The sequence below is a fragment of the Balaenoptera ricei genome, chromosome 19, assembly GCF_028023285.1.
Source record: "Balaenoptera ricei isolate mBalRic1 chromosome 19, mBalRic1.hap2, whole genome shotgun sequence".
NCBI lineage: Eukaryota > Metazoa > Chordata > Mammalia > Artiodactyla > Balaenopteridae > Balaenoptera > Balaenoptera ricei.
Genome location: NC_082657.1, coordinates 6145135 through 6282915, shown reverse-complemented (window position 1 = coordinate 6282915; position 137781 = coordinate 6145135). Strand labels below are relative to the sequence as shown.

At 51.6% G+C, this 137781-nt stretch overlaps 12 protein-coding genes, 1 long non-coding RNA gene and 6 other non-coding genes across 20 annotated transcripts; 3 read left to right on the top strand and 16 right to left on the bottom strand.

Annotated features, from left to right (window-relative positions):
• Positions 1–3: 3 nt before the first annotated feature.
• On the top strand, positions 4–6487 carry ACP4 (acid phosphatase 4). The gene is given in 14 exon segments (XM_059905445.1): positions 4–126; positions 2033–2137; positions 2211–2297; positions 3491–3556; positions 3558–3606; positions 3609–3627; positions 3931–4045; positions 4234–4329; positions 5020–5150; positions 5233–5317; positions 5754–5878; positions 6117–6231; positions 6233–6296; positions 6372–6487. Coding segments are annotated over 14 exon segments (1296 nt in total).
• A 1965-nt stretch (positions 6488–8452) lies between these two features.
• Positions 8453–14621, bottom strand: LOC132354223 (Friend virus susceptibility protein 1-like). Of its 2 annotated transcripts, none has more exons than XM_059905956.1 (4): positions 14494–14621; positions 12577–12609; positions 11113–11142; positions 8453–9687 (listed from the first exon to the last, which is right to left on the bottom strand). In XM_059905956.1, the coding sequence occupies exon 4, from the start codon at positions 9674–9676 to the stop codon at positions 8843–8845; it is 834 nt and encodes a 277-aa protein (XP_059761939.1). In that variant the 5' UTR covers positions 9677–9687; positions 11113–11142; positions 12577–12609; positions 14494–14621; the 3' UTR covers positions 8453–8842. The 2 variants fall into 2 exon arrangements, with proteins under 2 accessions (XP_059761939.1, XP_059761940.1); XM_059905957.1 differs by having other exon boundaries at positions 14499–14519.
• LOC132354397 (small nucleolar RNA SNORD88) lies at positions 9759–9849 on the bottom strand. Its single transcript, XR_009499265.1, has one exon. It is a non-coding gene; the product is annotated as a small nucleolar RNA SNORD88 (small nucleolar RNA).
• On the bottom strand, positions 10247–10335 carry LOC132354400 (small nucleolar RNA SNORD88). The gene has a single exon (XR_009499268.1). It is a non-coding gene; the product is annotated as a small nucleolar RNA SNORD88 (small nucleolar RNA).
• LOC132354399 (small nucleolar RNA SNORD88) lies at positions 11227–11322 on the bottom strand. The gene has a single exon (XR_009499267.1). It is a non-coding gene; the product is annotated as a small nucleolar RNA SNORD88 (small nucleolar RNA).
• On the bottom strand, positions 12687–12778 carry LOC132354398 (small nucleolar RNA SNORD88). The gene has a single exon (XR_009499266.1). It is a non-coding gene; the product is annotated as a small nucleolar RNA SNORD88 (small nucleolar RNA).
• A 2517-nt stretch (positions 14622–17138) lies between the features above and the next one.
• Positions 17139–20839, bottom strand: LOC132353940 (outer dense fiber protein 4-like). The gene is made up of 4 exons (XM_059905443.1): positions 20602–20839; positions 19886–20032; positions 17578–17709; positions 17139–17206 (listed from the first exon to the last, which is right to left on the bottom strand). The coding sequence occupies exons 1-4, from the start codon at positions 20837–20839 to the stop codon at positions 17139–17141; spliced, it is 585 nt and encodes a 194-aa protein (XP_059761426.1).
• A 4737-nt stretch (positions 20840–25576) lies between these two features.
• LOC132354255 (uncharacterized) lies at positions 25577–31325 on the bottom strand. Its single transcript, XR_009499217.1, has 2 exons — positions 30737–31325; positions 25577–25826 (listed from the first exon to the last, which is right to left on the bottom strand). It is a non-coding gene; the product is annotated as an uncharacterized LOC132354255 (long non-coding RNA).
• Positions 31326–31974: 649 nt separating this feature from the next.
• Positions 31975–36631, bottom strand: KLK1 (kallikrein 1). Its single transcript, XM_059905958.1, has 5 exons — positions 36528–36631; positions 34595–34754; positions 33050–33336; positions 32767–32903; positions 31975–32178 (listed from the first exon to the last, which is right to left on the bottom strand). The coding sequence occupies exons 1-5, from the start codon at positions 36571–36573 to the stop codon at positions 32023–32025; spliced, it is 786 nt and encodes a 261-aa protein (XP_059761941.1). The 5' UTR covers positions 36574–36631; the 3' UTR covers positions 31975–32022.
• A 1221-nt stretch (positions 36632–37852) lies between these two features.
• Positions 37853–47005, bottom strand: LOC132353939 (kallikrein-15-like; the record flags this gene model as incomplete). Its single annotated transcript, XM_059905442.1, has 4 exons — positions 37853–38444; positions 39094–39230; positions 39352–39547; positions 46943–47005. Coding segments are annotated over 4 exons (549 nt in total), but the record flags the coding sequence as incomplete, so codon positions are not given.
• Positions 47006–62837: 15832 nt separating this feature from the next.
• Positions 62838–70146, bottom strand: LOC132353938 (kallikrein-5-like). The gene is given in 6 exon segments (XM_059905441.1): positions 62838–63332; positions 66290–66423; positions 66557–66583; positions 66586–66812; positions 68046–68307; positions 70104–70146. Coding segments are annotated over 6 exon segments (849 nt in total). The 3' UTR covers positions 62838–63176.
• Positions 70147–73030: 2884 nt separating this feature from the next.
• Positions 73031–73103, top strand: TRNAG-CCC (transfer RNA glycine (anticodon CCC)). Its single transcript has one exon. It is a non-coding gene; the product is annotated as a tRNA-Gly (tRNA).
• A 2993-nt stretch (positions 73104–76096) lies between these two features.
• Positions 76097–83691, bottom strand: LOC132354219 (kallikrein-6-like). Its single transcript, XM_059905953.1, is given in 8 exon segments — positions 76097–76249; positions 77021–77157; positions 78254–78501; positions 81216–81372; positions 81849–81896; positions 83462–83569; positions 83572–83626; positions 83629–83691. Coding segments are annotated over 8 exon segments (969 nt in total).
• A 4314-nt stretch (positions 83692–88005) lies between these two features.
• On the bottom strand, positions 88006–91426 carry LOC132354233 (kallikrein-7-like). The gene is given in 6 exon segments (XM_059905975.1): positions 88006–88161; positions 89853–89989; positions 90222–90311; positions 90314–90453; positions 90718–90874; positions 91354–91426. Coding segments are annotated over 6 exon segments (753 nt in total).
• A 15429-nt stretch (positions 91427–106855) lies between these two features.
• LOC132354232 (kallikrein-9) lies at positions 106856–112173 on the bottom strand. Its single transcript, XM_059905974.1, has 5 exons — positions 112131–112173; positions 111794–111950; positions 108651–108916; positions 107422–107558; positions 106856–107008 (listed from the first exon to the last, which is right to left on the bottom strand). The coding sequence occupies exons 1-5, from the start codon at positions 112171–112173 to the stop codon at positions 106856–106858; spliced, it is 756 nt and encodes a 251-aa protein (XP_059761957.1).
• Positions 110165–110237, top strand: TRNAV-CAC (transfer RNA valine (anticodon CAC)). Its single transcript has one exon. It is a non-coding gene; the product is annotated as a tRNA-Val (tRNA).
• Positions 112174–116551: 4378 nt separating the features above from the next.
• On the bottom strand, positions 116552–120693 carry LOC132354222 (kallikrein-10-like). Its single transcript, XM_059905955.1, has 6 exons — positions 120586–120693; positions 120040–120144; positions 119153–119336; positions 118163–118437; positions 117842–117975; positions 116552–117203 (listed from the first exon to the last, which is right to left on the bottom strand). The coding sequence occupies exons 2-6, from the start codon at positions 120128–120130 to the stop codon at positions 117051–117053; spliced, it is 837 nt and encodes a 278-aa protein (XP_059761938.1). The 5' UTR covers positions 120131–120144; positions 120586–120693; the 3' UTR covers positions 116552–117050.
• Positions 120694–123056: 2363 nt separating this feature from the next.
• Positions 123057–125342, bottom strand: KLK11 (kallikrein related peptidase 11). Its single transcript, XM_059905994.1, is given in 6 exon segments — positions 123057–123209; positions 123628–123764; positions 124341–124418; positions 124421–124605; positions 124969–125134; positions 125276–125342. Coding segments are annotated over 6 exon segments (756 nt in total). The 5' UTR covers positions 125313–125342.
• Positions 125343–128074: 2732 nt separating this feature from the next.
• On the bottom strand, positions 128075–132095 carry KLK12 (kallikrein related peptidase 12). The gene is given in 7 exon segments (XM_059905973.1): positions 128075–128394; positions 129325–129415; positions 129417–129447; positions 130325–130584; positions 131451–131509; positions 131511–131614; positions 132059–132095. Coding segments are annotated over 7 exon segments (738 nt in total). The 3' UTR covers positions 128075–128238.
• Positions 132096–137781: the final 5686 nt, after the last annotated feature.

Below are 137781 nucleotides of genomic sequence, written 5' to 3'. Positions count from 1 at the left end.
ATAATGGTAGAAATCGTGGCGGAGGCAGCAGCTTTCCCGTCTCTGGGCCACGGGGACGGTGATGTGCCCGGGACTCCCATGGCCCTCTGGCGGTCCCTGGCTTTTACTCTGCCAGCCCTCCCGAGAGTTTGTAGACCTAAATCTCTTTGGGTCCATCACGCCTTTAGAACTAACTTTGGGGTTACCAGAAACACAGAGGACAGAGGAAACCAGTGCAGTCAGCCCTCATTATCCACGATTCCATCTCTGCCCAGAGTGGCTACAAGTTTGAGTCTGAGGACACGCACATTCCCAGCTGTGGTTGATCAAGGTGACAGTTCTCTGCTCTCTTGTTTCAGCTCAAGCAGAGAGCTGCCCAGAGGCTGGAGACAGGAGGGGGCAGCGCTGGGGAGGAGCTCCTGCTCTGGGGCCAGAGGGATGGGTTTGGATCCCAGCTCTGGCACCTGTGAGTGGGGTGGCCTGAGGCAAATTTTCTAGTTTGTAAAAAACAAAAAGAAAAAAAAAAAAAAAGGATCTACCAGGATGAGTAGTGTTTTGGATTTAAGATTATAATCTACGTGACACACACACACATTTTCCCTAGAAGCAACGATTCAGTATTTGCTAATCCCGCGTTCCCAGTGACTTTATGCAACATAAATGCTGGAAATGACAAGAATCAGCTGTGAAATGATACCTGAGTGCACCAACCAGAAAATTCCAGAAGGCAAGACATTGAACAGGGCAACTGGCATGGTCTCTCCAACAAGTCCGTGTCCCCCAAAAAACCAAGGCAAATGGACTTGCTCTATTTAAACAAATCCATGAGAGACGTAAGACCAGATTCGATGGGTGATCCTGAACTGGATTCTGGTTTGGATAAATCAGCTGTAAAGGATATTTGGGGAGATATTGGGGACCTTTGAAAGGAGAGTGGGTGTTAGATGAGATGAAAGTGTTATTGACATGGAAAGGGGGAGATTGTTCCAAAATTGCATGTGCGGTATGATCTCATTTTGGCAAAAAGTACATATATTTTTAAAATGTGGGGATTTCCCTGGCGGTCCAGTGGTTAAGACTCTGCGTTTCCACTGCAGGGTGCACGGGTTCGATCCCTCGCTGAGGAACTAAGATCCCACATGCCGCGTGGTGCGGCAGGAAAAAAAAAAGAACGTGTGTGTTGAAAAATCTGGAAGGATGTGCTGACTCAGTGTTGCAGCAGAAAGCGGCAGGCGCAGCTCAGAAAGGTTTAATTGGAGGGAGTTTAACGCAGGGCCCATGTTCAGAGTTGGCAGGACAGCGCAGCACTGGGCTTAGGAAACTTGGGGAGCTGCTGCCACCCAGCTGGGTCTGAATTGAGTCCCACCAAAGATCAAGTCCTCACCCCTGGTACCTGTGAATGTGACTTCATTTGGAAATAGGGTCTTTGCAGATGTAAAACAAGTTAAGATCAGGTCATAACTGGTGTCCTTATAAGAAGAGGAGAGACCCAGAGACAGACACACACAAAGGCCACATGATGACAGAGTCTGGAGGGATGCTTCTATAAGCCAAAGATTGTCAGCAACACCGGAAGCTGGGGAGAGGCAGGGAGCAGATCCTTCCTCACAGCTCTCAGAAGGGACCAACCCTGCCGAAACCTTGATTTCGGACTTCTGGCCCCCGGAACTGGGAGACAATAAATTTCTGATGTCTAAATCAGCCAGTTTGTGGTTGTTTGTTACAGCAGCTCTAGCAAACCAATACACACCTCTAGGCGTCAAGGGGTGAGATCCATGTCATCAGAACCTCAAGGGACAGGGGGTTCCCCGAAGGAAGCTATACTGCAGCCAGTACCTCTCATCCTAGGAGTTCCTGCTCCCCTCCCTGGCTGACCCCAACGGGGATCCAGAGGGCAGGGGGGCCAGCATGGAGATGAAGACAGAGGCTTCCTCAAGGGCACAGAGCTGGACAGAGAAGGGTGGAAAGTGGATCAGAGGGGTGGGGTGGGCCACCCCCATATTTACTTGTGTGGCGGCCAGGGCGACCAGCCCTGACCTGGTCCCCTCCCCAGGTGTTCCGCCATGGCGACCGGGCCCCGCTGGCCTCCTATCCCACTGACCCGCACAAGGAGGCTGTATCTACCCTGTGGCCACGTGGCCTGGGCCAGCTGGCCGGGGTGAGAAGCTGGGGATGGGAGCAAGGGGTGGGGCAGGGCGGAGAGGGGTCCGCTGAGGCTGCTCTGTCCCCAGGAAGGGGTCCGCCAGCAGCTGGAGCTGGGCCGCTTCCTGAGGAGTCGCTACGAGGATTTTCTGAGCCCCGAGTACCGGTGGGAGGAGGTACTGCCTTGCTGACCTCCATCTTAACCTCCTGACCTTCCACCTCTGACTCCCACTGACTCTCGTGCTTCCCTTGGCCTCCACCTCTGGTCTTTGACCCCCATCAGCCGGACCTGCACCTTATGTCTGATCTCTGACCCCTGAACCATCGACTAAACCACGTTGACCTCTGACTCTGTCTCAACCTGAGTCACATCTTGACCTCTGACCGCCATCATCTCTGACTTTATTTTCTGTCCTCCACCTCTGTGTGCTGACTCCCCCTGACTCCAACCAGACCCTCTGACCTCTGACTCCGAAACTTGATTGATTTTGTCTTTGATCCTCATTGATTCTACTTGCCCTTCTGACTCCAACCTTTGACCTCTACCCTTCCTCAAATCTGACTTTCCTATACCTTCCTCTGTCTCCTGACAGAGCCCCAATTAGGATCATTCCTCCTGACCCCTGACCTCTGACCCCTGATACACATGTACTGAACTCTGACCCCATGACCTCCAATCTGCTCTCCTCATCTTGACTTCTAACTTCCAGCCTCCAGCGATTCTTATATTCCTTTTTTAAAAAAAAATTTATTTATTTAATTTATTTACTTTTGGCTATGTTGGGTCTTTGTTGCCACGCGCGGGCTTTCTCTAGTTGCGGCGAGCGCGGGCTTCTCATTGCGGTGGCTTCTCTTGTTGCAGAGCACGGGCTCTAGGCATGGACTTCAGTAGTTGTGCCTCGCAGGTTCATTAGTTGTGGCTCGTAGGCTCAGTAGTTGTGGCACTCGGGCTCTAGAGCGCAGGCTCAGTAGTTGTGGCGCACGGGCCTAGTTGCTCTGCGGTATGTGGGATCTTCCCGGACCAGGGCTCGAACCCGTGTTCCCTGCATTGGCAGGCGGATTCTTAACCACTGCGCCACCAGGGAAGTCCCTGATATTCCTTTCTGACTTTCATTGACTCAGCTGACCCCCTTAATCCTCCATGTCCACGCAACTTCTGACCCTCAACCCAACTGCTCCTGACACTGACCTCTGACCCTTGATCCCAACTTCCAACATTGAAGGCCAGCCCCTGAACCCACCCTGAGTTTTGACCCCCAACACCTGAACTTTGACCCTGAACTTAATCTGAAGCTTTTGGTTTGCTGCTATAGTTGACCTCTGACCCTGACCGTGGTACCCTGGCCTGGCCTCTCCCCACCGCGCCCAGGTGTACATTCGCAGCACAGACTTTGACCGGACCCTGGAGAGCGCTCAGGCCAACCTAGCACCTAGTGGGGCTGTTCCCTGAGGCCGCCCCAGGGCGCTCCGAGGCCACCTGGAGGCCACCCCTGTGCACACGGTGCCGTCACTGAGGACAAGGTCAGGGGCCTGGACAGGGCCTGGAGGTGGGAGGGATGGAGAGAGACAGGGACCCCAGAGATGGAGAGGGCCAGCGGCTCAGAGGGGAGGCTCGGGGCCTGGATGGGTGGCTCCCGGGAGCCAGAGCACCCAGACCTTCCCTGGGGCTGAGCTGCGCTGATGGGGTGAGCTGCCTAGCCCGCACTGTGCAGCCGGATCTGGGAGAGACGCTGGACCGCAGACAGGGCCCCACAGCCCGACTCCCCCCGCCTGCAGTCGGGCCCCGGCCACGCTGCTGTCCCGTCTGAGCCTCCGTTTCCTCCAGCTGCTGAGGTTCCCTACACGCAGCTGTCCCCGATACCAGGAGCTGCTGAGGGAGGCCACGGAGGCCGCCGAGTACCAGACCGCCCTAGAGGGTTGGACGGCGAGCAGGGCCTGTGCGGTGGGGCAGGAGGGGGCGGGGCCGGCGGGACGGGGCTGGGCTGGCGGGATAGGGCGGGACCTGCGGTGCAGGGCGGGGCCAGTGGAGCGGGGCGGGGCCGGCAGGACCTCGTGGGACCCGCCGGGCTCTGAGGTCTGTCAGGCTCACCCAGCCCAGTCCGGTGCGTCCAGGACTTCTTGACTCACCTGGAGAACTTCACGGGGCTGTCGCTGGTCGGGGAGCCGCTCCGCAGGGCGTGGAAAGTTCTGGACACTCTTATTTGCCAGGTGGGTCCCTGCCTTACCCACGCAGCCAAGTCGTTTATGGCACCTGGGTTCAAATCCCAGCTTTGTTCCCTCAGGCAAGTCACTTAACCTTTAGTGCCTCAGTTTCCCCATCTACACAATGAGGATGGCGACACACGTATCAACACCCCCTGGGTTGCTGTTTAGATCAAAACGGGTTAATTCACGTGATGCCTTAGAACAGCGCCTGGCACACAGTGAGGCCTTTCGGTCTGCGTGCTTGCAACTCCAGTCCCCCAGTTCCATAGTCGGAAAAGCGCCGGTAACTGAAGCTTCGGCGGCAGGAGCTGCGTGAGGCTGGTAGTCCTTTCTTACCCCACTTTATGGGAATGTATGTCTACGGGGGCTGCCCCAGACCCCACTGGGTGTGTTATGAGGTATAAGGTATCCTCACCACCGTACCTTTCTAAAATTCCAAACGTCTGAATTCTAGAACAGCTCTGGACCCAAGGTTTTGGATAAGGCCTTCTGGAATGATGGTCATTCCTATGCTTAATTAATAATCGCTATCGCCCACCCCATAATTTCCTGACCAGACCTAGCCCACGAGGGGTTCAGATGAGGGTTGGGAGAGACGATTGCAGCTGACGGGGGCCACACAGGAGGGCCTAAGGGGAGCATGAAGAGTTCAGGACGTGGCGGTCACTTTGTCCCCTCCCTCTCTCTCCCCAGCAAGCCCGCGGTCTCCCGCTCCCATCCTGGGCCTCTCCGGATGTCCTGCAGACACTAGCTCAGATCTCGGCTTTGGATACTGGGGCACACGTGGGCCCCCCCGGGGCAGCAGAGAAGGCCCAGCTGTCTGGGGCTGAGGTGTGCAGCCGGGAGGCCGGGAGGCTGAGGTGCCTTCCTCTGGAGAGTTCTTAGCCCTCTGTGTCTTGCCCTGTCAGGAATCCTGCTGGATGCCATCCTTGCCGACTTCTCTCGGGTGCAGCACTTGGGGCTGCCCCTCAAGATGGTTATGTATTCGGCTGTGAGTCTTTGGGGAGGGAGGCAGTGCCACGTGGGCGCAGGGATGGGGGGGGGCAATTTGGATGTGGAAGGACTTGTGGTCCCAATGGAACCTCAGCCTAATGCCTTGAGTAACTCATATCTCCAAACCATACTCTTGGACCATATCACTAGAGGCATGGAATCTGGAAGGAGGGAGGTGATGGTGTCATGGGAAAGAATTCAGTTTTTCTGGAAGGACTGGCTTTTTAACTGAGCTGTCATCATATTTCGTGTCTATTTAACCCATCTTTATTAAATGACCACCTGTAACTGGTGGGGCTGCCTCCAGCGTGAGCAGGTTTGGGGGGACTGGTTCTAAGGGGTCTGAGGGACATCTGGGTGGCAGCTGGATGCACAAGCTCAGGAGAGAGGAGACCTCTGGAGGAGCCCCGAGTCAGCCCTGGATCCGCCTGCAGCGCGACAGCGCTCTCCTGGCCCTCCAGGGGGCCCTGGGTCTCTATGACGGGCACACACCGCCTTATGCCGCCTGCCTCGGCTTTGAGTTCCGGAGGCGCCTTGGGGACCCGGATGACGACGCAGGGTGAGGAGGGGGTGGTACCCGGGAACGGGCAGGCCCAGAACTCTCAAGAGGAGTGATGGGGTGCCAGGTAGAGGGCATGGCCCAGACACAGGCTTCGAGGGGGATTTACTGGGGACGGTACCAGGAAGTAGGAGTCGGGGGCCCAGTTCTCCATCCAGCTGCTCTTCTCCAGATTTCAGGCCAGCAGTAGGGACGGCAAGGAGGGACCTGGGTACCACCACCTCCTCTCTCCCTCCAGGGATGTCACCATCTCCCTCTTCTACCGCAACGACTCTGCCGGCTTACCCTTGACCCTCAGCCTCCCCGGGTGCCCGGAGGCCTGCCCCTTAGGCCGCTTCCGCCAGCTGACTTCCCCCTGCCCGGCCTCCGGCTCGCGGGATCCCCTGCCACGGCTTCCACGAGCCCGCCACCCCCGCAGGTGACGGCCCTCGGCACTGGGCTGGGAGTGGGGGGCTCAGGTCTGGAGACTCACACCACCCCGTTCTCCCCGCAGCCACCGTGGCGCCCCTCCTGGCTGGGGCTGGGGCCGTGCTGGCAGCCCTTAGCATGGGGCCGGGCTTGCTGGCCTGCAGAGCCGGCTGCCTGCGGGCCTGGGGGGGCCCCGTGTGAGCCACGGAACCGGCACCCTTTCCCCCGCAGCTGACACTGGGTCCCAACACATCTGCTCACCTGCTGCTCTGGCGTCTGTGACTTACTGTGCGCGCCGGGGGAACACAGGGAGGGCTCCCAGGCCTGGAAGTCACAAGCGGTCCTATGTATGTGTGGGCTTAAGTGTGCATATACGTGTTAATGCACATGCACAGGTCTGTGTACACGTGCACATACGTGGCTGTCTATTCATGCATGTGCTCCTGCACGGATCTGTGTATACACGTATTCGGCGTACACGCACATGCTTACGTGGTGCTTTGCATGTGTGGGTGATACGTGCATCAGTGTTTACGTGCAGGTTTCTGTACATGCCTGGAAGCGCATGGTGTACGTGCGGGAACCTCTATTTGTAGGTACAGCACATGTGATGTGTGCGAGCCTGCGGGGTGACCCCCTCCCCACCGCGGGCCATGCGCTGTCGGGGTCCAGCTCACTCAGCCTGGCTTTGGCGCCCGCCCGGTAGTGGGAGAGCCAAGGTCGGGGTTCGGAGCCTGGCCGCACGGCCAGCCTGCTGGGACCAACCCGGAGGCTGTGACTCTGGGCTAAGCATTGTCTCTGCACCGCCATCTCCTCTGGCACGCGACTCCTCCATCAGGTTAGCTAGCCTCCAGGGAGCCAGCAGCAGGAGGGGGGCGGTGGCATCCCCTCTGGGCTACCTAGCGTAGCACTTGCTATAATTACGATTTGGAGGGGGCGGGATCCCAGGATCCCACCCAAGTACGTACTGTCCAGTATGGCAGCCACTGGCTGCCACGTGGCTGCTTGAATTCACATTGTGTAAATAAATAAAATGTGAAATTCAGGTCCCAGTCATCCTGGCCAGTTCAAGCACTCATTAGCCACACATGGCAGATGGCTGCCCTAACGGGCAGCACAGACAGGGAGCTTCCACGGGACAGCACTGAACGTAAGGAAAGGTACCACTACCGGTGCTGGTCGCAGACCAGGCCGTCCCAGGCCTGTACTTGCGCTGCTGCATTTAGCCCTGCAACCCAGGAAGCGGCTCTGCCCTCCCCACACGCCAAGCACCAGGCAGCAGTCTGGGGCACCAACGATCGTGTCTGCATCATCAGGCAAACGTGCCAACACGCCATTAGGCTGTCGGCGGGCAGCCCGGTGTGCAGTGTGTGCTCTGTAACCGCCACTGGTGCCCGTTAGACGGGGGAGGCTTGGAGGGTCAGAGGTGGGGCTGCGCAGCCAGACACGAGAACCACCCCCCGCTGCCAGGACACCTCGGGCACGGGAGGGAAAAGTCAGGGGTCAGCAGCCCCGTCCTCACACGTGGACAAGCCCGGCTCCACCCACCTCCCAGCACCACCTGCCCTGGGCCCCCAAGGGAGCCTCTTGTCATGCGCACGCGGCCTACCCCTGCCCCTGCTGGTACCGGACAGTCACGGCCTGAGGGAAGGCCTAGGAATGCCCTCTGCACTTCACTTCTTGGTCCTGCTTGGGGGCGGGGCTGGAATTGCAATGGTGCAGCCTCTTGCTTCCAGATGCGCGGAAGACCCAAAGGAAGTTCCAGCCGATTTACCTGACCCCGCGGCTGTGAGCCCAGCCCCCTCCTCAGCAGACTGCTGGGAGGGCCATGGAGGTGGGGGACCTCGCTGGGGCTGCCATCCTCACCCGGGGAGGGTTCTGGCAGTCAGACGCCGCAGCTCACACGCAGTGACGTGCGGGCTACTTGACGGGTGCCTGGTACCGCCTGCCAGGGCTGTCCATCCTCAAAGCTGGGATTCTTGGCCCCAGCACCCCTTGCCCAGAGGTACCAGCCACACGCGCAGCTAGAGAAACTGGAAGGGACTGGCCACCCCCTTCGCAGGCGAGCAAAGCGCAAAATTCAATTTTAAAACAGAAAGGCATTGCAAAAAAAACTTAATAGAAAAACCTTCGCAAAAGGGGAAAGGAGCACCCATAAAAACCAAGTGTTGTGTAAAGTAACAAGTAAAAATACTGCATTACAAAAAGCCTTAAGAGAAAGGGTACAAGCTTCAAGGTGCTTTCATGGCGTGGGCCGCAGGGTCTCCCGCTGGGCCTGTAGTGCTTCGGAGGCCCGTGTGACAGAGCGGCGGGGGCCCCCCCACCATGCCCATCGGGCCAAAGTGTAACAGACTGAAACGTAACAGACTCTGGCATCCAGCAACAGCAGCTATCAGCCAGCTGCCTGTCCTCCGCCAGCTCTGGCTGGTGACGCCCACGGGGTGGGCCGGGGGCAAGGACACCCCTCTCTGGGGCTCCTTGAACACCGGCTGGAGCCGACCAAGGCTTTGCGTCTCCCCCACGATGTCCGGCTCCTCGCCCCGAAGCCCGGGAGGCCTAGTCGTGGCGCACGGGCGGCTCCGCCCCACAGGCTTGGTCGGAGTACGGGGGACACGGGGGCTGCTCCTCCCCCGGCCCGTACGCGTCGCGGGTGTGGCTGCGCTTGGCCTCTTGGACGTACAGCTCCAGGAGCACCTTGGTGGGCTGCTTCTCCACCCGCGCCTTGGGCATGCCGTGGCTCAGCAGCCAGCCCATGAGGTCCTTGCGCGTCGGGTTGGGCCCCAGCATGAGCCTGGCGCGGCCCGGCTGGCTCTGGCGCCAGAGCAGGCCCACGTCGGCGACGGTCTGGATCACCATCACCGCCTCCAGCACCGTCACGCCCTTGACCAGCAGGCCGACCAGCGAGAGCCGCAGCTCGGAGGGCGCGGCCGTCAGCAGGCGCCGCTGCAGGCCCTGCGTGAAGGGCACGTCCTCGGGCACCAGCCACTCGGGCTCGGGGAGCTGCGGCGGCTCGCGGTAGATCCAGTCGAGCATGCCCAGCTCTCGCACCAGCTGGATGCCCTCCTCCATGGTGGTCCAGGGTCGGAAGGGCAGCTCGGTGCCCTCGAAGTGCAGGAAGGACTCCCAGCGCTGGCGCCAGGCCAGCAGCAGCCAGGCCAGCAGAGTCTTGCCGTCGCCCCGCAGGGCCTTGCAGCGGTAGTTGAAGACGGCATCGCCGGTCAGGTCGCCCAGCATCACCAGCTCCCTGGAATTCAGGGCCAGGGCCAGGCCCCCCTGGTCATACACCCGCAGGATCCAGGTGATCATGAGCTCGTTGGGGTTCTGCCGGAAGCGCCGGGCAATGGCCAGGAGCTCGGTGTACGTGTAGTAGCGGTCGCCCTGCCCCGCCATGGCCACGGGAGCTGCGGGAAGGGCACAGAGGGGCATTGGGCGGGGAAACAGTCACAACCCCCCAGCCTCACCCCAGAGGGGGGAGCCCCTCAGACCCCCAGGTGTCAAAGGTCCTGGGGGGCACTGTGTCCTCATGGGAGATCAGAGCCCAGTGCTGGACATCACGGGGGCCCCAAGTGCGGCCCCTTCAGGAGCCCTCATACTGGATGTCTCCCCGCAAACCCCACCCCAAGCCGTTCCCGTACCAACTTCCCCTTACGCCACCCACTGCGCCCCCATCACGGGGTTACTGTGAAGATTCAATGAATTTAGTGCTTAGGACTGTGCCTGGCGGAAAGTCACGTGCTCAGCATTTGCCTGTACATATACCATTACCACAATCTCTCCACTTTATAACCGTAAACTTAATTACGGTATTAGTAACTTGCTCTCACCGAGAGGTCTGGTGGAGCTGTTGGCCTCCTGGAGGAACTGCCTGCAGACGGGGGGGGGGGGGGGGGGGGGGGGGGAAGAGCAGGCTGGCGGGGCGCAGGGCAACTGTGACCCCCATCCATCTGTCCCCAGAGCCAGGGACCCTTCAGAGCCCCGGGGGTCTAAGGTCCCGGGGGAGCACCGTGTCGTCACAGGTCAGAGCCCAGAGCTGGACATCACAGGGGTCCCCAAGCACGGCCCCTTCAGGCACCACCTGAGCACATCTCACTGCAAACCATGCCTCCCCCCACCGCGGGCTGGCTGTTTCTCATTCCTGCCCCGCCCGCATCCGCCTCCTCTAACGCGCCCCACCCCCATCTCTGCAGTGGATGCCACAGAACTCAGGGCACGACGCAGCACTCGGGGGCGGCGGGGAAAGGCTGGCGCTCAAGGATCCCGGTGATCCCCCGCAGTACCAGCTGAGGCATCGCTACAAGCCCAGGAGGGGCTGGGCCCGGGACCTTGCCGGCGGGGAGGGGAGGCCCACAGCACACGCACCAGGGAGCCCACCCCTCAGCCCGATCCGTGCAGACAAATCACGGAGGCGCCCTAAGGCCAAAAGTGGCAGAACCGGGGCTCAAAACTCGTTGGTCCTGTATCCTCAACTGTAGGGAAGGGGGGGGCAGAGAAAGCCCCCATCACCCTGTTGCACCTGAACGTGGATGGAGGCTGCAGAAATAAGCCCCCTTCCCGCCACAAGGAGACGAGTGTGGGCAAACCACAACCTCTATGTGCCCCCATCTCACCTGTGAAATACGGACAAAACTGCACCTATTTCAAATAATGGGGTTATTGTGACGATTAACTGAATCTAGTGCTTAGGAATGCGGCCTGGCTCAGACTAAGTACTCAGCATCTATCCTTATTATATTAATATTACCATACTAACAATAAATTTATAATATAATACGCTTAATATGACTATTACAGTATTAATAGTAAGGGGAGTCGTCTTCTGTTCTTACCGAGGGCTGCTCAACTCCTGGGGGAACCACCTGCAGACGGGAAGGGATGGGGGAATGGAGAGGTTAGTAGGGTGCAGGTCAACCATGGCCCCCATCCGTCCCTCCCCAGAGACGGGACCCCCCCACTCAGACCCCCGGGTGTCAAAGGTCCCGGGGGGCACTGTGTCCTCAACAGAGATCAGAGCCCAGTGCTGGACATCATGGGGGTCCCAGTGTCCTCAAACCCCACACCCCAACTCCGCTGCCCCCGGACTGGGCAATGCAGAACATTTCCACCTTGCCAGTTCTGCTGGACGGCACCGCCTCAGAAATCGACAGATGTTACACATCCCTTCGGGCTTCCCTATCCTGCTGTCAGTGTTTCCTCTTCTCACCCCCCTCACACCCCTGCCCAAGTGACACTCTCCCTACTCCACACTATCCCAGAAATTCCCTCTCAGCCCACAGCGAACCTTCAGAGCTCTGCAGAGGACACCTCGGATGAAGAGAACAGCCCCCCAGAAAGATGCTCAGATGATCCGCATCCCGAGCTAACCCTTCACAGGACGCAGCTTCTCACCCCGAGGTACCTGTCAGCGAGAATCTAAACCTCTGAGAACCCCACAGACTACACTTCCAGTTCTCCGTATTACGTATTTAGAAAGTAATCTAAATACGGGTGAAGACATACCTGTATTAGTATCAAAAGTCATCCTTATTAATGGGAATATAGATTTAGGCCCAGACCTCATTGAACAGAGAAAAAAACCCTCCTAGAGCTGGGAACACTTGTTTCTTTTTGGGTAACACACATACCCATGCCCATTTGATGATCTATTTAGCTCTTTGAAACATCTGTGAAACTGTCTCCAATGTGAGACATTTATGAAACATTCTCCAGATAAACCACGTTCTTTGACAACAAGTATTGCATAAATTGAGGGTAACCGTAACAACTGTATCAGTTTACACATGCATGATGCACGGGAAGCAGCATCTTTGCTGACAGGTACACTGTATTTAGTCTACAAACCACCCCCACCGCCCTGCAGTGTGCGTGATAATGCTTCGAGCCCTTCTGTTTCTTTTCTTCTGCTGAGTTTGAAAATTAGATTTCTGATTAGTCCTTTTCCCTGAAACCCAAAAACATACACTGGGCCCTCCATATCTGCGGGGCCCTGGAACCAATCCCCCATGGACACCAAAAAGTGACTAAATATTTTCTCTTCTACAGCCCATATATTCCCTGTCATATTCAACCCTTACCTTTGATGTGTTGTGCCCACTCTACAGACACAGAAACTGAGGCTCAGGAGACCAATCACTTGACTAACATCCCTAAGCCCAAGAACAGCAGAGCTGGGATTTGCATGATTGCTGGCATATAAAATTAGGTCCCAGAGATATCTGAGGTGAAGTCACCCCAAACAAGGGTGAGATATTTTAGACCTGGGTGGGTCAGGGACTGGGAACAAGGGTTCTTACCAAGGTGGGAGGGCCCTCAGCTTGAAGACACACCTGTAACACAAACACAGGAAGGATCTGGTGAGGGTCGGGGAAGAAACAGTCTGGGGGTCCAAAGAACATCAAAACCAGGGCCCCTCAGACCCCCAGGTGTCAAAGGTCCTGGGGGGGCACTGTGTCCTCAGGGGTGATCGGAGCCCAGTGCTAGACATCATGGGAGCTCCAATCCCTCTGCAACCAGGTCCCAAGGCCACTCACCTTCAGGGAGCGAGGCCAAGCAAGCTAACAGTGCTCAGAGACTGGAAAACACAAAATCCATGGGACGTACAAATGCCCACAGCCTTCCCTGTGGTGACACCGAAATGCCCTCACCTCCCCAGTATCACAGGTCCACAAGGGACTGTCCTCAAAGCCATTACATGGAGAGAACCTGCTGAGTACCCCTCTTGCCTAGTTCTGCAGATTTCCAGCATTGGCTATACCTGCTACTGACCCTACACAATGAAAGCTAAGATGCAAATCCCTTGGAAGAAACTGTTGGGGGAAATGAGGAGGAAAAGAGAAACCTAAAATACAAGCAGCGTAAGCAACGACCAGAGACCCTTAAACGCAACCATTTTTGAACAAATCAACCGTGGAAGACATTCTGGAGATGACTTGGGAACTATGGACACAGAGCAGATAGGAGATGGTCTCATTAAGGAATTATCTCACTGAGAATGACAACGGCATTGTCATTAAGTAGAAAAATGTTACTTTAGAGACACAGTGTTAACTATTTTGGATGAAACAAGAAATTTACTTTCAAAACGTGAAGGACACAAAAGCAAACATGGGAAAATGTTCTTACTGTCAAGCATGTCTATTTCCCTGCATGTCTGAGGATTTTAACAATAAAAAGTAAAAAAAAAAAAAGTGGCGCGAAAAAGGAACACATGGGACAATGGCAAAAGAGGGCGCGCCCCAATGATGAACGGATGAATATCCTTCCACTTGTGACATGGCAACAGTTAGAATAAAGTCAACGGTTTTCTAGATGATTGACTGAAGGGAGAAACTCAGCTAAAGAGGATTCTTGCTGGGTTGTGGTGGGGAGAGAAAATCAGCTAGCTGCTCCTGGGCTGGATCTCCTTGGCAGGGGCGTAGTATTCCTCAGGAGTCAGGGAAACAATGTCCAAAAAAGTCCGGTTAGCCCAGAACTAACGTTTAACACAAAAGTCTGATGTTCTGAGTGATCACGAAACTGGTATTTAAGTGACCGTGTCAGAATGATTCCTGAAAGTGAACAAAGGCCCCCTTTGCTTTCTCCTAAAACAACTCCTCTCTGGTTCTCAGACACAACCCAGGAATTCACTTAAGAGACCCCGCTCGCACTTCTTCCTCAGGAACCCCTGAGATCGTCTCTACCTGCCCCATAGTCTCTGTTCTACGTTGCACAAAAACGCCAGCCACGTGAGATGGGAATACACAAGAACGATTTCCGAAGGAAAGTACGTGTAGCTAGCACAGGTGTGGAAAACCTCAGAATGAAAAACTCAGGGTCACAAGCCCCCCACCCCTCCCCGAAATGGACAAAATGGCGGAGCCCTGCGACGTGGGCAACAAAAATGGCGCAGCCAAACAGCGGCGCAGACAAAGGAGGACTAGTCCTAGTGGCCCCAGTTCGCTTCGGCGGGAGGATTCCTCTCCCACCCCCCGAGCACCCCCAAAGAGCCACCACCCTCTCCGGTCGCCACTGCCCGCCCCGCAGAGAGCACTCAGGCTCGCCTCGGAGCGCGGGTGCCGGGCCCTTACAAAGGCCCTGACCCCGTCCACGCCACGGCGTGGCCACCCCCGCAGCAGCCCCGGGCACACACGACACGCGCGACCCAGATCCCAACGCACGCCCTCCCGCAGAGAAAAAAAGAAAAAAAGCCAAAATGCAAAGAGCTCTCTCACCGAACCCTCACTTTCTCCACCGCGTGTGCGAGTTGCAGCACCTTCTGCTTTATTGCGCGCGCCGCTCGCACGGCCCGCCCCCCGGCCCCAGGTCGGGCTCCGCCCCGAGGCATTCAGCATATTCGCCGGTGTCGGAAACCCCACTTTGGTGCTTGGGGCAGGAAATACTGCCTGTTTCCTCTAGAATCTTCCTGAACAGGCGATGAGACGTTGTCCCGGGAGGCGGAGAAAAAGAGAGCAAGGAAATATTGGGGCCCGTTTTCCTATCATGAGAGTCAGGCAATTCTGTGAGCAGCACAAGAGGCGGGCGGTGCAGGGGAAGGACCCCCAAGTGTGGGAGGAGCCAGAAGGAATTGCCAGCACGGCAGTGGCGCGAGCTATGGCTGCAGGGGCGGGGCCGACTCAGACGCAGTCCCAGACGCAGGGTGGGAGGCGGGGCCAGTGCGGAGATTGACAAGGGGGCGTTCCGGGAAAGGGTCTGCGTGGCGCAGAGTTAGAGGCCGAGCCTGCGCAGTGAGAGGCGGGGCCAGAGGCTGGACTCTGGGGTTGGGAGGTTCGGCTCCTGGGTGGAGGGAGGAGGGTATTGGAGGTCCGGACTCCCCTGGAGATCTGAGGAGTGTCTTTCAACTGACATGATTGTAAAAGTTTTTTTCAAAGATATTAAATGAAACTTCTCTACTTCAAACCCACTGTCCAGAGTCGCCATTGTCAACAAGTTGGTGTGGACTTTTTACTTTATGATATACACACACACGTTATGGGTAAAGATGCTTTTTTTTTTTTTTAACTCCAGTAGTCTCATAAGTAGTCTCTCCCCATCGTATACAGAGTGACCTCATTCCTTAAGCAGTGGCAAAGTATTCCCTTGTGTGACTAGAACACGCTTTGTTTAGCTGGTTCCCCTGGTCATTGGGGTTGTTTTCTTCCTTCTAGTGAGGAGCTCCTCCATGAAGCCTGTGGTCTGAAGTAAGAGGAAGAGACCTAAACTCTGCACTTAAGTGGCACATTTCCTTCACTGGTTCCTGCTTCCCTCAGAGGAATGCAAAGTCCTCACTGTGGCCCACAAGGCCCGGAGTGACCTTGTCCCTGTTCCCTTTCTGCCCTCATTTCCTTCCTCTCTCTCCCTTGCACAGGGCTACACTAGCACATTGGCCTCCCTGGTCTTCCTGGAACCTGCCAAGGACATGTCTACCCCAGGACCTTTGCATTTGCTGATTCCTCTGCCTGGAACTCCTTCCCCCAATCAATCCCCATGACTCTCTTCCTCTCTTCAGTCCTGTTTCTGCTCAGATGTCGCCTTAGCATAGAGCATAGAGCCCTCACCCGTCTACAACAGACCTCTCCTTTCCAGACTGGTCTCCCTTACCCTCTGTTATTTTTCTTCATAGCTCTTATCTCCTAACATATCTATTTGTGGGCATGTTTTTTTCTTTTTGGCTCCCTGCTGAATTGTCAGTTCCTTAAGGACTAGGATTTGTGTCCAGTTGGGTCACTCCTGTAGACCCGGTGTCTGGCACATAGTTGCAGCTCACTTTTTGTTAAAAATGAACACATTGGAGAGCCTTTTGTGCGAGACAAGAGGAAGAATTATTGTAACAACACTTAATGAGCACATACTATGGACTAAACTCTGACTAGATTAAGGTACAATTGGCTTTCTGTATCCACAGTTTCCACATACACGATTTCAACCAACCACAGATGGAAAAAATTGGGGAAAAAATATCTCCAGAAAGTTCTCAAAACCGAAACTTAAATTTCCTGTGTGTCCCAGCAACTGTTTGCATAGCATTTACATTATATTTATAACTATTTACATAGCAATTACATTGTATTACATATTATAAGTAATCTAGAGATGATTTAAAATGTACAGGAGGATGTGCATAGGTTACATGAAAATACCCTGCAATTTTATATAGGGGACTTGAGCACCCCCGGATTGCGTTATCCAAGGGGGGGGGGGTGGTCCTGGAACCAATTCCCTCGAGATACAGAGGAGCAACTGTACTGTCATTATCCTCCAAACCATATGCAAGAATTGACTACCTATAACAGCCTTTAAAATAAATAAATAGAGAAGGAGTGGGATGCTATAGGGAAAAAAACTAAGTTAAAAAAAGGAATAGACCTGAACTGGGCTAGGGGAGGAGAAAGGGAGTGGTGGCAGGAGATCCTGGCAAAGGCAAGAGGTGAAGCGTGGGTGCAAGGAGAATTAACCTCAGGAGGGGCAAATTATCGGGGGTCACAAAAGTGACGGATGAAGCCCAAAGAGCTTGGAGAGAATCAGCTATTCAACACACATTGATTGAGCACCATCTGTATACCAGGAACCAGGAACCAGCCTGTTTGCTGACACCTCCCATCTCTTTCCCGCCGAGTCTCTCCCTCACCTATCCCTGTACCCCAGAGGGCTCAAGGGATGGTCCCAGAGAGGCGTGGCATTTCCAGGGAACACTTACAAGGTACTGACCTTAAAAGAATGTTCTGGGTGAAAAACGCAGATTATTTGAAAATACAGATTATTAATCTGAGTTGGGGGGGGGGGGGTGTTTCAGAGGGGACTGAGGGGGTAGAGAGCAGGGTTGGCAGGTGCTTGGCAGGGAGCCGTGGGAGCAGGCCCGAGGTGGGGACATTCTCATGTCTTAAGTCCAGGTGGCCTGGGTCGCCAGGAGGGACCAGAAATTCATGTAGTTCAGATAGGAAAAGAAACCTGGGGGAAGGAAGAGAGCAAAGGCGGTGAGGCGCAGAGTTCACCAGCCCAAGCCTGATCCCCGTCCTTTCTCCAAGCCCAGCTGTACCTCCTATCATGTCCCCAAATGCATGTCTAAACCCAAACTCAGCCCCATCCCCTACACTGTCCCCAAACCCAGCACCACTCTCTACACTGTCCCCAACCCATTCCCAAATTCAAACCCGACCCTGCATCCAGCCCCAGGCCTGTCCCCAACCCCATCTCCCTACTCAATCCAATCCTCCCAGCCCACAATCCCCTCCCCATCCCAAACCCTATCCCACCCTGACCCCATCTGCATCCTTGAACGCATGCCCAAACCCCAAACCCAACCCCACCCCAGCCCAGACCAGTCATCAGGAAGAGGAAGACGCCAATCCATGCCAGGTAGAAGCTGCACCCCAGCTTGTAGGTCATGCCTTCTTGCAGGTACTCATGGGCCTGCATCAGGTAGAAGAGGATACCCAGTATCATGCTGGTTCCTGTATGAGTACAGGTGTTAGGAGGCCGGGCATCAGGTGTGTGAGGACCCCTGCCCATAGCTGTGTGGCTGCCAGGATCGTGTTCCTTATTTTCCCACTTGCTTTTACCTCCATGAACCTCTGCTCACAGGCAGGAAAACAGGCTCCTGACGATGTCTTGGTGGAGGACATTGGGAGGGCGAGACTTGGTGTTTAACCAGGCAATGGTGATGTCTAAAACCACAGGCTTTGGAGCTAACAGACTGGAACTCTTGTCCCGTTTCTGTATCCCACCTTAGGGAAGCCACTCCATCTCTCTGAGCCTCATTTCCCTCATCTGTAAAGTGGGCATAATCGTAGGACCCATCTCCTTGGGCTGTCTTGAGGAGTTATTGAGATTGGCACATTCCCTGGCACAGAGTGTGTCCTCAAGAATTGAGATTATTGGGAATTCCCTGGTGGTCCAGTGGTTAGGGCTCCGCGCTTCCACTGCAGGGGGCACGGGTTCGATCCCTGGTCGCGGAACTAAGATCCTGCATGCCGTGCGGGCGGCCAAAAAAAAAAAAAACAGAATTGAGATTATCATCACTATATTGGGTCTTTAATTTTGGGCTTCTGAAGCAGTGGCAAGAAACGTAGTCATTCTGGATATTTTAATTTTATTTTGAAATGACATGAATTAAAGAGAATTTGTGAAAAGGAAAAGACTCGTTTTTTTCCCCTCTCAGGTAATGGAGTACTGGGTAACTTTTTCTTTGTTATTGAAAAATAATATAGGAGGTGTTTTCCATTTCATTAAAAGGGGGAATGGGCAGAAATTTTTTTTTTTTTTTTTTTTTTTTGGCCATGCCACGCAGCATGCGGGATCTCAGTTCCTCGACCAGGGATCGAACCCGTGCCCCCTGCCCCGGAAGCATGGAGTCTTAACCACTGGACCGCCGGGGAAGTCCCAGAAATGATTTTCTTACAGAACAAACGTCCTATTTTAGATGACATATAACAGGGGTGTTTTCTACACTTTGTACCTTATATTTAAACAATTGGGAAGATTTACTAGACAAACTGGATAAATACCATTTACTAACAAGAAAACAGGAAGTTGAGTGTTCTCTCTTCTTGGCCTTACCATCACTCTCCAAGAATGTTCTCTTGATGCAACTGAAAGTTGTGAACAATTATTACAAGAGACGGGAACACAATATCCTTCATTTCCAAAGTAAATTGCCCCCCTTTTTCTGAAAAGTGTAATTTGGCATGCAAATGGAAAACTAAACTATTCTAATCAGACTATCGATTCTGAGTTATTTGGAAGGAAGTGGGAGGACTGCCATGGTAAGGAGCTGTGCAAAGTTAAACAGCTACCATCACGTACTGACACTTTCTCATTCAATCCTCACTACCTCTCCACGTGGTAGGATATTTTATTATCCCCATCCTACAGATGAGAAAACTGTGGCTCAGAAAACATTAAGTAGCTTGAACAAAATCACAGAGCTGGTGGTGGTGGTGGTGAGATAGGATGTGGGATGGGGTTAGAACTGAACATGGGGTTGAGTATTGGGTAGTTGGAGCCTGAGTGATGGACATTAAGGTTGAGGCATGAGTTTTGCGGATGGACATGAGTTGTGGTTGGGGATGAGGATGGATTGGAGATGGGGAAGAACATGGGGTTGGGAATGCACTGGGTTGAGTGTGAGAGTGAGATCCACAGGTGATAAGGATGTGGTTGCAGTTGAGGTTGGGGATTAAGAAGAAGATGGGATCAGAGATGGATTTGGGGTTGAGTTTGAGGTTGACATTCATAGGCGATAGGGGTGGGTTGCATTTGGAATGAGTCTTGAGGAGGGTTAGGCATGGAGTTGGGTGTTGAGGTTTGTAAAGGGGTTGGAGATGGTAATGTGGGGATGGTTTGGAGATTGGAAAGAAGATAAAATTGGGATGGGGGTGGGGATGGAGATGGACATCACAGAAGGGAATGTGAATGAGTTTGAGATTTGTTGGTGATGGAGATGGGAGGTGAAGTGGAGGCTGGTATTGGGGCTGGAGATGGGGTTAGATTGGAAGTTGATCTTTTTTATTGGGATGGGTTGGAGATTTGGAGGGAGATAGGCTTGGGGTTGGGGATGAAGGTGAGGATGGGGATGGGATGGAGGTACTCCTTGACTTGGTTCCTCAGGGAAGGATCTCAGTGCCATGCCTGTGAGAAGGCTGATGATGACATTGGAGAAGTCCAGCATGGGCATGTTGGAACTGGTGAAGAAGATGATGTTTATGAGAATGATGCAGAGGATGAAGCTGGTAATGCTGGCGATGAAGAGGAAGGCCCAGGCAGAGTCCAACAAGTCTGGGGAAGGAAGAGAGTCAGGAACACCAAGATGGGCCCTCAGGCCCCGAGCACGGGGGAGAGGGTCCCCGGGGAGTCTGGGAGTATTCTTAAGCCCTCTCCCTTGAACATTCTTCATCCCCCTTTTAAGAAAATTGAAACTGGGCTCTAGAGAAGGGATATTGAGGCAGATGCCTTTGGCATTGAGGGTACACCCCCCAGGTCAGTAAGGACAGGTTCTTGGGCAGTGACAAGTGGGGTGGGCATTGAGAAACCAACTTGATGTGATGAGGACAGATTCCTTGGGGTGAAAAAGCCTCAGGATAGTGAATAAGATGCTACGGTTGTGAGAACGGTGAGGATGGGTAGCATGTAGGTGAGAATGAGCGTAGGGCAGTGAGGATGGTTCTGAGACAGTGAGGACCCTTCCGGGGGGAAGGGAGGACCATCCAGGGGGTGGTGAGAACCATCATGAAGAGGGGAGGGCTAACCCGGGGCAGTGAGGACCAACCCAGGGGAGGCAGAAAGGGGTCTCTGGAACAAAGAGGAAAGAGGAGTCCCAGGAATGGTGAGTATAAGGCAGGCCTTACAAGCATTCTGGTCGTACTCATGCAGGCAGGAGATGTCAGAGCACCGCACAAAGAAGATGGTATTGATGGGGATGGTCTGGGAGCCAGCAGGGTCCCCAGGGGGCGCCAGTGGCACCTGGAAGTGGATCCAGGGCTGGCCCAGACAGATGAGGCCGATGATTACCAAGCCGGCCAGGCTCAGCGCTAGGCTTAGCTGGCGACTGATCTTCTTGGCCTCATGCAGCAGCCGCCAGCCCATGGGCAGCTGGGAATGGCTGAGTCTACACCTCTCCAGAAACCTGCAGTAGATTGCCCACCACCGGTGTCAGCACCGCGTCCAGCCAGCCAGCCCAGCCACCCCAGGTCCAACTGTCAGAGTCCCACCCAGCCTAACTTTCAGACTCTATCTTCCCTATGTCCATTCTCCATTCCCTGTATCCCCCAGGTCCTGCCTCTAGGACATGCTCACCCAGATACAGCCTCTAGGCTCCCTGGCCTCCAGATCTAGCTTCCAGGCCCTGCCACCCCCAAATGCAGTCTCTAAGTTGAATCATAGGTCCAGCCTCTATGCCAAGCCCCACCCAGGGCCAGCCTTCAGGTCCAGCTTTCAAGCCCTGCCACACCTAAGTCCCACCTCTAGTCTCATATACTAACTGTGCTTCTGGTCCCTGACTTGTGCCTGATACCCCTCCCCCAGAATTCTGGCCCCAAATCTGGCCTACTCCGCGGACTCCTGCCTCTTACCTGCCAGGCCTGCTCTCAGTGGAGCTGCCTGATGGTAAGCTCTGAATGTTGCTTTCTGGAGGATATTGGTTGATTTGGGAGCCGTCCAAAGTGTCTTTGATACTCTCCTGGGAGGTCCAGATAATTGATTCGACGCTTTTGACACTGGCCTCGGGGCTGTGAGTAATTGATGGGGGGACATCGACTCTGGCCCGGATTGGTGACCTGGAGCTTTGAAGACTTGAGTGGAAACTCTGGGTCATTGGATGGATACTAATTTGACTATTGTAGGTAACAGATTTTATTTTGGTCAGGAGGGTGCGAGCAGTTAATGAAGGGTTTTGGTTACTGAAGTGGCGAGTTTGGAAAACTGGTGAGACACCTCGGGTATGGAAACGGCGACTGCAGGTAATGGATGGTGTGTCTTGGCCACTGGCCCGGTGACTGCTGTTGATGGGTGTTGTGTCCTCAGCACTGAGTCGGTGACTGTTGATTGCTAGAGGGCCTTGGATACTGACCCGGCGACCCTGAACATTGGGCAGTGGCTCTTGGATACTGACCCGGCGACCCTGAACAATGGGCTGAGAGTCTTGGGGACTGATCCGGGGCCTGAAGGTAGTTGATGAAGGGTTTTGGGTCTCGCCTTGGGTGTTGCTGGGAGCTACTGGAAGAGACTCTGGCTGAGAGCTCTGCCGGCCAGATTGGGACCTCTGGGCCATGTGGAGATGCGGGACAAGGGCAGTCTCCAGATGCACTCAACAGCCTGCCAACTGCCTCACTCCCTCTTTCCAGGCATTTCCATGGCCACCTGGAAGTCCATCGGTCTCTCCGGGGCTCAGGCTCTGTCCCTTGGGGTTTGAGTCTCTCTGTCCCCTCTTCTGTGTTCCTTGGTCTCTCCTGTCGTCCAAAGGCAGGCCTCAGGGCTTCAGTCTGGCCTGGCTGGCGGCAGGGGGCAGGTTCCATGACAGTTGGAGGGGTTCCAGGAGGTTGGGACGTTGGCCATGGACTCATATTCCACCCTAGCCCCGTGTGAGAGATATGAGGGCTTGGGCCGGGTCAGGGTGGGCTCAGTGTAGGGTCTTGGTGGGGTCAGGGCTGGGTCAAGAAGGGGTCGTGGCTGGGTCAGAGAGGTGTCAGGACAGGGCAGGGGTCTGGGTAGAGGGTAGGGAACAATCAGGGTGGAGACAGAGCAGGATCAGGGAGGGGCCAGGGTGGGATCAGAGTGGGGTCAGAGTGGGGTGAGGTGGTAAGGGAGGGGTCGGAGTGGAGACAACGGGGGCCAGAGTAGGGTCAGGGCTAGACAGGGCTGTGTCAGGGCTGGGTCATGGGCTTTGTCTGAGATCAATTCTTGCAGTTTCTGGAGGGCCTGAGATCTGAATTTCTGATTCCTTCCTCCTACCTGTTCCCACCCTCCCCCCGTCCCAGGGCCTTCTCTGAATCAATTTCATCCCTTTATTTCCATCTGAAATTCTTTGTGTCTTCTTGCTCCCTTTCCTTCTCCTCTGTCTCTCCTCACCTTTCCCTGAGTCTCAGGGACCCTGAGAAGATTGGGCCTGTTCCCTGCCCTCAAAGACCTCCAATCTGGGCTTGGGGATTGGGACTTCCCTGGCAGTCCAGAGTTAGGATTCTGCACTACCACTGCAGGGGGCACGGGTTCCATCCCTGGTTGGGGAACTAAGATACCACAAGCCACGTGACGTGGCCAAAAAATAAATAAATTTTAAAAATGAAAAAATCTGGGATTGGGGAGAGGAGGCAGACCCAGCTACAGCTCAAGAAGGGCTCAGGAGAGGTCAGCAAGGGTGCAAGCATCCCAGAGAGTGTATGCCGCCTTTCCAGTCAGAAGTGGGGATTTTCCGGACTGTTGTCTCCTTCATCCTCTCCTTTGGCTTTAGTGATGATCTTTTGGAAAAAATAAAACCCCATAAACTTTTATGTCTTTAATTACATGAATATCCATTTAACTGCTCTGTACCTCTGTTTCCTCATCTGTGAGAGGAGACAATGATACTTCAGAGGGTTGTTATAAGGATGAGATGGGTTGATCACATGCAAAAGGGCTCAGAACCCATTGTAAGAAAAACCTGTTGAATTTTTACATTTCATGGGTATTGATTCAGTCCTAAAAGTTTCTTTCTCCATCTCCCAAGCTCCTTCCTGAGTTCCAGACTCAGAGACCCAACTTCCTCCGAAATCCACGTTGGGATGTACCTCAGAAGAAGAGAAGGGAATGACTATTACTGGGTACCACTAATGCATCCATCCCTTCATTCATTAATTCATGCATTCATTCATTATTCTTTTTAGTTAACAAAGACCAAAGGCTCTGTACCAGGCAATAGGGATGCAGCGGGAAATAGAAGAGATTGGTTCCCTACCCTCATGGAAGACTGGCAGGGAAATAAATAGTGAAATAATAAATCCCAAGTCTAAGATGTGCACGTACGAGAGAATTGCACATTGTATTGTGAGAGTGTTTAATGGGCAACCTGGCTAAGAATTGAGGCTGGGGGTGGGGTAGGGCTCAGGAAAGGAGATGTGGAGGAAGTGATATTGGAGGTGAGAGTGATTGGGGCAGTCGGGCCAAGGTGGAAGACTAGTGCCCCAGGTAGAGGGAGGAGCATGAATCAGAGCATGAACTCAGGGTGTAGAGGCCCCAAGGTAGCCTCTTGGTGTGCGGGAGGGACCCTGTGAAGTCCAGCGTAGCTGGAGGTAAGTGAGCAGTGCGGGGTCAGGGTCCCTGCCAGCTGGAAGGTTGGCAGATCACAGCCCTTGGTGAATGTCGGGTGCACCACCCGTGTTCACTCTTTGGGCACCATGGGTCTTGGCCTCGTGAACACACTTTGGAACCTGTATCATAGCTGTCTGTGTCCCGGGTTGGGATATGTGACAGGGATGGAGAGAAGGGGATGATGTTGAGAGTGGAGATGGAGCTGGGCTTTGCGGAATAGGGAGCAGAGGAGGAGGTCGGAGACAAAACAAGTAGGTCTGGGTTTAGGATGGGTGGTGGGTGGGAGAGGAGATGTGCATTAGGGCTAGAGATGGGAATGGAGTTGTGTTCGGGGTTTAGGACAGGGAGAATATAGGGGATGGCACGGGGCTGTGGATGGTGCTGGGATGGCACAGGAAACAGAGGTGGGGATGAAATTGGGATTGGGGTTTGGGTGGGGATGGGAAGATGGCTGTGGGTGGAAGGGGATTGAGAATGGGGTAAAAGGCAAGGTTAGGGTGGGGGTGGAGACGTGGCTGTGTTCGAAGATGGAGACTAGGACGCAACCGAGTGATGCAGGCAGAGCCAGGCCTCCAGAACTCTCTTCTTTCCCAGCGGAACAAGCCTCTGCCTGGGAGGAGGACCGCAAGTTTGTCCTGCGGGGCTGGTGTCTTGTCTTCAACATCCTGGCGACCCTGATGCTGTTCAGCATGATGGATGGGCGTATGGCCTACTTGCAGGGCTCCTACACTGGCTACCTGGGCTTCTGGACCAACTGCGGGAAGCACAAGTGCGCCAGCCTGGGCCAAGTCACCGGTCAGTAGGAGCCTGGGCAGGCTTTGGGATGCTCTGGGGGCGGGGTGGTCTCTGGAGATGATCTGGGGAGAGAATCTCTGGGGGAATCTCTTTGGGTGTTCTTGGTTGGGGGGGGGGGATCTTTAGAATTCTTGAGAGGGTCTCTGGAGATTCTCTGAAGGCCTTATGAGGAAGCTTCCTGGAGTTATATGTGGGCTTATGAGGAAACAGGACTGTCATTGCTCATGGGAAAAAGAGCGTTACACTTGGCCAGAACCCAATCTGCCTCATGACTAGATGGCTAGACACCTTCATTCTCTCTCTCACTCTTTTTAAAATAGTGTGTGTTTTTTTTTAAGATAACAAGAGCCTTCCAGCTCCTTCAGAAACATTTTGCCTCCTTGTAGGTCTCCGCGTTTCCAGTGCTTTCGAGCATTGCCCCAGAGGCAGCCCAGACCCTGGAGCCAGAGCTCTGGGTTTGAATCCTGCCTCAGACACTTGGTAGCTGGGTGATCCTGGGCATATTACGTCACCCCTGTGTGCCTCAGTTTCCTCGTTTCTATAATGTCAGTGATAGTAGTACCAATTCATGGGCTGTTTGAGGAATATGTGAGTTAAAACACGTAAAGGAATTAGAACAGTGCCTGGCACATAGTAAGTGCTACCCCCAGATTTCTTCTTATTATTATAAGGATCCGCCACCCCACCAGCCAATGCGCCTACCTTCATTTCAGATCTCAAATAAGTGCTCATAAAACTTCCAGAATATTGTGTGGTATTAATCTTATTTATTTATTTTGAGTATCTCTTTCTCTTATACCTCTCAAACTCAAGCTGGTTTCAAGTTACGGAAAAGTCTGCAGGCATAAATTGTCCCTGCTTCGGGATCCAGGTGTTCAAAAGGTATCTGTCTCTTGCCATCTCTCCTTGAAGGATTCTTTTGTGTTGGGCCCTCAGGCAAGCTGTGCTCATACAGTGGCAATGGGGCTCTCAGCAGCTCCCAGGTCCCATTTTTTTCCTGTAAGCAACGAAGAAGAAAAGAGAATAAGTTTTCTTCTGTGGCCCTCACACAAAGTTCTCAGGATTAGCTCCGATGGGATCAGATTAACTACCCTGGGATTTCTCACTCCTCCCTGAATCATTTGCTGTGGTCAGGAGGACGTCATGCTGTGTCTGGCTGGGTCTGAATCACATGCTTTTCTTAAGAGTCAACGGAGGGGGTCATTTCTGTCAGAATCACAAGGACAGAGGGTGGGCAGAGAGTTCCTCTGAACAATAGCAAGTTGCTCTTGCCAAAAGAATGGGAATGGATGCTGGGTGGGCAAAAGCAACTGTGCACAATTTCCCCCTCTATTTACAATACTTTCTTTGAGCATGACTCCTTTTGGGGGATGTATTCCCAAGAGCAGAATAGCAGTGCTTCAAAAGGGCTGAGGAAATTTTGTAGGGCTTTGATATACACTCCCCATATGGAAGTCAGGATTCTCATGACAAGCAGCAGAAGCCAATTCAAGCTGGTTTAAGCAGAAAATAGATTTACACAGGATATTGCGGAGCTTATAGACTCTCTGTGAGGCCAGGGAACTGGGCTCCAGGGACTGACTGAGTGATGAAGACTGTGCCGAAAGAGTCCTGGGGACTGGCTGACTGGTCACACACACTGTAGCCTGGCGTGTGGACCCCAGTCTCTCCAGGCCTGGACTCCACTGGGGAACCTCTTTCTCTGCTGCCCCAGGACCCCGGAGGAAGTTGCAGCCACTCCGACTAGAATAGAGTTCACGGCTATTTCTCCTGGCTGCTGATTCCAAGTTTAGCGTGGCTCTATTTTATTGGTGGAACCTGGTCACATGCTGAGGTCCTAGCAGTAAGAGGCTGGTTTCCTTGCTGGGAAGTGTGGATACAAACATTGGGAAATTCCCCAAACATAGGACTGGTGTTCAAAGGCACTGGGAAGACAAAAAAGAATGGCGAATATTCATTACATTCCTCATTTGTTCTAAAATGTTAACTCTGTGTGATTTTATTTGATTTTATTTTATTGTATTTTATTTTATTTTTTGGCTGCACTACGCGGCTTTTGGGATCTTAGTTCCCCTACCAGGGATTGAACCCTGGGCCCTTGGCAGTGAAAGCGCAGAGTCCTAACCACTGGACCGCCAGGGAATCCCTCTATGTGATTTAAAAATTTTTCCTTATTTTAAAATTTAAATGACTTTTATTTTATTTGAACAGGTAATATATTTGCGTGGTTCAACATTTTAAAAAATGCAAAAGTCTCCCTCTCATTTTTGTCCCCCATCCCTCCCAGTTCCCCTTCCTGGGGGCAACCGATGTTACGAAGCCATTTTTAAGCTCTTATGTGTTCTGCTAGTCAAAGTCTCTGCATATATGAGAAAATGGCTATGGTTATATACACATAAGACTATATATACATACACACACATATATAGGCATGTATTTATTTTTATTTATATTTCATTTAAAAAACACACATGGCAGTGTTACAGTTCTCGTTTAAAGGTAAATCACCATTTATTGAATGCTAAGAATATACAAAGCTTTGTGGTTGGCATAAAGAAATAACAAATAGGTTGTGAGGGTTTTAATTATTTTTTAGGTGCAGAAATTTAGGATTTTTATGTAGTCTAAATTCTCCACCTTTGCCTCTGTGACTTTACCAACTGCTCCTCAGCTTTGGGGAGTTCTTCTCCTTCTAGATTTTTGGTGAACATTCAATTATGGTTTTATGTGTGTGTGTGTGTGTGTGTGTGTGTGTGTGTGTGTTTTAGGGTTTGACTGTGATTTTGGTGGGTGGTATTCAGGCAGTACTGAATCCTGTGCTCCTTGCCAGGAGCCTACAGAAGGGACCTGAATCAGTCATAAGTCTTTGGATCACAGGTGGTAGAAACTCTAACTTGAACTAGCTTGAGTGAAGGAATTTACAGGTTCACCTAAGTGAAAAAGTATGGGGGTAGAAATACTTTCAGATATGGCTGCATTCAGCGGTCCAAGCAAGGGATTGCATCAGACATTACTGTCTGTCTGTTTCTTGGTTACTTACTTGAGTGGGCTTCATTCTCAAGGCTCCATGTAGTGGCAAGGTAGGATCCAGTTAGGAAAAAAAAATCATTCTAGGTGCTTCAGAGGGAAGTAAATATAGGGAATTGGTTTCATGGGTAATAGAAGAGCTGAGAAGCCGAGTAGGAATGGTGAGGCAAATCAGGGATTAGCAACTCAGGAAGCTGCTAGGCCCCTACGCCAGAAGGACAAAGGGAAGAAGTAGTATTACTGGAGTCTGGAAGTCGGAGCCATCTGGAAGGCACAGACTCATGCTGGGATTTGCTTAGAGGTGGCTACAGTCACAGAAGAAATGCATCGATGGCTGAAGACACCAACTGAGGCAGAGAGAGAGGAGAATAAAGACCCTGGCTTGTCCCCTCTCGCTAGAGCCAGTCTTCTGCCAGTGCCTCCCATGAGCCAAACAGAGATAAGTCAGTGAGCAAGGGAGGCTGGGAAATGTAGTCCTTGTAATGCAGAACAGAGAAGGGCGGGGAATGAACCTGAAAGCAGACACACAGAAGAATGACTGGCAGAACTGCTAACAACTCAGACCTCAGGTCCGGCAGGAAAAAAAAGTGCAGAAATTTCCTGCAAAAGTCCTGTGTGACTGGGTCACAAGGTACCCCCAAACCAAGCATGGTGGCTAGAGCAATGCAACGTACTGACTGGCTTATAACTGGGACTCCAAGTGAGGAACGGCAGGAAGGCGAAATGCATGGTGCGGAGGTAAGCTGCAAATGCCCATCCCTTCTGACCAAACTACAGAGTGGGCTTGTCTCTGGGAAGACAAGAGCCAGGGACTTGAGTGTCATCTCAACTCTCTTTCTCTCCTTCTCTTGCCTGCTTTTTCTTCTTAGTTTTACTCTCTCAGTTCTCCTGTCACCTAGGAGGCTGGGTCCAAGGCTCAGGCAGCTCCAAGCTCATAATCCTCTTGATTAGAGAAGAAAGAGCTGGTCCCTGACAGCTTCAGTTAGAAAAAGTCCCTGGGCAGAGCTTGATTGGTTGGCTTTGGTCATGTGCCCATGTTTGAGCCAATCACCACTGTCTGGGTCATGGGGCACTGTGATTGGCTCAGCCAGAGTCACATGACTACCTCTGTGGCCCCAGAGGGCAGGGTATGTCATGAAAAACTCTCAACCAGGATTATGTGATTGATCCTGAGAGCACTATTTCTATTTTGTAATATGTTCAGTTTGCCAGAAACAAAGCAAATGGAGTTTTAGCTCATTTGGCTGAAATAGTCTTGCACTGTTCAAAAGGAGGCAAAGTAGGAAAGGGCTAAAAGGGAGAGATGTAATTCTCAGAAGGAGCTGAAACTCCTGTCATACTGAAATGCAAATTGGATAAATATCAATTTTAAACTGAGTGTGATTACGTCTTTTAGGTACTTTGGTTTTAGAGTATTTGGAAATTTTCTTGTGTGTACATCTGTGTGTGTGCTCTGGGGGATGTCAGGAGGGTGATTTGGAGACTGTCTGTGAGGGGCTCTAGGGTGTGAATGGGGGTGACATTGGGATACCTGGGGAGGTCTGGGGGTGTGAGTGGGGTCATTAGGGAAACTTGGGGTAAGAGTGGGAGAGAAGTAGCGTGACTTTAGAGGTGATTAAAGTGACTAAGGGTGCTATTGGGAGTGCCTGGGATTGGTATGGAAGGTATTAATGTGATTTGCTGTGGGGCATCTTTTGGGAGTATGAATAACTTTAGGGGTGACTGTGGGGATGACTCTAGAAATAATAGAGATGATTCTGTGGGGTGAACTTGAGGATGTGAGTGGGGGTGACTCAGGGGTCATCTGTGGGGTGACCTTGGAGGTATGTGTGGAGTTGATTATGAGAGTGTCTAGGATTGACTTTGGGGTAAGAGAGGGTGATTTGGGACAACTTTGAGGGTGCAAGTGGGGATGACTTTTTTAAAAATTGAGATATAGTTGACTTATAGTATTATATAAGTTTCAGGTGTACAACATAGTGATTCACAATTTTTAAAGAAGGTGGGTTTTTAAAGACTTTGGGTTAACTTTATGGGTACGTGGGGCTGACCTTGTGAGAGTAGGAGTCATTTTGGGATTTCAAGGAGGTGACTTTGGCGAGGGCAGTGGGGGTGATTTTGAGGATGTCTGTAGCTAAAATTTGGGGGTGTCTGTTGGGGATGTTGCTCAGGGCTGTCAGTGGGGATGAGCTGGGAGGGTGACCTTGGAGAGTATCCGGGGGTGACTCTGGGGCATTTCCCCCTTCCCTTCCAGTTCTCATCCACATGAGCATGGGCTTCATGATCGTGGCCCTGATCCTGTGTCTACTCCTCCTCCTGGCCATGGGCTTCTCCTTCCGGCCAGTATTCCGCCGCCTTAACAAGGCTGACCTCATCTTCAGTTCCCTCAGCTTTTGCATCGGTGAGTGTTTCCCTGGGGGAAGGGGTGCCCTCCCCACCTCAGCATCTCTCCCCGGGGCTCTCTTTCTGGCTTTGGGGAGGTGTGTCTCAGTTTCTGTCCTGCTGGGTCTCTGTCTTTGAATGCCTCTTGGGCTCTCTGCCCCACCCTCCCTGTGTGTTTCTCAGTTCTATATCCTTCTCAGTCGGGGTGAGTGTGCTGGGCCTCTCACTCTCTTCCTGTTTCCCCCTCTTTCTTTCCGCCCCCTCCTGGTATCTTCTGTCTTGTGTGTGTGTTTGCGCGCGCGCCCTTGTCATGGAGGGTGGGAGAGGATGTCTCTCTTTTCTCTTTCTGGGCGCCTCGGGGTCCCTCTCCAGCCTCGTGTCCATCTCTGGCCCCACCCCAGTGCAGGGCTCCTGGTTGTCCTCAGCCTGACGCTCTTTGTAGCCAACTGCGAGACGCTCCAACCGAGGCCACAGGTATCCTACCTGGTGACCACCTACCTGTGCTGGGGCGCCGGCGCCTTGACGCTGTGGGCCGGTGAGGGCGGGGCCTCGGGAGGAAGGGGCGGGGTCTCGGCAGGGGGTGGCACCCGGGGAGAATACCAGGCAGGGCTTCTGGCCAGATTGGGGCGGACCCCCGGGGAGGTCAGCCTCGAGGGAGAGGGCGGGGCCTAGGGCGGGGTTCGGAGTCCAGCAGCCCATCTGGCCCCCACCCCCAGGAACCCTGAGCTACTTAAACTACGTGGGCATGTGGGGCAAAAGGGGGCCCTCCACGGAGCTGCGGGTGAGCCGCCGCCGGTGCGTCTCGCAGCAGAGCACCCTGAAGTCCGAGTCCGAACAGCAGCAGTCAGACCCGGACTCCAAGAGCACCGAGGAAGAGCCCACGTCACTTCCCCCCCAAGAACCCCCGTCTAAGCCTCTCTAAGCAATTGCACCCGAGCTTCTCAGGACACTGACGCCTAACCACCGCCAGGTGCCGGGCCCACCCATTTCATCTTGGCCACGCGCCCGAGATTAGACTTCCCTGGAGGTCCCACCCCCTAAGAACCCTCCGAGAACAGGTGGCAAAGCCCCACCCCTCGAGCCAGGGCCCTCCCTTTGCGGCTCTGTTCCCGCCCAGAGTCCTCCCCCTGCCCCCACCCCGGAAGTCCAACACCGCCCCCTCCAGTTCCGCACTCCGCCCGTGCTGTGTGGCCTGTTGGTGTGGCCCCGCCCCCGAGCTTAGCTAGGCCCCGCCCCCAGGCGTCCAGCCCTCGCTGGCCGTGGCCCGAAGCCGCACTTCATCATAGGAGTTCCTACCCCTCCGAGGGCCAGCACCGCCCCAGGATGTCCAGTCTTGCCCGGGGCCGACACGACACTGCCCAGCATTTGATTTAGCCCCGCTCCCCGGCGGAACAGACCCCGCCCCAGGGAGGCGTGGCTTGCAATTATACCCCCCGCCCCTCCCTGGCTTCCGTGCCACAATAAAACGTGGGCCCTATCTCTCTGAGTCCGAGCCTCCGTTTCGTGCTCTCCCCCAGGGCAGAGTGGGGCTCAGAGTTCTTGCCTTGTCCTTTGGGGTCTGAGCCTTTCTCTGCCTCTTTGTCCACACCTGCCTCTGACCCTTCCTTTCCCCCCTGATCATAACTGCACATCTCCCGCCGAGAGAGACCGGGAGGGCTGGGGAGGCTCTAGTCCGGGCCGGATGGGTCCCGAGTTCCCAGGTGTCTAGCGTCTGGAAGGGCAAATGACACCAGGAGTTGATGCATATTCGATTTTACTGGGGGTAAGGGACAGGGCGGGGGCATTCAGGGGTTGTCAGCCATGGTCTTCTTGATCCAATCCACATATAAAATCACTTTGGTGTAGACGGAGGGCTTATTGGGGGCACCACACGGGATGTGGCCCCATGACGTGATTCCCTGAAACATACCCTCGCAGATCAGCGGGCCCCCTGAGTCACCCTACAGCACAAGGGGGAGGGGGAGAGTGTGAGAGAGGTTAGCTGGGCCTGGGGGGCTCCAGCACTTGGACCTGGGTGCACAGATCCAGACAGCGACTCCCCATCTCTGGGGAAAGAGACAATTGTCTCCAGAGTCCCCTCCCAGAAGAACATCAGCGGGGACTCCAACAGAGGGGACAGTGGCTTGAGTCCTGCCAATGGGGATGGGACCTCAGGGTCCAGTTTCTTCCCCGGGGTTGGGGGGGGAGGGAGGATCCAGGAGGAGGATGGTCCCTGCAGACAGATCAGTGGGGAGGAGGAGCGGGACCCATCTATAGGACACTCCCGCCCTCAGGGCTCGTCTCAGATGTCACCTCTCCGGAGAAGCTTTCTCTGACCGGAGAGTAAGCATGTGTTAGAGGAACAGGCGAATTATGATGTACAGGAGGGAGATACCCAGGATACCGGGATGGGGATACAGGAAGGAAAGGGGGCAGAGGGCTACAACTGCGAAGTTATGGAGACAGGTGCCTGCTTAGCTCTGAACCCCTGTCCAGAACCTGAGTCCCCTCCCCCAGCACTGCAAGGCTCGGGGGACAGACTGGCTCACCACGCAGGTGTCCTTGCCGCCCTCCAGGTGTCCAGCACACAGCATGAACTCTGTCACCTTCTGGGGGTGGGCACTGGCACACATCTCATTGGGCAGGACAGTAAGGTCCACACACTGGAGGTCATCTGGGTAAGTGACTACGGGCCAGGGAGAAACACGGCTGTGGCCAGACCCCACCCCCTCAGCCCTCCTCCCCCAGACTCCAGAGTCCAGGTCCCCAGCCCCCTCCTCCCTTACACCCAGGTGCCTGGGCTCCAGGCTGCAGGGCGTGGCCCTGGCATACACTTATCTGGTTCGATGCTGCCCCAGCCAGAGGCATAGCAGGTGCTCTCCAGCTGGGGTTCCTCGGTGGGCAGCTCCAGGACCTGCACGTCCTCTGTGATCTGGACGGGCCCTTCCAGGCGGAGCAGCATGAGGTCATGGCTGTAGTCCTCCCCTGGGGGGAGGGTGTCGTTCTTCAGGAGGCTCAGGTCGAAATTGGGGTGTGGAAAGTCCTTACTGACATGGGCAAACTGGGCTGTGTCTTCGTCCTCAAACAGGTTGTGGCGACCCAGCCAGAGCTGGTAATTGCTGGTGAAGGAGAAGATGGAGACGATGAGAATGAGAGAGGAGGTAGAAAGGGAGGGCATGAGGAAGGGTCCAAAATAAGAAAGAGAAACAAGAAGGGGGGGGGGGGAGAGAGAGGGAGAGAGAGAGAGAGACCGAGGAAAGATACAGAGTCACAGAAAACAAAGAGACTGCGAGTAAATACATGAAAGTATGTGACAATGTCACAGACAGAGACAGACTGAAATGGAGTCAAAGAAGAGCTTGGAACAGTAGAGAGGATGGGAAAGATGGAGGGGAGACGGTGCGATAGAGGGAGCACACAGGGGACAGGAGGAGGAAGAGACAGAGACCGTGAGGAACAGACTAAAAAAAGAGGAAGGGAGGGAAAGGACAGAGCGAAGCAGGAGAGTGAGAAACGGACCAGGTGAGGAAGGGAGGAGGAAGGAAGAAGAGAGAATGAGAAATAGAGACAGAGGAGGCAAAGGGGTGAGAGAGTGAGAGAGAAAACGGAGGAGCACGGCAGGGGGGGGGGAGGGGGAGGGGGAGGGGAGGGGAGGGGGCGGGGCGACCAGCTCCGCCGCAGCTGGGGCTGCGGGGCTGGTTCCCCAGCAGGCGGGTGACCTGGCCCCCAGCCCAAGGTCGGCGTCCCCTTCCTGCCCCAGCTCCCTCTCTCCTCTTCTCCTTCCTCCTTCCCTCCACTGCCCCCACTAGACCTTCTCTGTGTCCCCCTGGAGTGGATGATTGGCGTGGAGGGAGGTGCTGCCCAGGGATGGCTAATCTCTTCCATTTCTCTGGGGTGGAGGTGCGCTCAGCAGTGACGGGAGAGGGAGTGAGGCAGAGACCCAGAGAGAGACAGAGACACAGGGAAGAGAGTTGGAGGATGAGACACAGGTGACAGAGATGGCAGCAGAGACTTGAGATAGGCAGAGACAGGGAGAGACACAGAGAAATGGAGACAGAAGAGAGAGGGAGAGAGAGACCAATCATAGTCACACAGAGAGACCCACAGCAGAGCCAGTTACTGAGACACACACAGAGATAGGACAGAGGCAGACAGAAAGAGAGACAACAGGACAGACCCAAGAGACCCAGGGTCACATGGAGAGGGCTTCCCTGGGGTCATCCAGTCCCAGCCCTGCCCCTCTCCTTGTGACCCTGGACCACAACCTTCCCTCTCTGCCTCAGGTCCCCCAGCCTCCCCTGAGGTTATCCGAGGGGACAGTGCTGGCTGCTTGATCCTGTGTGTGCCCCCCTCTCCAGATCCCCTGCCCCTACTCACTCACTCTTGCAGTGAGCAGCTGTGAGGACCCACTGGGGGTCCACCAGGACACCGCCACACTGGAAGCTGCTGAAACGGTACAGAGCCACCTGCCAGGGCTGGGAATGCTTCTTACACTCGTGGCCTCCTATGATCCGGGACTGGATAAGGGGCACAGCACCTGTGGATGGGGGTGCTGGGTCAGGTCGGGTGGAGTTAGCAATGGGGCTAAGAGACTTGGCTAGGAGAGGGAGCTGAGCTGTGTGATTGGAGGTTCATGGGGGTAGAGGACCAGAGCTGGGGGTCTGAACATGGGCCAGGGGTGTTGGGAAGGGCCTGGAATTCTGGAGCCATCCCTGGGATTGTGGGTTGGTGGCTGGTCCTGGGTGTGGAGACTAGGCTGAGTACAGAGCTGACCCCCGGGATTAGGGTAGGGAACAACAAGACAGCATCTGGAGCAGGCATCTGGTGAGGGGGTTGGGTGATTTGGGTTCTTGGACTGCAGGACAGGAGGCTATGGGTTCTGAGAGGGGAAACCAAGGATAAAGGCACCAAGAGACGAGGTCAGAGGCTGCAGGAGGAAGGATTTGGAGGATTAAGGGGCTCTCAGGCTGATGAAATAGTTAGGGCTTGGGTTGAGCTTTTGGGCTTCTGGAAAGAACGCAGATTTGGGCAATTAGGTTAGAGGGGCCAAGAAGAGCATCTGGGGAATTTGGGGGTTCCTGGAATGGAGCTGGGAGATTTGAGAGAATTTGGGGTTCCAGATCAAAGAATGAATGAAAGGATTAGGCTGGGAAAGGGGTCCTGTGATGTAGCAATGGCATTCTAACAAGAGTGAGGGCCCCGGGACCAGGTTGGGGTCAGACTGGGAGGGAGCTCAGGAGAAGGGAGAGCGGAATAACAGTCATTCTGGGATTGGGTGATTCTCATGGGGCTGGGGTTCATGGGCTGAGGCTACTGGAGGGATCTGGGGTTTTCTTGGGAGCAGCGCCAGGACAGGAATGGAGGAGGAGGCATATCAGGGGCCAAACAGCTGTGGGAACACAGAGAGAACTCACTTGATGTGGGGTTTTAGAATCAGATGTTGGGGTACCTAGGGCAGGACAGCTGGGCTGGGAAGGTACGTGTTGGGATCCTGGTGGGTGGGTTCCCAGAAAACCAGAGCTGCGCAGGAGGGATTCTGGTTGGTAAAGGGCTGGAACTTGGGGAAGGATGGAAATTCTCCAAGGAAAGGAGCATGTGATTGTGGGTTCTGGATATTTTTCCTGGGGGGAAAAGGCTGGGGTTGTGGGATGCGGGGTTCTGGAGCAAAGAGGTGAGGAAGCGACATTTGCAGAACCCACCCCCGATACCAGATGGGAGGCCTACTTAGTCACAGACCAGAAAGTCTGTTTTTGAAGAAGTATAGGTGTCTAGTGAAATTTGGGGTCCTGGGGGGATGGCGGGGGACCAGATGTCAGGACTGAAGGAGCTAGTTGAGAGCTGACAGCTGGATGGGGAAAATCACCAGGGTGTGGTAGGATTTGGGGCCTCAAGAGCCGGACCACTGGGCCATAGAGAACTAGGGATAGGAGGGGGTGATTAGGGTCCCAGCATCTGATGGGATTGGGGGGGGCTCTGTGGAAGAGAGAGACAGAGATGGCCCAGGATCTGCCCCTTTAGTAAGGTGGGTGGGGGCAGGGATCTGAGAGGGGAAGAGGAGAAAAGTCTGGTTATTCCCGAGGGAGCAGGGACCTAGTGCAAGCAAGGTGACACTGAGGAGGGGCCAGGTTGGATTTTAGGGTGGGGCTGGGAGAGATAAGAGAGAGCCTGGTGTCCTGGTCTGGGCTAGACGGGGTCGCAGGGGTGCAGGCTGCGGTGCCATGTGGGAGGGGAGGGACTCATGGAGCGGGGCCGGGGGGCAGCATGAGAACCGGGGCCCGACCGCCCTCCCACATCTTTCCCACTGTCTCACCAGTCCCTGCCAGGGACAGGGCAAGGCACAGAACCGGGAAGCACATGATGACAGAGGTGTCCAGGGGCAGGCAGGCTGTGAGCTTGGAGCTGGGGAGCCCTCCTCGAGGAGCCTTTTATAGCCCTCATCCCCCCAGGGCCCCACCCCTGCCCTGCTGGCACCCAGATGCTGGCCAAGGCCCTGCCCCTGCTTCCTGGGGGCTGGACAACCCTCTCCCATCCCCAGCGCTTGTGGAAGGGGCGGGAGAGCCAGCAGCTGTTGTTCTGCAGGCCCTCGGTCGCACTGGAAGCCTTCCTGGGGCCTGAAGCCAGACAGGGCAGGGCCTGGAGCTCCTGGGACCTTGCTCTTGGGGACAGAGCCAGCGAGGGGAGGTGGAGGTGGGGCAAGAGGAAGCAGAAACAGCAAGGTGGAAGAACCATTGACCTCCAACACAAAACCCCATATACCTTAACCCCACGTAAGGCTATGTACCCCCAAGACCCAATATACCCTCAAATACCAGCAGTGGGGCCCTGATTCCTTTCTCCCTGCACCACTTCTAGCCAAAGATACCAGCTTCTCAGTTTCTAGAACCCCCTGAAATGTAAGCCTTTGCTTTCAGAATGCCCTGACTCTTGCACTCCTAGATTTGGGATCCAGGCCCCTAAATCTACTCTTCCTTTCATAATAAAATCTTAGGCACCTCCCCTCACCAAATCCTAGCATCCCCAGATGCAGGAATATGAAGTTTCAATGGTTCCCAGGGTAAATTTCCTAGCATTTCAAAATCTAATGCCCCCCCAAACAATGTTGGGACCCAATACCTACCTCCTCCTTGTTCCCCAAATCTGGATGCTCAAGGTCATGTCCTCCAAAGTCCCAAAGATCCTGGACTCCTGCCTTGCAGGGTCAAGAGATCGTCTCTGCAAATTCCAATCCACCCTCCCCTCCATAAACTATTTAGGTCTCAGGAGCCAGGTTCCTGTGCCTTGACATTCAGTGACCTTGAAACATCACATTTTTGGGGTCAGGAACTAGATTCCTGCAGCCTCAATGATAAACCCAATCCATTTATAAGGTTCCCAACCCATTCTCTTGGCTCTTCAGTAAAATCAAAGCAGCTCATGGGGGCCCAACCTCTGCTGTAGGTCAGGAACCTGCCTAAGGAAAAGAGAGTTTTTGCCTTTTTGCCATGGCTACCAGGAAGCCTAGAACTAAATCTTGAAGAAAATGAAGTCATTCTTGAGCATCTAGTGTGTGCCGCGTTCTTTCACTGGGGTCCAGAAATACAGAGTATTTTCTCAGTGCCAGGCACTATTCAAATCAGTTCATATGAATCACCTCATTTAATCCTCACAGCAACCCCCTGAGGAAAGCAATATGAGATGGGGGAAACCCAGGCTGACTGAGGTTGGGTCTTTTGCTCAAGATCAAATAGCTGATCCTAGGTGCTGAATGAACGTCAGGGCAGCGGGTGAAAAGGAACAGTATATAGTGGCTGTGAGTCCCCCACCCAGTCTGTGGCCCCCATTTCCCTTCATCCCCAGAAGTAAGTTGCAGAAACTTCCACAGAGAAACTTGCATCAGTGTTTTCTGTTATTCTGGTATCAAACAGGTGACCTGGAGCACCAGCTCTGGTCTCAGATGGGCAAGTCCTTGGCTAACCTCTGGGTCTTGGACAGGGTCTTGGGGGATGGTCCAGTTCTGTTCCAGGTCAAGATGGGGCTGCTGGCCAGCCATGGGGGCTTCTGTGTAGTCAGGGACACAGGTGGTAGGCCAGAATAGTCATTTCCTCTTCATGGTTTCCTTGATCCACTCCAAGTAGCTGCAGACTTTGGTATAGACACTGGGCTTGGTGGTTGTGTCGCAGGGGACATCACCCCAGGACACAATGCCCTGCAGTACATCCCCACAGACCAGGGGTCCCCCGAAGTCACCCTGTAGGGAGAAGGGGAAGATTGAGTGGGAACCTTCTGGATCCAGTGCCCCCATCCCCATCCTAAACACCATTCAGAATCTCAATCAAAACCCAATCCAACCCCACCCCAGGCCAACCCACCCCAACTCAACTCAATACAACCCAGTTTAATCTAAATCAATCCATCCTCACCTCAACCCAACACAGCTCAATACAACCCACATCCAATCCCACCTTCCCACAACCACAACCCAACCTGACCCCCACATCTTTCCTATTCAGAATCTAACCTAACCCATGCCCATTCTCATTCCAACACAACCCAGCCCCGATCGTCATGTCTCTTGCCCCCCAAACAAAATTTACCCCCATCCCCAGTTCAACCCTGACATATTTCCCATCTGAGATCAAACCAAACTCATATCCATTCTCAACGCCAGCCCACGCCGTCCCAAACCTCATTGCCTCCCCAAACACAACCCAAACCCATTGCCTCTCTAACCCCAACTCCAACCTCACCCCCATTCTAACTGCCCTTCCTCCTCCATCCCCGAAAACGCACCTTAACATCTTCTCTGGCCCAAAGCAAGCAAAACCCTGCCCCATTCCAACTCCCAGACCTGTTCCCCTCTCTTCCCCCTCCTTCCATGGCTCCCTGTCAGCTCTGACCTCACAGGAGTCCGTGCCTCTGCCCTCCACGCCCGCACACACCGTGGTGTTCACCAGGCGCCCTGCATAGTCCTTGTTACAAGATGTGGTCCAGATAATGCTGATGTTGGCCCAATGCAATGTATCTGGGAGTCTCACTGGGGAGGACAGTAGAGTCGGAGCGAATCCATAACATTTCAGACCCTTGTTCCCTCCGCCCAAGGGCCCTGGACAATATGGTCCTCGAGGCCTGACATCCAGTTCCATGTTTCCACGCACCTTGTGACACGGGGCTCCCTGTGGCCCCAGGCTTGTTGTCGGACACCAAGCCCCAGCCAGACACCACACAGGGCTCGCTGGGCTCGGGGGAGCGCGTGGGCAGCGGGACCCGGGGCACTTTAGTAGAGACGCGCGCGGGCCGGGTTAGACGCAGTAACGGGATATCATGATGGTGGCTCTGCGCTTCGTAACGCGCCTGTGGGACAGTGAGAGAAACAGCCCGCAGTTGCTCCAGGCCATCGCGCTGGCGCAGCTCTCACGGAGCTGTGCGGGCGAGTGGTTAGCCGCAGGCGGGGTGCGGAGCAGACAGAAAGATCAAAGAGTGGGCAACTTTGGGTCCCCTGACACTTTGGGAATCTGGAGATCCCATCAGCCTTTCCGCAAGGCCCCCGAAGCCAATAGTTTCAGCCTCTGCCTCTCAGAGACCAAGGTGCCAAAGTCATGCGCACACCTGGAACTCAGTCCCCAGGCTCCGGCTCTTTTCCTCAGAATCCGTGATCCTCAGATCCCTAGACCCTCCCGCCATGCCCCCTCAGGACCCCAAGCCTTCATACCGCGATTGGCAATGGGCTGCAGAGAGCACCCAGCGCGGGGAGATGAGGGAACCACCGCAGTTACAGCGTCCATGCTCGAAGAGGGCCACCTGCCATGGCTGGGAGTGGGGCTCACACTTATCACCCCTCAGCGCCTTGTCACTGTCGTCCTGGGCCACTGACAGAGGAGACAGAGGAAGACCCCCGAGGACAGAGTCCTTTCCCTTGCACCCTACGCCTTCCTTGTACCCTGACCTCACTACACATTTTCCACCTGTTGCCTTTCCCCAACTTCTTAAGATGTCCCTGCTGTTGATTTTTAAGCACCGCCTTCTCTCTAGCTTTTACAACTGCTGCTTGTTTTCTCCAGAACTGTCCCTCTGCCCTCGGCCCCCAGTCGTTTGCTACAGGACTCCGGGAGAGAGAGGACAGGGAGAGGACCAGAGGGCAGGAAGTCCTCTGGGATTGGGAGTAGAGACAAGGACAGTGGATACAGGTCCGGACAGATGGTCACTTGGAACCAGCCATTCAAGGTCACCGAGCTGTCACAGACACCAAAAGGGTGTGGCCACTCGATCTGTGTGGCACACATTCTTGGCTCCAGAGTCTGGACATCTCAGCCAAATGCAGTATCTTACAAGGACACAGATGTAGCCACAAAAGGTCATGGGCAAACATACAGGCACAACCAGTCTTCCAAACTTAGGAACTGATATGGACAGCACTTTCAGCTGAAACTCATTTGCATGTACATGGGTTGCAGCTTCAAGAATCACAGCACAGAACTTCATATGTGTATGTGAATAAGGATAGTTAAGGCATGAGCATGTGTGTCTATATGTGTGCACACACACGCATTCACAGACACAGGTTTGGACATAGAAGCTCAGACCTAAATTTACAGTCTCCAGCGTGGATCTGCATATACTAGGCCACAGACTTGCACACTTGCACACGGGGTCTGAACAACAAGGTGAGGTCCTTAATAAGGGTACACAGGGAGAGACACTGATACACACTCAGGTCCCAAAAGACTTGTCACCAACATGGGTCTATAGTATAGTGGTTAAATCTGAAGTGATAGAGTAAAAAATCCTGGATCCAAACATATTATCTGTGAGACTTTGAGCAAACGGACTTTTCTGTGCCTCTATTTCCTCATCTGTATAATGGGATTGTTGTAAGAATTAAATGCGAAAGAGAGCAAGAGAGAGAGAGAGAGTGAGAGAGTGTGTGTATGATGTCTGGCATATTGTAACTGCTTTAAAAATATTAGCTATTTTAAACAAAGAGCATATAGATTGATTTATGTAGACATATGTCTGGACGTTCAGGTTGTGGACACAAATTTAGCCAAAGTAAGCCAGACGTACGTGCAGACCCAGATAAAGATCGTCAAGGTCAAAACTGTTATTCATTCCCAAGTCACTTTGTGGAGATTCAAAGTTATAAAACCGACCCAGAGGGCCAGAGCTCAGATGTGGACCCACTAGATCAGACCCAGGGAAACATGGGACACAAAGGTGGCATTCAAGGTCAAAGACACATTGCTCAAGACACAGGCAGCCAGGTCAGGACATACTTATCCATCTCTAGATCAGCCCCCAAGTCACTCACTTGGTGTTCAGGGTCACTAATTGAGTTTCACAGTTGGGGACCTGGTTCCAACATGTGGGCAGGACGTAGACAAAAAGGACTTTGCACACACACACACGCCCCTTACCCACACTGCACCATGCACGAAGACATGCACAGGGATGCGTCAAGATCGTAGGACATGACCCCCTACACTGGGCAATGTGGATATGTCCCCTCAAGGTCACAGCCAGGCACACAGACACCCGCACTGGGGCAAGATTTGCACAGCCACTCCAAATGCCCACAGTCTACCTGCCAAGGTCAGGAACTGGGCCAAGGGCCCTGGCAAGGCGGAGGGAATGCGGATGTGGTGGACAAGGGGCTTAACAAGGGAAGGGTGGGGTCGTCCTACAGAGAAGGACAGAGGGCGCGGGTTGAACAGCTGGGCACTGAGGCCGCCCTTGGCCAGTCCAAGCTGGAGGAGGGCGGAGGCCCTAGCTGGGTGCAGCGGGCAGGTGGGGGGCGGGGAGGAGAGAGCACAGAGAGAGGCTGAAGGGAGGCTGGCAGCAGGGGGGAGGTCTGAGGGGCCCCCAGAAGTGACGGTCATGCGGTGGGGGGGGGGGGCGGTTAATAAAAGTCCACCTTCAACTTCTCCAGGGTAGAGGTATCAGGTTACAGTTAATTTCCCCACGGGTCGTGGCTGAACATGGTCTGGAGCTCTCCTGCCACCTGGGGTCACCTTGACCTAGTGGCTGCCCCTCTCTGAGCCACAGAGGACGAGATGAGTGCTGGGCGCTCTGCCTGGAATATACCAAGTGCCCAGCAAGGCTAACACACCTTGACGGGGCGGTACCCCGGGCCGGGACCACATTTAATCCTCACAACGACCCTGTGAGGGAGCATCTGTTGTTATCTCCATGGTACAGTTAGGGAACCTGAGTCACAGAGACGTTAAGTAACTAGAAAGTGGCAGAGGCAGGATTTGAACCCAGAGTCTGTGTTCTTGAGCTTCCCAGCATGTATTTAATGCTTAGTATAAGCTTTACCTACATCGTGCTATTGAGCCCTTACCATTATTGTTGCAGGTAGGTGCTGTCTTGTAAAGAAGGCGCTTAAGGACCAGAAAGGTGAAGTAATTTCCTCAAGGTCACACAGCAAGGAAGGGGCAGCCCCAGAACTCGAACTCAGGTCTGTGTCACCCAAGGGCCATGTTCATTGTCATGGGGACTCCAGAGCAGCCCCAGGCCCCTGACAGCTCTTGGGGTAGGGTGAGGACCCAGGGGTGTCAGCATGTGGCGGGGGTGGGTGTGGGGGAAGGATCCTCAGATGGTCCCCGAGTGAGGGAGGCGCTGGCAGACTGCAGGACCCAGATAGGCTGGGGGGATTAGGTGGTACTACAGTCCCACAGACCCGGACCTGACCTGGGCCCACCTCACCTGCACACGTCAGCAGGAAGGAGAAGGTGAGGAGAAGCCACATTGCGAAGGAGGGACCAGGGCTCTGCTGATATCTGGGGAGGGGAGAGAGCGAGCGGGTGTGAGGTTGGACCCTCCTGCCCCCACCTGGATCCCTCCAGACACAAACTCATCCCACCTGCTCTTAAGAACCCCCTTTTCACCATCCTTGTTCCCCACCCCAACCTGCTCTTCCTCCCGGGCTCCCCATCTCCCAAGGGTCTGCTGTTTCTCCAGGCACTGGGACAGACTCCCAGGTACACCCACAGCCTGGCAGAGCCCAACACCATCCACTTATCCCAGAGCTTTGGCTCAGGATACATGTTTTCCCCAAACCCCATACCAGCCTCCTATCCGGCCTCTTGGGTCCTCCTCTCTAAGCCCGTCCCTCCACTCAAGTCCCACTCCCCTCACAGCCTGTACCCCTACCTGGCTCTACAGGACCCCCCTACACCCGGAGCTGACCAGGTCCCTTTTCCACTCACAGCTCTCGCAGACCCCTGGCACCCCCAGGATAAAGTCCCGGTCCCCCAGCCTCACTTGCGAGGCCATGAGTGGCTTCTCCCCTTCTAGCCCCTCCGGCCGGGTCTCTCCTGACCTTGCTCGTCTAGGCTATTTCTTCCCATTTTCCTTCTTGCAATTTCATGCCTCCACACTTCTCTTCAGGCTGTTCCTCCTCCCAGGTATCCCGGTCCCTTCAAGGTCCACTTCCTCCTGGAGGCCTCTTCTGACCTCCCTGAGTCAGTGGTGTCTGCTTCCCCTTCCAGACCAAGAACTCCCTGAAGGCAAGCCTAACCTGACTGGACTCTGGACCCCAGCACTGCCCAGAGCCAGGCAAGCTTTGGGCTTGAATTAAAGCCCTTTTCCCCCCGCATCTTCCAAATTCCTATTTGTCCTCTGAGGCTCAGCCCCCACCTCTTCCGGGAGACCCTGATACCTAACAGGTATCTCTTCTGGGGCCTATAGTGCCTGTTCTGGTTCCATCCCCAGGAATGCTCAGGTCAGGTCCTCTCCGTGTCCCCAGCACTGCCCAGCCAGGGGCCCGGCACACAGGAGGCCTCAGGGAGATTGTGCTGAGCTGACCTGCACCCATGATAACTCCTGACCTTGTTCCTGGCTCCGGTACAAGTGCTTTAGAAGACGTCCTCCTGATTTACTCCATCCCCTCCCCCATCTCACCACTGCAGCTCCCTCTTGCATCTCCAGGACATTTTCTTGGTTCAGGTTCAACCCGGTGCCTCAGTAAACAACACATGGACCTACCCAGGTGCCCTTGACATGCAAATCCCTCAGGACATCCCATGTCTCCCCTAGACCAGCGAAGACCTGTGTCTCTCCTCACTCCAAACCCCCTGCCCCATCTCAAAGATCTCACCCCCTCCAGATCCTCCAGCAACATCTGGGGTAGCTTGGAAGCCAGAAGAAAGCGAGCAGGCACATGAATGCCTGAATTTATAAGCTCCCAGCCCCACCCGGGTCTTGGGGGAGGGGGATAGGGTGAGGTGGGAAGTGGCTGAGAGTCAGGTTTACAGGCAGGGATGCCTAAGTGGCCGGTGGGGTGGGGGACAAGACCTACTGAGCATTTATTAGGCTGAAGCTTTTGTCTGAGTCTGGGAGGAGGAATTTCCCTACCAAGGGCAGTTTGTCAAGGGGGAAGAGACAGTAGGGCAAGAGCAGAAAATTGGAGGAGATCAAAATATAGAACCAGGAGTCTGGAGCATGTAACCTGGAATTTGGGGTCTGGAGTGTAGAAACTGGATTCTAGAGTCATGCTTCTTGTGCCTGGATTAGGGGTCTAGATCTTGGATTCTGGAGCTGGACCAGGATCCCCAATTCTGGATCCCTGATTCTGGATTCTGAACCCTCTATTCTGGATTCTGGATCTTGGATCTCTGATTCTGGACAGTGGATTCGGGGTCTAGATATCCAATTCTGGACCTTGGATTCTGGATATATATCCCCAATTCTGGATCTTGGAGTCTGAACCTCCCAATTTTGGATTCTGGATCTTGGATTCGTCATCTTTGATTCTGGATCTCCAATTCTGAATTCTGAGTTTGGGGCCTAGAATCGGGCACTCATGACCTGAAGCCGGGAGTGGATTTTGGAATGTGACTTCTGGAGTTTGGGTCTGGAGTCTGGATCCTGGACTCTGGCCTTTGAGTGACAGGTCTCAGTCTTGGATTCTAAATCCAGGGCCTCTGAATCTAGAGTCCAGACTAAGAATCTGGAGTCTGATGTTTGGAATCTAGGACTCGAGGTTTTGGGGCCTGGAATATGAATGATAGATTTTGGATTTTGAGTTATGGGGCCTGGATTCTAGAGTCTGGGTCTAGACTCTGAGGGTTCATGGATTGACTTTGGAATGTGAAGTATGGAGTTTCAAAGCTGCATTGTGGGGACTTCCCTCGTGGTCCAGTGGGTAAGACTCTGCGCTCCCAATGCAGGGGGCCTAGGTTCGATCCCTGGTCAGGGAACTAGATCCCGCATGCATGCCTCAACTAAGAGTTCGCCTGCTGCAACTAAGACCTGGTGCAGCCAAACAAAAAAACAAAAACCAAAAAAAACCCCCCAAAAAACCCAAAAAACTGCATTGTGTATTTAAGCGGCTGGACTAGGAGACAGGGGCCTGGCTTCCATGATTCTGAGATTCCTAGACTCTTGACTCTAGAGCATGACTTTAGAGACTGGGAGACTAGAGTCTTTATTCTGGATCTTGCAGTCTTCATTCTGCATCCTGAGGCTTGAAATCTGGATTCTGTTTTCTGGAGACTGGAGATCATCATTAAGATGACCCAAAGCTTTGGGAATTTAAATTTGTTTTCCAGTGTCTCAGGACCATAGAGGGTCCTGGGAAATTGTCTAGAGTCTATCATGGCTGGTTTAAATAATGAGGAGGCACAGGTAGAAGGAGATACTGACCTCAGATCACCCAGTGAAAGATGGGACCTATTATAAGCATAGTTTCTCCCTGTTTCTGGAAATCCATCACATATATAGGAAGGGGTTGCATGATTGGGGCTGACTGTTAAGGACATCAGTGGCCAATGCTTAGGGGTCGCTGACCCTTGATTTCCACAGAGATAATATGGGAGAATGATGGCGTCTAAGCCCCCAGATGTCTTTCAGACATTCCAGAACCATAGACCCTTAGTTATTCCAGAATCCTAGGGTCTCAGTCATTCTAGAACCACAGACCTTCAAAAGCTCTAGAATACCAGACTTTCAGATTCTAGAATAGAAGGGCCTGAGATATTCTGGAAATCTAGGTCCTCAGATGCTCTAGAACCCAAGATGGTAAAATAGTCTAGAACCACAGATCTCTAGACATTCTAGAACCCTATCATCTTCAGATGTTCTGGGACCCCCAGAATAGCTAGAAGCTATTCTAGAACTACTTTGTCCCTTCATTTTGCCACAAATTCGTGCTCAAAGTCTTTGGACTCACAGTGGGCCACAGCGTCAATTGAGCAATCTCTGTTTATGGAGTGTTGGCCTTGTATTATCTCATTTATCCTTCTGACAGCCCCGTGAGATGGCTATTATGGATGGCTTCCTCCTTTTTTTTTTTTTTTTTTGGCTGTGCCGGCATGTGGGATCTTAGCACTGGCACGTGGGATCTTAGTTCCCTGACCATGGATCGAACCCGCGCCCCCTGCGTTGGAAGCACGGAGTCTTAACCACAGGACTGCCAGGGAAGTCCCTCCTCCTCAATATAGAGGAGACTGAGACCCAGAGAGGGGCATCGCAGCAAAGGTCACGACAGAGGGCGGGAAGAATCCAGTGTCTGCCTTTGGGAACACCTAGTTGGTCTGTTCATCTCCACCCCTGGAGGCACCTCCCCCTGTTGGAGCTGGGTGGTGGTGAGGGGTAATCTTAACGAGGGCTTCCCGGGCGCCAGGCTAAGCGCTTTCCATCAAGATCACACATGCTCCTCCCACTAGCCCACACAGGCAGGTACTGTAACCGTCTCCGTGACGCAGATGGGACTCTGAACTCAGGCCAGAGCGCAGCCCAGGCTCTTACCTGACCTGTGCGCAGGATCCGCGGGAGGGCGCCGCGCCTCGCCTCGTCCCCGACACGGTGATGTCAACGCCCCTCCGCGCACCGCCCGCCCACTCTGGCCGAGTTAGACTTGGGTGATCAACGTCCTCCTGGGCATGTCCCCAGACGTCCTTCCCCTCCACTAAGGCCTGCGTCCTGCCCTCTTCCTCCTCCTGGGAACACTCCCTAGAGTCTTTCCTTCATCAGCTCCATGGTTCAGCCATCAACCAAGCAGTTCTTCTCCGTCCGACCCTGAATTCCAGCCTCGGGCAGGCACCTGCTCCTGGGAGGCACCCACCCCGGCCCGGGCTCTCCAGATCCCTCTCACTCACTGTGACCTAACACGTTTCTCTCTTTCCCCGAGCTCCCCTCCTCCTTCCTCCCGTGTTTCCCATCCCAGGGGCAGCCCCCACTGTCCACTCAGTCATGTGGCCAGATCCCCGAGGGTGCTGTCTCCACCCCTTCCCTCCCCTCATCCCCTACAGCCCAGCGGTACCCAGCCCTGTCCCGCTTCTCTGTCCCCTCGGTGTGGCTCAGGTGCTCCCCTCTATTCCTGGACCCTGACCCCAGCCTCCACCACGGCCTCCCACCCTCCAGTCTGCCCCCTCCTGCCCATCACCAGTTGGCTTCAGGGGGTCTCTCTATACACTCAGAGCTGCCCCTGCCCCTTCCCTGCTCACAGCCCGGCTTTCTCTAGTTGCGGCGAGCGGGGGCTACTCTTGGTTGCCGTGCGAGGGCTTCTCACTGCGGTGGCTTCTCTTGTTGCGGAGCATGGGCTCTAAGCGTGCGGGCTTCAGTAGTTGTGGCCCATGGGCTTAGTTGCTCCGCGGCATGTGGGATCTTCCCGGACCAGGGCTCAAACCTGTGTCCCCTGCGTTGGCAGGCAGGTTCTTAACCACTGCGCCACCAGGGAAGCCCGGGACTGGACTCTTGATGCCCCAGGGAACTCCTCATGTAGTGTCGGCCCTCCTCTAATTTCATCTCACCACAAACCCCCCTCCCCCTTCATTATGGAACCAGTCAAAAGTGGAGTTTCAGGGTCCTGGGCTCAGACCCCTGCTCCACTACTTGCTGTTTTGGAAATTCTGGTAAGTGCTTTCAGTTGCTCATCAACTTTCTGTACTGAGACATAAAGATCCTGAACTTCTCTAGGTCCTGAGACCAGGTGTGTGATTTTAATTAAAAGCTAGTGGGTTCAAGTCCCAATCTGGGTTGGGCAGTTTCAGCTCCATTACTTCATCCTTATTATCAGTATACATACTCTGATTATATATACCCTTATATATTTATTACATATATATGATATATAACCTGATATGTATCCTGATTATCAATATATATGCTCTGATTATCAGTGAAAAGCTTATTATCAGTATATAAATCTGCATTCACTTCCTATTGCTGCTGTAAGAAATTACCACAAATTTATTGGTTTAAAACAACACAGATTTATTCTACTACAGCTCTGGAGGTCAAAGTCCAAAGTCAGTCTCACTGGGCTGATTCCTTCTGGAGGCTCTTGGGAAGAGTCCATTCCTTGCCTTTTCAGCTTCTAGAGGCTGCCCGCATTCTTTGGCTCATTTTAAAAAAATGGCCACCAGCATTGAAGATCAGGAGATCTTAAGCATCTCTTGAAAAGGCCATGACATCAGTCAGCAATGCACCTGCATTCTCACGTGGCCGTAATCCATCCTCAGCAGGGCTCTGAGTGGCCACAGCCCTGGGGGCATCCTGTGGTTTTCCTTGGCCCATAGCTAGCTGACTTCCCTCATTACCTGCCTGGCCCCAGGAAGCAGAAGACTTTGTGACCCCCAAAGAAGAAGAAAAGTGGAGACATGGATGCGGAAAGATGTGGACACAAACAGATCAGAGAAAAAGCAAGTCACAAATAACAATACTATTCATACACCATCATCACTGTCATGAAGAGTACTTACATATAGACTTACTTGTAGACTACATATAGAGCACTTATTTTGTTCCAGATACTATTCTAGGTTCTCCACGAATGTTAACCCAATCGCCTCAACATCCTATGAAATAGGAAGTATTATCACCCCGACTTTACAGATGAAAAACTGAGGCACACAGAAGCTAAGAGTCATTTACGATTGACCAAGCTGGTAATCGTTAGAGATGGGATTTGCACACCACCCCTCCCAACTCCAACGCTGCCTCTGTGCGCCTAACTACTGTGCAACACTGCCCCCTTGTGGATCCAGAGAAACACACAGGGAGAGAGTTAGAGGTGAAGGGTGAGGGACAAAGGAGGGGCCCCAGGTCCTCTTGGGTCAGTCACCCTGGAGGCCTCAGCACCCAACTCTGGACCCAGATGTGGGAACAGAGGAGGCAGGTGCAACCCGGGCTGGTGACAGGAGCCGGGGTCGCCACCTGAGCTTTGCACTAGGTGAGCTCTGAGCCTTGCACCTGGTGAGCTCAGGTCTTGATCCTGACGTTGGATCTCTCAGGTACTAAAAGGAAGGGCTGAGAATGGGACCTCTGGAGTCAGACCCGTTCCAGTGAGACCTTGGGTGAGGGGCCCAGTGTTTCCAGCCTCAGACCTCAGCCACTGTTATCTCCAATTATTGCTACTAATGTAATGATTTACTAAGTCCGAGAGGTCACCATAATCTCTGTTTATTCTTTTTGTTTTGTTTTGTTTTGTTTTTTGGCCACGCCCTGCATCTTGTGGGATCTTAGTTCCCTGATCAGGGATTGAACCTGGACCCATGGCAGTGAAAGTGCCGAGTCCTAACCACTGGACCGCCAGGGAATTCCCATCTCTGTGTATTCTTGGATCATGGTGACCTTGGCGGTGTCTTCCAGAACCATCTCCTCTGTGCAACCAGCTACCCCGCAAATGATCATGCTGATAATAATGATGATAATAGCTCACTCACATGCATTGAGTCGTTATAGTCAGCGTTTCAATTGTGCTATTGTCCTTAATCTCAGGGAATAAAATTATGAGCCTGTCTTTTAAAAAAGCAGAGATAGATTCAGAAATGTGACTTTCCCCATTATAAAAGGAAATCAGTTTTTCTCAGTAAAATCCTCGCTGGCTATATTTGTTAGGGTGGCGGGGGGAGGTGAAAAGAAAGCCCTTTTTTGTTTTTACTTACTCGTGGAGAGAATGTTAACACTAATGGCTAACATATGCTGAGTGCATGCTCTGTAAAATTGTTTTAACGGCTTTACACAGATTAACTTGCTAATATTCCCATTAACCTTGAGAAGTTGCTACTATTGCTATCTCCACTATAAGCAGGGGGAAACCAAGGCAAAGAGAGATTAAAGTCATTTTCCAAGGCTACACAGGAAGAAATAGCTGGGTTTGAACCCAGCGAGAATTGCATGAGAATCTCTGTATGTGTATGTGTGTGTAACATAATTTCTACTTTATTTTTTGAGGACATATTATTTCCACGTGGTACAAAACAAAGTATGTTTATAAAAAACGTACAGAGCGATAAATCTCCATCATGACCTTGTCCCCCTTCTGTCCTGTCCTCGCCCCGTCTTCCGAGCATGACAACTAGAATATATTTCTTGGGTCATCTTCAAGGGTTTTGCTGCACATGAACAAGCAAATGCAAAGATGTGTTCTTATTTTTCTCTTGCCTTTAGCCACCAGGCTGGGCTTCTTGAGAAGTAAGGTGTCTCCTGGTGTTCAAAACATTTGGTGAATTCTTTTTCCTGTTCTAAGCATCAAAGAACCTGTAATGCCTAGTTAGTTTCAAGGTTTGTGAAACACTGTTTAGATAATGACATAAGTTATAAAACAATGGGTATGAACATTACACATGATCCATAATTATATCTATGACTATAAAGCTCTCTGCTGGGAAGGCTTCCGGTGGGAGACATCTCCCCCCAACCCGCACCCAAGGGACCTTGTTACTCATTTTGTGGTGATTAGACCTGGCCAGAAAAAGAACATTGAAAATAGAGCAAATAAGATTGAGTGGAAAAGGCACATAGGGATATCTAGGACACTGATAACTGTACACTTCCGATGTAGAAATATCAAATCACTACGTTGTACACCAGGAACTAACACAGTGTTGTAGGTCAATTATACTTCAAAGACAAGCAAACAAAAGAAGAACTCATAGAAAAAGAGATCAGCTGCAACTAAGACCTGGCACAGTGAAAATAAATAGAAATAAATAAATAGAAATAAACCTTAAGGACTTCCCTGGTGGCACAGTGGTTAAGAATCTGCCTGCCAATGCAGCGGACACGGGCTCGAGCCCTGGTCCGGGAAGATCCCACATGCCGTGGAGCAACTAAGCCCGTGTGCCACAACTACTGAGCCTGCGCTCTAGAGCCCGCGAGCCACAACTACTGAGCCTGCGTGCCACAACTACTGAAGCCCGCGCGCCTAGAGCCCGAGCTCCACGACAAGAGAAGCCACCGCAATGAGAAGCCCGCGCACCACAACGAAGAGTAGCCCCTGCTCTCCGTAGACAGAGAAAGCCCGCGTGCAGCAACCAAGACCCAACACTGCCAAAAAATAATAACAATAATAAATAAATAAATAAATAAATCTTAGAAAGAAAAAGAGATCAGTTTTGTCGTTACCAGAGGTGAGGGTGGGGGCGGTGGGGGAGGGGAAATTGGATGAAGGCAGTCGAAAGGTACAAACTTCCAGTTATAAGATAAATAAGTGCTAGGGGTGGGTGTAATATGCAACATGATTAGTCCAATTAGCACTGCTGTCATATATGACAGTTGAGAGTAAATCCCAAGGGTTCTCATCACAAGGAAAAAAATGTTTTCTTTTTCTGTTCTTTGGTGTCTACGTGAGATGATGAATATTCACTACTTATTGTCGTCCTCATTTCATGATGTATGTAAGTCACATCATTATGCTGTACACCTTAAACTTATACAGTGCTGTGCGGTAAGTCCCCTACCTACGAACGCGTTCCATTCCGAGAGCGTGTTCGTAAGTCCAGTTTGTTCATTTAAGTCCAACAAAGTTAGCCTAGGTACCCAACTAACACAGTCAGCTGTGCAGTACCGTACTGTAATAGGTTTATAATACTTTTCACATAAATAAAACATAAAAAACAAACACAAAAAATAAAGAAAACATTTTTAATCTTACAGTACAGTACCTTGAAAAGTACAGTAGTACCCGCTCCTGCACCGCTGCTTTTACACTTGCTTCCAGATATCCTGGGCTTGAAATAAAGCTACTGTACTGTACTCTATACAATAGTGTACAGTAAAGTGCACAAAAGCACAACCACTTGTAGAGGATGCACGCACGTGACAGTGTACGCCAGACCCATGAACTAACTTATGTGATTGGACATGTGAACACATGTTCACATCTTTGAAAGCTTGTAACTTGAATATTCCTATGTAGGGGACTTGTGTATGTCAATTATATCTCAATAAAGTCAGAAGGGAAAAAAAGAACCAAAATGGATGGAATGGATGAACAAAATGTGGTATATCCATAAAATGGAATATTATTCAGCTTTAAAAAGGAAGGATAGTCCGACATACTACAACATGGATGAAGCTTGAGGACATTATGTGAAGTGAAATAAACACTTATACACATACACACATTCACACATACTCTCTCATGCTCACTCACACATTAATGCTGACACACTCACTCTCATGCACACAAAATCACTCCCACACATCCATACACACCCATGCTCTCTTTCACATTCACACACACGAAGACCCACAGCTTTCAGAACCAAGATCAGCTTTCAATTCAAGAGTAGAATCAACCCACCTCTTCCTTCTGTCCTATTTCCAGAGGTCTCCAGGATTACACCTGGGCTGAATGTTCATTTCCTTTCGCCCCTAAGGAAATAGAACACTGTAAGCTTCAAGTGCACTTCAAGCTTCAGCCTAAATTGCGATGAAAGAAAACCTCAGGCCACATGGTATCATGGGACCTAATGAGAACATTTAGGAAGGAAAAGATGACACAAGTGCCTCTGAGAATACACAGCCCTGATGTGGGCGTCCTCCTTTGTGGAAAAGATAAGGCAGACAGTTAAAAAAATATATTCCAATCAGTTATAAAGGTTTGAAGAAAAACAGCAGCAGCAAAACAACACTAATTTTGCCCAGTGGGACAAAGTCCCCGGTTAAGCCAAGTGTATTCATCTCCAGTGACTTAACTCCTGGATAGTTTGTCTGCTTGAACCTCTTCAGGTTCTTTATTATCACCTATAAATTGTGAACCCTTAGTGAAGATGATGGTTATGCAAACTCTGTTCACACGTTTGTTCTGGGTAACTACAGCTGTTCGAGTGATCATTTTAGAATATTTCATGTCTTCTGAAAGTTAAAAGCTACATCTTTAGCTAGCAAGCAGGTGGAGAAGGGCTCAAAATCATTAACGATTTGAGAAACGCAGGTTGAATATGGCAGGGTATTATTTTACACCTGTTCGATTGCCATGGAAAGCTGAGTAATGTTAAGCAGCAGCAGCAACGTGAACTGCAGGAATCCTCAGGTTTTGCTGGTGGGCTGAGGGGGGTGCAGCCGTTCCGGAGAGTGACCTGCCTCTCTTGGTCAAATTAACCATAACCCACATTATCATCCAGCGGGTCCATCCCCATCACCGAACTCCACAGCAAGCTCAACTCAGCCTAACAATCCATGCTGCTGATCTGCAGGGAAAAAAAGCACCTCCTTCCCTGCAAAGCAGCGCTCACCCCCCTCTGTTTGCTGTGATGAAGGGCAGAAGAGGGCAAAAGCGAACGCAGAGACCAGTGCAGGGAAGCAGAGAGGAGTTTACAACAGTCCAGTGCGTCTGTGTCTGCATCAGCCACGCATTCTGGAGCCTTCTCTATCCTCTCCGTGACTCCCTCCCTCACTGTTTCTGGTCTGTGATCTGAGTTACCTCTCTTGTACAGCTGATGGAAAATAAACCCCCCTCCCAAGTACTCTCTGTCCTCTTACGCTGCTTTATTCATCTTCATAGCATTTAATGTCCTCACTGAAATAGCACATATTTATACATGTTTGTTGTCTCTCTCCTCCTCCAGGGGGAAAAAAAAAAAGCTACATCAAACAGACTTTCTCTGACTTGTTCAATGCTATGGTCTGGGAACATAGAACAGTGCCTGGTACATCATAGGTGCTTAGTAAGGATTTGTTGAATGAATGAATGTTTAAGAAAGAGTGGTTAGCAACTTTGGCTAAGGTGGTGGCACTAAAGATGGGGAAGAACACAGCCACTGCAACTGACACAGGTCCTACTTTCCCCCCAACGTTTTTATTATGAACATTCTCAAACATACAGCAAAGTTAAAAGAAATTCACAGCAAACGCCCATTTACCTGCTACCTAGATTCCACCATTCACAATTCACCATACTTGCTTTATCACGTCTGTTGACCTTCCACCCATCCATCCATCCGTCCATCCATCCACCTGTCTTGTTATTGATGCGTTTCATGGTAAGTCACAGACATCTGTACACTTCATCCTAAACCCTCAAATATATATGTATGTCATTTACTATAAGTTAAACTCTGTTTATGTTTCTTTTCTAAGGGAAAATTCACATACGATGAAATGCACAAAACTTAAGCTGTACTTTTCAGGGAGCGTTGACAAATGCACACACCTGTGTGACTCAAACCCTTATCAGTATGTAGAACATTTATCATCACCTCATGCCAGTTCCCAGTCAATCCCCACCTCCACCCAAGAGGCAAGCAGCATTCTGATTTCTTTCTACCATAGGTTAGTTTTGCTTGTTCTTCATATAAATGGAGATATAGGTATGTACCGTATGTGTGAGGCTTTTTTCACCCTGAGATTCACTTAGGTAGCAGTAATTTGTTCTCTTTAATTACTGAGGCATATCCACAGTTTGTTTATCCTTTCTCCTGTTGCTGGACACCTGGGCTGCTTCCAGTCTGGGACCGCTACAAATAAAGCTGCTATGAACATCTGTCTGATGGTGGTTTTAAGTTGCATTTCTCTCATGATTAAAGGTGTTGAGATCTTTTCATGTTCTTATTGGCCATTTGTGTATCTTCTGTTGTAAAGTAGACCTACCTTTGATTTCTTCCTCTCGAGAAAAGGGATCTTGATATATTTTCTAATGCCCTTATCTAACTTCCATAGACGATCAACCTTTCCATGTGTATTCATTTTCCAGGGCTGCTGTAATAAAGTACCACAAACTGGGTGGCTTAAAACAACAGAAATCAGTTCTGAAGGCCAGAAGTCCGAAGTCAAGGTGTCTGCAAGGCTGTGCTCCCTCTGAGACTCTGGGTAGAATCTTTCCTTGCCTCTCCCAGCTTCTGCTGGTGGCCGGCAATCTTTGGCTTTCCCCGGCTTGCAGCTGCATCACTCCAACATCTGCCTCCGTCTTCACATGGCATTCTCCTCTGTGTGTCCGTCTTCACATCATCTTCTCTCTTCTTATAAAGACACAGTTATATTGGATTAGGATCCACCCTACATCGGTTTGAACTCATCTTAACTAATTTCGTCTGCAATGACCCTATTTCCACATACAGTCACATTCTGAGGTACTGGGGATTAGGACCTCGACATATCTTTTGGGGGGGGACACAATTTAACCCTAATACTATGGATTCAGTGGCCTGCCTCCTAAATTACGTCTAGGCTCTGTCTTGGAAACAGGGATGCATCCTCAAAGTGGTAGAACAATTTTTCTGCACCAACTCTGGGGCAGGCACTGTGCAAAAGGTGGAACTGTCATCTCGGTGTTACACGTAAGAAGTTTGATCCATCCACGGCTCAGACAGGTCGAGTAAATTGCTCAAAGTTAGCCCAGGAACTGGCACCCAGGGTGGTGGGACTCCAAATGTCCTGCCACGTTCACGGCTTCCCCGAGTCAGTTCTTCAATGGGCCTCAAGGTGGTGCTAACTTGCAACTCCTGATTCAGTTGGTCTGAGGAGGGGCCAGGATGGACTTGAGGACACGGGGAGGGGGAAGGGTAAGCTGGGACAAAGTGAGAGAGTGGCATGGACATATATACACTACCAAATGTAAAATAGATAGCTAGTGGGAAGCAGCCGCATAGCACAGGGAGATCAGCTCGGTGCTTTGTGACCACCTAGAGGGGTGAGATAGGGAGGGTGGGAGGGAGACGCAAGAAAGAGGAAATATGGGGATATGTGTATATGTATAGCAGATTCACTTTGTTATACAGCAGAAACTAACACACCATCGTAAAGCAATTATACTCCAATAAAGATGTTATAAAAAAAATTTACTCTTAGAAAGCACCCAGGGGATGCTGGTAGGCGTGGGCTTAAGTGTCAATGACTGTCTTTGCAATTGTGCGGGCAGCTTAGGGAACTCCAAGACAACAGTAATAATGTTCATAATCATTACAGAAACGACTATTTTTACATGCTCCTTCTGTGCCAGGCTCTTTGCGCTTGTCCTTATGTGCATTCTCTCCTTTAATGCTCATGGTAGCCCTATGAGATAGTCCCACGGGTACAGAACAGGAAGCAGATGCAGATCTGCAACATCCGTCACCTCTTTCCTAACGGGACGGACACTACCCATGGGGTACTCAGCCCAGGGCCTGGGGGAAAAGAGGTGGGGTCTCTGGAGGTCAGGCGGCAAGGCCACAGGATTCAGGGGGCACTTAGGCATCTGGAAGTGCAGGGAGAGCTAGATCAGGGTCAGCAAAGGAAATCCCGGGTCCAGGATTGCCCCCGCCCCTTAAAACTCTCACTGTAGGAATACTTCCTGCCTTTCTTTCTGTCTCTGTCTCTTTGTGTGTGTCTCTATCTCTTTCCTCTAACTAACCATCATCTGTCTGTCAATCTACTGTCTATCTATCCACCATCTATCTATCTATCTATCTATCTATCTATCTATCTATCTATCTCTATCTTGCTGAGACCATCTCTCCATCTCCCTAAGTCCTTCTTCAGGACTTTTCTCTGTAGTTCTGTTTTAGTCTCTATTTAAGGTTCCCCAAAGGGCTGGCTTCTCTCTCTCTCTCCTCTTTAACCTGTGTATATCTGTCTTTAAATCTCTTCTAGCCTCTCTTTCTTTAAAGCTCTCAGTCTCTCCCCCCTCCTCTCTTTCTCTCCTCCCCCCTCCAGTTTCCTCCCTCCCCCTGCCATCATCACACTTCTCCCTTGCTTTGGCCCTATGTCCCTCTGCTTTTGTTGGCTCAAGGGCATTGAGGTTTCAGGCATCACCTTAGGCCTCCTACTCCCTTGATTCACATCCTGGCTCTGCCAGGTACCAGCTGCAGAAATTGGGCCAAATTCATCCAACCTCACTGCCCCTCAGCCTCCTGACTTGTTGAGCGCCTCCCGACTTGTTGAGAACCTCCCTCCTGAGAGGCTGCTGTCAGAACCGGATAGACAAGGCATGCAATGAATGCAGTGAGGTGTCTGGTGCTCAATAAATAGTAGCTGTCATCATTATCATTATTATTACTAATAAAAGGTAACCCACTGCCAGCCTCTCTGTAGCCAACAATTAGATGCTTATCTGGTGTGTGGAATCCTCCCACCACCAAAATTGGGGCCACTCCCTGACCTCGGTTTCTAGCCAAGATCAAGCACCTCAAGAGTGAGGACACCGGGTGGAGGACACACCGGCTTTCTGAGACACACCCGATGGCACTTTTCGCCCTTCGTCTCGGCCTCTCCGATATCCTGAGCCAATCCTGTGCATGTGGTGTGTGTGTTGGGGGGTCGATCAAGCAAGAATCAGCCATGTCGGGTTAGATAAAGCATCTGATTTGACAAGTTAGGGATATACAATAATATCAGAAGGTGGCCACAGTGAGTAGAAACACACAACACACACACAGAGCTTCCCTAGTCTTGCAGAAGGGACTCTGCCCCTGGGCAGTGTTCATGCAAGATGTGGCTTGACAATCTGACAAGGTTATTTTTTACTCCCTTTCGACCTTAGGTCGGAGGTTGAACATCATCTATGCACCATTATCAACATTATCATCACTGGTTTGTACAGAGTCCCTCTTTTATCCTTCCTTCTTCCCTTCCTTCCTTCCTTCGCATCCCCCCTTCCTTCTTCCCACCCCCCCTTCCTTCTTGCCACCCTCCCTCAGTCTTACAAAACATACAGTGTGGTTTTTATGTGTGTGTAATTTCAATGTATGTAATCGGCCCTGGATCACACATCTCATTCTCTTCCAAGTTGCTTTTCAAACAAGCACCGTGTTTTTAAGACCCATCCATGCTGTTTGTGTTCATACATCTGCCCCACTGGAGGGACTCCATGGAGGGTGTCCACACATTCACCCAACAACCTCCCTCGGTATGGACACTCCATGGCTACCAACTCCCAGACACCGCAAAGAACACTGCAAGTCATATCCTTGTATGTGTCCACTTGTGGGTGTGTAAGAATTTCTTTGGAATGTATAACCAGGAGAGAGATGGCGGAGTCATCGGGTGTGTGTATACTTAATTTGATGAAGTAGTGCCAGACCCTTCCTCAGAATTGAAAGCACCACCCTTACCCAAGTAGTACCTGAACATTCTAATATGTGTACATCCCTAACAACACTTGACGCTATCCATTCTTCTAATTTTCTCCACCCTAATGGGTGTAGAGTAGTTCTCCTTGTTTCAATTTACATTTCTCGGGTAACTAATGAGTTTTGAACAACCCTCTCATATGCATAGCTTTTCTACAAATTGCCTATTCATACCCTTTACCCATTTTCCCCAAACGGTGTCCATCTTTTTTCTTATCATTTCACAGGTGCTTCTTGCCTATTGCAGGTATTGGTCCCTTGTCCATTTTTGATATTACAAATAATTTTTCCCATTCTGACAAATGCCTATTAATGGTCTGTCTTACCTTCCTTTAAACCTAAATTCTTAGTTTTGACATAATGCACCTAATCAATGTTTTGTCCTATGATCTGTGATTTTGAAGTCTTAAGAAGTCGTTCCCTGTCACAGAGATTCAAAGATATTTTCCTTGATTTTTTTTTTCTATTGACCTTATAAGTGTATCTTTCCCATATTGGTTTTTAATACTTCCAGAGTCCACTTTCATGTGTGGTGTCAGATAGGAATCTGCATTTAGTTTTCTCCTCACAGTGAGCCAGTTTTCTTTCTTTCTTTCTTCCTTCCTTCCTTTTTTTCTTTCTTCCTTTCTCTCTCTCTCTTTCTTTCTTTCCTTCTTTCTTCCTTTTGCAGCTCACCAGCTCCTTAGTTGCGGCACGTGGGCTCCTTCATTGTGGCTCAAGGGCTCCTTAGTTGTGGCTCACTGGCTCCTTAGTTGTGGCATGTGAACTCTTAGTTGCGGCATGCATGTGGGAGCTAGTTCCCTGGCCAGGGATCGAACCCCGACCCCTGCCTTAGGAGCTCAGAGTCTTAACCACTGGGCCACCAGGGAAGTCCCATGAGCCAGTTTTCTTAACACCATTTATTAAGTGTACCTTCTTTCCCCCATTAATTTGAGTTGCTACTTTAACATATTTTATATAGAGTATATAAAATTACATTGAGTTCCCATGGGCCTCTTTCTGAGCTCTTGCTCTGTGTCTCTGATCCATTTGTCTGTTCTTGCACTAGTACCTCACTTTAAAAAATACATTAAGTTTGTTTTGTAGTATGTCTTAATGTCTAGTAGGGCAAGAAGCTTATTTCTTGCACCACCACAGCCCTATTCTCACCGCTTACATCACCGTGTGGGAAACACACTGATCCTCTCCACCCTTATTGGAAACTGTTTACTGACATCTGTCCCATCCTGGTTCTGGAGCCAGCCTCCTCATGGGAAAAGACACATCCTCATCCAGGAAGGGAAAGTCAAACCTGCCAAGGAAAATTTGCACAGTGTCTTAGCTCAGCATTTAGTTCCTAGAAACGTTATTTCCCCCACCATTTCCTCTGTATCAGCATACTGAAAACCAGCTCCAGTAGCCCAGACACTTGAGGTTTTATTCTCTCTGTTTCCAGCCCAGATATTGGAAGTCCATGCCTGGAGCAGGTACTTAAGTAAGTCGCCAACAATGCAGGTTTCCTCTTGCTTCTTGCGATCGAATCTTTTTTTTTTTTTTATATAAGTTTATTTATTTTATTTATTTATTTTTGGCTGCATTGGGTCTTTGGTGATGTGAGTGGGTTTCTCTAGTTGCAGCGAGCGGGGGCTATTCTTCGTTGCGGTGCGTGGGCTTCTCATTGCAGTGGCTTCTCTTGTTGCGGAGCACGGGCTCTAGGCATGCGGGCTTCAGTAACTGTGGCATGTGGGCTCAGTAGTTGTGGCTCGCTGGCTCTAGAGCACAGGCTCAGTAGTTGTGGCGCACGGGCTTAGTTGCTACGTGGCATGTGGGATCTTCCCGGACCAGGGCTCGAACCCGTGTCCCCTGCATTGGCAGGCGGATTCTTAACCACTGCACCACCAGGGAAATCCCGCAATCGAATCTTTATTTGTGGCTTTTATCCTCATAGTGGCTGGTCTACCTCCGGGCACCTCCATGCCAGGTGAGAAGAGAGGGAAGGACCAAACATAATGCTCTCCCTTTTATCAGCAAAACAAAAGCCTCCCAGGAAAACCCAGCTGCTAGGTTTCAGCTTATGTCTTTTTTTTTTTTTTAAAACACTGATCCATGCATGACCCTCTTTTATTTTACTTATTCATTCATTCATTTCAACAAATAATAAATATCTGTGAACCCAACATCCAGGCCAAGAACTAGAACACTGACTATTGTTTACATGTATCTTTACGTTCCTCCCCAGTCTGTCCTCCTGTCTATAGCTCCATCCCAAGTTATCTATCATACTTCAGCTCATGTCTTACTGCTTAGAACTGGCTCACGTGGCCACCCGGTGAACCTCTTTATTTAGGTCACGTGCCACCCCGAGCAACAGATGGTCCCAGGTGGTAATGCAGTGCAGAGAATGATGACTACGTCTCAGTTTTGCCCAGCTTGCCCTGTGCTGAGTCAGACAAGTTCACAATCCACAATTTCTGCCTCCTGGCCCACACACTTCCCTTCTCATCTCCTGCTCACCCTTGAGCCTAAACCCGATCCAGGATGCTTCTGGGTTCTGTCATCAGGGGGAATAAGCATGGGAATGGGGTGGTTGGACAATCAAAGTACACTGCTTCTCCTAAACTCTTTTCACCAACGCTTTAGCAAACGTTACATTAGGAAAAAGTCAAATGGTTTAAAACCGTTGGAGAAACTAGAAACTATTCAAATGCTTATGCACAGTTAAAATGGGTAACTAAATTGAAGTACGTTTACAAAATAATATACTTGGCCACAGTGAGAAGGAAATGTTTACAACTATAGATAAAAGTCTGGGTGAACCAAACAAATATAACATTGACATCTGGATGCTGAAGACTAAATCTCGTGTCTCCGGATGTGCCCTTTTCCCTGACAGCCCGCTGCTGCTGCGGAAAGGGTTACTGGAGGGTCCACCTGCACCAGGCGGCCCCACCCCCTTGGCCATAGCTGACTGGACCCGGAGTCAGCACCTCCCGTGAGCATCCAATCAGGTTTTTTCTCTCCCTCGACTGTGAACTAAGACTAGCCAATCGCTGGAGCCAGTTATCAGGGGGATGATGGGAAAACAGAGGATGCCCCTTGCAGGAAATGAGAAGAGAGAGACCGTGAAAGCAAGGTCACGTGGGGGAAGAGTGAGGGATCCCAGAGGCAGCTGCTTCTGTCCTGACATTTTCCAACTGCAAGTCATGGATAGTCTGTTGCTAACGCACCTTCCCTTTTCAGCTCTGGCCAATAAGCAGCTCCATTTTGTTCTCCACCAACAGCCAGAATGATCTTCTTAGCGCACGTCACCATCTGGCTTTAAAACCTCTGGTGGCTTCCCAACTTTTTAGGAAGACAAACCAACCAGCTTCCAGGTGTATTGGTCTTCTTTGCGTTCTGAGAAATGCCCAGGCTGTCCCCATCTCAGAGCCTTTGCACTTGTCCTCCCATCTGGAACACCAGACATTCACGGGGCTAGTCCCTTTTCATCCCAGACGTCTCAGCTCAAATGACACCTCCTCTGAGAAGTCCTTCATGTTAGTTTCCTGTTGCTGCTGTAACAAATGATCACAAATGCAGTGGCTTACAACACAAATGTACTCTTATTGTTCTGGAGGTCAGACGTCCAAAATGTTGTCTCACTGGGCTAAAATCAAGGCATTGACGGGCAGGGCTGAATTCCTTCTGGGGGCTCTAGGGGAGAATCCATCTCTGTGCCCTTTTCATTGCCTAGAGGTCACCTACATGCCTAGGCTCATGGCCCCTTCCTTCATCTTCAAAGCCATCAGCATAACATCATCCAATCTCTCTCTCATTTTGACCCCCTATCCTGCCTCCTTCTTATAAGGACCCTTTGGATTCTACTGGTCTCTCCCTCTCAAGATCCTTAATCACAGCTGCAAAGTCCCTTTGCCATATAAAGTCACATATTCACAGGTTCCAGGGATTAGGATGTGGACATCTTGGGGTGAGGGTGGGGGTCGGAGTAGCTACTGCTCTCCCGCACCCTTCGGACCTCCCAGTGTAAATACACATCCCCCCAACGTTCCTTCTCTTTCCTCATGCCCTGTTCTCCTTTTATTCATATCACATACTTATTATAGTATATAATGTATTTGTCTGTCTTTTTATCGTCTGTCTTCCCCTACTACAGGCGGAGCTTCACGCAGCAGGAATTCTTCTCTGTTTTGCCCGTTGCAATATCCCCGGCATCTGGACACATTCCTGGCAGTCGATCAATAGTTATGAATAAAGTGAAAAGCAGATCGAGTGAATCTGTTTCCTGCAACTGAAATCACCTAATAGAGTACACACAGCAGTGCCGAGGGGTGAGTGACTTGTCCCTGGCTGCCCGCCTATTCAGGAAGAGACCACACACGGAGCCCACTTCTCAGACGTTTTATTTCTGGGGCCAAATTTGGGTCACAGCTGCAGAGAAGGTGGACTCTGGACCCGAGGAAGGAAGCACTGGGGAGACAGAGGTGCAGTGCAACTCTCGCCCCGGTCATTATGGGAACTGTCTTCAGGATCCCACCAGAAGGACGTGTCCATCCACTGTCCGGGAAAGGGGGGGACCTTGATTCCAGGAGACTGGGGTAGGGGCAGTGGAGAGATGAACCACCTCAACATTCTGGGGAAGGAAGTGGTGCCTGGAAGGAGTGCTGGGGTCCCTGCAGGGGTGGGGACTTGCAGGGGGCGAGGGAGGCCAGAATGCCGGGTCCTAGGACGACTCATGAATTAGACTGCATAGTGTCCTGGGTCCACTTGGAGAACCGGCGGAGGTTGGTGTAGACGCCGGGTCTGTTGGGCTCAGTGCAGGGAAGGTCCCCCCAGGACACAAGGCCCTGGAGGGAACCACTGCAGACCACGGGGCCTCCGGAATCACCCTGTGGAGGAGAGAGAGGGGCACAGAGAGGCAGCGATGTGGGGAGGTGAGGGAGGAAGTCATATAGATGAGGAAGGACCAGGGCAGCAAGAATAGAGACACGGGTGAGAAAAGTAGAGAGATGAGGAGACACAGACAATGACAGAGAGGGAGACACAGGTAAAAAGAGACACAGAGAGAGAGAATATTAATATTTCACCCCACGTTCACCCTTTAGAAACCCCCTTTGTCCCTCTCTACCCAACCCCCAACCTCTTTTCTGTCTGTCTCCCTCATTGTGTGTCTCTGTGCTTCCTTCTATTTCTCTCTCACTCTCCCCTCCAACCTTTGAATATTGTGTTTCTCCTACTGGACACCCCTTCCTTTCCCTTGCTCACCCTTCACCCGTCCTTGACACCAATCCGCCTTGTGCGTATACCTCACTTTTGCAGAGAGGCAATTCTCAGCCCCTGGGTGAGGGGTTCTCAACCTGGGCACCGCCGACATTGGGACCAGACGATTCTTTGCTACGGGAGGGTGTCCTGTGCCTTGTAAGGCATTTGGCAGCACCCCTCTACCCACTACATGCTAGGAAACCCCTCCCTCCCCAGCAGACAGCTGTAACGATGACGAAAAGCATCTCCAGGCATTGCCATACATGCCCTGGGGGGTCAGAATTACCCTGGGGTTGAGAATCACTCCCTTGGACTAATTTAGGTTGCCTGTGCTTAATCCCCCATAGCTCCCCGTAATTACCCTTCTGTAATAATATTCAGCACTCTTTACTGTCATTTCTTATTTATGTTTACGCAAAATGCCTACAACCTGGCTTCTTTCCCCATTATAATGCAGACGCTCTTTCCCAGGCAAAAAAAGCTTAGCTGCCCCGATCGCTAAATTTCAACTTTCTTGTGGTTTGATTTCTCTCATCATTTTTTGTTCGCCCTTGTTTGACATCCCTACAGAGCTTCTTTTGCTCGGCAGTTAACTGCTCTGAGCCTTGGCTCCTAGTCTGTAAAATAGAGTTAATAATAAAGCTTAAATGAGTAAATTGAGCTGATGCATCTGAAACACTTAAACGAGTGTCTGGCAATTAGTTAACTGCTATTAGTGTTATAGTATTAGTATTACTGTTATTATTTCTTGCTTTTAGCGGCCACACCCAGACCACACTCTGGTATGAAAAAGCCACTCGAGGTCTAGGGAAAAAATAGCAAGGTACTACCCTTGGCTACAGAAAGGCTAAGTGGTTTACAATGTTGACATCCAAATTAGATGTGTTTTCTTCTGATAAAAACCCCTCCACCCATCCCTCTCTCCAGATGTGGGTGCTTCCAGTGTTAAGTGAGGACAGAGATTAAATTGGCAGATCTGGGGAGTTGCTGCAACTGTCACATTTGTAAGATTTGCGGGGGTGGGTGAGGTGGGTGGGGAGATTTTTCCCAGCCATCAGAAGGGGACTGGAGTGCTGTCTGAGCCCACAGCTTACTAAACACCAATATTACTGAAACATACATCCTGCCAGCAGAGAGCTTGTTAATTTACATTCCTCTAGATCCTTTGGGGACCTGAATACAGGGAAGGGTCCTGAGCTGTAACAGTTTAATTTCTGTCATCCTCAACAAATAAAGCTCCCATGAGAATATAAAGAAGCTCTGTACTGGGGATGAAGAAATGTTTGCTGAACATTGGGTCCCACTCATCTCTCCAGTCTCAACCCCTGTCCCCCAAACATGCTGGCTCTTTTTTTATTCTTTGAATCAGCCGAACTCCTCCCTGCCTCAGGACCTTTGCACATGCTTTTCTTGCCCTTAACCTCTGCAAGGCTGGCTCCTTTGTGTCATTCAATCTCCGCTCCTCTTTGAGGCCTTCCCAATCACCCTTCCAAATACTGCCCCCCCCATCACTTGCTTTCATAAAACTATGTTTTATTTCCTGCACAGCCCTTACCACTCTCTGAAATTACCCTGTTTATGCAGTTCCCTGACCATAGGATTTTTTTTAACCTTTTTGCTATTCCAACAACTTTGTGATCAATCCTCTCTATTAAATATTTTCTTTTAAAAATACCTACCATGGGTTTCTGTTTTCCTTCTTTAAGACATTTTACTAGCATTTGTCAGAAAACTTTCATACTACAGATTTTATGGGAATGAGACACTTAAGACTGCATCTGCCTGAAATGTGCCAAAATAAATAAGACAAAACTGTGATGTATATTGTCTGAAGGGTGGCCCTTAGATGTGATATCTTTATTCAGGGCACATCCTGCCCTTCTATACAACACAGCCTTGAGCTCTCCCTTGAGACCTGTGCTAATACAGTGGCCATTAGCTATATGGGGCCCTTGAGCACTTGAAACATGGCTAGTCCAGACTGAGATATGCTGTCAGTGTAAAAATACTCACTGGCACAAACAAACCAAAAACAAACAAACAAGGAAAAAATAGAAAAAAAAGAAAAAACAAACCAAAAAAATACACACTGGCTTTCAAAGACTTACTGTGAGAATAAAAGAATGTAAAACATTCCATTCATAATTCTTTTATATTAATTACCATTTGAAATGATGGTACTTGGGACACATGGGATTAAATAGGGTATACTATTATAATAGTCAATTTCAGCTGTTTTTTACTTTTTTTACATGTAGCTACTGGAATGTTTAACATTACATGTAAGGACTTCCCTGGCGGTCCAGTGGTTAAGACTCCATGCTTCCACAGCAGTGGGGCACAGGTTCGATCCCTGGTCATGGAACTAAGATCCCACATGCCGCACAGTGGGGGGAAAAAAAACCAAATAAAATTACTCGTAAGGCTCACATTATATTTTTACTGGACAGCACTACTCCAGAATATGAGCTCTGTGAGGACTGATTTGATCATCGCAGGGTCCCCAGCACATAGCAAGGTTCCGGGTTACATGGCTGGTTTCAGTGTGTATCTGCTGAATGAACGGAGAAGTCTCTAGCCTTACCCTGCAGGAGTCTCTGCCGGCCTGGGCACCAGCACACAACATAGTGTCACCTATCTGATTTGGATAGGCCGTCTTGCACCTGTCATCACTTAGCACAGTGATGTTCAAGCACTGGAGGACTCTGGGGAAGGTAGCTGTCAAACAGAGAAATGCAGAGCAGGGCCACAGTGAGCGGCGGAGGAAGATGGGAACGGGGCAGAGTGCTCAGGGACAGAGAGGGGGAGAAGGCAGACACAGGTGGGCATCGAAAGAGACCCGGACACTCACCCTGGGGACTGCTGGCTGTTTCCCACCAGACGCCAAGCAGCTGGTCCCGGCAGATGGACAATGGGAGGAGATGCTGATGGGCCTGACATGCGGAGTCTCACGGGTTCTTTTGTTCAGTTTGATGAGCGTGAGGTCGCTGGAGTGGCCGGGGTGGGAACAGCCGGGGTGGGGGATGGATTTGATCCCCTGAAACAGCTGTTGCCCGGATTCACATATGCGTGACAGGCAATGGTGGCCAAGATGGATTCTGAAAACTCTGAGGAAGATGGAGCTGATCACGACCAACTCTGACCCTTATCCCCATATCCAATGTCAACCCCAACGCCAAACCTACTCACAACCCCAATCTCACCCCTATCCACAAATCCATCCCCAACACCATCTTTATCTTCAACCCCATGCCTATCCCCGCCCCAGTCACAACTCCAAACCCATCTCCATCCCGTCCCCCTCGCTAACCCTAATCCTTTCCCCACACAGAAACCACCCACATATGCAGTCTCAAGACCAACTCTATCTAACCATGCCCAACCTCAAAGCCAACCATCTCCAACCCCACCCATAACTCTAATCCAAAGCCCGTCTTCAATCCTACATCTATTCCGAAGCCCCACCCTATCCCAATTCCATTTTTATCTCCACTCCATCCCAATCTCCACCCACCTCTAATTCTAGAGCCAAACCTAATTCTATCTTCATCCCAAACCATCAGCCTATGACCAAACCCAAATCCAACTCATTCTCGACCCCAAACCCAACCCTAACCCCAGCCCCAATCTTTTACCCACCTCCAAATCATCAACATATGCATTCCCAACTTCAAATTCAGCCATCTCCAATCCCACTCCTGTCTCTAACCCAACACCATCTTCATCCTGTCCCATCCCACCTCCGATTCTAAAGCCAAACCAAGTCACATCTCTACTCCTAACCATCCAACATTTGCATTCGTAGCCCCAAATCCAATTCATCCCTAACTCCCAGCAGTACCACAAGCCCCTCCCCAATCTAACCCCATCCCCACCCCAACTCTCCTCCCCAACTCTATTCTTTTCTTTTTTTTAAAATTTTATTTATTTATTTATTTATTTATTTTTTATTTACGGCTGTGTTGGCTCTTCGTTTCTGTGCGAGGGCTTTCTCCAGTTGTGGCAAGCGGGGGCCACTCTTCATCGCGGTGCGCGGGCCTCTCACTATCACGGCCTCTCTTGTTGAGGAGCACTGGCTCCAGACGCGCAGGCTCAGTAGTTGTGGCTCACGGGCCCAGTTGCTCCGCGGCATGTGGGATCTTCCCAGACCAGGGCTCGAACCCGTGTCCCCTGCATTGGCAGGCAGACTCTCAACCACTGCGCCACCAGGGAAGCCCCCCAGCTCTATTCTAAATCCCATCCCCAGCTCTACCCGCTCCTGCTCCCTCATCCCCGTCCCATCCCCCCCACCTCCATGCCCCACCCCCCTCAGCCCTCCTCTGGAGCCCCCCACTCCCTGCTTTCGGCAGCGGGCGGCCGTGAGCAGCCACGGCGAGTCCCCCAACACGGCCCCGCAGTAGAGCTTGTTGGGTTCCGGCAACAGCGCACCCTGCCGCGGCCGGCTGTGCCTCTCGCAGTCGGTCCCATTCACGAGGCGGCTGCTGGTGCCGTCAGCCGCCCGGGTGTTCTCCGCGGCCCCAGGTCCGAGGCCCTGGGTGCTCCCGGAGGGCCCGACGGCAGAGGAGTTGTCGCAGGAAGCAACGCCATTTGCGAGAACAGGCTCTGGGGGCAGAAAACGGGGCGGGGGGGCGGGGGGCGGGAAATGGAGCTTGGGGGCGGGGCTTGGACTCAGGGAGCGGGGCTTATAATCAAGAGGTGAGACCAGCCAGAGGACTTCTGACCTCCGAGGGGCGCTTTTGTTGCGTGGGGGCGGGGGCGGGCGTGCAGCGCTCTAGGGGCGGGACCTGGTTTTAAGAAGTGAGGGGTGGGGTCAAGCCTTAGCGAATGGGGTCTGGGCTAGAGTCGGCAGAGCCTGAGGTGTGGGAGGGGCTTGAAATCGACTCGGGCAGGGCCAAGGCCAGGGTCCCGCGGAGGAGTCGATCCTGTAAAGAGCCCTGACTTTGGGAGAACAAGGAGGGGCTGGGTTCTAGGAACTGTGGTCAGGACCGGAGGTGGAGAGCCAAAGAGGCTGGGCCTTTCTTGGGGTCGGGGCACAGCTCAAGGATCCCTGACTGTAGATAAAGTCTGGACTTGGGGTATGGATGGGGAAAAGGGGCAGAGTCAGAGCTTGTGGGCTGGGCCAGAGTTGGAGGAGCAGAACCAGGAAAAGTGCTCAGACTGGGGTGGGGCTCCCGTGGGGTGGGGGGATGGAGAGCAGAGCTATTTTGCGAATTCTCGAACACAAATGTGCCTCCTGAATTATCCTGCTAATACCCTTCTCCCTCACACAAACCTGCAGATAGGGGCATAGATATCCTACCGCATCACCGGTTCCCCCATCGTCTGTTCACGCGTTCACTTGTTTATATTCTTGCTGAGGACCCAGACAAGTGAAGCCCTTGTTGCTGTCTTCATTTATGCACACAGTCCAAGAAACAGGCACACAACGGCTGTCACAGACGTGCACACGCACAGTTACACAGGGAGACGTGCGTCGTCTCCATAGGGACAGTTACACACATAGCTCTGCCTCGTGGTACACACGCTTCCCAGGTACACACATTCGGGGGCAGCCTTACATGATCTCACTCACTCACACACAGTGTTTTAGTGACCTGTGTATATATGCCTCGTGTACAGACAGGTAGAGACTGCCACTCACTTCTGCACACAGCATGGTGACATGGTGACAAGGTTAGACTCAGTGGACCAAGCATGACACAGGACAAGTCACCTAGCATCATCCGCCTTCACACAGCCACTGTCTCGTGGTGACAGCCTCTTCTGCACACTCAGTCTGTCACGGGAGGGATGGGCACGCCACACACACACACACAGCGCTGCACCATCACACATACAGCCCCCTACAGTCACACAGTCACATAGTCACCCATACGTAGACCCTCAAGCAGTCACATGTTTGCAAAGATAGCCACACATAATCTTGCACCCAACCACAAGCACACAGTCACAAACGGCTACCCGAAGGCACCTAGCCACACATTGTCATGGTGCCAAGCACTTTTGTCACACACAATCCTGTCACACAGGGACAGAGACCTACAGTTATACATACACAGAGCCAAGCAGCCACACACAGTAACACTCACAGTCAATGATACACACACAGCATCCTAAATGCACAAACACTCAGTCACACAATCACATCTACAGCCTCAAAGAGTAGGCACACCTGTCACAGACGGTCACTCAGTATGGGAAAAGGCACCACACACACACACACACACACACACACGGTAGCAGTCACATAGCCACACACAATCACAAATAAAGACAGACTCACATTCACCCAGCCTTGGAGCCATAACTAGTCACACGTGTTCCCCCAGTGCCACACAGAGTCACTGACAGCCCCACGATGCAGTTAGCCTGCGTGCACACACTGGGATTCTGGGTACCTGTCACCCCCAGAATCAGTGCTGTGAACAGTGCACCGACCATCCGCGCCCAGGGGTCCAGCTGTAGCCAAGGTCATTGCACCTGGCGGGGGGTGGGGCGGGGAGGAAAAGAGAGTGGGGAGGCCCAGGTGATTCTGGGAACCCTTATCCCACCCCCACCTTCTTCCCCCCCCCCCCCCCCCGTTTCTCAGAGCAGAGAGGGACCACGAGGACATGGCCCACCCAGAGCGCTGAGATGAGTTGAGACTCAGGGCTTACAGACATCAGAGGAATCAACATCCAGCATCCTTCAGTCTCCGAGAGAGAGGATGGAGAGAGGATGGGGGATGCATCCCAGACCAGAGCCAACGCAAAGACATCTCTCCCTTCCTATGCCCCACCCCCCAGCCCTCACCTGCCAAGTCCCCCAGGTAGGGGGCGGGGAACCCGCTCCCAGCTCAGTCGCAGACTCTCAGGCCCGCGCCGCCGCCGGTGTCTTGCAGCCGCCTATTCCTCTGCTTCCGGCACCCGGCCTGGGTTGTAACGACCCACTGATCCCTGGGGCGCATTCCCGGGTAGTGAGGCGCCCTGCCGGGCCTTAGCAACCACGCCTCCGGCCTCCCCCCATCTCCACCCCCAGAGCACCCCCCACCCAGTCCCGAAGGCCACTCCCTACCTCCCTGGCCCCGGGATGGGGAGGGGTCTCCGGAGGTCTGGCGTCTCACCAGCTCTGGAGCGCCCTTAGCGCAGGTGTTTTTCTGTCTTCCCCGTGCCTTCACTCATTCTACCTCCCTCCACCCCGCTTCTCCTCATCTTTCCTTCTACCCTTCCTTCTCTCTGTGTTCCGCTTCGCTCGGAATCTTCCTGAGTCTCTCTCAGTATAAGGCGCCCACCCACTGTCTCTTTCTGCTGTATTTTTTTTTTGCAGCTTTATTGTGGTAAAACTGAGGTACAATAAATATACCATATTTAAAGTGTACAATGTGATGAGTTTTGACCCACACACTTCCAACCATCACCCCAGTCAAGATAATGAACTATCACCCCAAAAGTTTCCTCAGGCCCCTTTATGTGTTTCTGTGATTCTCAATTCATCTCTCTTTCTCTACACCCCTGGGTCTCTCTCTGTATCTTTTCTTTTCTGTTATCTCTCTTTTCTCTGTGACACTACCCTTCTCTGTCTCCCTATTCTCTGTTTCTATCCCTGCGTCATCTTCTTCTCTTTCCTCTTCTTCTCCTTCTCCTCCTCCTTCTCTCCCCCCCACCCCTTTGTCACTGGCTCTGAGTATGTGTATCTTTGTGTCTTTCTCTTCCTCTATCTCCCTCACCCTCCATTTGGGCCAGGAAGACTCTGGCCACTTTGCTGAGGGACCCCCCTCAACCCCTTCTCTGCCCCTCACCCTGTGACCAGGGCCACCGGGCACAAAGGGGCGGGGATCCAGTCTAGGCCCCCCGCAGGTACCTCACACAGTGTGCCTGGCACAGCCAGGCGTGGGTGAGATTTGGGCAGGGCCACCTGTCAATGGGGAAAGAGGCCAAGAGGCCAGGATAGGGGGTGGGTGGCTCCCGGCCTCTTGGGAAATGGGGCACTGGGTAGGGAACCCAAAAGGTGCCTCCTCCCTCCCCGGCTCCTGGGCCATCCAGGGCTGCCTCTTCTGACCTCTTATCCCTTCCAGCTCTTCTTTCTGTCTGCCCCCAACTCTATGCAACCATCTCTAACTGTGTCTCCAAGTCTCTGTCTCCGCTAGGACATAAGAGCCAAAGACTCATCTGACACCTATTTACTGAGCATCTACAGTGTGCCAGACTCAGATCTGTCTGTGAAGAAAAATAGACAAAGATGCCTGGAGATGCTGCCTTTGCAGCTCTCACATTCCTTGAGGGCAAAAACAAAGCTGTCTTGTTCACTTCTGTAATCCAGCACCTGTTGAACGGGAGGTTTTAGAGCCCTGAGACTCGTTTCAGTGTATAGGGAAAAAAACTTAAAAACATAAAATTCTGAGGTTTGTTTTGGCTATTGCAATGAATATTTCATGCATTAAGGTGACAAATCCAGCAGCCTACCTCTTTTAAGCCTACAGTCTTTTAAGTTTAGCTTACAAACCTTTTTATTCCAAATATGTGTTTTGATTACAGGAAGGGTTTTGTTGTTGGTTTTTGTTTTCGTTTTGCATTTTAATTTTTTTAATTGAAGTATAGTTGATTTACAAAGTTGTGTTAATTTCTGCTGTACAGCAAATCGTACCAATGTTTTCTTTTTTTATTTTTATAAGGATATGGCTGAGTCTTTTTTAAAAATTTATTTATTTTCTTTATTATTTATTTTTGGCTGCATTGGGTCTTCATTGCTGCGCGCGGGCTTTCTCTGGTTTCGGCGAGCGGGGGCTACTCTTCATTGCAGTGCCCACAGTCTTCTCACTGCGGTGGTTTCTCTTGCTGCAGAGCATGGGCTCTAGGCACGCGGGCTTCAGTAGTTGTGGCACGTGGGCTCAGTAGTTGTGGCTTGCGGGCTCTAGAGCACAGGCTCAGTAGTTGTGGCACATGGGCTTAGTTGCTCCGCGGCGTGTGGGATCTTCCCGGACCAGGGCTCGAACCCGTGTCCCCTGCACTGGCAGGCGGATTCTTAGCCACCGAGCCACCGGGGAAGCCCCCAATGTTTTCTTAGGTCAGTCTCCCAAGGCAATAGAAATAAAAACAAAAATAAACAAATGGGACCTAATCAAACTTAAAAACTTTTGCACAGCAAATGAGGTAAGTCTTTATAATAATGTTGGGTCCCAGTTACAAACTAAGTTAATTAAATATCTTCAAACATTTAAAAACTACATTTCTAAAACCAACTCCATCTCTTCTGGAAGTCCTTCAGTTTTTAGGCAAAGCTTCCAGAGCATGTAAATAAATTTATACATCTATGTATATTTTACTTATAAATATGATCAACTGGGACTTCGCTGGTGGTCCAGTGGTTAAGACTCTGCACTCCCAATGCAGGGGGCCCAGGTTCGATCCCTGGTCAGCGAACTAGATCCCACATGCCGCAATCAAGATCCTGCATGCTGCAGCTAAAGATCCTGCGTGCCGCAACTAAGACCCGGCACAGCCAAATAAATAAGTATATAAATAAATAAATATTTTTAAAAATATGATCAACATTGCATTCTTTCAAGTATCCCAACACTGGATATAAACTTGGGATGACTCTAACTTAAAAATCACAGAGCAATGACCCATTCCAAGCTGAAGTCACAAGACTATCCCCACAGTAGGTAAAATTCTAGTAGACATACAAACACCTTAAACACCAAACGTGCAGAGATTCTGCTTCCAACAATATTCATGTTAAGGGTTGGGCCTTCAAACATTTCTATGCTCATTTTGAAAACATATCAGAATTGGAAGAAGATGTTCATATAGGAGAGCAGTTAGGAACCCAGACTCTGGCACCAGCCCCCCTGGTATTCAATTCTGACTTGACCACCTACTGTCTTGAGACTTTGGGCAAACCATGTTACCTCTCTGTTTGATATTATTGTTAGTATCCATTAAGGAAGATGATTTCCTCTCAGTTAACTGAAGTTGATTTTGGTCTGGACATTCATGGATTGGGTTCTTCCTGCTGATCCCAGTGAATTTCATGCCCCTATTTATTGTTCATAACTTCTGAAAGGGGTTGGTCAAGGTGGGCCCGGGGCCATCACGTGACTTAATATTTTCATGTACTCATAAAAAGTCAATTACTCCCTCCCATCGCAAAAATTTCACCTTTGGTAAATTTCACCTTGATAAAATTTCACCTTTCTTTGGTTCTTGAGACATCTAAGTGTGCTTTTTCTCAAATCTAAAGATCTTTAGAATGGAGAGACACTGTTCTTTTCATATATTGCCTCTGTCTTTGGACCACATAACTCTTCTATCATAAGATGACACATGGGGCTTCCCTGGTGGCGCAGTGGTTGAGAGTCCGCCTGCCAATGCAGGGGACACGGGTTCGAGCCCTGGTCTGGGAAGATCCCACATGCCGCGGAGCAACTAGGCCCGTGCGCCACAACTACTGAGCCTGCGTGTCTGGAGCCTGTGCTCCGCAACAAGAGAGGCCGCGATAGTGAGAGGCCCGCGCACCGCGATGAAGAGTGGCCCCCGCTTGCTGTAACTGGAGAAAGCCCTCGCACAGAAATGAAGACCCAACACAGCCAAAAATAAATATAAATAAATAAAAATTAAAAAAAAAAAGACACATGACTGACTTTGAATATATCCTACGGTGTGGCCGCTCTGTGTAACAATTTCCAACTTCATTCTGCTCTATGCTGGGCAAACATAAGGTTGCGATAAATGTTCGTGAAGCAAATGGACCATTGTGTCTGATTCTCCCTCTGTTCCTAAATATTTCTCTGCTCGAAACTTCAGCTCCCTTGTTGGACCCTCTTTTCCCTTTCTCTGGGGAGCCACTTACCATCCCATTCGTCTTCCTGGGAGGATGCCTGGCTCAGATGTCTTTTTGTCTTTCTTGGAGCTGGTGCAGCGGGGGGTCAAGAGAGGAAGGCCTCTCTGAGGACAGGGACAGACCTGGGGCTTGGGGATAGGGGTGCGTGCATCAGTGTGGGATCACGCGCGGTGCCTGTGGGTGGAAGAACCCCAGAAAGCATGTAGAAGCCGGGGTCCTCACCCAGTTCTGCCTGTCTGCCCCCCCTCATTTCGGGGAGGGCCTCCAGTCTCTACACCTCCCTGCCCATCCCCCTCTCCTCAAATGGACTGCAATGAGATCTTTCAAATACCCACATCTGACCCTGTCCTTCCTTTTCTCAAGGCCCTCAGGATCAAGGTCAAGCTCTTCTGCCTTGCACTCAGGGCCCAGCACCATCTTCCAGTGACCTACTTTCCCAGCCACGTCACCCATTTCTCTGGCCTCAAACCCCAGCCCCCACCAACCTGAGTGATTTACCGTCTCTGGAACACACCAGATGCTCCCACACTCCCAGACTTTTCTGCAGGTCATTAGCATCTTGAGTATGTCACCCACCCAAACTTCTCCACACGGTGAACTCATATGCAGCCTCCCTCTCCAGCTCTCCCAGCCCCAGCCCCTGCTCAGCCCTCATCTTCTCTCCCTGCACCATCACTTCTACTCCTCCCTGGCCTCTGGTCTCTCCTTTCCGGTCCATCCTGCACATGGCCCCAGAGCTGCTTCAGCTCACATCCCTTCCATGGCTCCCCACTGCTGTCAGGAGAAGCCCTAGCCTCTCAACCTGGGGTCTGAGGTCTTTTGGGATCTGGTCCCTGCTCTCTTTATCTCCCATCACTCTTACCCACACACAGTGGCCTCCCAGCCCTCTCATCTCCCTGCTTTTGCTGCTATAAGGGGAGTTTAGTGGAGAAAGCCACCCCTCAGGGCTAGCTAGGTGGAAGAGACAAGGATGTCTTCCCAGGGAGGAGAAAAATCAATTGGGCTGTAAAAGGGAACTAAGGATATCTGGGCTTGAGAGGCAGAGGTGGAATAAGAGCAAAAAGTACCACTAATAATAAAATTCACTCTTTATTGTTCACACGGCTGTGCCAGGCACTGCTGTATGTGTTTCACATGTTTACAGCCTTGAATCTCCCCAACAACATAGCCACCGCCTTATGAGGGATATACGATTATTATCCTTATTTTAGAGATGAGAAAATCTACACACTGAAGGAAGGCACTTCCCGCGGTTGCACGGCTAAGCAAGTGGGGGAGCTGGGAGCCCAACTCAGGTTTGGCCAGACTTGGGACCACTTCTCTGTAGGAAGAAGTCGAGCCCATGGAATAATTGGGGAGGGAGAGATGCTTGGAAGGGATTTTCCTGTATTCTCTTAGTGGCAGGGTTGAGACCTTTGCTGGTTTTCCCATCACTCCTAGTGATGCAAGGATGGGGCTGGGGTAAAATCAGGGAGGATTTGTGCTGTGGTGTCACCGCTTTTATTAAGCATTAAGGGTCGGGTCTGGGCAGGTGGGGGGAAGGTCAAGAGGTGGAGGTCACACATCAGGATCAGTTGGCCTGAATGGTTTTTCGGATCCAGTGGCCGTATCTGCAGACGTCGGTGTAGACGCCTGGCTTCTCCTTGGATCCGCAGGGGATGTTACCCCATGACACAAGGCCTCGGAGACGGTCGCCACACACTAACGGACCCCCAGAATCACCCTGTGGTTAAAGAGGGAGAGAGTCAGATACAGACTCGCAGAGAAGGAAAGACAGACAGAAGGAGACACAGAGACATGTAGAGAGGGGGAAAGACACTCAGAGATGGAGAGAAAGACACACGTACAGAGAGAGACAGACAGACAGACACAAAGTCACAGACAGGGAGATAGAAGAGACTGAGGGAGACTCAGAAACACAGAGATCTCTAAAGAGAGGACAGATGGTCTCGGAAATGGGGCTCACCTGCCTGCCCTTCCTTTGCATCCAACTCACTGTGTATCACTTTTCTCTATCTTTGTCTCTTGGCTGGTCTCTGTAGATCCTTCAGTGTACAGGGTTCAGTTTTGGCATCAAAGGGAGAAATCCAATGGACGATGGTGGCAGAAACCCAAGTTAAAAGTGTTTGGGAGTGGGGATGGAGCCCCTTCTCTCCCCAGCTATGGTCCCCCTTCTGCACAGTGTGGCTATTTCCAAGCAGAACCTGTGGGGATTCTGTTGCAGCAGGGACAGTCTCCTGGCACCATCTGCCTCCCTACTGTGTCTCTGTGGTTCTTGATCTCTTCATCTCCATCCTTGTCTCTGCTGACTGGCTCTTTATCTCTGCCTGTCCCTGATTGTGTTTCTGTGTATCAAATTGAGTCTCTCTCCCTTATCATGCCTCTGATTTTCACCCAGCCTGTCTCTGTAAAGCTCTAGTTTGGTCTGTGTATCGGTCTCTTCCTGCCCACCTCTGTCCTTGGCTATGTAACGGGTGGGTCCTGGCGTCCTCACCTGGCAGGAGTCCTTCCCGTGCTTCTCATCCCCGGCACACACCATGTTTGGGGTGATCTGGCCAGGGTAGGCGCGGTCACACTCCTCACGGGGCACCAGGTGGAGGTATGCACACTGGAGGATGTTAGGGAAATCACCTGCAAAGAGAGATGGGCCAGGATCTCTTCACAACCCACCCTTCCCATTGACCCTCCAACACCTATAAATCCTCCCTCCCCTATTGGTCCCTATTTCCCAATGGTTCCCTTTTTCCTATTTGTCGCTCGTTCTCAAAACCCACTTCCATTGCCTGACTCCTGATTGGTCCCTCTTTCCATCAGTCTTCCCTCACATTGGCCTGTCTTCCTCATTAATTACCCCTTCTCTACCGGTCCTCATTTCCTATTGGTTTTTCCTTCTCTTAGTTCCCACCTTCGCTTGTCTCTCCTCCATTGGTCCCATCTTCTTCAGTAGTTCAGCTGACCTCTAGACTCTCTTCCTCTCTTAGTCCCTCCTCTGTTATAGCCCGTCCTCCTTCATTGGACCCTTCTTGCCCATTGGCTCATCCTGATTGGTCAGCACTTGACTTTTGGTCTTTCCTAACTGGTCCCTTCTTTCCCCATTGGTTCTCCCTTCTATTGGCCCTTCATCCAAAGGTCTACTCCCTCCTTGCTTCTTTCCTAAATGGCCTCATCCCCCCCCCCCCCCATTGGTTCTCCCTTCCTTTTTTGGCCCTTCACTCACAGGCCTACCCTCAATGGTTCCCGCTGATCTATTGGACTTGTTTCTTCCTCTGGTCTTTCTTCTAGTGACCCCTCTTGACCACTGACTCTTCTCAATTGACCCCTCCCCCATTAGCTTTCTCTACACTGTTCGCTTTCTCAGTTCACATCCTTCCTCTGGCTCCCCTGCTTCTTGCATTAGTCCCTCCTCCATTTATCCTTTTTTGATCATCAGTGCATCCTGATTGGTCCCTTTTGACAACTGGCCCCCTTCCTGATTAGTATCTCCACAGTGACCCTCCCTCCTCCTTGACCCTTCATCTTATGGCCCACATCTCCATACCTTTCACCTGTTGGTCTACTTTCTCCATTGGCTGTTCACTCATTGGCCCAACTCCCATATTTGCCCTCCCTCCCCGTTGAACTTTCACCCACTGATACACTACCCCATTGATTCTCACCATTAACCCACCTCCCCATGACCCATCACCCATTGATGATGGGTCACCTGCATCATTCTCCCCCTACTGACCATCTGCCATCTTGCCCCAGCCTAGGATGTGGCAGCTGGTGTGGTTGGCTGAGCAGTCTCTTTCCAGGGACAGGGGCTGTATGTGTGCAGAGAATTTGGCTGGACGTGACAGGCGCAACAGCATGATGTCCTGGTCATGGGTGGCGGCGTTGTAGCCAGGGTGGACCACAGTCCAGACAACAGAGCTCTCCTCCTGGAAACTCTCCCTTTGCTGAAGGTTGTGCTTCCCCAGGTAGACCTGAAGATTCCTGGGAAAGAGAAGGGCTGGGTCTCACCTGGAGCCCTTGGGGTGCAGCTGAGACTCCAGAGGGGGCTACGGTGGGAGGCGGGGTAGCCTGGTACACCATGAACCATCCGGTCTTCTCCCCTCACAGTCTTCCCAGCTCAGTAAATGACAACTCCATCCTTCCAGAATAACCCGGAGACTATTCTTGACTCTTTATTTCTTGACTCACCTCCCAGCTGTCCAGAAATCCTTTTGTCTCTCCAAAACATATCCAGAATCTGACCCACCATAATCTCTTACCTGGACTACAGTCTCACTGGACTCCTGGCTTCTACCTTTGCCCCTCTGTAGTCTGTCCTCCACAAAGCAACCAGAGCTATTTTAACAGTATAAGCCAGTTTTGTCCCTCCTGTGCTCAGAACCCTCCTGTGACTCCCATCTTGCTCAGAATAAAGGCCAAAGTTCTCACTGTGGCCTACAAGGTTCTGCACAATCTGTCCCCATCACCTGTCAGTTATCTCCCACTCTCTCCCTTCTCCTTCTGTTCCAGCCACACCGGCTTCCCTGCCTCTCCTTGAACACAATAGTCATCCTCTCACCCCAGGGCCTTTGCACTGGCTGTTCTCTCTGCCAGCAACTCTTTCCCCCAGATATCTGCATGCCTCACTCCCTCAGCTCCTTCAAATGTCACCTTCTCAGTGAGGCCTTCCCTGAAGACCCAATTAAAATGCAAGTATCCACCTCAACAGGCAAGTCCTAGCTCCCTCTCCTGATTTCCTTTCCATCAGAGAACCTAACATCACCATCTGACACACTATACATGTATTGTTAAATATTTACTTGTTTTACTGTCTCTCCCTCTGCCACAGCCGTGCTATTCGATAGAAGTTTCTGTAATGATGGAAATATTCTCTATCTGCACTGTTTGAAACAGTGACCACTGGCCACAGGCAGCTACTGAGCCCTTGAAGTGTGGCTAGTGGATTTGGAAATTCGTTTCATTTTTGTTAATGTAAATTTAATTGGCCATATGTGGCTAATGGCTACTGTATTCGATGGCACAGCTCTAGAATATCAAGATGGGATTTTTGTTTTCGTCAGATACATCCTCCTCGGTGCCTAGACCAGTGTCTGGCATATGATAGGTGTTCAATAAATATTTGTGAAATGGATCAAAGCATTACTCCCTTGCTCAAAAACTTTCCATAGCTCCCCATTACCCTCAGAATAAAGCCCAAGTGCCTTATCCCAGTATCCTCTGACCCTCAGTGAACCAGTAATTTTCTTTTCTTAGAACTCTTCAGATTGTTCCCACTTCTTTTGTCCTTGCATTTCCTCTGCCCTGGATGTTCTGCCCTCTTCTTCATTTGGCTACCCTGTCTCATTTTCCATGCCTCGGTTTGAATTTCATCTCATCAGAAAGTCCTTCCTGACACCTTCTTCCATCTAAAGCAGGTACCTCTGTTCTTTTCTCTCATGGAGCCATCCCTGTTTTTTTGCCTTCATTGGACTTAGAGTAATTTGTAATTGTATGGTTTTTCGAGGATTCTATAACTGTCTTCCTGCACCTTTCTGCTCCTGTGTTCCCGAGGGCAGAGACTCTGGGTATCTCCCCCTCTCAGTCTTTGCTGAATTCCCACTGCCCAGCTCAAATCTGGCTCTTAGTGGGTGCTCTTGTTCAATGTGGGCTGAATGAATGAATGAGGATGGTGGGAGTGATCTCATGTTTACCAGCGCTTGGGGGAGACCACCGTGGGGGGTCCTTGTGTCCATGACCCTGCAAGGTGAGACCCCTGTTTGGGTCTCTCCCCGCTCCCACTGGGATATGGCACCTGTTGGTTTATCACTTGCTACTTCTCTGAGCTTCAGTTTCCTCAGAAGCAAAGAGTCCCTTATTGTGGGAGATTCCAGGAAGGGTATAGAAACTGCCTACCTGGGTACGTGACCCATAGTTAACATTGAAAAAAATGGTGGCTGTTGTTCACCAAACTAGTGGTTATTAGTGCCCTGAGGACTAGTCCTGGGTCCTCTATGGTCCTCTATCTATGCCCACTCTTTGGATGATCTCATCCCATACTGTCGCTTTAAATACCACCTGTTTGTGGTATTTAAAACCCTAATGTTTACCTCCAGCTCTGACCTCTCCCCTGAGCGCCAGCAGCCAACCCAGCATCCTTCTCGAACATCAAAACAGCCAGTTGTTCAAGTCCCATCCCCGGAAGTCAGCCCTGCTTGTTCTCTTTCTCTCCCATTCCACACCACCAAGTCCTGCTGACTCAGCCTCAGAACCCGTCCCCAGGTTTTCAACTTCCCTCCACCCCCAGGGCCACCATCCTGGTCCATCTCAGGACCATGGCAACAGCCCCCACAGGCATCCCTTCATCTCACGCCCAGTTCACTTTCCAGGGTGCTCCTAAAAATGTAAATCAGGTCATGCTGCTTCCCTGATTAAAACTCTATGTGGCTTCCCCCAGCACTTAGAATTAAATCCATCGCTCCCTACAGGGCCCTGTAGAAGGTCAGTTCATCAAAGCAGCAGTTTTGCTTCTTTTCTTCACTGTGATATCCCCAGGGCCCCAAACACTGCCTGACACGTATTTAGTAATCAATTAAATACTGGCCAGTTGAACCTGCTTATCAGATGGCCTCATGATGGGACAGGGGGATGTGCGAAGTCTGCAAGACTCCTGCAGGGTCTAATTGCAACCACTCCTCATTCACAGCGTGGAGACTCACGGTTTTTTGCAGTGGGCAGCGGTGAGGACCCACAGTGGATGAATGACGACCCCCCCACAGAGCAAGTGGCCTGAGGTGTAAAGGGCAGCTTGGTAGGGGTGAGACGTCTGCTCACAGGGTCCACCGTGCAGCACCTTATTCTGTTCCTCTGTCTGGGCTGAGGGAGGGAGGGTCTGAGTCAGAGGGAAGGTCTGGAGACATCAGGCACCTCCTCCAAGGTGAACCCCATTGCCGTCTTAATCATCAAGATCATCTCCATCCCCATGCCCCAAACCAGCCCCTTCCTCAAACTCTTCCTCACACCCACCCCTTCTTCATCTCAATCCCCATCCCCAAAGCCAAATCCATCCCTAAGCGTTCTTATCTTTAAACCCACCTCCAACCAATTTCCCCATCTCTAACCCCATCTCCCAAACAAACCTCATCCTCAAACCCTTCCCCATTTTCAAGACCACCTCCCGCCGCTTCCCCATCTGCATCCCTCATCCCTAATTTAACCCCTGTGTCTTCCTCATTTTAAACCCACCCCCCCTCCATCCTCATGTGTATCCCCATCCCAGGTCCAACCTCTTCCCCATCAACAACCCCCACCCCATGCCCAAACCGCCCCCTCCCCCTCCCTTTTCTGCCTACCTGCAGCGACCAGAACCAGTGTTACAATCAGCATCTTCATGGCCATTCCTGAGAGGGGAAGCCAAATGCTCCATCAGTCCCAGCCTCAGACTTCACCCAGACCCCTCTCTCTTCTCCCTCCTCATCCTCCCCTTCCTGCCCTGCTCTCCTGACCCTTGACTTCTGTCTTTCCCATTCAGCCTCTTGATTTCTTGTCTCCCCGACCCATGTCTTCCATCTGAGGGTCCCACGAAGGCGGGTGCCAGAGAGGACCCAGAACCACGGACTGCTCACCGTGCACTTCACATTATTTTTCTATTCTCGGCTCTAGTTTGCCTGCTTAGTAACAGGAGGAGGGAGGGCCCCTGACATTCTTCCCTCTCCATGGGATTTCTCCTCCTCCCCTTGGCTCTGTGCTTACCTGTTGCTCAACCCCACACCTGTAGGTTCTGGTGGGAGGAGGTGTGATCTTACCTGCTGGGGGCCGGCTGCCTGGGGGTCGACTCTTGGGTTGGGGGCAGGGACAGTACGTGTCACAGGCAGACAGAAAGGGAGACAGACAGAGAGTCAGAAATGCAGGGGACCGCGGGGAGAGAAGTGAGGCTGAAAACAGAGACGATGCCTCAGAGTCAGAGACGGAGGGCAGAAAGCAGAGAATGTAGGCCTGGCAGACAGACACCCTGAGCTCCCTGGCCCCCCTGGAAGAGGCTGGTCCTGTCCTCAGATGCTCCTGGTGTTTCCTTTTAACCTCTGCCTCCCCAGGTCCCCGAGGCAGGAGGGGGACCCACCCTTTTCCTCCTCACCCAGGCCTCCCACGCATATTCCTCCCACCCTCCCACAGCTCTGCTCCTGATGACCTTCCTGACCTCGGCTTCCAGGGGGGGCAGTGCAGGTCCCTGAGTGCACTGGGGGCCCGGATTCCCAGGTCTGAGGGAGGAGGGGGCTGGGGGCTGAGTATTCTGGACCTTCAAGGAGAAAGGAGCTGGGAGTCTGCACACCTGGATCTAAAGGAAGGAAGGGCAGGAGCTTGTTCTCCTCAGTTCCTAGACTTCTAGGTCCTTGAGCAAGAAAGGATCTGAGGGGCTTCCCTGGTGGCGCAGTGGTTAAGAATTCGCCTGCCAATGCAGGGGACACGGGTTTGAGCCCTGGTCCGGGAAGATCCCACATGCCGCGGAGCAACTAAGCCCGTGCGCCACAACTACTGAGCCTGCGCTCTAGAGCCCGTGAGCTACAACTACTGAGCCCGCGTGCTACAACTAGTGAAGCCCGCGCGCCTAGAGCCCGTGCTCCGCAACAAGAGAAGCCACCGCAATGAGAAGCCCATGCACCGCAACGAAGAGCAGCCCCCGCTGGCCACAACTAGAGAAACCCCGTGGGCAGTAACAAAGACCCAGTGCAACCAAAAAATAAATAAATAAAAATTAATTAATTAATTAAAAAAAAAAAAGAAAGAAAGGATCTGAGGACCCGAATGCCTGCGTCCCAGGCAAGCACACACTATCCCCTGTCCTCCTGGACTCCCACCTCTTCTGTGAGCGCTCTGGGGCCTGCAGGCTGTCACTCCTGGGGTCAGCACCCTTGGGCACCGGGAACCAGGCCCCACGAGGTTAGTGGGGTTGGGGTGATTCACGCACCTGCCCGTAACTCCCTCTGTGGGTGCTGGAGAAACTCAGTGTCCTCGCAAGACAGAGCAAAACCAGCCAGGAAGAAAGCGTGTGTCACCAAGCTGGTACCCGCCCCGCCCCAGGCTGTGGTGCAGACCCAGGCACTGCGGTAGGGAGGGGGAGGGGGGCGGGAAAGAGCCTTCGAACAATCGGGCTTTGTCTGCTCCCAGCACCCAGTGCCATGCTCCTGTCAGTTCCATTTCTCAAGCTCTCTTCCGGGCAGGTGGGCAGGCAGCTGCATCAATAGCTTCCCTTTATCTATCTGACAGTCCTGTTGCTGTCCTTTGATTGTCCGCCCACCTCTGCCCGGATATCAGGACTCTTGACCCTCCTGGTCCCCCTCCTCCAAGTCTCTTGCCGTCCAGCTCTCTCCCTGGCCATGGCGGGGGGTGCCTCCGTGTCTGTCTCTGTTCGTGTCTCTCCACCCCTCTGCCTCTTTCTCCATAGTTTTCTCTGTATCTCTGTCTTTCTCCTTGATTTTCCAAGTCTCTGTTGACACTCTCTAAATCTCTCTTCTTACCTCTCCTAGGTTCCACCTGCGTTTCCAGGAGAAGCATGTGTATGCACAGAGGGGAGTTGGCTCCTGCAGAAGGGATGGCATGGAAGAGGGCAGCGGGGAAGCTAGTGGGACCCAGGAGGACTTCAGGACTTGTTGATGAGATTTAACGTGTGCAGAGAGACACAGAAATAAACAGGAATGCAGGAAAAGTGTGATGAGAAACGGGGGTCCAGGAAGCTATGGGGGGATCCAGGGAGATTTGAAGAGGTGTCTTTAAACTTGGGCTTTTTAGTCAGGAGGAGAGAGGTAGTTAAAGGGTCTGGTGCATGCAGGGAAATGGCAGACTGACATGAGCTGGAGGAATGGGTGTACGTGCGGCCGCCTGGAGGGAAATGGGTGTGATGATCACAGGGACGAGCAAGATGGAAAATGGAAGCTTTTGGGAAAGTCATTGGGTAATAAGTACAACTGATATGAATAATGTCCACCTCAGCACGAGCTTGGGCCTGGCGCTACGGGTAGCATTTAATTCTTGCGTTAAATCTAATTGTTACCACCTTTGCTTGTCCCCTGTCACTCCTGGGATGAAAACCAGTTTGGCATTTGATATATTCTCTGGGGCTGCTCCCCTTGCCCCCCAGTTTCCCCCAGGCCCTTCTCACTCATCTCCCCACTGAACTCAGCATCTTCTTCTCAGGACCCACCATCCTCCCAGGTACCAGGTTGGACCGCTCATGGCCCATTGATCCCCCAAGTCTTATCCCACTGCCTCCTCTCTCCGTGTGGTCCCTTCTCTCCATCCCTATGTCCCTGGTCCCAGCTCAGACCTGCTTCTCTCCCACCTGAACCATTACCCCAAACTCTCCCCCTTCTCTGTATCCTTCACTTGACCTCAGAGGCGTCTTCCTGTGTCAGAGCTGACATTGCCTCTGTCTGGCTCACAGCCCTGGCCTGGGTCCCCCAGCATCTCCAAGACAAAGTCCCAGCCCTTCAGCATCCAGAGCAGCACTGGCCAAAAGAAATATAATGCCAGGTACACATACACTTTTTTTTTTAATATAAATTTCTTTATTTTATTTACTTTTGGCTGCACTGGGTCTTTGTTGCTGCCCGCGGTCTTTCTTTAACTACGGGGAGCAGGAGCTACTCTTCGCTGCGGTGCACAGGCTTCTCATTGCGGTGGCTTCTCTTGTGGAGCACGGGCTCTAGGCTTGTGGGCTTCAGTAGTTGTGGCACGTGGGCTCAGTAGTTGTGGCTCGCAGGCTCTAGAGCACAGGCTCAGTAGTTGTGGCGCATGGGCTTTGTTTCTCCATGGCGTGTGGGATCTTCCCGGACCAGGGCTGGAACCCGTGTCCCCTGCATTGGCAGGCGGATTCTTAACCACCGCGCCACCGGGGAAGACACCACATGCACTTTTAAATTTTCTAGTAGCCACAATTTTTTTAAAAAGTAAAAAAAACAAAAAAAACCCCAAAAAACAAGAGTTCATTTTAAAATCTCATTCAGCCCAATACATCCAAAACAATATTATTCCAATGTGAAATCAAAATACAGTTTTATTTTTTATTTTTAAAGATTTATTATTTATTTATTTTATGTATTTTGGCTGCGTTGGGTCTTAGTTGCAGCACATGGGATCTTCATTGAGGCATGCAGGATCTTTCGTTGCGGCACTCGGGCTCTTCGTTTTGGTGCGCGGGCTTCTCTCTAGTTGTGGCGCCCGGGCTCCAGGTCACATAGGCTCTTTAGTTGTGGTGCGCGGGTTCCAGAGCGCGTGGGGTCTGTAGTTTGCAGCACAGGGCCTCTTGTTGAGGCGCATGAGCTCAGTAGTTGTGGCCCATGGGCTCAGTTGCCCCGAGGCATGTGGGATACTAGCTCCCTGGCCAGAGATCGAACCCACATTCCCTGCATTGCAAGGCGGACTCTTTACCACTGGACCACCAAGGAAGTCCCCAAAATACAGTTTGAAAGAGGTGGTTTGCTTTCTTATTTTTTGCATGAGAAGTGTTTGGAATCCGATGTGTCTTTTACACTTACAGCACAACTCAGCTGGAGCTGCCACAGTTCACGAGTCAGGAGCCCCCAAGCCGAGTGGCTGCCATATTCTCAGTGCAGCTCCGCCCACTTGTCTATAGGCTGACCTAGTGCATCTGTGATGTTTTGTTATTTTTAAAATTTTTAGGTTGAATATGGATTTGGGGTGGCTTGCTGGAGAGAGGGGCAGTTGATGGAGCTTCATGAGGGTGGTGGCCAAATACTCTTGACATTCATTAAACGTGACACAGATCCAGAGGCGGGAGGGGCTGGGGGCCAGGATCCTGGGTCTGAGGGGGGAGGGGCTGGGGGCGGGGACTCCTGGGTCTGAGGGGGGAGGAGCCGGGGGTCTGGATCCTGGGTCTGAGGGGGGAGGGGCGGGGGGCGGGGACTCCTGGGTCTGAGGGAGGAGGGGTTGGGGGCGGGGACTCTGGGTCTGAGGGGGGAGGGGACTTAGCTTTCTGTGCACAGGGACACCAGAGGAAGTTAAGAAATTTCACGGTGGCTACAGAATTCCTGCAATATGAAGAAGAGTGGGAGAATAGGAGGCTAGAAGAGAGGGGAAGATGGTGGAGCTTCAACAAGAGGAGAATGTTGACCAGTGGAGAATTCTGGGGGAGAAACTGGAAAGGCAGGTAGGAGAGGTGAGTCCTGGGCGTCGGAGAGGCTCCTCTGTCAGCACCTTCTCAGGTTTGACTGCCCGGGAGGCTTGGATGGCAGGAGCAGGGCCGTGGCCAGGCTGAGTCACTGGGACACCTACCTCCACCCTTTCTGAGGCCCCTTCCCTGCCTTCTTGAGGACAGGAGACCACCTACCTGGGTTCCCAGCCCCCAGCCTCCCCTGGGCCTCCCCTGGCATCCAGGAGGCTGGGGGCTCACTTTTGGCGGGCCCCTGTGGGACGCAGGTGTCCTGTCTTCCTGCCAGCCCTATACTTCCCCCAAACCTTCTCCTAGTTTGTCACCTGTGAAATGCCCAGAAACACTTTCACACCCCTTTCCACCCTGAAGAAGTAGACATATTCTCTCCTCCCTCCCTTTTACTCTCTTTACCTTCCCTTTCCCTCTTTCTCTTCTCCATTTTACCGATGAGGAAGACTGAGGCCCAGAAAATGGAGAAAAATATGCCACTGGGCAGGGAGGCAAGGCAAGGTACCAAAAATCAGATACATTTTTCTTTCCTGTCTTCCTCTCTAAGGGTCTCCTCTCCTTCACCTTAGATCTCCAGAGCTTTTCCACTGTCTTTTTTCAGGTTATAAAAGTGCATACCTACAGAAAAGTAAATGGAAAGAAGCAGTCTACCTTCCCATGACTACCACTGTATGCAGTTTGGTACACATGATTTCAGGTTTTATTTTGTGAATATTTTCATTTTACATAGCAAGGATCACATACGCATATATTTCTGTATCTTCCTTTTTTCATTTAACATCACATAGCATAAACATCCTTGCATAACACTAACAATCCTGCATAATTATTATCCTTAACAGCTTCATAATATCCTTGTCTCAAGCTAGCCTATTGTTTACTTAAACACTCCACTGACTCTGGGCATATTCAGTGTTCCCACTGTTTTGCTATGATAAATATTGTTGTGATAAATTCAAACCTTGCTCCACATTTTGGATTTTTATTTTTAGTAGTATCTTCCTAGAACTAGAACTACTGGGTCAAAGGTGGAGAACAAGGGTCCTGATTCACATTGCCAAATCAACTTCCATAAAAATCGTATGAATTTACAGTTTCAGTGGCCGAGAGTGTTGGTCTCACTACCTCTTTACCAGCACTGAGGTTTTTGTGTTTCTTGTTTTGGTTTTAAGTCCTTGTTGATTTGATTGACTTACACACATAGCGTATTGTTGAGGTTTTGATATGTCTTTGAGGAAGAGTAAAGTCAAGTGTGACTGTAGATCATCGATGTCCTTATTTCTGTGAATTTCCTGTTCGGGGTGTAGGGATGGAGAGATGGGAGTATGGAGAGATTAGCAATACTTTCTCATGGTGTCGTTTATCCAATCGACGTACTTGCAGACTTGGGTATAGACAGCTGGGTTGCTGGGTTGGCCGCAAGGGAAAAGTCCCCAGGACACCAGGCCTTGCAAAGTACCTTTGCACATCAGTGGTCCCCCTGAGTCACCCTGGAGGGGACAAAGAAAATTAGCTTCAGCTTCAGCGTGAAGTCCCGCCCCCACTTCTGTCTCATACACCCCCACGGTTGTCAGTCTTTGTCTTGCCAGACCCTGGACTTCCACCCCGGCCAATGGGGAGAGACTCATTGTCTCTGGGGACCAATAGTAGAGCAGGAATTAGGGCCATCATGGAGAAGACAAACCACGTTCTCTGAAGACATTGGCTTGAGCCCTGGCCAATGGGACCAATCACAGGGAAGGAGCAGGGCTTCCGGGGGGGGGGGGGGCGTGTCAGAGCCCCATTTCTTCCCCATCTTTGAGGACTCAGCGCCAAGCCCATGGGAGAAGGACCACTGTCTCCAGGGAATGGATACATGGGCATGAAAGAGAGACAGGGTGGTCTTGGAAATCAGGGGCCTAACCGATGACACAATTCATAAGGCCCAATGCAAAATGAAAGTGTGGGCTCCCTCGCTCTGAAAGTATTAAGAATTTCAAGAGGGCAACAGGAGTGCTTTAAACCAAGGGTGGGACTCTCCTGAGTGTGGGACCCTGTGTCACTGTACAACTTGCACATTCATGAAGCCGGCCCTCACTAGGGGAAGAGGAGGATACCCCATTCTCTAGGACACACATTCCTGTCCCATCACCCCACCCTAACACTTACTCTCCCACCACCCCTGACAGCTGAGGGTGCAGGTGAGAGCAAAAGGAGTGGGGCTACGGGGAGAGAGACAAGGAAAGGGAGAGAGTCACAGAGAAGAGGAAGAGAGGTAAAGCAAAGGATGGAGAAAAGAAAGGTGGAGGAGGAGAAGGAGGACAGAGAAACAGTAATGTAGGGGCTGGAGAAAGGGGCAGAGAGGTAGGCAAATAAAAAGAGTGACAGAAGCAGACAGCCAATGGGGGCGGGGGTGGGTGGCAACACTGATGGAAAGAATGAAATGAAATTAGGTGTGAAGGGAGATGTGGGAAGGTAATGTTCAGAGACAGGGAGGGGGTTACAAAGAGGAGGGGAGAGACAGTTCTTTGCCCAGGAACAGGACCAGGACCCAAGTGAGGTGAGTGAGACATTAACTTCGGGCACACAGTCTCAGTAATTGCAATAAATAGTATTGTATTGCAATACCTTAAAATTGAATTTAATATGAAAAAGTCCATGATGAACACAGTATCCCAATTTTAGATAAAGGGTCAGTACAGGGCTGTGCTGAGACTTATTGAAGCCTGAGGTAAGTGGGAAATTCAGTAAGACTGATGGCTCTTCATTGAAAATTCTGACATTTTGTTCATCGTGGACTTTTCCATAGATTTTTTAAAAAATATTGCATTAGAATGTGATTTATCTTGATTACTGAGTTTTCTGGGCACCCTCTCCCCTTTAAAGTTTGGGTTTGAAGTCAAGGCTTCACTTGCCTTCCCCTAATCCTGGCCGCATGTTGCCCGTCCCCAGCCCCTCCCATTCATCTTTCTGCCTCATCCTCAGGGCCATACCAGCCCCCACTGGGCTGCCACTACTGACCTGAGCAGAGAAGGGGGTAGAGAAAGCTAGGAAAGCTGGGCCTAGGGTGGGGCGGGGGGGTGATGAGGGAATGCTCAGTGCCAAGGTCAGGTGCAAAGATTCTGGATAGAGGGGGACGATGGGGCTCTGTGCTGAGATGAAGCAGCCAGGGACCCAGGGCAGGGGAGGAAGGAGGTCTCACGTTGCAGGCATTGGTGCTGGAGTTAGGGATGCCAGCACACAACATGGAATTTCCCAGCAAGTCCTTGTAAACCTTCCTGCAGTCTCCAGAGGAGATGATGTCGACATTTGTGCACATGAGTTTCTCTGGAAAGGTCGCTGCAAGATGGGGGAGGCGGGGGGGGGGGCTTGTCAGTCAGAGGCCTGGGACTGTGGACCCGTGGGTCCTGATGGGGAGAGGATGGGGGTCCAGGATCCTAGACCCTGAAGGAGGAGGGGGCTGGGGTGCTCAACATTAGGATCCTGAAAAAGGACCTGAGTCCTGGTCTCCGGGGTCTGAGGGGGGAGGGGTTCAGGGTCTGGGGCTCCTGGGTCACTGAGGGAGCTTCACCAACAGGGCTGGTGGTGGTGGCCCAGCCAGAAACGGTCCATGTGGTCCCAGGGGGTTCACAGCGGGAAGGCAGGTTGACTTTCTTCACAGCCTGGCCCGCCTCTTCAGCTTCACCAGCATGAGGTCATTAACGTGGCTCTGTGTGGAGTAGTCGGGGTGGCGGAATGACATCGTGGCCCCGATCTTCTGGCCTCTTCCCAGGTATTCACTGCCCATGTGCACGTTGTACGAACTGGGAGAAGGGAGCGACATTCATAGAGTCACTGTGAGTGAGAGAGTGGGACAGGGACCTAGAGAGAGAAAAACAGAGATCCTGGGCGGTGGTGGTGGGGGGACGACAGAGACCCAGAGAGTGGGGAGGGCAGAGACGGGGGGCGGTGGAACAGAGCCCCAGAGAGAGGGGCAGAGACCCGGGGTGGGGAACAGAAACTGGGGGGGGGGGGGCAGGGACCCAGAGGGAGAGCTGGAAGTGGTCAGAGCACCCCTGCCCACATACCTCATCATGCAGTGGGCAGCAGTGAGTACCCACCACGCGCTGACCAGCGCGCCGCCACAGGGGAGCTGGTTGCTGTTGAGCAGGGCCACCTGCCAGGGCTGGGAGCCTCTTAGACATGGGACTCCATCAATAATCCTCTCGCTGTCGTTACCCTGGGCTGGATAGAGACATGGAGAAAAGCATGGGTAGTAAGCCTCAGAGGAAGGCTGAATCAGCAGCGGAGGGATTTGGAGACAGGGATGGAGACAGACAGAGAGACAGGGAGAAATGCAGAGGCAGAAATGGAGAACAGCACAGAGAAAGCAGGAGATGGAGATGGAGACAGACGGAGGCAGCCGGCTCAGAAACCCAGGAGGAGCACCTTGTCTGTTTGGGGGTGACGACAGAAGCTGATAGGAGAGACCCTGGGTGCAGAAGACAGGGCCTGGGTGGGGGCACAGAGACCCCAGGAGTCAGAAGGAAGCAGGAAGAAAGGAGGCAGGAGGCAGAAGAGTCTTGTCTTCTGAGGGAGGAAGCTGCTGCAGCAGGGGGAGGTCCTGACTCAGGGACCCCTTGGAGAGAGGGGCCCTTGAAGAGGGTCACTGGGGTTGATGGGAGGTCCAAGGGTTAGGGCAGCCCTCCCAGACTGGCCCTCGCCTTCCTGTGTAGCAGATCCCAGGGCTAAGGACAGCAGTAGGGTCAGCGGGGGTGGAAGAAAGAATCCTGCCATGGTGGCTTCTCTGAGTCTCTCAGGGGCTGCCAGGCAGAGGAAGGGTCTCTTCTGCTGGGGCTGAGAAGGACAGAGTTCAGGAAGCCGGAGTCCTGGCCCCCAGCCCCCTCCTCTTCAGACCCAGGAGTCCTTCCCCTTGGGACCCAGGAATCTGGGCTCCCATCTCTCCCCATCCATAAGTCTGTATCCCTAGCTCCTTTTCCCCTAAGAGACCAAAAATTCCAGACCTCCAGCCCCTCATCTGTCAGAGCCAGGCGTCCAGGCTTCGCACTGCCCCTCCCCTCGGGAACAGGAGTCAGCTGTCCAGTCAACCTCATTCCCTCACCCTAAATGAGGCCCCTTCTCACCTCCGGAGGGTCTGATCTGACGTGGGTTGCAGACTCGGTTGGGAGTCAAGCGTCTCCAGACCTGCGCAGGGCGGCAGTCTTAGACCACGTCCAGCCCCCGCCCCCGCCCTCAGCGCCCTGGGGTGCAGGTGGAAAAGGCTCTGAGGCACCCTCTTCCTGCGTTTGTGGTTATCTCGAACCCCCCCGAGGCAGCTAAATCACTTGGCAGCACTCTACCTTTTCCACCCTCCCGCCCCTGCGCGTTCGGGGCCCAGCATCCTCGGTGTGGCCGCTACGGAGATGGAGACGGGAGCCCGGCGCGCTCTGGCTCGAGGGGCCGGAGCAGGGTTCAGGGAGCGGCCGAGCTCAGGAAATGCGCTTTGACTTGGGTCCTCCCTTGGGGCCATTTCCCTGCCCCAGTCCCCTCTCAGGGATGGCCTAGAGCCCATAACGTAATTCTGACCAGCTTGTGATAATCTGTTCAGGCTGGAACCCAGTCATATCGTTTGAACCTAATATAGGCTATGAGTGAAAAAGAAAACGCTTTCCCTAACTCCACCCTGATAAATGCTTACCGTTATCAATATAGTCTGTGTTCTCGTGTGATACAGAGATTTCTATACATATTATGTATTTATAACAAAAACGTCTGTACTAAACATTATCTAATAGAACCTTTTTCTTTATAAATGACCTTGAACAATTTTTTCCTCCTAGTATATTTATCTATTTAAAAAATTTTGGGAAATATTTATTTATTTGGTTGTGCTGGGTCTTCGTTGCGGCAGGCAGGCTCCTTAGTTGTGGCATGTGAACTTTGAGTTGCGGCATCCGTGTAGGATCTAGTTCCCCGACCAAGGATCGAACCCGGGCCCCCTACGTTGGAAGCTCAGAGTAACCACCAGGGAAGTCCCTCCTCTTAGTGTGTTTAAATGGGTTCTCCTTCCTTCTTAATGGTTGCATAACATTCCATACTATAGTTGTACCCTGATTTATGTAATCTCTTTCAAATTGGAGTATTTTTGGATAGTTTTAAGTATAATAATGCCAGGTAGAACTTCCTTGTACATTCATCTTCGCTAATTGTGTTCATTCAAGAAATATTTTTTTTTTTTAGCAATGTTTTTTATTTTTATTTTTATTTTTTAAACCTTTCTTACAACACTTCTTAATTTTATTTATTTATTTATTTTTGCTGTGTTGGGTCTTCGTTTCTGCGCGAGGGCCCTCTCCAGTTGAGGCAAGCGGGGGCCACTCTTCATCGCGGTGCGCGGGCCTCTCACTATCGCGGCCTCTCTTGTTGCGGAGCACAGGCTCCAGACGCACAGGCTCAGCAATTGTGGCTCACGGGCCCAGTTGCTCCGCGGCACGTGGGATCCCCCCAGACCAGGGCTCGAACCCGTGTCCCCTGCATCGGCAGGCAGATTCTCAACCACTGCGCCACCAGGGAAGCCCATTCAAGAAATATTTACTGAGCACCTATTCTGTGCCAGCAATTATTCTGGTTCCTGGGGACACTGTGGTCAACAAAGCAAACAAAAGTTTCTTCATACAGGCTCTTGTTCTAGTGGGTGGAGACTGTGAATACAAAAATAAATATATAAAATATATAGTTTGTTAGATGTTGGTAAGTACTACAGAGAAAAATAAAAGCAGGGAAGAGGGTATTTAAATCAATGCCACCATTCAGCCATTTAACAATCATTTAATAAATATATTTTGTAATTCCTATGTGCCTGCAACTTACTATTATGCATCAGAAGGTCAAAAAACATCTTTGCTACACCACCAGACTGTATGAGAAAGTAACAGACCTGTATTTATTCCAGAGTCACCTTGCAACTAATAATGAACAGAAAGTAGAACTCTATTCTCAGTATATTTTCAAGGTAAACCAAGCAGTCACCCATGATTATTTTTCACATCTAATCTTTTAGGCAGTATCGACTTGCTTTGTTGCAGTTTGTGCTTTTTCAAAGCAAAAGCTCTGCATTAAAAATACAAGACCGAGAGAAATGTGCATTGAAAAGGAAAAAAGCAGAAATGTCATGTGGAGAACCTGGGAACAAGAAAGAATATCATGGGGATTGTCTGAGTCATAGTGTACCTTCAAAAGCTGAGTGATAGGTTTAGAGTTGCTCCTGGCTTCTTAATTATCTGGGCACTGTTCTAAACCAAGGATAATTTACTGTATTCTATAAATAAGATTTAAAAAACGAGCAGGGAAGAGGGATAGGGAGTTATTGGTTTCCTCCACTCTCAGGGACCCCTGGGGTTATAATATTAGGAAGATTCCACATGAAGACGACATTTGAACAATATCTTAAAGGAGATGGTGGATTGATCCATGTAGCTACTTGGAGGAAGTGAGTCCTAGGCAGAGCAAATGGCCAGGTAAGTTAGGCAAGGGGCATGCTTAGAATGTTCTAGCAGGGGAGCCCTTTTGACTGGAGCTGAATGAGCAGGGGAACAAGGTCAGGTAATGAGGTCAGAGAGATAATAGGACTAGGATGACATAGGACCTTAAAGATCAGTGTAGGACTTTGGTGTTTACCTTGAGTGAGATGGGAACCATTATACTTGAAGGCAAGTTCCTAAAAGCGGAATTGACCCCAACTTCTAAATCAGACCCCAAAAATGTGATTTGTTCCTCAGTCCTGAGCCCAAATCTTACCTCAATCCTGACCCCTACCCCAACTCTATTTTTGTCCCATAAAAGACATTATTGTTGCCTACTCAAACATTCATTCCTTCTGTCTTTCGATCAGAACCGCAATTTTGTTTGGATAATCTTTTATCCTCATCATGATTGTAAACTTTACTGCACCAAGCAGAAAAGCCATTTCTGCCTGCCAGGGATTGGTTTAGAAGTGAACATGTGATGCAGTTCTGTCCAATGAGGAATGAGGGGAAGACCACTGGGGCACTTCTTGGAAAGGCTTTCTTATTTCCAAAAAGAGACACCGGAAGAATTCTCTTTTCTTCTTCAAGATGGTGCCCCTTCTGGATGTAAAATCTGGAACGGTGGAAGCCTTCCTGGGACTGGGGAGAGAAGTGGCTGGTGGACCAAGCCAAAACACCGCAGATGGTCAAGCAGAGAGATGGAGTGACGTAACAAGATTTGTGTTTTCTGGCTGCTACATGAAGGGGATTTTAAGGGGATGTGGAGATATGAGGAAACTATTGTTATTGTTCAGATGAGAGACGATGACTTGGATAAAGCCATTGGGGAGGTGGAGATGGTAATAAGTGGATGGATTCAAGATGCATTTAGAAGAATCAACAGGGCTTGGTGATGGATTGAATGGAAGTTGTGGTGAGGGAGACAGATGTTAAGGCTTCAAGGTCTCTTGCTTGATGGATGGTGGTACCATTCATTGAGAAGACACAGCTGGATACGATCAAGTGCCTATGAGAGAGAAAAAGACCTCACTCTTTTTTAACAGAATGCTGAGGAGGCAGGGGGCTGAAGAGAGAATCCAGGGACTTCATGCATAATTCTAACTCCAATCTTTACTTTGACACAATTCTCAACACCAATCTTTTTTTTAAATAATACAATTATTTTATTATAAGCCTGAATATCACCTGACACATATTCCAAAACTAAACAATGTTGTATGGGAAACAGAATAAATAAGCATATTGAAAGATGGTAGTCTATCTTCTCATCCACCCCTAACGTTGATAAAGGATACAGTCAAATTATAGAAATTTTAAAAGGTAACACATAGGTTTCACTTTGAATTCTGACCAAGCTTGGTATCTGATGGTAGAAGACACATATACTAAAGGCTCAACACCGATATTGATGCAAGCCTGAGTCTTAACCCAAAACCTCAACTCGTACCCAACCCTAACCCTCAATTCTACTATATCCTTGACCAATTCTAAACTTTTACCTCAACTTGGAATCTAGTTCCTGACCAAGTTCCTGCCTCCAAATATCAACACAGGCTAGATTTCACCCCTCAATCAACCTTAACCCTGACTCTTGACGCAAACCCTGGATCCCTAACCATGACCCAAACTCAACCTTGACCCAAACACTGAATGTCACCATAGCCTCTGTCCCAAACCTGACCACATGCACAACTCAGACTATAGTCTTCATCCCTGTCTTATTCCGGGAAGACCACATTGACATCCATCCCATGAACCCATCCCCAGCTCACACCAACACTCTGACTCCAGTCGCGGCCCTACTCTCGTCTACAACCCAAATTCTACACGAAATCCCATCCCACTTCCATGCCAAACTCTTTCCCTCACCCCATCTTCATTTTTCCAACTCCATACCCCACCTGACTCCATACTTCCTTTCACACACACACTCTAAAATAAAGTTCACCAGTTAACACCATACAGTTAATCCCACACTGACTAAGTTCAAGTGAAGTCCCCAAAACTTCTGAGACACTTACTCTCATCAAATCCCAAATCAGACCCCAGAATTCGGACCCCCGACCCCACTAATTCCACACCGGGACCCTGGCCATGAGGGGTGTCAACCCTCTTGACTTGGGCTCCCAAATCAAGTAGGGGCAGATGCTAGGCCACTCGACCTCACAGCACCGTGAGCCAGCAATCTGTATCTTTCCCTCCTGGCTTCCCAAAGAGAGGAATTTTGGCAAGACTTCCAACCTGTTATCTGTTGTCCAAATCTTCATCCCTGGATTCTCTCTTCAGCCCCCTGCCTCCTCAGCATACTGTTAAAAAGAGGAAAGAAGCTACGCTACTCTGGAACCCTGCTATAGACTCCTAAATCACCAGAATGTCTCTTCTGCTGTGCTTGGCATATATGTCTTTCTTTTTTTTTTTTTTTTAAGATTTAATTTTTTATTTATTTTGGCTGCGTTGGGTTTTTGTTGCTGCGTGCAGACTTTCTCTAGTCGTGGCGAGAAGGGGCTACTCTTTGTTGCGGTGCTCAGGCGTCTCATTGCGGTGACTTCTCTTTGTTGTGGAGCATGGACTCTAGGAGCATGGGCTTCAGTAGTTGTGGCATGTGAGCTCAGTAGTTGTGGTGTATGGGCTTAGTTACTCCACAGCATGTGGGATCTTCCTGGACCAGGGATAGAACCCATGTCCCCTGCGTTGGCAGGCGGATTCTTATCCACTGTGCCACCAGGGAAGTCCGGCATATCTGTCTTTATGTTGTTGTTGTGGTTTTTTTTTGGTTGTGTTGGGTCTTAGTTGCGGCAGGCAGGCTCCTTAGTTGTGGCATGCATGTGGGATCTAGTTCCCGGGCCAGGGATCAAACCTGGGCCCCCTGCATTGGGAGTGTGGAGTCTTAACCATTGCACCACCAGGGAAGTCCCTGTCTTACTGTGTTCTTGACTATTTAATCTGACTTTATTGCTAAACACTGGTCTTCACAAGCAGAGGAAATGTGTCTGGTGTTCAAAGGTGTTTTTATAAGCACCCAGCCCAAACCAGGGAGCATAGGAGGTACTTAAATAAATACTAGTTTGCAAACCACTGTCATCCACAGAGCAGTCAACAACCCAGTCCTTCCTTGTTCCCTGAGTCATTCAGCCACAGGGTGTGATAGGAAGAACTTGACCTCACAGGTCAGACAAACCCAGGTTTGACCAACCCTAGTTGCCCTCCTCGTGATCTCAGGTAAGTGATTTAATTTTTCCAAGCCTCACTTTTTCCCTCTCTAAAGTGGAGGAAAGCAAAATCTACTTCTAAAGGCAAGTGAAAGAATTAAATAATATTGGCTGCCTTACCTCATCCTACCAGGAATGAGGCAGCTTCCATTTCTTATGCATCTACTATGTGATGTGTCGGACGCTCTGCAAACCACATCTCTATTCGTCTCATGGGACCAAGCGAGGACTGTCTTCCCCATTTTATAGATGAAAAAAGGGAAGCTTAAAAGAAGCTAGAACCCTTGTGCAAAATCAACAGCTAAGGAGGCAGAAGGGTCAGAATTCGAATGCTGAGGATTGCCCATAGTCTAACCATTGTACAAACCCACAATCTGAGAAGGAAGTTTCCCTGGGACACTGTCACATATGCTCAGAATCTCTTTTGGCTAAAAATGAACTCGGAACCCCATAGGCTTATTATTAATGAGGCATGCCCCCACGTTGACGAGAGCCCCAAATCCCCAGCCCTCTCGTGCCCTTTGGGTTTAGTCCTGTTCCTAAGTCCCACCCAGACACCCAGCTTCATACTTCCTTTGCACACAGACTTATGTCCTGATCCTTTGCCTGATGACTCATCTTCCAGCTCATGATCACACCTGAGAACTGGTATCTTGCTGTCCTGCAGCTGTGCCTTACCCTGAGGGATCCTGGACATTGCGATTCTGGAACCTCCTGATTCAGCTCCTTGGGTTCTGAAGGCCCATTGTTTCTGACTTCCAGGATTCCATTCCCCCCTTTTTTCAAGAACAGCTCCCACTTCTTTTGGGAATCTGCCCCCTCATTTCATGTAGTTCTGGTGAAACTGTCAATCACAGTTTTCCAAACCCTCCCACCCACTGGGATGGACTCACGACCCAGCCAAGCCAACAAGATCATTGTTTCCTCCCTAGAAATAATGATTAATCCAGTGGGTGGGCTCATTTCAAGCTGGACCAATCAGAATTCTTTCCTGGGATTAATATCAAGATGTTGGGAGAAAAGAGATCTTTGTTTCTGCTGGGTTTGCTTAACTGGGCTGCTATGTTCCCTCCATGTGACGAAGTTTGTCTACAGAGGCTAGAATGAGATCCACAGGAGAAGGAAAGAGGCAAGCAGAGATGAGAAAGAGTTCACACATATGAGAGAGAGAAACAGAGACAGAGAGAAGCAGGCAGAGTGACAGAGAGAGAAATTGTCACAGAGAGACAGAGATGATTGGCTTAAGTCACCAATACAGGTACTTGAGACTCATACCCATGTCACTTCTAACATTATGAATCATCTCCAAGGCCTTCCTAGGCACCTGCACCAACGAATCCCCTTTTACGCATAAGCCAGTTTGAACTGGGGCTCTGTCACTTGTATACAAAAGCTCCCTGATATAGGTGGGTCCTTCCAGCTTTTGTGCATGACTGGTGTTGTGATCTCCTGCCAGAATCCACAATCCATGATTCTATTCCTGAATTTCTGGTTGACCTTGGACAAGTCCTTTCCCCTCCTTGACCTCAGCCGCCCTCCCCCTTCATGCCATAAATTAATCTTCAAATCCTTTCTGGGTTCACATTCCATTGGGGATATTTAAATATCAGTTGGGTATTGGGATGTTAAGTAAAGTGTTTTTTAGGAGGAAAAAAGTACATGTGAATAGACGCCCACAGGCAGGCTCAGAGAAAGAGTCACGCCTTCGTGGTAGTTTAAATCACTTATATGGGGCAGTTTTTCTGAGTTTCCTCTGGCCAATCATCTTGCTTTGTCTGGCTCTGAGTCCATATTTGGTTTAATTCAGGGTCCTCCCCTGTGTGTGTGCATCTCTTAGCCAAGATGGAATCCAGCGCACAGACCTGTGGGAAGGTCGACACCACATATTATGGGGTGGCGCCCCTTCCCTTTTCGAACTCTAAGGAGCCTTTCTGTACATGTGTAGTTGGGAGGTCTCCTTGAACTCGAGAATGAGAAATATGTGGTCTCCTTATCTCTTATCTGGGCAGGGCTCAGCTCCTCTCTCCTGCTATTGTCTTCATCTTGGAGTATCTGTCTACAGGGGACAAAATCCAGCGGCTCAGCCTGGGGACCTTCTGTCTCCTGCCTCAGTTTCATGGATGTTCATGGGTACATATTTAAGCTATTTCTATATTTCTTGCACCTTACTCTGCATATCTCACAATTTTTATTTTTTTATTAAAAAATTTTTTTTTGTTAAAGTATCTTTTTTAAAAAATATTTATTTATTTATTTAGGCTGCACTGGGTCTTAGATGAGGCATGTGGACTTTAGTCGCAGCATGTGGACTTCTTAGTTGCAGCATGTGAACTCTTAGTTGTGGCGTTCATGCAGTATCTAGTTCCCTGGCCAGGGATCAAACCCGGGCCCCCTGCATTGGGAGCGTGGAGTCTTACCCACTGGACCACCAGGGAAGTCCCCATATCTCACAGTTTTTAAGGAGAAATCTCCCCCCAAAGCTTAGATACAGTTTAGCTGCTCAGAAAAACTAAACAAAAACCCGTTCAACTATGTCTTTCACAGGCCAGCCCATTGGATATTTGGAAATCCTTATGTCTTCTCTCCCCTGAAATTAACCTCCCATTCCTCCAAGTCCTTCCAGAAAAAAAAGGGGATCACTTTGGCCAGTGGTGATGGCCCGAATGGCCATGCAGGTCCTGATCTCTCTCGATCTCCCATCACACCTCCCAGCAGGGTTCAGACCCTCTGCCCCTCCACCCCTCTCAAGAGGGCCAAAGCACACACAGGCAAGGGGCCAGGCTGATGTTGTGAGTTTATTGAGGGAGATCTAGAGCTCATCTTGGGATCAGCCCTTTCTGCCCATGGTCTTAATCCAGTCCAGATAGTGGCAGATGTTGGTGTAGACGCCAGATCTCTCAGGCCGCCCATAGAGGTCTGATCCCCAGGATGTGATGCCCTGGAGAATGCCACCACATACCAGTGAGACCCTGGAATCTCCCTAGAAGGCGAGAATAGAAGACTTTCCCCTAAGATGCCCTGCTGTACCAGTATTAAGTACCAGCTTTGTAACGTGATTGGGTCCCTTGGGATAAGAGCATTGTATCCTGGGACGAATGGTGAGAGAGAGCGGTGGGGCTTCCATGTGCAGGAGATGCAGACAGGATGTCTAAGGGCAGTGGAAGAAATCCTTACCAACGAGGGAAGAGAATGCTGTCTGCAGGGTACAATCCAGAGAGAAGAAAGTAGGAATTACATGGAGGGGACTGAGTTCCTCCATTCCTGGCCAATCTTGAAGAGATCATTGAATCCAGTTACAAAACAGAGGAGAAAGGAGCAGGGTTCTTTTGGATACACACACACCCAAGGGACAGTGGCGGGAGTATTTGGGAAGAAACCATTGTCTCTAGGGAATCCTCCAGAAAGATTAGATTCCATGGCCGGATCACTAATGGAAATGATTCTATTCCTGGCCAATAGGAAAGGAAGCGTTGAAGCATTGTCTTCAGGGACCAATCATAAGCAAAGGGGGTGGGGCTTCCATGAAGGGGACAAATCCAAGGGGAGCCGTGAGGACTGAAGTTGCAGCCAATAGGAAAGAGAGTGTTATACCTATGGCAAATCTCCAGATGTGTCACCTTGGGGTTGGGGAGCTCACTGAGGGAGCATTGAAGTCAATGGCGCCATTCCCTGGCCAGCTGGGAAGACAGCATTGTTCCCCAAGGAACCAATCATAGGAGAAAGCAATCATGCTAGGGAACCCAGTCAGGACTCGAAGAAAAATAGCTGACTACCTGATCATCGATAAAGTCAGCACAAATTCCAGGCACTAACACTGAGAAAGAGGGCAGGGAGCTTGCGTACCCTCTAGACTCAGACTCTCTCCTTCATGGACTTATGCCCTCACTCCCTTTAATCCCCACCCTGCAGGCAAGCGTTCCCAAGAAAGCAACAAGGACAATTCAGTTATTCTGATTCCTGTGCTGTGTAACCTGCAGGGAGAGTGTGCCTTCTCTGAACCAGCTTTTCACTCTGTAGAGGTAGGGGTGCTGACTCTTGGGGAAAACCCCACTGCCAAGATTCCAGTCTCTACAGGGCGAGTGAGGGAAGAAGAGAGTTTCAGAAGTCACTCACCTGGCGTGTATCAGCCCCACTGCTTTCATTTGCACAGACCATACTATCTGTGACTTGCCCAGGGTAGGCGTCTTCACACTGCTTCTGAGGAATAATTTTTACTTCTGCGCAGCTGAGGGTGTCAGGAAAATTCTCCGAGGGGGCAGAGGTTGCAAGTTCCCAGAGACAGCAACACTTTTCCCTCCATCCCTGTCTGTATCTAACCTCCCTTCTGTGTATCCACAGCTGCACAGGGTTTTCTGACACATTTCACAGGGCACATCACTTCTCACCACATGAAACAAAGCCATGGCCCCTGCTGTTTCTTTTTCTCCACCTAAAGAAGGACCTTTGGACCCTACCTTTTGTTTCTTGCCCTGAGTTATTTTCAAATTAAGGATCAGGTGACTGGGGGACATGGATGTGCCCCCTTGGGACACCTCTGACCCTTTCTAATCTTCCCATTCCCAGACCACCAGGTCTTCAATCTCAGCTAAATCCTACTTCTTCCAAATATCACCTCTTTCTAGAAGCCTTCCCTGACTATTCTAATTAAAACAACACATCTCGGGACTTCCCTGGCAGTCCAGTGGTTAAGACTTCTTCCAATGCAGAGGGTGTGGGTTTGATCCCTGGTCGGGGAGCTAAGATCCCACATGCCTCAGGGCCCAAAACACCAAAACATAAAACAGAAGCAATACTGTAACAAATTCAATAAAGACTTTTTAAAAAATGGTCCATATCAAAAAAAAATCTTAAAAAAACCCCAAAACACCACCTCTCCATCACTCCCTATTCTCTTCCCCTCTATGATATTCCATTATAGCACTTGACTCTACCTAATATTTCATTTTATATGTATTTGTTTATTGTCTATTTCCCCACTTAGCATGCAACTCCATAAGGCTTTGTACACTACAGTACCTGGGGCATATCAGATGCTCACAAAATCAGTGTTGAATTGGTGATTGACAGTGGAATTAATCTTTCTTATTAACCTTTGAAGAATAGACTTGAGAGGGAAAAAATTCTATCTGGTACCTCTATGTGCCAGAAGCTATAGGCCCACAATCTCATTTGACCCTCACAACAGCTCTTTGAAGGAGGGATGCTTTCATTCCTTCATCTATGCATTCTTTCAACAAATGTTTATTGAACACATACTGTATACCAGTCACCACCCTGAACACTAAGAACACACAATGAGGAAAATAGATATAACCTGAGCCCTCATGGAGCTTAAAAATCTATTGGATAATTATCCCAGTTTTGTAGATGAGGAAAGTGAGGTCAAGAGGTGGGAAGGGACTTGCCCAGAGAAAAGGGGCAGAGCCATGGTTTGAAATGACCTGCCTGATTCATGAGCAGCTAGGTTTCCACAGCATGCCATTGTCTTCTTAGGAGTCAGACAGGCAGGGACCTGAATCCTGACTTTGCTTTCCTGGCGAACCACATCACCTCTTTGAGCTGAGCCCCAATGTTTTCATTGTGAAGCAGGGCAAAGGGCTACCTGAACTCTGAAGCCCCAGAGGGAGGACCTCCATGGAGGTCCAGACTTTTGGGTCCAGAGTGAGGAGGGAACTGGGGACCTAGACTGTGAGTCCTGGAGGAGGAAAGACCTGGACTCCTGGGTGTGAGGGGATCTGGGGCGAGGAATCTTGGGTTCAAGAGGGAGAAGAGGGAGCCTGTTTTCCTGGGCCACTGAGGAGCCCATGTATCCCAAGTCTGTTGTGAAGACTATGTAGAATCCTGTACCCATAAAAGGTCTCATAACTCTCCACCTTAAAGGAGGGGTGCATTCATTCATCCACTCATTCATTCATCCATCCACTTTTTTGCGCCCTGTTAACGATCTGTTAATTTGTTTCCTTTCTCCCACCACTCCTGTTAATATTCTGGTCTTTAAGGTTTCTAACATGGACCCCTTGTGAACTTGAACATCACAATCACCTTCCCTTCTTTATCTACTCTACAGGCAAAGCTTTGCCAATGGCTTGGGGCCCACTGGGACAACCAGCTCCTCCTCTCCCTCCCACTACCTTGGGGGCTGGTGACCGAGCTCCAGCTTGAGATGGTGCACTTCTGGCCAACTTGAGGGCAGTGATCTGCCAGGTTGATGGGCTTCACTTTGGGCCCCAGGGATGCCCGACCACATAGTCGAATGAGCATCAGATCACGGTTGTGGTCTTCGTTGCTGCTGTTGTAGCAGGGGTGTGGGTTGGACTGAGCCACAGCCGTTTCTTGTTCTGACCCATCCTTATTCTGCAGACTGTGATCTCCCAGGCGGACTGTGTATTTCCTGTAATGATGGGGGTGGTTTGGGACCCAGGCAGGGATAAGGGCTCCCAGCCCCCTCCTCTCTAAGACCCAGGAGTCCAGGTCCCCTCTTCTCTCAGACCTCCATTCTCGGGGACCCAGTCCCCAGCTCTCGCCTCCTGAGGCAAAGCCCCAGCCCCCTCTTTCCCCAGGCTCCAGCCCACCTCTGCCCCCGGAATCCACTCACAGTTTTTTACGGTGGGCTGCTGTGAGGACGCAGTTGTCATCTATGAGAACATCCCCACATATTAGCTGGACACCCTGGAACAAGGCCGTCTGCCAAGGCTGCTAATGGGGCGTGCACTCCTGGCCCTCCAGCACCTTGGTCTCCTGTGCTCTCAAGTGTCCTGCAGCAGGAGGGAGAGGGTTAGATCACCATCCTCTGGGTCAGTGCAGGGGCCAGGAAAAGCACTGTGGTTTCAAACGGATACACACACACACACACACACACACACACACACACACACCCTCCGGTGTTTGCCTCGCAGCTTGCACATGCTGCTACGCAGATACACATGTACGCTCATGGAAGCCCGTGAGTCATCACACACAGAGTCACACACCTGAGCATGTGCCCACATGCCCCGTGCACTCCTGTGTGTATCTGTGCCCCCTCAGCAGGCAGCCCTGCTGGCTTAGTGCACCTCCTGCAATACCAGCAGAACTCAGCGCATTCCTACCTGCCGCTGCGTGCGCCGTGCTTCCGGCCACCCCACAGAAGCTCCCGCACGTAATCGCGTGCTTCCCGTCTCCCCACATGCCACCACGTGCACCCTTTTAGCCACCACCATGGTATTCCCACAGGCTCAGGTGCTCCACCGATGACTTCCGGGCGCCCCCCGCCCCCCACCTGCCCGGGATTCCAACAGCAAGAGCTGGAACATCCAGACCCAGACTCTGCAGCAGGTGTGGGATGTCCCACGGTGGGGTCTGGGAGACAGAGAGGACAGGGCTGAGCGGAGGAGGAAGGAGACCAAAACCCTAGGGATCTTGGGGTTGGGGAGGAAGCAGAGCTTCTGGAGCAGTTCTTCTGGGTCCCGCTGGAGGAAGGGGCTGGGGACCCAGATTCTTGGGTGTGAAGAAGAACGGGATGGGGCCCCAGATTCCTGAATCCGAGGAGCTGGGAGCTCAGGGGCTGGATTCCTACGTTCCAAGGAAGGAGGGAGTTAGGATCCCCAGACTCCAGGGTCTGAAGGAAAAGGGAACTGGGAGCTGGGACTCCTAAGTCTTGGAGAGCAGGGGCTGGGGTGCTGATTCCTGGGTCTCGAAGGAGGAAGGGATCTGAGGTTGAGGTCCTGGGCCCTGGAGGAGGGGGCTCAGGGGCCTGATGCCTGTGTCTGAGAACTTTGGCATCTCACCTTACAGAATTCAGGGGGCGGGGTCACCTACTGATTCGGATCCAGAGGAAGAACACCCCGCCTACTTCAGCTCTGCCTGCCTGGTACAAGATTCTGGAGCCTTTTAACTGGGACCACCAGCCTCCTGCTCCATCTCCTCCCACTTGGGGGCCGGCGGAGTAGCAGGGAACTGGACCGCTGGTTATGAGTGAGGAGAGGCTCAGGGGCTGAATGGAGAATCTGGAGGGAGGAGGGGTTGGAATCTCTTTTTTTTTTTTTTTTAATTGGGGTAGAGTTGTTTTACAATGTCTTGTTAATTTCTACTGTACAACGAAGTGGAGTTCCCTGTGCTCTACAGCAGGTTCTCATTGGTTATCTATTTTATACATATTAGCATATATATGTCAATCCCAATCTCCCAATTCATCCCACCACCCTCCCCTCTTCCCCCCTTGGTGTCCATGCTTGTAAACTGATACAGCCACTGTGGAATCTCTAACTCTTGAGGTCTGGGAGTGAAGAAGCTTAGTGCTGTGACTCCTGGGTCTGAAGCAGAAACGGCTGGGGGCCCATCCTGGTCCGAGCGAAGAGGGGGTGAGGGCCCCTGACTCCTGGAGCTGAGGGAGGATGGGACTGGGGTCCTGGACTCCTGGCTCTGAGAGAGGGGGGAGGGGGCTGGGGCCCGGGACAGCTGGGTCAGAAGTAGGAGGGGGATGGAGGCCCGGATTTGAGGTCTGAGGGAGAAGGAGCTGGCAGCTGAATTCTTAAGTCTTTTCGGAAGGAGTAATTTGGAGCCTGGGTTTTTGTGGGAAGAGGGGGCTGCCAGTAACCTGGAATGGAAGACAAGCCAGTCTTCTTGGTCCCGACTTCTGAGGGCGGATCGGCCCGGCCCACCGGCTGCCCCCTGAGAGGTCCAGATTCCGGAAAGGCAGGTTTGGGAGGCGCTGTGACCTGGTTTCCCCTTCCCCTGGGGGCGATGGGACCAGCCCAAGCAGAACCCAGGAGCTTTGCTGCAATAGGGCTGATGGAGACAGACTTAGGCAGGACCTGCTCGGGGCTTATGGGGAATTGCAACGCGGTGGTGGTTCCCTCTCTGCCCTCCACCGCCCACCCGGTCCCCATCCTTTAGCTCACAAAACCGGCAGTAGGAAGGCGCGGCTCAGCACGTTTAATGTAAAATCATCCCTTGGAGGATCGGAGGGGACAGAGAATCTCTCCCAACTTCTCCCGGTCGGGCCCCGGCCAGGATTCAAACCCTGGACACGCCTAGAACGGGGCCAGAGCGGGACAGAGACCGACACACTGCCTGAGTTCCACGTGGGGGAAGCTACCCTCTCGTGACGTCACGAGGCTGGATCTATGACGAAGGAGGCGTGGCCACAAGGGGTAGCGTCCAGAGGGGGAATCTCATTGGGCAAAGCGCGGAAAGGAGGAGCTATTTAGTGGAAGTCTTTACTGCGGTAGAACCAAAGGTGATGCCGTTCCATGGGGGCGGTGGCAGTTCTGGTGACGTCATAGATATGGGGCCAAGAGGGGCGGAGGTGTCTCTCCTCTCCTTTTCAAGGCGGCGCGGCTCTATCATTCGCGGGGGCCAGGGTCTGAATATCCAGAAGCTGGGAACCTGAATATCCAGAAGGCGTCTCCAGGCCAGCCGAAGCCAAAGGCGGAGGCCATTGAGGCTGGAGTCTTGCAAACCCTCCTGCCCTGCGCCCACCCTCCTTTCCTGGTCGTCCAAGGCGCGAGGTCTCAGTTGTTCTCCATGGTTTTTCGAATCCAGTCCAGGTAGTGGCACACACTAGTATAGACGGCAGGGCGCTGGGGTCTGGAGCAGGGCTCCGAGCCCCCGGACACCACACCCGCCAGGGCCCCATTGCAAACCAGGGGGCCCCCAGAGTCACCCTGTGCGCGGAAGAAGAGCAGGGAAACTGTTAGGCCAGTCTACTCAGGACATGACACAAGGCACTTTCTCCCTCTCAGGAAGCTCCCAGTTCCCTCCTCCTACAATACCCAGGAGTCCAGGTCTCCAGTCCCTCCTCCCTCAGACCCAGGAGTAAAAGCTCATAGCCCCCACCTCCCCCTAGGACCTAGCATTGTGGATCCCTCTTCCCCCAGGACATAGAGTCCAACCCCCAGTTCCCTCCTCCTTTAGATCCAGGAATCCTGGCCCTGGTCCCACCCCCTCCCAGGACCCAGGTTTCCCAGCTCCTTCCTTGCTCTGATCCAGTAAGTCTGGGGCCCCAACTCCCTTCTCCCCCAGGACCCTGGAATCCCCACAGGATACCCATCCCTCTCCTTTCCAGAGGAAATCTCACCTGGCAGGAGCCCCGGCCGCCCTCCCAAAGGCCGGCACAGAGCATGTGGTAGAAGATGTGGCCTGGATATGCCCGATAGCAGAGTTTGGTCTCCAGGATCCTGATGTTGGCACACTGCAGCGTGAGTGGGTACTGCGCTGTTGGGGAAGGAGGTCCATAAAAGATCAGCAGCTGTCTCCATCACACTCAGCACCCCCCCCCTCCCCACTTTCCTAAGATGGACCCACGGAGCCACAACATAAGACTCTCAAAGACAGAAACAAGAGAAAGTGACAAAGCAACAGAATCACAGCATGCAAGAGAAACAAGATGGATACGATGGGGAGAGGGCCAAAGAGAGAGAGAGAGAGAAAGACGCAGAGAGTCAAAAGACAAGGAGAGATACGTATGTAACTCATACAGAGAAAAAGAGGGACCTTGGCAGGAGACAGAGACCTCTTAAGGGGAAAGAGATTCTCAGAGGAGGAAATGAAGAAATAGGGAGAAACAGACCCAGAGATATCCAGGGAGAAAGCAGTGAGATAAAGGGGAGGAGACATTTATAGGGAGATGGTCATTGACAGAGACAGAGATACAGATTTAGAGAGACCAGATAGAAATAGAGGGAAAGTGGGGGGAGGGGGCCTTGTAGGGAAACAGCAGCCCTTGGGGTGAACTGCAGTGGACCCGTTCACCTGCAGTGGATACAGAACCTGTATCTTGTTTGAAGGGGGCAGCCTCCACTGATTCTGCCCAACAATGGTCATTATTTTAGAAATATGAACCCAGCATTGCCAGTCTTGAATTTTTCAAGAGAATCCAGAAACTTGGCTTTGATGTAAAATCTCTCAGGTTTTAAATGTTGGCAGCAACAAACTGAGGGTTTTTTTTTTTTTTTTTTCAAGACATTTTGAAAACCAGCACTGCTGTGGGAGGCCAAATTTGACTAATAGATTTGCTGATTTGTGATTCTGAGTGACGTAGACCTTATTTCAATTCTAAGATGCATATATTTTCACATTTAAACATCTCTGAAATCAGGATGTGCCTTCCAGTAAATATTGTCATACAAGGATAGATGGCACCTTTTTTTCCTTTTCTCGTTTTTAGTGGGTTGTAGAATAATGATGCATCTTATAATTTATAGCATTTAGATCTGATGAAATATATGGGTAGATAGATAGGTGATAGATAGATAGAACATAGAGATGAAAAAGAGAGGGGATTCAGACCTCTGGCATGGGCTGTACCCTTAGGACTGGATGTGGCCCCCCAGCCTGAGATTAGGCACTGGGTGCCTGGGGAGACGCAGGTCTGGCTGAGGTTGAGGGGCTGCACGGCAGGTCCCAGAAATGCCTTCCTGGACAGACGAATCAGCATGATGTCATCATTGTGGTCTTGGGCACTGAGGTTCTGGTTGAACCCAGGGTGAGGGAAGAAGTCTGTGGCCCGGAACAGCTGCTCTGGACCCTCCCATTTCCAGAGGTGGTGCTCCCCGAGTCGGACCCACAGATACCTGTTGGACAGGTCCCAGAGGTCAAGGTGGGATAAGGTGAGGTGTCTTCTCAGCCCCTGTCCTCTTTTTTCTGTCCACCAGGATGCTATGTGACTCTCCACAAGCCACACACCCTCTCTGGGCCCCTATCATCTTCATGTGACATAGAGTGCTGTGTGATTTTAAGCAAGGCACACACCCTCTCTGGGCCCCTGCTTCCTACTCCATCTCTTTGTCTGCCTCTAACTTTGTAGCTCTCCCCCAAAGCTCACACCTCTTCCTAGCCCCATGTCAAGTAAACCACCTTCCTCTCTGCCCCACCTGGAGCCTTAGTGGTGACCTGAGTTCCCTGGAACCATGGAGACAGGTGGAGGCTCCACCTACCACCCAAAAACAGCCCCACCCCCTGCCCCCACAGGTCTGGTGGTTTCTGTAGGGAGTGGCTCTGTGTGTTTTGGTGTGTGTGTATGGAAGGGGTGGGATATGGAAAAGCCCCAAGTTGGAGTCATCTGTAGGCTCAGGCTTTTCCTGTCTGCCAAATCCCTCATCTCTCAATGCATTTCTTCCTGAGGTCTAGCCTCAAGCCCTCTCACTGCACGTCCCAGTACACTTGTTCTGCTCTTTCCTGCCCTGGATAGCTGGGGACCCTCAAGGGGTCTATATGTCCATCCCCCAGACTCTGACTCTGACATTAGGGACGAGGCTACTGACTGAGAACTCAGGGTTTGAGGAGTATGAGGTGTTATTTCTACCTTTTCCCTCTCTGTCACCTTGTTGCCTTGGTTCTGTGTCTGGGATGCCAGTCCCAACCCCACCTCCCAGCCCCAACCTGTCCCGGCTCCTGAATCTCTTGTACCTCCATATTTCTCCTTCTCCCCTTTTTTGTCTTTCGGGCTGAAACCTGAACATTGTTTTCCTAGCCTGATGTACAGGCCTGAGCTAAAAGAGGCTCCAGCATAGAGTGATGCATGATGGGAAATTCTCACACAGCATCCTGTATAGCCCCTGTGCTTCATTCCTAGAGGGAAGAATATCAAACAGGGGGGATGGCCCCTTTCCCCAGATAATATAAAAAGGATTTCTGCATCAGGTAGATTCTAGAATTCTGTTAGAATGCCCAGAATCTAAGATTCTGGAATTCTAAGATTCTAACACCTTAGAAATCCACGATTTTAGAATTCTATGAGGCTCAAATTCTAGAATCTTATGAATTCGAGATTCTAATGTTTTCGATTTCTCTGGATCAAAAAGTCTAGGATTTGGGGGACTTCCCTGATGGTCCAGTGGCTAAGACTCCGCACTCACAGTGCAGGGGTCCCAGGTTTGATCCCTGGTCAGGGAACTAGATCCCACGTGCATGCCACAACTAAGAGTTCGCAGGGGCTTCCCTGGTGGCGCAGTGGTTGAGAATCTGCCTGCCGATGCAGGGGACACGGGTTCGAGCCCTGGTCTGGGAAGATCCCACATGCCGCGGAGCGACTGGGCCCGTGCGCCACAACTACTGAGCCTGCGCGTCTGGAGCCTGTGCTCCGCAACAAGAGAGGCCGCGATAGTGAGAGGCCCGCGCACTGCGATGAAGAGTGGCCCCCGCTCGCCGCAACTAGAGAAAGCCATCGCACAGAAACGAAGACCCAACACAGCCAAAAATAAATAAATAAATAATTTTAAAAACCCCAAAAAACAAAAAAACAATACTAACGGCCTAAAAAAAAAAAGAGTTCTCATGCTGCAACTAAAAAAATAAAAAACGATCCCTCATGCTGCAACGAAGATCCCGCGTGCCTCAACCAAGACCTGGCTCAGCCAAAATTAAATAAATAAAGAAATAAATGCCTAGGATTGTTTAATTATCTGAATTAAATCTAGGAAACAAAGAACCTAGAATTCTAATATTCTGGGATAATAAGACAAGAATTTCATCATTCTAGAATTCTAGAAAACTTTGATTTTAGAAATGTAAGGATTGGGATTCGAATAGTTTGAAACTCTTGAATTCTCTTGGTTAAAACTCTGGGGATTTTAGAAATCTTGAATGATAGCATGCTGGGATATTAAATCCACCAGATTCTAGACATGTATGAATATAAGCTTCTAGAATTCTCTTGGTTCAAGATTCTAGAATTCTACGAATCACAGTATTCTAGGATACTGTCATTCAAAGATTCTAAGACTATGAGCTTCTATACTCAATGAACCTAGCTAGAACAGTTTGAACCTAAGATTCTAGGGTTGCGCTATCCAACACAACTATTGAGCACTTGAAATGTGGCTAGTCCAAATTGAGCTATGCCATACTTGTAAAATACATGTCTGATTTCGAAGGGTTAGTATAAAAAAAAAGACTAAACTATGTCATTCATAAATATTTAAAAACTGATAATTACATGTTGAAATAATATTTTGAGATGGCAAGTTAAATCTATTATTAAAATTAATTTTACTCATTTATTTTTAACTTTTTTAATGTGTCTACTAGAAAACTTAAACTTTCCTGTGTGATTGGGGCTATATTTCCATTCGAAATTCCAGTGGCGCTGCTCCAGGCTTCTCAGAGTCTACCAGTCTCTGAATCTAGGATTCTACAATTTAGTGAAGCTAATGTAACATCTCCTGGATCCAAGATTTTAGGAGTCTACGACTCTGGATTTTTCTGGGTCAGAGTCTAGGCTTCTAAGAGTCTAAGTTGCAAAATTTACACTCTTAGAAACAGATTATTTTGGACGCTAGAATTTGGAGAGTGGACATTTTGTCATTCTAAAGAGTTGAACTTTGGGGAACATAAATAGAGGCTCAGCCCTTCCTGTCCACAGTTCCCTCCCTCCTCTACGAGGCCCCTTGCCCCCTCTCCCTTTCCTGACCTCCAGCTCCTCCCCAGAGGGGCCCGCCCAGGTCACTCACGGCTTTCGGCAGTGGGCAGCTGTGAGCAGCCAGCGGTCACTGATGAGGGTCGCCCCGCAGAAGAGGTGGGTGAGGAAGAAGAGCCCAACCTGCCAGGGCTGCGAGTTGGGGCGGCATTCCTCGGCCCCGATGGCTCGGTGGTCTGCCCAGCTTTGCCCTGTGGGGGGGGGGGTGGTGGGAGGCAGAAGGGTTGCTGAAGAGCCAGATGGGAGGGCTGGGGACAGATGCTGGGATGCCTGGAGGGCAGGAGTGGACGCCTGGGGGACAAAGAGCATGGCAGAGGGGCGCCGGGGGGCCATGGAGAGGCAGCATGATGGCAGGACGGCAGGAACCTCACCTTCCAGGAGAGAAAGCAGAGCACAGATGAATCCCAGCCTCATGACCTCCAGGGTGCCTTGGTCCGGGAGCCTGCTCTCCAAGTCCGTACTTCTTTACGGTAAACCGTACTATATCCCTCCACCCTGGGGCCGCCCCGGTGATTAATCTGGGTTGGGAAATACTCCAGGGGGAGGGGGAAGCCGAAGAGCCTTGACTGGGGGCCTTGCGCAGGAAGACAGTACAGAGGGACCACTTGTCAGGATGAGCTGGTGGCCTGCAGCATCAGGGAATCCCGCTAAATGGGGGAGGGGCTGAGGGATCCTGCTAAATGGGGGAGGGGCTCAGGGAATCCCGCTAAATGGGGGAGGGGCTGAGGGATCCTGCTAAATGGGGGAGGGGCTGAGGGATCCTGCTAAATGGGGGAGGGGCTGAGGGATCCTGCTAAATGGGGGAGGGGCTCAGGGAATCCCGCTAAATGGGGGAGGGGCTCAGGGATCCTGCTAAATGGGGGGGGGGGCGCTCAGGGATCCTGCTAAATGCGGGAGGGGCTCTGGGTTGTATAGTCCTTCTGGGGTTCACTAGAGGGAGGAGCCCTCAGTAACCCTGACTTCTGGTTACAGCATCTAGATGCAGGATATTCTGTGGCCTGGAGGAGGAAGAGGGAAAGGAGGAAGATCCGTAAGGTGGAGTCCTGGGGTGGAAGCAAGTTTATCTTGAATGTAGCTGCAGTGGGCTGGGACCAAGGCACTGGGCAGGCTGGAGGGTTACGTAGAAGGACCTCCCAGAAATCAGGCAAGGAGTGGGAGAAGGAGTCAGAACTCAGAGCAAAGAAGGCAAGCAAGAAGGCAGGATGGGGTGAGGCAGGGAAAGAGGGAGAAAGAAAAAAAACAAAACAAAACAGGGAGATAAAGACATTGAAGGATGCAGGATGAGATAAGGAAAGAGAGACAGAAACACTGTCTAGAATGGCAGAGACTACAAAGAGAGCTGCACACGTGTACACACCCACAGAACCCTCCCTGCACTGGGGGCAGAGACTACAAAGAGAGCTGCACATGTGTACACACCCACAGAACCCTCCCTGCACTGGGGATTTGGGCCCCTTTCCGTGAGGACAGAGGCTTCTCCTAGCATGGTTCCAACTGGGTTAACTCATTCTTGTCATAACCTACTTCCTTTTTCACATCCTCACCACTCCAAGGATCCAGGTGCCCAACCTAGGTGGAACTAAGCACTTCTCCCATTCTCTTAATGCCACCATATCTTGGCTAAGTCCTGAGAACATGGTCTTGTTTTTTCCACCCATCTCCTCCCCTCCACTGTCCTTCCCATCACCTCATCTTTCCTGCCTCTCCCCCCATCCCTCCTTCTCACCAGATGGGCAGCCCTTGGAGGGCCAAGCCCAGATCTGACTCATCTCTGTGTCCCTCACATCACCCTGTTCAGGGCTGGGATCATGGGGGCGCCTCAGGAGATGTTAATTGAATGAGTGAATGTCTTTCTCCACGTCTTTCTTTTTCCAGTGAACTCCAACTCATTCTTCAAGATCCAACCTAAATGCCCCTTCCTCCAGGAAGCCTTCTCTGATTTCTTCAGGCAGAGTCCATCTTTTCCAGCCTGGGCACTTCCAGGCTTCTTCCATTTTCTGTTGTTGTAAGCCTGGTTATCAGGCTGGGTCTAGGCTCCCCTTGAATGTGTACAACTCACCGTGATGTAGTGGTTTGGAGCATGGACTCTGGAACTGGACCATGTGGGTCCAAGCCTCAATGCTGGTAATTATTAAGTGTGTGACCTTGGGCAAGTCACTGGACCTCTCTCAGTTGCTCCATCTATTAAGTAGCAATAATAACTGGGGTTGTGCGAGGATTATGTGAATTAACACATATGAAGCACTTACAACTGTGGTAGGCATTCAATAAATATGTTTGTCCCTCACCTACAGAGCCCTGCACTGCCACCATCATAATACATATTATCCATGGCTGCAGTTGCCTTATACCCTCTGCAGACTGGGAAGTCCTCGAGACCAGGGACTGAATACCCACTATGTGCTAAGTGCCATACTAACTGCTTTATAGAACATTTTGATTGCTAACTTTATTGACTGTTTACTCTGTGCCAGGCAGTTGGCTAAACATTTCATGTATGCTTTCTAATTTAATTCTCACAAGAGTCTAACCAATCTCTGTTTCATAGTGGGGATGATTGTGGTAGAGAGGGCATTCAAGTTTTTTGCTCAAGTCACACAGTGAGTTACAGAAATATATTTTCTTCCTGGTGAACTCCTACTGATCCTTTAAAACCCCATGCATATATCCCCTCACCTGAGAAGCCTTCCCTGATTCCTTCAGGAGGAGTCCTTAGGCCCTCTTGGGGCACCCTATGCCTCCTTCTGTTACAGCACTGATCAATTTGTGTTATTTGTTAATTCAACAATGCGTTGAATGCCTTCTGTGTGTCAGGTATCAGACCAGGTGCTTAGAAAACCACAGTGAATAAATGAGTCCCTGCCCACATTGACTGGGTGAGGGGAAGTAGGGGACAGACCATTATGGAGTAAACAGATAAATGAGATCATTTTTGCTATAACAAGTGCTGCAAAAGAAATAAACAGAGCAATGGATTAGTGGCCAGGGAGGAGGAGTACAGGGGCAGACCCCTTTAGCCAGGGCAATCCTGGAAGGCCTCCTTGAAGAAGTGACCTTTGAATGGAGACCCGAATGACAAGAATGTAAGACTTCCTGACCTGACTAGCAGCTTCTTGAAGGTAGGGCTCACTCTGAATCATCTCCAGGACCTGGCATAGGACATGGCTCAGTAAACACTTATGATGTGACTAAAGGAATGGGTGAATTGCCTTTAAAAATGAATCGAGTTTTTGAGTTCCTACCTACTTCGCTTCTGATTCTTGCATAATGAACTCAGCTGATACGCCTGATTGATGTTTCCTGGGTGTGCTAATAGGAGTGGGGGGATAGTCAGCGGAAGAGAGCTGTGTAGTCTCTGCTCAAACCCTGTGCCCCAGTCTTCTGTGGGCTCTGTGGGCGCAGGGACCTTGTGGTCACCACTGTGTTCCCGGCGCCCAGCACCGGGCCTGCCATACAACAGGTGCTCAATAAATTGGTGTGGGCTTCCCTGGTGGCGCAGTGGTTAAGAACCCACCTGCCAGTGCAGGGGACACGGATTCGAGCCTTGGTCTGGGAAGATCCCACATGCCACAGAGCAACTACGCCCGTGCGCCACAACTACTGAGCCTGCACTCTACAGCCTACGTGCCACAACTACTGAGCCCACGAGCCACAACTACTAAAGCCCGTGTGCCTACAGCCCACGCTCCGCAACAAGAGAAGCCACCGCAATGAGAAGCCCGCACAACGAAGAGTACCCCCTGCTCACCGCAACCAGAGAAAGCCCGCACACAGCAACGAAGACCCAATGCAGCCAAAAATAAATAAATAAATAAATAAATAAATAAATAAATATTTAAAAATAAAAATAATAAAATGAAACTGAAAGACTGTATTTAAAAATAAATAAGTAAATAAATAAATTGGTGTTTGAAAGGGGAAACAGGGAATTCCCTGGCGGTCCAGTGGTTAGGACTCCATGCTCTCACTGCCAAGGGCCCGGGTTTGATCCCTGGTCAGGGAACTAAAATCCCACAAGCCTCGCCAAAAAAAAAAAAAAGGGCGGGGGGGTAGTGGACAAAACAACCTGTGCTGGATGGAAAATTTCTACTGTGCATATGTTACCGCTCCAAAGTCTGGGCTAAGTGGAGACACTGAAACTTCTGTTAGCTTTGCCTGGATTCCGTGTATAATAGCCCCTAGCACGGGAATATTTACACAGGGACAGTTTCAGGGAGAGAACAAGAACCCCTGCGCCCAATTTTCAGGACAAAATTTCAAAGCCAATTTGGGATGGGGGTGGGGATGGAGTTGGACTTAGGGTGTCTGGGTGTTGGATCAGGGAATGAGAATGGAGATGTGGTAGAGCTGGAATTGGAGCCGGTAGTAGGTGAGGGGATGGGGATGGATCTAACAGAGAAACCAAAAAATTTCCCCTAAATTTCAGAGGGCTTCTTTGCATAAACTTAGCAACTGAAGTGGGGTGAGGTCCTCTGGTCTTAGAGGCTGAGATGGATGCAGGGTGAGGTCCCTTGAGTTCCAGTGGCCCCAGGAAGGCACAGAAGGTACCAGATGACTCAGAGACAGCCCAGTTCCTCCTGAGACAGGAGGAACAGGTGTTGGGTAGACCCAGACATGGGAAACAGTGGGAGGGAAGAAGGAAGTGGTTAAGAGGTGCTTCATGGAACTTGACAGGAGGGTGAGGAATGCAATTCTCCCATCAGCCCTGAGGGATGGGGATGGGGATGGTATGGGGGGTTGAGATTGTAGGGTACCCCTGTGCTTTTCTCCCCAGGACACAAAATCACACACATTCCCACCAGGACCTGTTGCCATTTAATCAGAACTCACTACCCACTGTGTTAGTACTTTGCATGACAATTACCATAACAATCTACACACACGTTATAGTCTCTTCATAACACGTTTATGAGGTACACGCTTCATTGTTCCCACTTTCCAGGTGTGGAAACTGAGGCTCAGAGAAGATGCTTGGCTTGCCCAAGGTCCCACAGCAGGGAGTGGTGGAGGAAGCCAGGTTGGGTAATTGATAACTTCTCTCAGAGACTAGTGACCACCGGCTTCCTCGTTTCTCATGAACAAAACTTTGCCTCCACTTTCTGCATCTTGGCTTCAACGCGGGCAGAGAACAGCAGTGGGCAGGAGGCATGAGGGAAGACGAGAGATGTTAATAGGTGTGGATGGGCGACAGAAGTTTGAGTGGGGCAGGGGGAAAGTCCAGCTGTCTGCGGGGGAAGGAGGGGAGGAAGGGGGAAGACGGCAGATGGCGAAGCAGTTGCAGGGCCTTTGGGTCAGTTGGAGCGGATGATTTTCTCTATCCAGTCGCGGTATTTGCAGATCTTGGTGTAGACAGCTGGATGCTGACCAGAGACGCAGGGGTAAGCGCCCCATGAAAGGATGCCCTGAAGGGTCCCATCACAGACCAGAGGGCCACCCGAGTCACTCTGGGGGTGGGAGGAAGGAGAGATCAAATAAATACACCAGTGGAAAGGCTGCCACTTGGGGGGTCTGGGGTAGTGATGGGGAAGGGAGGTGTTGGGTAGGGTTGGAGCTGGGTTGGGATAAGGATGAGGTTGGGATGGGGTTGGGGGTGGGATGGGGCAGTGATGGAGTTGGACTTGGGGTTTGGGGGCATTGGGTGGGGGATGAGAATGTTGAGTCGATGGAGCTGGGATTGTAGTTCTTGGCAGGTGAGGGATGGAGTTGGGATTGTAGTTCTTGGCAGGTGAGGGATGGAGCTGGGATTGTAGTTCTTGGTAGGTGAGGGATGGAGCTGGATCTAGAGATAGGGCTGGGGTAGGGCTTTAGGCATGGCTTGAGGGTGGGAATGTGGTTGAGGATGGGGTGGGAAGGGGGCTGGGAATGGGCTTGAGAGTAGACTTGGGGACAGGGTTGGGCATGAGAAGGTGGACCCAAGGAGGTAGAGTTGGACATGGGGCTGATGTTGGGGTAGGAATGGGATAGTGCTGCACGCGGGGATGAAGTTGGGCTGGGAGTGGCTATGGGGTTGGGGATGTCTGTTTTCCCATAACCTCCCTATGCTGTTCCCATGAGTCAGAGACCCTCTCTGGCCAGTTCCTACCAGGCAGGGGTCCTGATCCTTGTTGAGTCCTGCACACATCATGTTGTTGGTGACCACACCAGGATAGAAGACCTCACACTCTTCAGGGCTCAGGATAGTGACCATGGAGCAACTCAGGCCCTTGGTGTACTTCACTGATGGGAGAAAACATCAGGTAATCCTGGGGTCCAGCCTCCAATCCTCCAGGATCCAGGAGCCCAGATACCCAGACTGTTCCCAACCCAGGCCCCAGGCTCCCAACCCCCACTCCCTCAGGCCCAGGAGTCCAGGTCCCTCGTCCTCCTTCCCCAAGATACAGCCCCCAGGGCCCCCAGCTCTTGCCTCTTCGGAAGGTTGTGGTGCCCCAGCCAGCGACCTGGCACTGGTCTCCGGGCTGGGCACAGTGATAGGGCAGGCGTAGAGGCTGGATTCGAGACCCCAGCACAGCGGGCCAGGTCAGACGCAGCAGCATGAGGTCATGTTCATCTGTTCGCCCGGGCAGGAGGGGGCCCGAGCCCTTGAGGTACTTGGGGTGGATAATAGGAAGAGAGGTCCTGCGGAGCTGCTCTCCCTGGAGAAGCAGCAGGTGGTCATCCCCAACTCGAGCCCACAGAGGCCTGGGGAGGGAAGAGTCTTATGGATGCAAAGCCTTCACTGGGACTGAGACTGAAGCCTGAGTCCCTGGCAAGGAGGGTACAGGCAGTGGGGTGGGGATAGACACTTGGGTCCTGGCAGGGGAGGGGCCTGGGGGCTGGGACTCCTGGGTCTGAGGGAGGAGGGGCTGGGGGCCTAGATTCTTGGATCTGATGGAGGAGAGGGCTGGGGACCCAGACTCCTGGGTCTGAGGGAGGAGTGGGTAGGGGAGAAGGGAGCTGGAGACCTGATCTGGGGGCACATGGGGAAGAGTGATCAGGTGTTTGGGTCCCTAAGTTCTGCAGGAATTGAGGGCAGAGGGTCTACCTTGGTAAACCTACCCTTTTCTTCCTCCCTCAGTGGGGACTCATGAGATGAACAATTTCTTTTAGTTCTAAAGTCCTAACCACACCAGATCCTGACTTCTGTCTGCTGCACACAACTATCTACACCTAAATGGAACCCTAGCAGAATCAGCTGGTCAGTGGCTCTGGATGGGCCCAGAAACGCTGAGAAAGACCACACTGCCCCCTCGTGGCCACAGCACAACCCCACCTCTCCTCCTACAGGAAGCCCTCCAGGACCGAACCCACATCGAGCTGGCAGTTCCATACCCTCAAGTGACCCAGCCCTTCCAGCCGCCTCCCCGGGGCCTGCCTCCACAGCCCCTGCGTAGTGTCCCTGAGGAGCTCTCCCTACTTATTGTTCCCGCAGTGCGCAGCCGTGAGCACCCAACTCCTGTCCACCAGGACGCCGGCGCAGTGGAACGAGAAGCCATCGAAGAGGGACACCTGCCAGGGCTGCGAGCTGCGAGGGCAAGTGCCGCCGAAGGCCCAGGAGCGCGAGAGTGTGTCGTTTCCGGGGAGCAGCAGAGCCTCCGCGACTGGAGAAAGAAAGGAGGTGGAGATCAGAGCAGGCAGGACAGCAGGGCAAGCAGTGGGCTTGGGATCCGAGTGGGGCCATGGGACGGGGCTTCGGGGGGGCACAGCCTGAACCCGCGGGTGTGTGTGGAAATTGGGGATCCTGAAGGAACCGAATGGAAGTGGGCGGAGAAGAACGGCGTGAAAGGGCAAGGAGGCGGGGATAAGAATGGAGGAAGGAGACCTAACAGGTTGGGTCTGGAGAAGCAGGGGCGCTGCAGAGAGCTCGAAGAGGTCAGGAGAGCAACGAGGCGGGGCAGAAGGGGCGGGGCTAAGGTGGGCGGGGCGGAAAGGGGCGGGGATAGAAAGCAGCCTCTGGTGGGCGAAAGTAGGGGTGGGAATAATGCAACTCGCCGGAAGAAGGGGCGAGGGCAGAAGACTCTAAGGCAAGACTTGGGGTAAAATAGGGCGAAGTAAGAAGGGGCGGGGAAAGGACGCGGCGAGGAGCAAGGGGGAGTACGGGTCCCGGAAGAGTGAAGGGGGCGGGATACCTAGGGCGGAGCTAGAAGAGGGGCGGGTCCGACTTGGGGCTGGGCTTCTCCGGATCTGTGGGTGAGCGCTGGGGTCCCAAGGGGAGGAGAAGTGTGCGGGGCTTGGTGATAAGAGCCCACTCTGCCATCGCCCCCGGTGTCCGGCGCCTCCCGCCAAGCCCTGCCCCGGCCTCACCCCAGAGTTGCGTCATCAGTAGCGGCAGCAGAAGGTTCTCGAGGCCCCAAGGGCCGGCGGCGGCGGAGAGGTGGAGGTGTGAGGGTCTCATGGCCAGGACCTAGGCTGGGGTGGGGGGAGGGCCGGGGGACGGTTCAAAACACTTGCCGGGTCAGAGACCCCAGCCTGCCACGCCCGTCCGCCCATCCTGGGCCACCCCAGCCCGCGGGGACCCGTTTAACTCGCGGCCGACAAACGCAGGGGTGGGCAGACGGGCGATCGGGGCCTGCACAGGCGTGATGGGCGCAAAGACCCTAATGACGCCGCCCTGGCGTCCTCCTGCTCTCCCTACGCCCGCGGGGAGCGCTCTCCTGGCCGGGGCTGTCCCGGCTGCCAGCCTCTCAGCGCTTCGGGTTTCGCCTACCTTCACAGGTGGGCTGGGGATTCGAGGCTCCGAAGTGCGTCCCGTAGATAAGGAAACTAAGGCTCGAACAAGTCTCCTGCCCGAGGGTCCCCACCTGTGCTCTCGAGACCCACCCCAACCAAGGTGAGGTGCACGCCGCTCACCTGGGAGTCGTGGAGGGGAAGAAGTGCCTCAGTCCTGTCGTATGGGCCGCCGGAATCCTCTGCCCAGAGACCCCTTCCAGGCCCTCCCTTTTAATCCCGAAGAGCCCGTTTCCCCACCCTCCCCTCAGGGATTCACCTCCTCCCTTTCCCTCTCCCTAATTATGCCCTGGGTGAGGCTGGCACCCAACCTGGGCCCCAGATTCCTGCTCTGGGAGGGGCCTGGGAATACAGGCTTCTCCCAGTGCCCGAAACACCCTTTTTAGAGATGGATTTCATGGAAATTCCCCAGGTCCCTGTTCCAAGAAGTCTTCGCAGATGGGGAAAGAGGGTGCCACATCCCCAGGGGCCGTGGGGGTCGCGGGGATAGTGTCGGAGACAGATGATTGTAAGTGAGAGAGAGGAAAATAAGTAAACAGGGACGTGCATACCTAGGGTGGCATAATGAGAAAAGCCAGAATGCTGACCCTGAAAGAGGGAGGCAGAGAGAGAAGATAGATTGAAGGAAAGAGTAGGTGCAAGAGACGCACACAAACACGGGAAAGAAAACACAGAGAGGGAAGAGGCAGATGCAGACCCAGAGAGATGCTCTGTGCTTGAACCCTCATCCACGGCCAGAGCAGCGTCCTGTGTGTCCCAGCGACTAGCCCATGTGTGCTGGGGGAGGTTCCGCATCATGTGTGGTCACTTCACATACTTCCTGCCATCTGCGTGTCTCCAGGTGACACACAGGCCCGTGAATCACAGGAGGCCAAAAGCTACAAGGGGCATCAATGTCACTTCCGCCAGCTCCCTCATTTCAGGTGAGGCATGGGAGGATCAGAGAGGGCAGTGACTCACAGGAGGTCACACAGCAAGTCCATTTAACAACCCAGAGGCCCAGTTCCAGCTCTGGGCTTTTACTGCTCATGCCAACTACCTCCCCTGCAAGGTGAGCAGAACATCAGAAGAGACCCTGAGTCCTGGACTATTTGTGAGCATATTCTCCAGCGAGAAGTCGGTTAACCCTAGAGGTTGTCCAGCACAGCGCCGTTCAGGTGAACTTTCCGCCGTGATGGAAATGCTCCGTTTGTGCTATCCAACACGGTAGCCACCAGCCACATGTGGCTATAGAGCTTTTGATATGTGGCGAGTGCAACTGAGGAATTCCATTTATTTTTTTAAATTAAAAAAATTAAAAAAAATTTTTTTAACATCGTTATTGGAGTTTAGTTGCTTTACAATGTTGTGTTAGTTTCTACTGTATAACAAAGTGAACAGCTATACATACACATATATCCCCATATCCACTCCCTCTTGCGTCTCCCTCCCACCCTCCCTATACCACCCCTCTAGGCGAAGAATTACATTTCTGATTTTAGGCAATTTTAATTTAAATAGCCATATGTGGTTAGTGGCTACTGTACTGACCTGCACAGGTCTTGATGAACTACCTGTTGCAGAGGTTGGAAAGAAAACAATGATAGCTGCCTTTTATTGGGTCTTAGCTATGTGCAGGCTGACTGACTTTGTGTGCTATCATATTTTTGCATGCACGGTTTTACAGATAAGGAAAGGAGCCTTTTTTTTTTTAAAAAAAATTTTTATCTATTTATTTTTGGCTGCGTTGGGTCTTCATTGCTGCGCGCGGGCTTTTTCCACTTGCGGCAAGCAGGGTCTACTCTTCGCTGTGGTGTGCGGGCTTCTCATTGCGGTGGCTTCTCTCTCTAGGCGCGCCCGTTTCAGTAGTTGTGGCATGCGGGCTTCAGTAGTTGTGTCGCATGGGCTTAGTTGCTCCACAGCATGTGGGATCTTCTTGGACCAGGGCTTGAACCCGGGCTCAAACCCGTGCCCCCTGCATTGGCAGGCAGATTCTTTATTTTATTTTTTTTTAATATTTATTTATTTATTTATTTATTTATTTATGGCTGTGTTGGGTCTTCGTTTCTGTGCGAGGGCTTTCTCTAGTTGTGGCAAGCGGGGGCCACTCTTCATCGCGGTGCGCGGGCCTCTCACCATCGCGGCCTCTCTTGTTGCGGAGCACAGGCTCCAGATGCGCAGGCTCAGTAGTTGTGGCTCACGGGCTCTAGTTGCTCCGCGGCATGTGGGATCTTCCCAGACCAGGGCTCGAACCCGTGTCCCCTGCATTGGCAGGCAGATTCTGAACCACTGCGCCACCAGGGAAGCCCTAGTAAATATGTATTGAAACCTTAGTGTGTGCCAGGAATTGTGTTTGAGACGGGAGGTACAACAGTGAACCAAACAACTATTTTCACTCCCAGAGTCACAAGTTAGTATGAGGCAGGAGTAGAACCCAGGTCTCCTAACTCCAAACTCCAAATTGAGTATTAAAGTACAGCATCTCTCATAGTCAAGAAGGCCCCCAGAAAAGTACATAAAGGGGTCCTGGCTCAGGCTTCATTATTAACAGAATGAACAGGTACCACAGCACCAAGTAGGGATCAGGGGATTGGGCCGTGATGATCTGGTCCTGGTTAATTGTTCTCTATAGTCTTCTGGATCCAGTCCACATATTTGCAGACCTTTGTGTAAACCCTGCGCTTTCTGCTGACAGCACATGGATCCTGGCCCCAGGAGATGATGCCTTGAAGAGACCCATTATAGACCAGTGGGCCCCCAGAATCACCCTGGAGATGGGGAGGAAGAGAACCAGTCAGAGAGGAGGGGAGGCCTCAGGAGAGGGGAAAGGGTTGGGCATGGTGTTAGGGAGGAGGGGGAAATTGTGTTGGAAGTGAGGTGGAGGTTGAATATGGGGTTGGCAACGGGATTGAGGAAGAGGTTAGAGTTATGGGTGAGAACAAAGATGGGGTTAGGGTCGAAAATTGATTTGGGGATGGTTAGGGTTGGAAATAGGGGTGGGACTCGGAATGGAGCTGGAAACTGTGTTTACGTTAGAAATGGCACCTGGGAGTGGAGATGGATTTGGGGTTGCAGGGGGAAGTGGCGTTGAGGTTGGGGCTGAGATTGTGGGTGTAGATGAAGACACAGTTGAGGTTGGAGGTGGGAATGGAAATGTGGTTGGAGACCCAGGCCCTGCCCTCTGACCTGGCAGGAGTTCTTGCCCTCTTCTCGAACGCTGGCACATCCCATGGTGTCTGGGATGTTCCCAGGGTAGGCGTCCTCACAACCCTTGTGCTTGAGGATGGTGACGTTGGCACATCGCCAGGTATGGGCAAGGTGCACTGTAGAAATGACATGAGGGGGCACAGAAAATTAGATCCCTTTGGTCCCCTCCCCCACACTGCAGGGCTTGCTCTGAACCCAGCGGAGAACCAGGGACCTTGCTCTGAATCCGGTTCCTGTCCTGCTTGCTTGCAGTCAACTCACCTCTCTGCTTGTAACCGTAGCAACGGTAACGCTATCAAGTAAAATTCTTTACGCCAGTTGCTCTATAAACATTATCTCTAATCCAGCTCTAGTAAGTGGATGTGATTATTCTCATTTTATAGAGAAGAAAACCAAGGTTCAGAGAGGTGAAGCCACTTGCCTAAGGACCTACAACTAGCAGGTTGTGGATCTGGAATTGCACATCATGTCTGCCTGAATCCAAGGCCCAAAGTTTTGTCTCCACCCTCCCCAGCCCTTACTTTTCCCCTCTTCCTTTCAACTTATCCCACTATTGACACCTCCAGGTAACACCCTCTTGTATCACTATGAATCTCATCTTTGAAGGTTCCTCTGGTTCCCTATTTCCTTCCACAATCATAAACACCTTCCCCCACCCCACCCCCCATCATGCTCCTCTCTGGAACCCCTACATTGGGGGCTGGACGTGGTGCCCCAGTCGGAAATGAGGCAGCGGGTGCCAGCAGTGACACAGTGTGATGACACACTGTGGGTCGCACAGCCCAGATGATGAAGGCTGGGGCCGCCATTTTCAGCAGCATGATGTCGTGGCAGCGGGCTTTGTTGGGCAGGCTGCTGTTGAAGTCTGGGTGGGGGAAGGACTCAGTGGCTGCTCGGGTGCGCTCACAGCCATCCCGTCACTGGAGGTTGTGTTCTCCCAGATGAGCTACATATCAGCTGAAGTGAGAGAGATGGTGGTCAGAGATGGAAGGGGAAGGAGAGACAGGAAATGGAGAGTGACATTGGGGGGGTGGGGGAAGGGGCGAGATGAAGAGAATGAAGAAACATAGCTCCACTTCCAAACTCATCCCCATCTCCCACCAAAACCTTATCCCCAGCCCAGCATCCAAGCCCATTCCCAACACCATGCCAGTTCCAACATCATTCAGCCTTCCATCTTCAATCCCAACCCAATCCCCATCATCAATACCCATCTCTGACCCCACTTTCCCCACCCCATACACATTCTCCCCATCCCCAAGCCCTTCTCTACCCATCTCTCCATCTCCAGCCCCCTCCCAGCCCCGCCCCTGCCCCCGCACCCATGGCTTGTGGCAGTGGGCTGCTGTCAGGAGCCATTTGAGGGCGATGAGGGTCGCCCCACAGAGCAGCCGTGTCTTCTGGAACAAAGCCGCCTGCCAGGGCGGCTGGGAATGAGGAGAGCACTCATAGCCTTTGTTGATCCTGGTCTCTCCCCCTACATGCCCTAGAGAGGGTGAGGGCAAAAGAGGGGGCTCGGGCATGAGACGACTCCCGGAAATGGGGGAGGAGGACCATAGCCATAGAGGGTTGGGAATCCTAGAGATTCGAGAGGGAGACCCCTGCACATCCCCATTCTCCACCGTACCTGTCACCAGAGCAAACATGATTAATTGCAGGATCATCACGGCCTGGAGGCGGGGAGGGCAGGCCCCAGGTTCTTCCGGGAACAAGGAGGGACAAGGGGCCAAATCACTCCATGGGGAGACTTAGGGCTGGTTCATGCCCTCTCTCTCCGCCATGCCTGCTCCGGCTCACCCCCCAGGGAGAAACAACCAGGTGTGAGGAATCCCTTGGCTCACACAGCATCCCAACCTCCAAACTTTTAAAATAAATCTTTGGTATGGAGGGTGGCCTTGCAGGGGCCTAATCCCTGTTAGAACCTCTCACAGCCAAGTTGCTGGGAAGGCATTGCCCAGGGCAAGCTACAGGCTGGCTCTGTTTAGGTCAGCCACGGGACCTCGTAGGTGCAGTTTGGAGAATGTTTTCCTTCTTGCCCACCTGAGACTTGGGGCCCAGCAACTTGGGGTGGGAGGATAAAGGGTACCAGTCTCCATTCAGTAACCACCCCAGGGTGATGTGAGCCCTTTGAAGGCTACCTGGGGTGCAGTAGGGGGCTCAGCCTGGGACATCACTCTGGCCCCCACCCTGCTGAACCCCTGCCCCTTTGAAGAACGGTGAGACAGAGCAGGGCAGGGCTGGTCACTGGAAGGGCCAGTGCCCTTAGCTGCCCTGGCCAGCGGGAGTGGGGCTGGAGGGTTGGACTCAGTGGCGGAAGGTGGGGTTGGAGGACACAGAGGTTGGGGGGCAGCTGCTGGAGACGCAGATCAAGGCAGAGAGACACCATGCCCCCACCCCAAGAAGTACGGTGCAGAAGGAGAAATGATGCCAGGGCAGAGGCCTGGCACGCTCAATAGGGCAGGTCCCTGGAGGGGAGCCTTCCCTTCCCTTCTGGACTCACGGGCTCTGGGGCTGGAGCTCTGGGGGCCTGGCAGTGGTGGCAGACGCGGCAGGCTGGGTCTCGGAGCGGGAGGCACCAGGAAGGCGAGCAGGCAGGGGTGCCCCCTCACCCCCCCCACCCCCCGGCAGGCCCAGGATGACTTATTGCCCTGGGGGTGGGGTGTGTGGGAGCCCTCCCCAGGCCAGCCCTGCCCACCTGCCACTGTCACCTCCCCAAGCCCCTCTTCTCTCTGCTTCTCTGTTTCCCCACACCTCTGTGTCCGTCCGTCTGTCTGCATCCTTCCCTGTCTCCCTTTACCTCTCCCACATTTCTATCATTCTTTGTGGGTGTGTGTGTGCGTGTCATTTTTCTTTCTGTTCCTATGTATCTCTGGGCCTTTTTCTCTTTGTCTAACTCTGTTCTTCTCTCCCAGTGTCTCTCTGCACATCTCCTCTAATCCTTTGTATCTTTCTTTGTGTCTCTGTCTCTGCCTGCCTCCATCCCTGTCTCTTTCTCTCCCTCCCTTCACTTCTGTGTCTAAATCCCCCTCCATCCTCTTCATCTCCCAGTCTCTCTGTATCTCTTGTCCCAGCCCCTCCCTCCCCACAGTCCGAGCCCAGGTGGGACCCTGGCCCCTTCTGGGCCCCTCCCTTCATCATTCCAAGCAGCGGGGTGGGGGGACTGGGACGTCATACAGGTGGGGCTGCTGCCAGCCGAAGGGGCAGGCAGGAGGGTGGGGAAGGCAGGTTGGGGCCTGTGGGATTCAAGGCCCAGGAAAGGGAAGTCAGCCCTGGGCAGGGACCACAACCCCCAGAGCTCCTCTGGGCTTCACTTCTCTGCCGACCCTTCCCTCCACTCCCTTCTGCCAGCCTCTTAGGCTGCCAGGAACCCCAGGGTCCTCAGAATCCAACTGTGGCACTTACTTGCTCTGTGACCTAGGTCCGATGACTTCCCAAATCTGAGCCACCTCAATTTCCTCGTCTGCAAAACTCAAGTGACGATCCCTACTTCTCCCAGCTTGTTTGTTATCAGTTAGCTCTCCCTCTGTCTTACCCTCCTCTCTCCCCTAACGAGATGTGAAGCAAGACTACGGGGTAGGCCTGGGTTCTGACAGCAGCCAGCCCTGGCCCCAAACCCTGGCACTGCCTCTTCCTACCACAGTGATGTGGGACGAGAGACTCCACGCCGGCGAGGCTCAGTTTCTTCATCTGTGAGATGGGAGTGACAGCCCTGCCTCAGGGGGTTGGGATGAGGACTCCAGGAGAGCCAAGTACAATAGGCAGTCAGCAAAAGCTCCCACAGCTCTCATAGTCTCCCCTCACCCTCTCCCACCTCAAATTTCCCTTCCATTCATTGGGGAGAAGAAATTCTCTTTCCAGCTCCTGGAGAGGCTGTGAAGACAGAACCTGAGAGGTGGGCAGAACTATTTTAAGACCTAGGCTGGGTCCTCTTGCTTTCCAAGGCTGCACCCCACCCTCCATCATTGCAGATGTATTAAAACAAACCCGCACCCCACATTAAATATAATAGGTGCTCAACTCCAGCTGAGCCAAGTTGCAATTGGCTAGTTGGAAGAATGTTACGTTTTATAGACACTTAATTAACTGGTAGTGGATTTTGATTTTGCAGTTTTCATTTGGTATTTTGGAGCCAACAATCCTGTCCGCACACACCCCTGTCCCAGTTCAGCTTATAAGCTCTAGGCAGTGTTCCTGTTGCGGCAGATGGAGAAAAATGACCTTAATTTTTTACTGTTATAAGTAACTTTCTCTAGTCCATTCCTGTGTGGCCCCTGAGGGAAAACCCTCCCCCTCTGATCTCTATTTCTACACCTGTGGGTAGGGTAGCTGATGGGTAACTCTCCCTCCGATTTCAACCAGCAAGGGGATCAAACAGACACAGCCCCTCCTCCAGTTAGATTTATTCCAGATAGTCGCATACTCCCTCCTCCCCCAACCATGGGTCTTAGAAGGGCTGGCTGGAGTTGGAGTTCCAGGAAGAAGATCCCCAGTCCAAGAAGAGTGGGAGCTGGGGGTGATGATGGAGGAGGTATTGGCGCTCTGAGGGTCAAAGTGGCCCCCAAGCTGAGGCATGAAGGTGGAGGGAGCAGGTCAGTTGTTCCTCATGACCATCCGGATCCAGTCCACGTATTTGCAAATATTGGTGTAGACCCCTGGGATGCCTTCTTGCCCACAAGGCTCCACGGATCCCCAGGGCACCAGACCCTGAAGGACTCCTCCGCATACTAGGGGACCCCCAGAGTCACCCTGGAAGGCAGAGGAGAAGGAGCATGGTCTGAATATGGGAAAAATCCTTTTCCAGTTTTCCTCTCCACAGCCTCCTGCCCCCTCACCCATTCCTGGGCCTAGAGGACCGTGGCTCCAAGCCTCGCCAGCAGAGAAAAAAGCACACACAAGTTCCCAGAGGACAACAGCAATGGCTAATTAATAGAGAAGAATACACTGTCCCTAAGCGCCAGCCCCAGGGAAGGAGGGCGGGACTCTATGCTGGGTAGAGGGTTCCCTCAAGGACAATGGGTGGGCCCTGACCAATGGGGGAAGAGAGCACAGGCACCAATGACCAATCCCAGCGAAGGAGGACGGGACTCCGTGTCAAGGAAAATGGCTGGGGCCCTGACCAATGAGGAAGGAGAGCACCGGTACCAGTGACCAATCCTAGAGAAGGAGGGCGGGACTCCTTAAGAGTTCTCTCCATGACAGTGGCTGGGGCCCTGGCCCGTAGGGAGGGGCAGCCTCCTCTGTGAAGGACCAGGAGGATAAGGTAGCAGAATTACAGGGTGAGAGAGTCCTCCAGCCCCCTTTCCTCCTCCATCCTGGAATCTCTCACTCTTACTTGGGCCAGCACCAACTGGATGGTGTGGGGAAGACTCAGAACTGGAGAGACAGCCGGTTACCTGCCTGAGCTCCAAACGCCGCCTGCCTCTCTCCCTCCCCCATCGTCTGTCTTTGTCTCTTCCTCTCCCTCCCTTTGTGCCCCACCCGTCTTTCCTTCTCTGTTTCTGCCCTCCCTCCCTCTGTCCTCCACTCCCTGGCTCTCCCTCCCGCATTCTGTGCCTCTCCTTTCTGACCTCATCTCTCTCCCCATCTCCCTTCCCTGACTCGCCTTCTCCCCCTTCCCCACCTCCCCAGTTCTCCCTCCCCTACTTTCTGTCCTGGGTGTTGCCTGCAGCCGCTCACCTGGCAGGCGTCCTCCCCAGCGACGCCGCCGGCACACACCATGTTGTCCGTGATTCTCCCGGGGAACGCCGCCCGGCAGGTGGCATTAGAGATTAAGGCATTGGAGTCGGTCTGACAGCTGGTCTGGGGATGGAAGACGGATGCTGCAGGATCCCGCAAAGCTTCCCTCATCTCCCCGAAGAGGCCACATCCCTCTTCGCAAGGAAAGCCAATACAAGTCTATACCCCACCCCCTCCCTATGACCTCCACTCCAATCCTCCAAGCTCTAAATTTCAGATTATGACTTGATTACACAGTGGCTCTTGATTTCAATTCATTGGCCCGGTCTCCCTGACCTTTAGCCTACGACTCAGATACAGTGAATCCAGACCTGACTTTCTCCTTCAATCCCAGCTACTGTGACCTTTGACCTTCAATCTTATTGCCCTTTGATCCCAACTTGGCCTCATGTCTTCTCTCTGTCTCTTGGCCCCATGTTCCTTGTCTTCACCTTAACCTCCAACCTCAGCTCTGAATCCTCCAAAGTGACCTCTGATCCTAGTATAGTTGACTCCAGACTCCATGACCCCTAACCTCTAGCTCCACCCACCAAGCCCTGTGGCTCCCAGTCCCAGACCAGTGATCCTTGATCGAATCCCAGTTTCCATCCTCGGATTGTAGCCAACATCTGGATCCCATGACCTCAACTCTACAATGACTAACATCAGAGTACCTGACCCATGACCCCAAGATCCTATTTACATATGTCTTTTGCTCCAGTCTGAAAACAGCACTCTGACCTCTAACCACATCCCTGACCCATGACTCCTAACTCCATACACAACCACTTAACTCTTTAACTCCCAAGACCCCGATGCACCATGATCTCAGACCCCAAAGCATGAATCCTGATGTGTGACGCTTTACCCATCCTTCCTCTGAGATGGCATGACTCCTGACCTCTCACCCTATACCGCAAACTTTTGCCAATCGTGACCCCTGACCCCGGGACCCCCTTACTCCCTGGGTGGTTGGTGGTGCCCCAGCCCGAGATGCGGCACTTGGTGCCAGCCACTGCACAGGTCGCGGGCAGGGGCAGGGGCTGGATGCTGCGGGTCAAGAGGACAGGGAAGCCCAGTTGCAGAAGCCAGAGGTCATTGTCATGGTTCTGCAGAGCTGCCTGGTAGCCAGGGTGGGTCACGGAGAGGCCACTGTGCCGGATCTTTTCGGTCCAGTCCAGCTGGCTGAGGCTGTGTTCCCCCAGGCTCAACCAGTACCTGCTGGGGGCCACAGAGGCTCAGCACGTGCAGGGTGGGCTGGCCTGGGGCTCCCAGACCCTCCTGCCTCTCTCTGCTGCTCTGCACCTTGATGGCTGTTCATTCCCTTGCTCTCTTTCTCTTTGTCTCTTCCCATCTCTTGGTCTCTATTTCCATTGCCATCTTTCCATTTCCAGTGTTGGTCCTATTTCTCCTCTCCGTGCCACTGCATCTGTGTCACTTTCTGATTCTCTTAGCTGGTGATGCCCATGGGGGCAGGGACATCCATTGGCCCTATTCACTGCCCTGTTCCCACCACCCAGCAGGTGGCCTGGGCCATCAACACTGTCAACTAAATGAATGGGGGAACAATGAGTGGACTCTGTCCTGCTGGTGTCGCCTCCCTGTCCCCGAATCTCTCTGTCTCTCCATGTCTGAAACTTCCCTTTCAGAAAAAAAAAAAAATCCAGAGCATCAGACCTACAAAGCCCAATCCCCTCATTTTACAGATGGGACCACTGAGGCCCAGAGAGGTACCAGATGTAACCTTTGAAGTTGCACAAAGAGTTTGGGTCAGACATGGGTCCAGAGCTCAGACTGGGTCAGGGGATGCTGGACTGGTGACACCATATAGGAAGGAAGGGGGACATGAGGGAACATTGGGGGTGGGTGGGCAGATTCCAGGACCCTCCCCTGCCCTCCACCCCACCGATCCCCAGCCAAGTCCACCCCAGGCCCGTTGTGAAGAAGTCCTACTTCTTGTCTAACCTCAGACCCTCTTGTTGCAGGACCATCTCCTTACTCCTGTGAGCCCCCTCCCCCCAGCGCTCCCCTCCCCATCACCCTCCCTTCCCACCCTGAGTAGGGAGGGACCCAAGTGGGGGGCTTACCTGCTGCTGCAGTGAGCAGCTGTGAGAATCCACCTGCGGTCAATGAGGACCCCCCCCCCCACAGCGCAGCTGTGTACCTTCAAACAGCCCCACCTGCCAAGGTTGAGAGTGAGGGATACACTCTGTGCCTTTAAAAATCTTCTGTGCGTCCTCGCGGCTGAGCCCTGCGGACAATGGCATGGGCCAGAGAGACAGAGTCAGGAACCTAGAGACTGTGGATCCGATAGAAAGAGAGATACAGAAAGAGCAAGAAAGAGGCAAGAGAAAGAAACCGAGAGAGAGAGAGAGAGAGAGAGAGAGAGAGAGTGTCACAGGCAGGGAGACACAGACCCAGTGATATATAAAGACACAGTGAAACACCCAAAGGACACAAAGAGGAAGAGAGAGAGATGCTTAAAGAGAAGCGAAACAGAGATTCAGAGAGAGAAAGGACAGAGACATAGTGACAGGGAGAGACGGAGGGGAGATGGATCATAAGATACAGGGAGAGAGAGGCGCGTAGGACCCCTGCAGACGGAGGTGAGTGGAGGTATAGAGTCAGCCTGCCTCCCTCCCCTCCTCGGTGCCAGGCAGCCTCATGAGGGCTCCTTGCCTTCTGGGAAACTCACCAATAAAACACAGGAGAAAAAAGATGCTGGACACCATGGTGGGCCACTTCCAGGTTCTGGGGAAAAGGTGAGGCATCTCAGAGATGGCAGCCGGACCCTCCTTTTCCCTGTCAAGTGGACCCTCCCTTTCTCCTCCCCTTCCACCAGCAATTCCACGTGGAGGGGATGGTCCACGGGCCCATCCCTCTCGGTACCCATCCCCCGAGTGTTACCCCCTCACTGGTGATGGCCTGCCCCCTCCTCACCTTGTTTCTCCGCCTGCCGGCTCCTGCACGTGACTGCTGCAGTCTCAGCCTGTCGGTCGCTCTGCTATCTATCTGTCTGGCCACCTGCCTGCTTGGTTTTCATCTGCCAGCCACCCCGCCAGTCAACTCTCCTCCTGTTCACCTGGCCTCTCAGCCACCTGTCACGCAGCACCACCTGTCTTCTTCCTTCCGTCCGTCTGTCCCAGACCAGCAGCTGATACAGCTCTTAACTCTCTTTGTCCCAGCTCATGCGATTTCTGGGTTGAGGGAAGGAGACAAGGTAGACATGGGGCGGGGCACCCTCTAATCCCGTAGAAACTCTTCTTGGCTAATGACACTTAATGAGATTTACAGTTAAATGGGGTGGGGGGGACGGGGGGCCCAGTATGGCTCTGGAGGGAAGACCCAGGCCCTCTCCTTCTCCCCTGCTCTGCACACCAGCCAGCAGCCCCGAGACCAGTGATTCAAGGTGATCTGGGATCTTCCCCAACTCCAGTAATGAAGCCTCAGGGAGGGCGGGGCAGGTAGATACCTGGCAGTCCTCCCTGAGTGTTGCGTGGAAGGGGCAAGAGGGCAGAAGTGAGAGGCAAGGAAACCAGGGGCAGAGAGAGCCTGAGAAAGAAGATGAGGAAAGGGAAGAGGTTTCAAAATAGGGGAGACAGAGGAGTTTCCAAACTGGGATCCAAGGAAGCCTGGTTCTAATTGAAGCTTTTAAATGCACGATCAACTCTGTTGCCTGCTTTCAGAGCACAGGTCTTATTATATATGAGGTCCATTTATCTAATTCCATGAAAGTTTTTTTTTTTTTTTTTAAATTATTATTTATTTTTGGCTGTGTTGGGTCTTCGTTTCTGTGCGAGGGCTTTCTCTAGTTGCGGCGAGCGGGGGCCACTCATCGCGATGCACGGGCCTCTCACTATCACGGCCTCTCTTGTTGCGGAGCACAGGCTCCAGACGCGCAGGCTCAGTAGTTGTGGCTCACGGGCCTAGTTGCTCCGCGGCATGTGGGATCTTCCCAGACCAGGGCTCGAACCCGTGTCCCCTGCCTTGGCAGGCAGATTCCCAACCACTGTGCCACCAGGGAAGCCCCATGAAAGTTTTTTGCATAAGGACTTCCACTGAGAAAGAAAGAGACAGGGGACAGGAAACAGAGAGAGGGAGAGTGAACGAGATTTAGGACAGAATCCCTCTCTTTCTCCTCTTATCTTTTTTTTTTTTTTTTAAAGTAAAATTTATATAACATAAAATCCAGCCTTCGAACCATTTTATTTTATTTTATTTTATTTATTTTTTAAATAAATTTATTTATTTATTCATTTATTTAATTTTTGGCTGCACTGGGTCTTCGCTGCTGCGCGCGGGCTTTCTCTAGTTGCAGCGAGCGGGGGCTACTCTTTGTTGCAGGGCGCAGGCTTCTCATTGTGGTGGCTTCTCTTGTTGCAGAGCACAGGCTCTAGGCGCGTGGGCTTCAATAGTTGTGGCACACGGGCTTCAGTAGTTGTGGCTCGCGGGCTCTAGAGCGCAGGCTCGGTAGTTGTGGCGCACGGGCTTAGTTGCTCCGCGGCATGTGGGCTCTTCCTGGACCAGGGCTCGAACCCGTGTCCCCTGCATTGGCAGGCGGATTCTCAACCACTGTGCCAACAGGGAAGCCCTCGAACCATTTTAAAGTCTACCATGCCGTGAATTCCACTGCACTAACAATGTTATGCTACCATCACCACCAACTAATTCAAGAACATTTTCGTCACCCACAAAGGAGACCCCATACCCGTTAAACCGATGTTTATCAAATGATGAATGGACAAATAAAAAGTGGTCTATCCGTGCTATGGACTATTATTCAGCTATAAAAGGAACAAAGTACTGATGTGTGCTACACATGGATGAACCTTGAAAACACTATGTGGAGTGAAAGAAGCCAGTCACAAAGGCCCACAAACTGTGTGATCCCATTTATATGAAATATCCAGAAAAGGCAAATTGGTGGAGACAGAAAGCAGGTTGGTGATTGCCTGGGGCGGCAGGGAGTGGGGACGGGGAATGACTGCTTAGTGGTTCTCTTCTGACACACAGACTTGCAGCTTGTGGCTTCTGGATAAAGTCAATCCCTTTTTGTAGCCGGAGACTCAAAGAGGACAGACCTCCTGCTTTCAGAAAAAGCTCTGAGCACCTTTGCCACCTCATCCAGGGAGGCCCTGGAGCGCTCAGGTCCCTGTACCTCATGCTTTACTCTTGGGCGTCATCATAAGCTCACTATGAAGCCCATTCCCTAAAGACGACTCAGGCATCCCAACACATGGGGTGATGTCTCAGGGCATGGATACCATCATAGGTGTGGAAACTGAGACACAGCTAGATGGAGCCACTTGACCAAAGTCACACAGCTGGTAAGAGGCAGAACTGGAGTTTGAACTGAGGCAGACTGGCCCCAGAACTTGTATTGTTAATCATTATCCAAATACGTGAATGAGCAAAAGAATGACTGACTGAATGAGTATATGTGTGAGTAGATGAACATATAAATGTTGCTCCAGGTTTCAAAGAAAGAGGATAGCTTTTGGAAACATTCAGACTGGGTTTGAAAGCTCAGCTCATCTCGTGATTCACCGGGGGCCACTGGGACACTCTCTTGTTCTGTCCTCGATTTGTTCATCTGTAAAATGGGTCTGGGGCTTCCCTGGTGGCGCAGTGGTTAAGAATCCGCCTGCCAATGCAGGGGACATGGGTTCGAGCCCTGGTCCGGGAATATCCCACATGCTGTGGAGCAACTAAGCCCGTGTGCCACAACTCCTGAGTCTGTGCTCTAGAGCCTGCGAGCCACAACTACTGAGCCCGCGTGCCACAACTACTGAAGCCCGCACGCCTAGAGCCCATGCTCCGCAACAAGAGAAGCCACCGCAATGAGAAGCCTGTGCTCCGCAACGAAGAGCAGCCCCCACTCGCCGCAACTAGAGAAAGCCTGCACGCAGCAACGAAGACCCAACGCAGCCAAAAATAAATAAATAAAATAAATTAATTTATTAAAAAAAAAACAACTCTAGGAATTTCCCGAGTGGTAAGGGAAAGAGGAGCATCTTTTGCTATTCATAATAAATCCCAGTAACGCTATTTGAGTTTATGTTAGTGAAGTGACAGGATGGGGAGGAAATGGGGTCGGCTGCTAGGGGAACCAACCAATTGATTGGAGGGTTGGAACTTAGAGTCCCACCCTCCGACCTCAGGGCAGGAGAGAGGCACAAAGGTCCCGGCTGGAGATGCACAACCCAGGGCCACTTGAAGGAGGGTCCCATGCCCCGTTCCTGAACACCAACTATGGAAACTTCTGACTTAGGTCTGTTAAATCTACAACAGAGTCTCCTTAGGTCTCAGCAAATATAGCAGCAAGCAGCACAGTTCAAAATGCATGGCCGCGGGGCCAGTGAGCCAGACAGCAAGACGAGAAAGACCTCGGAGGTCGTGGACAAAAAGATGTCACCTGCCATATCAGTAAACAAAGGATGTTGCAGCCATCAAGCCACCAAGCCACTGCTGCCACCCACGACCGTGCACCCTGCCGGGATTCAGGTTGGAGAAAAACAGGATACTGGCCCTGCATAGCTGAGGTGCATGTCAAAGGAACGATTTCAGTGAGCCCAGACTCTGGCATCTTCCCATACATAGAAAAGCATTAAATTCATTAACTGGAGATGTTTGTTTGTTGGCTTTCTTTAATTAACAGTAATCTCTTGATGTTCCTGACTCTCTGGTTTTTGTTGCTAAAGCTCCAGTATATCCTGGTTCCTCCCTCATCTTTGAAGCTCTTCCTCAGAGCTCTCTGAGAGGCTGTCTCCCGGACTCAAGTCCTCAGCGTGTCTGCTGAATAAAACATAATTCCCAACTTTGAGATTGTGCATTTTTTTTTCAGTGGACAAGGTGTTGGTCCTGTCTAGACCCCCACTCACAGCACCAATTGTGGTCACCCCACAGAGGCAGAAAGGACCCTTGGCTGCAGCTGTGGCATCATTTTGTTTGTTTGATCGTTTGTTTCTTTTGGGTGGGGGGCCGGGGGGGCGCACACCGTGCTGCATGTGAGATCTTGGTTCCCTGATCAGGGATCCAACCTGCGCTCCCTGCAGTGAAAGCTTTGAGTCCTAACCACTGGACCGCCGAGGGAAGTCCCCAGATGGGGCATCACGAATCATGACATCTGAACCAATTCTTGGATGGGGGAGTCCATCCTATTTCTGTGGGACGGCTACATTATCCTTCATTATCCCTTCCTCCAAAAAGCCTGACCTGGGTCTCCGACCTCCTCAACCCTCTCACAGCCTGTCTGCTTCTTTCATCTTAGCATTGCATTTGTTAGAATGGAACTGTGGGCTTATATGCGTATTGTTCCCGTTTGCCTGCTAAGTCCAGCCTCGTCCCTTAAACAAGGCCTCACAAATCGGGCAGTGGCTCAACACGGTCTGGACCCTCCTTCCAGACTTGAGGGGCATGTCCCTGAGGGGGTTCTCAGAAGAGAAATACAGGAATGTGTCTCCATCAGCCTGGATGGATTCAGCTCACTGATGGATTTTCCTTAGTCTAGGTCTGCACTTCTGTAAAATGGGGAGCTGATATTTCCCCAGCCGGGGCCTTGGGGGAGATGACATGAAAGGGCTTTATCTGCTGGACCAAAGACAGGAAGTATTGTTATCGCTTTGACGCCTCTTTCTCTCTTTGCTTTGTTCTCTTGCCCAGTCTTCTCACCTCCTCTCTCCCTCCACCAGCCTCCAAATTCCTTCCTGCACAGGATTTTAAAACTCCCCTGGGCAAAAACAGGAAGGAGAGGGCATGTGGCTGCAAAGTCCCTGGAGACGGGAGGGAGGAGGGCGGTCTGAGAAGCCTGTCACCTGGCTGGCCTTCTTGAATTAAGGTCTTGCTGGCAGTCAGAATCTCCAGCTCAGCTATGTCATTACTTTCTGTTGCACAGGAAGGATTTGGGTGGTTACCTCTCATTCTCTCAAATACGCAGCTGCCACCCAAGGTGTCTTGCTCTGGCACTGGGGCCTTGGAGAGAGCGTCATAACAACGGCATCAATAATAAGAACGACAATAATACTAATGACAGCTACCACTTAGTAAGCATTCGCTCAGAACCAGGTGTTCTCCTTAGCGAGTGCTCTCACATGTTAACTCAATCCTCCCCAGAGCCCTCTGAAGTAGGTGCTATTTTTTTTTAAGTTTATTAATTTACTGAGAGAGTTCTTAATCCTCAGACGGAGGGAACTGCATTCGTTGGTGCCACCTTATCATTGGCACAAGGCGCTTCTTTTTTTTTTTTTTTAATTAATTTATTTAATTTATTTATTTTTGGCTGCCTTGGGTCTTCGTTGCTGCGCGCGGGCTTTCTCTAGTTGCGGAGAGCGGGGGCTACTCTTCGTTGCGGGGTGCAGGCTTCTCATTGCGGTGGCTTCTCTTGTTGCGGAGCACAGGCTCTAGGCGTGCAGGCTTCAG

What these genes read in the sequence shown, in the direction of transcription:
- LOC132354223 (XM_059905956.1), bottom strand. Translation starts at nt 9,676, where the DNA reads ATGGCGGGGCAGGGCGACCGCTACTACACGTACACCGAGCTCCTGGCC.
- LOC132353940 (XM_059905443.1), bottom strand. Translation starts at nt 20,839, where the DNA reads ATGGGCTGGCGGCTGCTGCATGAGGCCAAGAAGATCAGTCGCCAGCTA. An exon ending in TGAGTACGACCAGAATGCTT is followed by an intron (nt 20,033 to 20,601) that starts GTAAGGCCTGCC and finishes TTCCTTCCCCAG; the next exon opens with ACTTGTTGGACTCTGCCTGG. An exon ending in CTTCCTCTTCCTGATGACTG is followed by an intron (nt 17,207 to 17,577) that starts GTCTGGGCTGGG and finishes TCCTTCCCCCAG; the next exon opens with GTTTCTTTTCCTATCTGAAC.
- KLK1 (XM_059905958.1), bottom strand. Translation starts at nt 36,573, where the DNA reads ATGTGCTTCCCGGTTCTGTGCCTTGCCCTGTCCCTGGCAGGGACTG. An exon ending in CCTGTCCCTGGCAGGGACTG is followed by an intron (nt 34,755 to 36,527) that starts GTGAGACAGTGG and finishes CCCCATCCACAG; the next exon opens with GTGCTGTGCCCCTTATCCAG. An exon ending in CAGCATCGAACCAGATAAGT is followed by an intron (nt 32,904 to 33,049) that starts GTATGCCAGGGC and finishes CCTGGCCCGTAG; the next exon opens with TCACTTACCCAGATGACCTC.
- LOC132354232 (XM_059905974.1), bottom strand. Translation starts at nt 112,173, where the DNA reads ATGAGGCTGGGATTCATCTGTGCTCTGCTTTCTCTCCTGGAAG. An exon ending in TCTGCTTTCTCTCCTGGAAG is followed by an intron (nt 111,951 to 112,130) that starts GTGAGGTTCCTG and finishes CCCCCCCCACAG; the next exon opens with GGCAAAGCTGGGCAGACCAC. An exon ending in GGCCACATCCAGTCCTAAGG is followed by an intron (nt 107,559 to 108,650) that starts GTACAGCCCATG and finishes CTTCCCCAACAG; the next exon opens with CGCAGTACCCACTCACGCTG.
- LOC132354222 (XM_059905955.1), bottom strand. Translation starts at nt 120,130, where the DNA reads ATGAGACCCTCACACCTCCACCTCTCCGCCGCCGCCGGCCCTTGGGGC. An exon ending in ACTGATGACGCAACTCTGGG is followed by an intron (nt 119,337 to 120,039) that starts GTGAGGCCGGGG and finishes TTCTTTCTCCAG; the next exon opens with TCGCGGAGGCTCTGCTGCTC. An exon ending in CACCACAACCTTCCGAAGAG is followed by an intron (nt 117,976 to 118,162) that starts GCAAGAGCTGGG and finishes TTCTCCCATCAG; the next exon opens with TGAAGTACACCAAGGGCCTG.